The sequence below is a fragment of the Mytilus trossulus genome, chromosome 4 (genome assembly GCF_036588685.1).
Source record: "Mytilus trossulus isolate FHL-02 chromosome 4, PNRI_Mtr1.1.1.hap1, whole genome shotgun sequence".
In the NCBI taxonomy this organism is placed as follows: domain Eukaryota; kingdom Metazoa; phylum Mollusca; class Bivalvia; order Mytilida; family Mytilidae; genus Mytilus; species Mytilus trossulus.
Genome location: NC_086376.1, coordinates 72174674 through 72318852, shown reverse-complemented (window position 1 = coordinate 72318852; position 144179 = coordinate 72174674). Strand labels below are relative to the sequence as shown.

The window sequence follows — 144179 nt, the reverse complement described above, 5'->3', positions numbered from 1 at the left end:
CACCTACAAAAGGTCCAGACATGACAACCTCATACAATTCAAACAACAAAACTGACGGCCGTATTTCATAAACAAAAAAATAAACGGAAATATGTAACACAAAAACAAACGATAACTACTTAATTTCAGGCTCTTGTCTAGGGACAAGCACATACTAACATAATGTGGTGGAGTTAAACATGTAAGCAGGGTTTACATCGTTTCGGAGCATACCTTGTTTAATTCGTTCCGTCACTCGCTTATAATTCGCTTATAATACGAGTATCTTACGTTGCACCTTATAAAACATCATTTTCAATTGTTTTGTTGTCTCTGGTGGAAGATTTGGGCTCTTAGAGTTGATATAACTCTATAAGTGCATTTGTTTCCGTTCCAGCGCTCGGATAATACCCTGTTAAATATTCGTTACTTATTCCCTTTTTAAAAGTTTGTTGTACGTTGCACCTTTTAGAAAAGGATTTTCAATTGTGTTCATATCTCTGGTGGTAATAATGTGTTCTTATAGATGAAATACCCCTATTAGCGCGTATGTACCCGTTCCAGCGCTCAGATAATACCTTGTTAATTATTCGTTCCTGATTTGCTTTTAATGCACGAGGTATACGTTTCACCTTGAAATAAATCGTTTTTTAATTGTGTTCATGTCTCTGGTGGTTACAATGTGTTCTTAGAGATGAAATGACCCTATTGAAGCGCATGAACCCGTTACAGCGCTCGGTTAATACCCTGTTACCTATTCGTTACCTATTCGTTACCCATTCACTTATAATACGTTTGTTGTACGTTGCACCTTTTAGAAAAGGATTTTAAATTGTCTCCATGTCTCTTGTGGTAACACTGTGTTCCTAGAGATAAAATTACCCTATTAGCGCGCATGTCCCCGTTCCAGCGCTCAGTAATAACCCTGTTTCCTATTCGTTACCTATTCGTTACCTATTCACTAATAATACGTTTGTTTTACGTTGCACCTTTTAGAAAAGTTTTTTCAATTGTGTCCGTGTCTCTGGTGGTAACAATGTGTTCTTAGAGATGAAATGACCCTATTAGCGCGCATGTAACCGTTCAAGCGGTCGGGTACATGCGCGCGAATATGGTAATTTTATCTCTAGGAACACATTGTTACCACAAGAGACATGGAGACAATTTAAAATCCTTTTCAAAAAGGTGCAACGTACAACAAACGTATTATAAGTGAATAGGTATCGAATAGGTAACGAATAGGTAACAGGGTATTAACCGAGCGCTGGAACGGGTTCATGCGCTCTAATAGGGTCATTTCATCTCTAAGAACACATTGTTACCACCAGAGACATGAACACAATTAAAAAACGATTTATTTCAAGGTGCAACGTATACCTCGTGCATTAAAAGCAAATCAGGAACGAATAAGTAACAGGGTATTATCTGAGCGCTGGAACGGGTACATACGCGCTAATAGGGGTATTTCATCTATAAGAACACATTATTACCACCAGAGATATGAACACAATTGAAAATCCTTTTCTAAAAGGTGCAACGTACAACAGACTTTTTAAAAGCGAATAAGTAACGAATATTTAACAGGGTAGTATCCGAGCGCTGGAACGGAAACAAATGCACTTATAGAGTTATATCAACTCTAAGAGCCCAAATCTTCCACCAGAGACAACAAAACAATTGAAAATGATGTTTTATAAGGTGCAACGTAAGATACTCGTATTATAAGCGAATTATAAGCGAGTGACGGAACGAATTAAACAAGGTATGCTCCGAAACGATGTAAACCCTGCTTACATGTTTAACTCCACCACATTATGTTAGTATGTGCTTGTCCCTAGACAATAGCCTGAAATTAAGTAGTTATCGTTTGTTTTGTGTTACATATTTCCGTTTATTTTTTTGTTTATGAAATACGGCCGTCAGTTTTGTTGTTTGAATTGTATGAGGTTGTCATGTCTGTGTTTTATAGGTGACAACACGGTTTGGGCTATGATCATTGTTGAAGGCCGTACAGTGAACTATAGTTGATAATTTCTGTGTCATTTTGGTCTAATGTGGAGTGTTGTCTCACTGGCAATCATACCACATCTTCTTTTTTATGCAAGCGCTAACACGGTGATTCCATCCCGTCGAACCAAGATCCATCTTCAAACATACGGACATAAAGCAGTTAAAAGGTAGAACGTATAAAAAACAAGTAAGGAACAAATGCATATCGAACATGAAGTAAAAGGATCGGTTGAGCACAAACACATATAAATAGGTCATAAAAAGATCATTTGACCTCAACAAATTTAGAACTATAACCATATGTAAGAATTTAAACAACTAGATTTGTAATTGCTAGCAATAACGGATGGCACCCTTCCCCCTATAACCAGGTGAGCGGCAGCCATTTTGACAATTCCAAAGTCAAAGAGAGCATCTACAGATTTCTAGTAACATTTTTGCAAAGTTTCATTAAGTTTGAACATTTTGAAATTTTTGATATGTTTGCTGTTTCCATGGTTACGGCGGCCATTCTGAAAATTACAACTTCAGAGGCCTATGCCAGTTACCATTCCTGTAAAGTTTCATCCAGTTTACTCAAAATTCTTATTTTTGAAATTTTTGACCTTTTTGCATTGTTTCCATGGTTTAGAAATTCCAACTCCAAATGCCACATCTACCAATGTTGCTCATCATAACTGTGAAGTTTCATGAAGTTTGAGCATTTTGAGAATTTGGAAATTTTGGTGTAGTTTCTATGGCAACATAGTAGTTCCAATGATCGCCAAAATCATCCAACACCTGTATATAGTGGGCACCTACATTGTTTTAAAATATGATGATTCTGAGTTGAAGCATATCCAAACAGTTCACCAAAAACCAAAAACTGATTTTTTCACAATTGTGCCGTTTCCATGGTAACGGCAGCCGTATGAAACTATTCCATGCCATAATTAAAATGGGGGAAGGATATTAAAAACCAAATAAGTAACGAATAGGTAACGAATAGGGAATAGGGAATAGGGAAAAGGTAACGAATAGGTAACGAATAGGGAATAGGGAATAGGTAACGAATAGGGAATAGGGAATAGGTAACCAACTTGACACTCATCAAAAATATTGTATAAACATCGTTGTATTATATAGTTTTTTACTTACAGGAAGGTGTTGGTTTAAAAACAAAGAGTATGAAAATGGATCAGCTCTATTAACAGACGTTATCTTACTGACACTTAATATATATTTAATAACTCTTTTTGTTTTTTTAAGTTTATTCTCTCCAGTTCTCAACATATTTGAAAAAAATGTATGAAATAAACCCTTTTGCATCGCTTTCTTTTTTATTCAGTCCTAATGTACTTTGTTTGAGATTATGTTTTATTTAGATAATGTTGTATCTACTTTTATAAATCAATTAATTTCTTATAGGTTGCTAACCCATAGGAACTCTTTTTACGGCTAAAACTGTCCCACTTTTACTAAGAAGTTTAGAAAAAAATCTTATCCTAGAATTGAAAGTTCATATGGACTACAAATTTTTTGAAAGGTCAAAATAAAGGTTTGTACGGCATATTTTCAACGTTTATATATGCCTGAACATTTCAGAGTTTAAACTAACACAAATTTTCTTAACTATCCCTACCTGGAATAAAGGGTTACTACATATTTCAATGTAAACAATATGCACTTGTATATTTACTGGTTATATTCCCAAGTTATGTCTCTATGATATGGAAAACAGAGAGCATAACTGGGAACCAGTATGTCAACAAAATTAATTTTCTATGAATATTCTAGATCTCCCAAAAAGAGGCGTGGCTTGAGAAACAGCTGTATTATCAAAGTGCAACTTATAAGCATTACGAATAAAACAGAATTTGAATTCATTTAACTTAAATCAAATAACCAAATATATCAGTTTCAGACAGATAAAACGTAAACCTCGAATAGAACTTGATCATCATATAAATGTATAAATTGTTTTGTATGACCCATTGTTTGGCATTATGGAATTCTGTCTGTGTGACCGTTCGTTCGTCCGTTCTTTCGTCTGTTTGTTCTGTTTGTTCTTCCGTTAATTCGATTGTCCGTATGTTCTGCTTTAGGTTAAAGTTTTGGGTTTAGGTAGATTTCGATTAAGTCGAAGGCAGCTGTGCGCATGCGCGGAGAAGATGGCTGTGAAATTTTTCGGGGAAGAACTTCATACAGATTTTTAGAGTTTTTATCAGGAAAATGCATGCAACACACATTTAAAATACGTCCAATACATATCCCAACATATTTGTCATAGATTTGAAAACTATTTGTGTCACCATTATAGTAATTACTAGCAAAACAGTAACTTTTATTGGAGTCTGGTGCAACCACGTGGTAACCGCAAAATGCCTCCCAAACAGAAAAATTCTTGTAATGACTGTGAAAAAGACGTTACAGGTTCAGATAAGGCTCTGAGTTGTTGTATTTGTGAAAAATGGTTTCATATAAAATGCCAAAGGGTTCCAAACAGTGACTATGACTTTTTGCAGAAGTCCGATGACAGTATTCAATGGTACTGCAAATCATGCAAGGGCGCATCACAGAAAATGTACAAGATGATATCAGTAATGCATAAAAGGCAGGATGAAATTGATAATAAAATTGTAGGGTTAAGTACTAACATTAGTAAATGTAATGTCAAACTTGACGGTCAAGCTGAGAACATTAAAGGGCTCAAAAAGGTGGTAGATGAGTTGAAGGATAATTTACCCTCTCTTATTACTAAGAGAATTGTTAATATGTTAGAGGATAAAGTCGAGGAGGAAAAGAGGGAGGATAACCTAATATTCTTTAATATCCCAGAAGTCAGTGCAGAGGAGGATGAGTCCTTTATTAAAGATTTATTAACAGAGTCATTGGGGCTTGGGGAGACATGTGTTACTATTGATAATATGCAGAGGTTAGGGGCTAAACCAAAAGATTTAAATAGTAGGCATAGGTTATTAAAGATAAGCATTAAAAGCCATGCGGTAAGAGGTGACATTTTGAAAAGTGCACATAAATTGAAGAATGCTAAAAAAATGTCTCACAGGAAAGTAGGAATCAGTAAAGACCTTACACAAAGCCAAAGGGAAAATAATAAGATTTTAAGACAAGAATTAATGAGGAAAAAAGAGGAGTGTCCAGAAAAAAAAATGGGTAATAAGACGAGAAAAGGTAATAGAATTAAAAGGCCATACAGGGATTCCTCCCGGGCAGTCAGGAGGAGATAAGGGAGAGTAATAATGTTGATGACAGTTTTAATGATGTAAATAGTGTTGAGTTAAACGTTTCTAGTTCAAGTTCAAGTTCAAATAGTTCGTTTTCTAATTTTCGAAGTTCGAGTTCAAGTTCGTTATTTTTAAGTGACAATTCTGATGTGAGTTCAGAAAGCAACGAGGAAAGTTTGAATACAGATGATAAGCAGAAATTGAAAATCTTGTTTTCAAATGTCGATTCACTGAGTAACAAGTGTTCTGAATTATTAATATATTTAGCTAATCAGCGTCCTCATATAATTGGTTTGTGTGAGGTATTTCCAAAGTGTTCAACTGACAAAGAAAGTATAATAGATATATCCTTGCAGGGGTATGATAAAATTACACCGGACAATCAGGGAGACAGAGGTGTTTTATTATTCGTAAAAAGCAATTTAAAAGTTAGTAAAGTATCAATATTAGATAACGCATGTAATGAAGCAGTCTGGTGCGAAATAGTGTTAAAAGGTACAGACAAATTATTAGTGGGGTTACTTTACCGAAGCCCAAATTCTACTACAATAAACAATGACAATTTACTAGTAGCAATAAACAGAGCTATAGAGCTAAAATATAGCCATTACTTATTTTTTGGGGACTTTAACTATAAAGAGATTGACTGGATTAACTGTGAGTCAACTGTAGGTGAGGAGCATTCAGCTGCAAAATTTTTTAATTGCATTCAAGATAACTTTCTTTTTCAACATGTGAAGTCTCCGACTCGATTTAGAGAAGGTCAAAACCCAAGCTGTTTGGATCTGGTTTTTACAAACGAAGAAAATATGATTGATAGTGACTCTTTAGTAATTGATTCACCAATTGGTAAAAGTGATCATGCCGTAATTCATTTTGACTATAACTGTTATTTAAGTTTTGAACAAGATACAAGTGAAAGATTTCAGTATTTTAAAGGTGACTATAAAGCTATTTGCGACGAGCTAGATCAAGAAAATTGGGATGTCTTATTTGAAGACAAGAGCATTGAACAAATATGGAACATTTTCAAGTCAAAATTAAGTCAGTGTATAGAAAAATATATACCAAAAAGAAGGCACAGTAACAAATTTACGAATCCGCCAATGTGGATGGATAGGAGAACTAAATCAGCTATAATTAAAAAGCGTAGAGCATGGAAAAAATACCAATTCTCAAGGTCAAGAGTTTCATATACTAATTATGCATCTAGTAGAAATAATTGTACTAACACTATACGTGAGGCTAAGAAATCTTATGAAAGGAAGGTAGCATTAGAGGCTAAAACTAACTGTAAGTCATTCTGGAAATATGTCAATTCTAAATTGAAAACAAGAACTGGTGTGGGTAACATAATGAAGTCTGATGGCCCTTTTAGCTATTAGTGACACTGAAAAAGTAAACGTACTTAATACTTTCTTTAGTAGTGTATTTACACGTACAGAAGATTTAAATGAACAATCTAATGTGAAAGATATGGAAGAGGTACTTTTAGATATCTCAGTTACTGTTGATGATGTTTTAAAAAAGCTGAACAATTTACATGTAGACAAGTCTGCAGGGCCCGACAACCTTCACCCTAAAGTTTTATATGAAGTGAGACAATCTATAAGTTATCCGTTATGTATAATTTTTAATAAATCCTTATCAGAAGGTGTTTTACCAGAAGAGTGGAAAAATGCAATACTTTCACCTATTTTTAAAAATAAAGGTGATAAAAAACAGCCATGTAATTATCGTCCAGTCAGTTTGACATGCGTTATTTGTAAAGTGTGCGAATCACTTATTAGAGATAAACTAATGAAACATTTATTAGAGAATAATCTGTTGTCTGATTGTCAGTATGGTTTTAGACCTGGACGTTCTTGTTCAATACAACTACTCGAAGTACTTGACCATTGGTCATCGTTATTGGATAATTTTTGTTCAGTGGATGCAATTTATTTAGATTTTAGTCGTGCTTTTGACACTGTGCCTCATGAGCGTCTTATTGGCAAACTTTACAATCTAGGAATTCAAGGAAAAGTTTTGGATTGGATAAAATGTTTTTTAACAAATAGATCCCAGCGAGTTAGACTTAATAATACATACTCTACTAGAGCTGAAGTGATAAGTGGCGTACCCCAGGGTAGCGTACTGGGGCCCGTACTATTTTTGGCGTTTATTAATGATATGCCGGATGCAGTTGCTGGGTTGATTAAGGTTTTTGCAGACGACACAAAAAATCATTCATCTGTAGATAATGAGCAACAACACCAGGACTTGCAAGCCGATTTAGATAGACTATGTGATTGGTCCAGAAAATGGAAATTATCGTTTAATGCAAGTAAATGTAAAGTTATGCATTTTGGTCAAAATAATAACTTGTCTAGATACACAATGTTAGATAATGAGGATGATTATGTCCAGGTTAATCCTGTTACTGAAGAAAAGGACTTAGGAATAACTTTTGAGCCTAACCTAAAGTTTGATAAACATATTACTAACTGTGTGAATAAAGCCCAGAGAGTCTTGGCATTAATCCGTATTTCCTTCGACTATTTGGAAAAAGATATGTTTATTATTTTATACAAGTCAATTATACGTCCTTTGTTGGAATACTCCACTACAGTGTGGTCACCATATTTGAAGAAAGATATAAGGAGAATTGAAAAGATCCAGCGTCGAGCTACCAAATTAGTGCCTAGTATAAAAATGTTAAGTTATGTTGAAAGATTGAGAGCCTTGGGCCTTCCAACACTTGAATACAGAAGAGATCGTTATGATATGATACAAGTTTATAAAGCTTTACATGGGATAGATGATATTAAATGGCAAAATATGTTTGAGTTATCTACAAATTCTACTAGAGGACATCCTTGGAAATTAAGTAAAAAGAGGTGTAATTCAACTCAGCGTCTCCATTCATTTTCTCAAAGGATCATTGATCAATGGAATAGTCTTTCAACCGTAACAGTTTGTGCAGAATCTGTCAATATTTTTAAAAATCATATTAATGATGAACATTGGAATAGGAAGAAGTTTAATCCTACATAATGGAATAGTCTTAATATTATATAGATTTCAACAGTAAAAGTTTGTGCAGAATCTGTCAATATTTAAAAAAAATCATATTAATGATGAACATTTTGGAATGGGAAGAAGTTTAATCCTACATAATGGAATAGTCTTAATATTATATAGCTTTCAACAGTAAAAGTTTGTGCAGAATCTGTCAATATTTAAAAAAATCATATTAATGATGAACATTGGAATGGGAAGAAGTTAAATCCTACATAACATTTTAATATAAATGCAGCAGTTTATAAATGTATGCGACAAGTATTTATAATATTGTGGAAACCATCGTACAACATGTATAGAAGTACAGAAAAATTATTCGTTCTATTTATGCGCACAGCTCACAGTTAAAATAAGTAATTTAATATCAAGTAAATTATGAGGCGGCAAAAGAAGTTTTCAACTTAATGATCGCCGCAATAATCCAGGTAGAATCCAGGTAGGTAGAAGCCCAATTAACTTTAAAATTGTACAGATGTTCCCTTTGATATGATCCTTCTATTATTCATGTCAAGTTAGAGTTTTGAACCCAATTCAACGGTCCACTCAACAACACCAAGTCGCTTTCGCTGATGGTTGCATATTAGTTTCTTATTGTACAAATAGCCCGATGTCATATTCGCAATTCTTTCCATAACTTCCGCGTTAGACGTTGTGAAAAATGTTGTTTCATTACTAAGTATCTTCTATGAAAATAGACAACGTTTTCAAACTCTGGTTAATAAGAGTTTGCAGATTTCTTGTAATATCAATGACTAACCATATGATACATGAAGTATTTCAGAAAAAAAAAGAAACGTGTAAAACTTAAAAAAAAAAAAAAGAAACGTGTAAAACTTTTAAAAAAACAAAAAAAAACTCAATGTTTTTTTTTTTATATATAAAAAATAGAAACGTGTAAAACTTTAAAAAAAAAAAAAAAAAAAAAAAAAAATCAATGGACGGTTTTTTTTGTAAAAAAAACAAAAAAAGACTGCTTTCACCATTAGGTTGTTTGATCATACTTGTCCTTGTTTTCGGATAGGTCTCAACTTATAATCAACCTATGCGGTATTTTAAAAACAACTTCACAGATAGGAAGCTTTACGTGTAAGAAAAAATATATCAGTAGTAGTATGGAATCATGGAAGTAAAATAGCAATGGCCGTAATATTACTCATCAGATATTATGATGTATGATCTAGTTGTAAAAACGAATAGGAAATGAAGTGTTATAAATAATCCTAGACAAGTGCTTTTGTACTTAAATAACAGGATTAATGATGAAATTTCAGTGTCTTTTATTTATGTATGACCAGTAACTGCTTTGGATCATTTTTATGACTACTAGTTTTATTGCTAGCAACAAAAATGGCTTTAGTAACGGAAATTAAAAACAAAGTAATTGAAATCAACCACGTAATAGGAGTTGAACAATGGTATCATTTGATGACGATTCTTGAAAAGTCTATTCAAATACTGAAAGGGAGATAAGCTAGACAGGGTATGTAAATATGTACGGTTGCATGATTTGTTAAAGGCAAACGAAAAAAAAACAATATGATCAAAACACGGTTTACATTTACTATATGGTAACGATTGTGAGAGGGTTTCAATAAATATTAATGGTAAAACCCTTTATTGGCACTGTCAAAGTCAAGTCGCTACAGAACATTAGTGACAGCAAAATTAAAAAAAGGTGAGCACTATAGTTATATATGGTAAAAGATTCCTAGACGCATGAAACATGTGGAATACGATCTGGTAGCATTTTTAAGGCTCACAAGATCCCCCATTTTCAGCTATCCGTTAATGTGTGACCGAGACTTAACGGATAGTTCGAACGGATGCCTAACGGATAACCTTTCAATCCGTTCATGTCCGTTAGACGTCCGTTGTTCTTATCCGTTAGACGTCCGTCCATATCCGTTGCATGTCCGTTTAGCGTACTTTTTATCCGTCGACGTCCATTTTGTCCGGGGAAAATTTTTAGCATGTTCAAAACTTGAACGGACGTTCAACGGATGAAATGTCCGTTGAACGTCCGATAGGCGTCCGTTTTGTACGGTACTCGTCCATTTCGTTTCCGTTTTGAATTCATTATTTGTCCTTTATACATCCGTTGGAGGTCTGGCAGATAAATTCACCAACGGACTTCTAACGTCTAACGAATAAAACGGGAGTTGAACGAATGTGAAACGTACTTTTACCGAACGTATAACAGATAAAACGGATGATGAAAGGATCTGCAACGGATAAATGCCAATGAAAAATTTCGCGTCAGAAATGCCACTTAGATTTTTTAAGGTTCATGAATTCTTATTATTTAAAGACACGTCTTCACAATCAAACAGCTCTTCATTAGGGCATATACTGCCCTTTTGTAGCACTTTTCAAAAACACAAATCAAAACCAGTTACATAGTAACATTTTGAATATATATGCGATTTACATGTATTATTATTTTCGCCATTAATTTTTCCGTTTGTCTTGTTCATCCGTTTCATCTGGTACGCTTCCGTTAGGTGTCCGTTTTATGCGGTACTCATCCGTTGGATGTACATGTACGTTCAAAAGCCGTTCTGATCGTTACGTTTCCGTTTCTCGTACGTTGCATATTCGGTGTTTGTCCGTTATGCATTCGTTGCGCGTCCGTTTTATTTGGTCAGTACATCAACAGACTCCCAACGGATAACAATTTTGTCAACGGACAACTTTTATTTTCATCCGTGAGGCGTCCGTTCGTGCTATCCGGTAAGGTGTGACCGAGGCTTAAGGAAGTTTTTAAGCTCTATTTTTTGTCATTAAGTACTCTATTAGTAATTTATAAATATTGAAAATTAAAAGCAGTGGCAACCCAGAACCCATTCTTTCTGAATTTTAGAGTTCTGTAAACAGAGTTGTGAAAATTTTAGACTAAATTACATAATTCACACTTAAGGATATTACCGATCACCACAATCCTTCAATATAATTTACTGCAAACATTGGAACACAAGCTTAAATCGAGTGGGATTCTTCATAAACTTTTTTAATTCGTCGAAGTCGACACCAGCATTTTAATGAAGCAGAATTTAAAGTTATATTCCTGCAACCAAAGATTTAATTAAAGTTTCAAAAGTTGATGAGCAATATTCTAAGTAATAATAAAAAAAAACTAAAAGACCTATGCACATCTTTAAAACAAATCATTACAGAAAAACAATCTGCTTATAAGTTCTTATTGATATTATAACTATTTTTTTTTAAATTTTGAACCTCACCTTTAATATAGCCGGTAGTCCATAGTTAATGGAGGCTGTTGCATGATGCAGTTGGAGAGGCAGGCCACACTTGCTGCATCCTGAAAGTGCATCTGCTAGCACACCCAAATCAACAATCTTCCTCCCCACCCTCCATGGTTGCTCTCGGGCACTTAAAACTTTCCCTTCTATAATTAACCCTTCGTCTACGATGACTGTTTGCTCTGGTTCGTCGCGGTATATTTTACTGTAGTTATGGTCGTTATGAGGTTGGTTCCGCTCATATGCTTCGTCTGCAATATCTTTATCCTTATTGAAATAATGAATCAGACCCTCCCTTGCTTTCTCCATTCTTAATTTCACCAGGCTTCTTTTAAGATATGATTTCTTGTTCACTTTCCCCATGTTTGTTTATGTTGTCGTCTGCCGTGTGCTGGAAGTGGGATCGACTACGTCATATCGTCGTAAAACATTTAATTTTTTTCAAACTTATTCAGATACATTTTCTCGTCAGTTTCATTTCTATTAGGTCTTATTGATTACAAATAAGGAATAAAAATGTCGATACTAACTTTAAATGAAAATGAACGTTTATGTCTTTTAAAAAATCAGAAAGAGTTATCTTCCGTACACCGTGCCGAATTCTGTCAAAAAAGCTCACCTAAGTACATCCTTAACAAGAAGTAATATTTTGTTTTTTTTATGGTTGAATTCTTGTGTGTAAAAAATATTATGGATGATAACCCTTCAAACATACAGTCATACAATTACCATATTGTTTCACTGTCGTTTTGCAACCTATGCATACTGTAGAATAAAATAGATGATTTTAAAAACAAATATTTTCAAAACGCAATGCGAATGATGACTGAACAGACCACACTAACAGTGCGAGTTCATTCAAATCCCTTAAATATTATAAAAAAACGAACTTTTAGGAATAAACCGGTATTGATAAAATTTAAAAGTTTATCTAACTTAATTACTCATATTTCATTTGTCTTTCATAAATAAAATATACTTTTTCGGATATATAGGATGACGTGTTTTATTAGCATAAAAATTGTAAAAAAATCACTAAATTCACTTAGTTTAATAAATCATCTGTCAATCAATACAAAGATTCGTTAACGTTTACAATGGGAATCACTGCTGAAAGATTGCATAAGATTTATCTCTCTTTTATTTGTCAAATCAAATCTATCAACTCCAATTTCGAAGTAAATGATATACATTCTGAAAAGTAAATATGTCTCTTCATTGATGCTCAAGAACGATACGTACATGAAAACAAAACATTAGAAAAATGTTATACAGCTTATATATTCGGGGAGAGTATTGCAAAACTCGGTCTATGATTTAAAGCTGATGAAAGATATACATACCTGAATTTCTAATTAATTTCTTAGTTTTACAAGAGAAATTGAAATACCCAAGATCCGAATTATATTGTAGTACTGAAATACTGACCTGCTATGCTGGTGTAACCTTCTGACACTTACAGTTCAACCAGACTCTGAAAATACGAAACGACCAAGTGGTAATATTAAAATGTAACAGTACAAATGTTACTGCACACACCAGATACGATTTTTTTAAATATTGGCTCTACGTTGACAGTCCTTGATACAATTTCATGACATCACTTTTGATTTTTCAACTAACTTTGATTTAAGTTTTGTATAAAATTCCTAAATTCCCGGAGGCTTTATAATATTGCTTAAGGATGTATACCTCTTAGGGTCCAAAAATTTCTAGAATTAAACTTTTTTTCTAAACCTGATTTTGGGGTTTATAAGACTGTAAAAAAATAATTGGTGAAGCAAAATTCATATGGTGTTGCACTTCTTTTTTGCTGCTGTTCATTGAAAGTGCCCAAGTGTGATGATTTTTCCATTTTTCATCAATTTTTGCCCATTTTTGGGCTATAATCGTGAAAAAAATACATATATCTGAGAAATTTAAAATGAAAAGTTATATTGGATGTTTATGTTTGGAAAAATCTTTTTTTAGTATTAAAATTTAATAATTTCATTATTCTAAAACTACTTATTGGAAATACACAATTCTTTCACAGAATTAAGTTTGATTATGGTATTTATCAAATTCATTGCTATTTTCCACTTGTATCACATGTGTTAGGAAATAGGAAAAATAATCCAGAAGGAGATGTCAATGAGACTGTATGAGACTGAAACTTCAGAAGAATACATCCTTAAGACTTCTTTTGAGGAAAAACGTTTCCCCCATGCTCTACAGAATTAACATATTAATTAAGAGAAATCAGTTTTTTTCAAACGTGAACCCATAATCTATACTTGACAAAAATGGCAAACGATTACAAACGGATTCACAAAAAGCAATCGCCGAAGAAAAAAAAAACACAATTGCAAAAAAAACGAAAAACCACTTAAAGATTAGCAATTGTTTACAAAACAACAAAGAGAACAAAAAAATAGAACCAGAATCAGAAAACAGCAAACACGGATATTTATATCTTAAATTTGACCTATCGAATTACACAATGTCGGGTTTGTAATAACATGACCAACACGACGGTTGCCACATGTGGAGCAGGAACCAATTACCCTTCCAGAGCACCAGAAACCCTGTCTTGTGAACTTTTATTTGTCTGTTTGTTTTATATCTTTTCAAGCCTTGGCGTTGTCAGTTTATTGTCCTTGTCGTATTTTTCGCCCCTTTTTGAAATTAATTACTACGCCAAATAAACAACCGCTTACAGTATCCACCGAAAAACAAACCATACCATTAAAATGTAGTGTTGGTCCATAGTATAATAATGAGTTAAAGGACATTTAAAGATGAATTCTGGCAGATAGACATGTACACCTTTCAATTAGTCAATACACCAAATACAATTGATCCATTGGCTGTATTATCTGACAATTAACCTTGATCACTGTTCAATTAGATCAGGTATATCGTTGTCAATATAAGAGAATTTGAAACGACTGTCAAACAAATGAGAGGTTTAGCTAGATACATTTTATCCATTCGTTTTATGTGTTTCTGTTTTTGAGTTTGATTAGGGACTTACCTTTTTTTGAAATTTCCTGGGAGTTCAGTATTTTTTTTTTATTTTACTTTTTCGTGAATTTGCTGCATAAAATATATTTCCTACAGTGTAGGAAGGTATGATTTTGTATAATTATGTTAATAATTTGATCTTTCAAAAACTGAAAGTCTTTTCTTAATGCAATGTTGTCTAATATTGTGTAGTCTTTCCTCACTGTTTTTACATTTGTTATCCATTATATCATCCTTTTTCAGGACTTATCATACATTCTTCTTAGATTTTTTTTGGTCATTTCAATGAAAGATGTTAAATGGAATTAACACTTTAATCCCAAGTTATGTTCCTTTGTGTATTCAAAGTTCAGAATTTAAGTCAAATATACTGGAAACAATTAAGAATATTTATTATCGAAGACAATATTCTAACCTCTAGATGATTGTTTGTTGTGTGCGTCATTTTAAATGTTGTGCCATGAAATGTAACTTTTTTATGATAATATTAAGATGATTTTTTTTTATTATTAAGAATCAGTTAAGCAAACATCACTTTCTTTATCATTCTTTATTTCAGAAAAGCAACACTCAAAGATAATGATAAACATGAACATAATAAGAGCACAGTAAATTCATAACTATAAAATAGTATCAGTATATAAAAGCATTCAAATTTAAAGCTGTCCCATACATGTATAATACCTTTTGAACGACTCATCTTTAGAGTAAAATTACTGTTACTTTCGTGTGTTTTGCGATGAAAAAAGGTTATTGGATTCAAACACTTAAATCCCAAGTAGTGTTCCTTTGCATATTGAAAGTAAGAAAGCTTCCAATGTTTCCCCTATTGCTTTATGAGGTGCTAATGATGCCCAACAAGATTTTGTAATGCAGACGAATTTGACTTATAAATGATCGTATTGAATTTTGATATAGGAAAAAAATAACAGATCGGACAAATTCTATTTTATTTACTGAGTACTTTTGTTTAGAATTGACTGAAATTTAAGCAGTATGATGAGACTAGCATTCTTTCTTACCTAAACAATAATTTTACCTCCCGGATTTCGAGATTTCTCTTTCAAATGGAAAACACGTCTTTTTGGTAAACTTTTTTTCCATCCGGAAAGGGTATTAAAATCATGTATCTGCTCTTTTTATGGAAAATTGTGAAATAAAGAAATGTCGAATCTTAACTTCATACCTTGAGTTTAAATGATAAAAAATGACATTGACTCGTAAAGTGTCCAGTTTGAAGGTCATTTAAGTTAGTGCTCAGATTAATGCATGTTCTGATTTAAGGGGGTTCGCGGGTCTAAATCAAATTTTTTATATAATATAGGTTTTCGCTATATTTTTCTATAAATTAACTTAATGTTATACTTAATAGAAAACTGAAATAAAAAAATGAGGTCATCGTTAATTTACGCTCACTTTTGTTAATGTCCTGTTTTTTTTCGGTTGAACTAATAGGAGAACAAGCGGTAATATCGAGATAAAAAAAGTACTAAATTACAGAAATCGCTCAAATTTTACAATTATTTAGTTATGTTCAGATTATTCGAAAACAACAATAGAAAATATAGGTCACTGATGATTTTAAGGTAAAAAAAATGTTAATGTTTGCACCAAAGGATAATTTGGAGCTTTTTCAATGATATCTACATTTTAAAAGTCACCAGGGGCCAACACGAATTGATTTTTTCGGAAAGATTTTTTTGTACCATATGATAAAGTAACAACTACTTCAGGTAATCAATAAAATTTGTAATGAAAAATAAATGTTTATTTTTTTTTCTGAAAAAATCTGCGAGCCTCCTCAATCAATATACGTATATGAAAAACATAAACAGTTTACGGGTATACAAATAATAACTAAATAAATCAAATTGCTTATTAACAATGACATGTCTAAATCATAATAAGTAATAGTAGTAAACTGGGTAGGGAGAAGATGACAGATGTTTTAAGCTCATTTATTACAATAAATTTTTTTTTTTATAATATTTCACAAATTATACATGGAAACAAAACAAAGTTAATATGATTGGTACAGTAGTATTGTCATGCAATGAGTTGAAATGGTTTATAGCAAACATCGAATACCTTACACAATGATAATATAGTTTTGTTTGATATTCTTTAAGAATGTACACCTATGAATTTCTAGAATTAAACTTTTTGTCTTAACCTAATTTTTGGGTTTATAAGAATGTAAGCAAAATAATTGGTGAAGAAAAAATCATATGGTGGTGCACTTCTTTTTTTTCTACGGCCCTTTGAAAATGCCCAATTTTGATGATTTCCCGATATTAACCTATTTTTGGGCTATTATCTTGAAAAAAATCACAGTTCCACAATTAAACTTTTTTTCATTCTTTTCATAAAGATGAAGTGGACCAATCTGAATAAATTTTAATTACCAAAACTATAGGTAGGTGTTAGAATAAGAAAGTTTTATCATATTTTGACGCTTTTAGTGTAAAATTTACCATTATAGACGTTATTTTTGTGATTTTCACAATTTTTAGAACAAAATGCATATTATTTCAACTTTTTGTTATAAATGATTGAAAAAATACATATCTAAGAAATTTGAAAAGACCAAAATGATATGGGATGTTCATTATTCTTGTAAAATCATTTTTTGTATCCCTCACCCATTTTTTCAAAATTTGGGCTAAGAATACTGACTTGATTCGTTGTAAAATTTGAAAACTGGATTACTCAAAAACCATTCATTGTAAAGACACAATTCTTTCACAGATTTATGTTTGATTATAATATTTTTGAAATTCATTGATATTTTTCACTTCTATCTCATGTTTTGGAAATAATTCAAGAACCAGATTTCAACGAGATTGAACGGGACTGTAAAGTCAGAAGAATACATCCTTAACAAAAACATATACTTCTTTAATTCGGAACATTATCATTGATATATATTTTGCATTTACTACTATTTAATTCATTATTGTTATAAATTAAGCAATAGGTCTGTTTACGTTATTAAAACTTTTAAACCTGATAAATTCATCTATTTTCTAAATACAATTCACATTTGTTAAAAACAAACAAAACATAATTATAGGACATCAATTTACAGAAAATAGTTTTTTTTAAAGACTTCAATATCTTGAATGGATGAAATGTATTCATATATCACCATACCAATCGCAGAAGTTACACTTTAATTGCATGGATAATTTTTTTGCCAAAATTCTTAATTGCTCCTAAAAAGGATTCAGAGGCGCCATCTTCGTCATTGACAGATGCATTGAGAGTTTCTCTAGTAGACTGTACACGATCTTTGAATATTTGAACCGTCTTCCCATACTGTGCGCGCTTTTTACATTTTTCTAAAGCATCGATCCGAGATTCAAATCCAATTCTTTTTTCTCTTTTTTCACCGCCAATGATAAGGTCAATGTACTGAACTGTACTTAACGGGTCTGGTCTGAGGGCTATTTCTTTTAATCTATTGTTACATTCTGCAATTCTGTCAAGTCTTTCAGATATGGCATATTCCAATTTTTCAATATCTTTACTCATTTCCTGAAGAATTTGCTCTTGTGTAAGGGATTTTTGTGACGCTTCGTCATAGATTTTCTGCTTTTCGGAGTACTTTTTATTTACTTTTTTGGGAATCCACTTGATTATGTATGGTGTATTATGATGCTCCGTCCAATGGCAGTTGGATGGACATACAGTGCACTTTCCTTTCTTCATTGCGCAACATCTTTCCTTGTCGCTGTCATTGGCAAATGCACAACTTTCATGACAGGTGAAATTGCAGGTTAGACAATTCGTTGTATATTGACTTTTGCCTTTCAGGTCAATTATTTCTTGGACATTCTCTGTTACTTGATAACGAAAATTTTTATTTTCACGAATCTGTCTTCTGTATCTCGTGAAAATATGAATCTCTTGTTCCAAGACTCCTATTTTCGAAAGACCTGTGTCAATTTCCTGATAAAGATGCTGAACTGTATTTTCTAGCCTTTCTCTCTGTCCAAGAACTTCTGAAGTTAGCTGAAGACTTTTTGTTTTGAGTGTTACAAGATGATCGAAAAAAGCTTCACAACTTTTCATTCCCATCTCCCAGAAGGTTGGTGCCAATGCACTAGGTTCATCTGATTTGTTGTCAACAAACAATGCTGAATTGTTGAAGGTGAAATACTTTTTATACGGAAGTGACTTAAAATCCAAAGCTTCAAGTCCAGCTAAAACAGGTGGAGTTTGGCCATCTGCAAAGGTAATAAGGGTACATATGTTATCTTGAATGTCTTTACCGAAGAGAGACAAAATTGATTCGAAAATATACATCTGAGTTGGAGTCAACCGGGCATCAGGAGCTTTGAGAATAAAGCATACGGCATCAATTGTTGCAACTCCTTTATGTCCTTCGACTGTAAATAGTTCCTTTATTTGATTAACAATGACTTGATCATGGTCTAATCCTCTTGTATCACCGAATCCTGGAGTATCAATCAGATTAATATTGTATTTCAGTCGACTGGAAACACTGGTGTCTATGTTGTAGCACGTTATCCATTCAGTCTGGGAAATAGACTGAAAATAGAAATAAACATATTGTATATATACGTATATACTAGTTTTTGAATGGTTATAACATCTCCATTATATATAACGTACTGTAGTACGAGGCTAGATTAAAACTGACGTGTAAAGGTAACTACCGGCCACCGAAAGCTTCATTTTATGAAACCCAGGTGGTCGTGTGGTCTAGCGGGACGGCTACAGTGCAGGCGATTTGGTGTCCCAATACCCCAGTAGCATGGGTTCGAATCCCGACGAGAGAAGAACAATAAAATGGCGAAAGAAGTTTACATTGTTCGATTTATGTTTAGACAAGTTGTTTCTATATAAAAGGAAAGTTACAGATCTAACATTGTTGGGTTGATGTTTAGACGAGTTGTATATATAGCAAATTTTCAGAACTAATATTGTTGGGTTGATGTTTAGACGAGTTGTATAATATAATTATTTTTTGTGACTGTATCTTACATTAATTTGTAGGATCCTTTACTATAGATAGTTTAGCTGATCTCTAAGAATAATATCTTCATGCCTTATATATCATGTACTGTAGTACGGCTCTCGATTAAAATTGACGTGGAAATGTAACACCCGGCCACCGAAGCTTTATTTTTTATGAAGCCCTGGTGGTCGTATGGTCTAGTGGGATGGCTGCAGTGCAGATAATTGATTTGGTGTCACGATATCTCAGTAGCATGGGTTCGAATTCCAGCGAGGGAAGAACAAAAAATTTGCGAAACCAAATTAACAGATCTATCATTGTTCGGTTGATATTTAGACGAGTTGTGTATACATAATGTACACAGCCATGTATCACCATCACTGCTGGTGATCCTATGGATAAATCTGTTGTAGAGTTATCACTGGCTCAGACGTACTGATAGATAACATTATTTTCTGTGACTGTTTCTTACATTAATTTGTAGGATTATTTACTATAGATAATTTAGCTGATCTGTAAGAATAACATTTTCAGCCTGATGACGTCATATAGAGAGAACACATCTTTTTGCAGATCATAAAAAAGAAGTATTAAGTTTGCCTGCATAATGTCGGAAAATCATTAAAAAACAGATTCCACCACCAAATCTCGTGTAATAAGCCTCGCGTTTTAAATTTGAAAATGTAACTGTCTCGAGTGGATAAATATCGTATTACACTCGATGCAGTGGTAGAATATATATATATACAACTCGTCTAAACATATATATATATAAAGTGAAAACTACGTTCAATATAAACGAGTCTAAATTGAAAACTACGTTCAAACCTATGACTGCGTTGGATAAAAACCGCAGTTTTTATACGTGTGCATGTCAAACAAATTTCGTTGTAGAAGGGTCTAAAAACAGCACAAACAACATTTTCCAAAAGACCAAAAGAGTGAAAAAGTATATTTAAACAAAACGCATTTGACTAACAGGTCGAACAACTGATGTTCTTTAACCCTGCTGACTGCCATTGGCGATTGCCAAATAAAATTGATCACAAGATGTAACAAAAATGAAAACTACGTTCAATATATATATATAAACAAAATTAGCATATAGGTCAAAGCATTGCACACAAATTACTATTTTAACAATCCATTACTATATCATATAAAATCTCTATCACACGAAAGTACGAAAAGAAATCATTTGTATGCTTTTACTTATAGCTAAATAACGTTTAATATTGTCCACTTTCTAAGTTGGAATAATACTACCTGATCTCCTGCTCTATTTTCTTCACTAGTCTCTACATTAACCAGTGTGAATCGGAAAGGATCTTCCCAGGTAACTCCCATAACATAGTTAGCCATAGCATTAATCAAAGTACTCTTTCCTGATCCTGTAGCTCCTACGATCATGATGTTTTTCTCAGTTACAACACTAGAATTCGAACCTTAAATAGGAATAATAAAGAAGTTTGTAGTAAACTTTAGTAAAGGCTACAATAACCGGGTTGCACAGGTATGTTTTATAAGAAAAAATGCTAAGATGACAATTGAAAAAAAAAGGAAAACAAGAGAAAAAGTGTTAAATGACACCATAATGGAATTGTAATAGAGTCGTTGATTCAATAATACACAAAGTAGTATTATATTATTGTTAAGTCGTTTTGTATATTGTTCTGTGTTTTTTGTTGGTTTATTGAAACCGACAAACTTCCTTGGTAGTGCAATTTGATAGAGGAAACCGTGTTCTTATATGTTATATTTTAAAATCAACTCGAATACAAAAAAAATCATTTACAAAAGTTACAAACTCAAAGAAAAAATCCAGCTGTAAAGTCCCTTAACAAATGGAAAAACAAAAGTTCAAACACATCACAAGATTGAAAAACAACTGTCATATTTCGAATTTTGTACATGCATTTCCTAATGTAGAAAATGGTGGTTTAAACCTAGTTTCATAGCTAGCTAAACCTCTCACGTGTATGACAGTCGCGTCAAACTTCGGTATATTGACAACAATGTGGAAGCAAATCATACAGACTTTTGGAAAGTTGTCTCATTGGCAATCATACTATATTTTTTATTGTATATATAATTTGTATATATAATAGGTAAAAATGTCAAAAATTGGGTACAACAGTCAACATTATTTTAATTATTCTAACCACTATAAAAGACTGTCAACATAGAAAAACAAACTGTCATGGCGACACTCATAAGCAAAAATGAAAAACAAAAATACAAAAAAATCATAATAGCACAAAAAAAGCAATAGCGGGATGTATAAATACCGAACCGCACCAGAATAGTATAAACAAAAATTGACCAAATAAGTAATGTTTAGAAATATACAAAGACGAAAAGAAAGAACACTATGACACGTAATTAAGCTAATAAACAAAGTTGGAACCTATAATTCAAGACCTTCATTGGGTATTTGTAAAGAATGAAACTGAATATTTACCTTTCACTGAAATACTTTAGGGGAAGAGAATGTGTCTATGCTAATATAGATTTCTTTTTTCCCCCATAAACCTCATTTACCACCATAGCGAAACGAGCGGTGACTCAATATCAAATGTATATTTCCTTTCTATTTTACGTTGTTTATTTCTCAAGATAGAATCAAATTTGAATGAATAGAATAAAAAAAACGGTTAATGTTAACCTAACCATATGGCTGTCAAAGATTCGGCCCAAGTACTAAAAATCTATCAATCCTTTGTGGTCGGAGTGAATGAGGTTGTTTAAAAGTTTAATAACCTTTTGTGCTTTTTTGTTACATATTTAATTGTTTTTATAGTGATTAAGATTATAACACAATGTTGACTGCTGTGCCCCTATTTTGGAAATTTTTACCTATTATTTCTGTTTGTTTTATTCACGCATCGTTGTCAATATGATGTAATTTAATGCGACTGTAAAAAAGTGAGATATTTTGCAAGCTATATACCAGGTTCAATCCACCATTTTCTAAATAAGAAAATGCCTGTACCAAGTCAGGAATATGACAGCTGTTATCCATTCGTTTGATATGTTTGTGTTTGAGCTTTTGAGTTTGCTTTTTGATTAGAGACTTTCCGTTTCGAGTTTTCCTCAGGGTTCAGCATTTTGGTGATTTTACTTTTTGCATTGAGTAAAAAGGTAGGAAATAAGTAACGACCTCAAAGATAAATTAAAAAAGGGAAAATCGATCAAAACTGACAAAATGAACTGGTATCAACCAATAGAACAAAAGAAAAACAATCGTCACAGGCATTTTTCTGAATAAAATAGTTGTTTAATCTTGTTTTAAAGCTTGTTCAACCTGCCAATTGTAAGACAGTTGTTTATAGTTTTGTTATAATGACAAAATTGAATGAGAAACCCAAACAGGCATTAACTCCGCATCCTTTGAAGTATTAATTGTCTGTAAAAGGATTTAACAGCAGCTAATCCTGCTATATTTCTATAACTTATAAAACATTAAAAAAAAAAACGATAACAAGAATAAAGTAAAAAAAATACAATTGACATGCTTAAACATTGAAGCTTAGTTCTCGCCTACTCAGACATTTCAGAAATATTTGTTACTGATATAAATTTTCGAAATGTTTATATGGTGCATCAATTTGATAAATAGAACTAAGTTAAATAATTTAAATCGATGTTGTTCTCCCGCTGCGAATGTGTCCCGACTGATTTTGTTTTAGATATAGTGTTGAGCTCTGACCAAAATCTAATGGGATATCTGTTTAAACATTTTTGTCAATATAACGCATCTATAAACAATTGTCATACAAGTGGATGGTTTACCCAGCTTTAAAACCAGATTTAACACCATGTCCTCGAAAAATGTCAGAAGCAAGTTGGGAATATGAAAGTTGCTTTTAAGTCGTTCAGTTAGTTTTGCCAGGTTTAAAGAACTTAATATTTTTGATACTGATTCGATTTTTTTTTATTTTGACAAGAAGCCCAACTGATGGAAGATATAGTTACGAAATACGTATGATAGGGTGTATCTCAATTAATTCAACTCTTTGTAAGCTTGTACTAATAATCGTGTAACAAAGTTCTTTTATCGTTATGAAAAAACTAAACAAGTGTAAGTTTTTAGAAAAATAAACAAATCTTCGAAATTCAAATGTATCTGTTTGCTGTCATATAAAGACTCTTTGATTTGTCTTTTATTAGTATAATTCTAAAAAGTTCTTTAATGCAGGAACTCATTATGTACACTCAAGGTGATTAAAAGAGAGAAATTAAATTAATACAGAACTAACCTAAATATAATTTTCTTGTTTTTGCATACTCATTTCGTGCTGCCTTGACTTCAGTTACAGGTAATGCATATACCGGGATCGGATTCTGGTACACCATAGTTGACATTTTCATCATTCCAAGTGCAGAAGACTCTCCTGTAGTGATAGGTTCACTGTCAGGCCCAAATGGCCTCTCTTCACCTGTTGTATCATTTATCACCTTAATGCGAAACACATATGTTGTTTGTGGTTGTAGTCCCTCCATCTTCATTAAGGCCTTGACTGTATTTGACCTACAAGACTTCCATTTTCCGGTGGATTCTTCTTTGAACATTACTTTGTAAGCCTCGTTTTCACCGAGTTCTGCCTCCTCCCATTTAACTATTAAATGATTAGACATTGTCGCTGTCTCAGTCACATATGGCTTTCCTGGGCAAAATTCATCAGTTTCCTTCAAAAAAAACAGAAAATGTTTAGACAACAAGCGTCAAGGCAACTAAATGCACATGTATGCTACTGGACAAAATATACCCAATTATGAAAACAAAATGAATTGAACTATGAGATAACAACTGCCATTTTCCTGACTTAGTACAGGACATTTTAAGAAAACAATGGTGGATTGAACCTGGTTTTGAGGCTAGCCAAACCTCACGCTTTTATAGTAATGATGTATATAACACAAAATTACAATATCACACGACAATAGTACAGTACAATTGAATGCAAAATTATTCAGGACAGAGATACACACAAATAAACAATACATTTCGGCATGCTAATAGTTATCAAAGGTACCAGGCTTATAATATAATCCAGGTACCTTTAATAACTATCTTCACCACTGGGTCGATACCACTGCTGACGGACGTTCATAACCCGAGGTTATCACCAGCCCAGTAGTCAGCATTTCGGTGTTAACATGAATATCAATTATATGTTCTTTTTTTATAAATTTTCTGTTACAAAACTTTGAATTATCTAAAAACTATACCGGCGTCACAAATTAGCGTAAGGCTCCGACGTACACCGGCCGTGATAAAAAAATCAGTTAGGCTGCCAATATGCTAGTAATTTCGAGGGCATTCAACCTATCAATAATATCTGTAACGTGTTCACAACGAGCTTAAAGCGAGTATTGGACGCTTGAGCTGGATAAAAAAAATTATGCTGCATAAACATTTCTTGGAGTTATAGCGTTCAACAAGCGTATATCATTACATTTCGACGTATTTCAAACTTATGAAACGCGCGTTTACTCATGATTTTCTCATTACCTAGACGTATTTGGCACATTTTTTTGGAATTTTTTGTTCTCAATGCTCTTCAACTTAGTACTTGTTTGGCTATTTTGATCTGAGCGTCACTGATGAATCTTATGTAGACGAAACGCGCGTCTGGTGTATTAAATTAGAATCATGGTATCTTTGATATATATTTACATCACTGGGAGGATACCACTGCTGGTGGACGTTTCGTATCACCAGCTCAGTAGTCAGCACTTCGGTGTTGACATGAATATCTATTTTATGGTATTTTTTTAAATAAATTTCCTGTTACAAAACTTTGAATTTTTCGTAAAACTCAGGAATTTTCTTATCCCAGGTAAAGTTTACCTTAGACGTATTTGGCACAACGTTTTGGCATTTTTGGTCCTCAAGGTTTTACAACTTTGTACTTGTCAAGTTGGCTTTATATCTAATTTGATCTGAGCGTCACTGATGAGTCTTATGTAGACGAAACGCGCGTCTAGCGTATTAAATTATAATCATGGTATCTTTGATAACTAAGTAGAAACATGCAAAGATAACAGGAGATTTGAATAGAAAGCTGTATAAAGCAAGATAGCAAAATGGATTAAAGAAAACAAAATAATGGGTGGTTGTTTTTTTAAAAGACTATTAGTGAACATACATGATACATTTTATCAAAAATAAGAAAGAACGAAAACAAAATCTAAAACAATACAAGTATGCGTTTTACTCCTCCATATTTTATGAGGTAGACAATGAATAATAACGCAAAATAGCGTTACATGCAATCAACAGACATCTGCGACATTTTAAACATTATGCACACTGTGATTCATCCTACACATACAGGCAAACGACGCGTAAAGGATGTTAAAACTCAGCTTAAAACAAACTGACAATACCATGACAACAAAAATCAAATGACAAAAACAACAGTGCACAAATATAGATAATTAAGAACTGAAAAACATGACCCCACCAAAAACCTGGGTAGATACAAAGGTGCGTCGGTGAGTAAGTACTTTTTTAATTTGTAATACCTTTTCTGTAATCAGTTCTTCTGGACCATTCTTCTTGAACGTCCTATTAGGGTAAAAAAAAAGACCGAAATTAATCAAAATTTCAAATTCAAATAAAGTCTTGTATCTTCTTAAAAGTTAGTGTAAATAAAATCTTCGTGTCTTTTCGAACGTATCGTCAACTGGGTTTACCGACGTTAAAAACAACTATTATTTTTGTAGGTACTATGTGTTCATCTTTACATGTTTCTATCCAATATCCTCTGGATCATTTTTTGTATGTTGCTGCTGGTGTGAAAATAGTAGTCTATGTGCTATGTTGACGATTTACACTTTTTCGTTAAAGAATATGGAAATGACACTTGCAATAACCTTAACAAATCATTTTCAAATTAAAAGACAAAATGAAACGTGGATTAGTTTTAACGGAATTTGTTTCGGTCGTTCAGGAACGATGGTTCTTTATTTCACTTATTAGAAACCATCATTTGCTGTTTGTTAGGTAGCAGCCTTTAGTTTTTGCTTTTCAAATTTAGAGCATTTGGTTATCCATTAGAAAATGGAATCATGATATTTTTGCTCGTATCCTTAATGCAATATTATATACCTATTGACTGGGTGTGTGGGTAATAGCAAGTTTGTTGTCCCTGAGATACAAACTATTGCTCGAGGCAAAGCTATTTATTAGAAAGTAGAATGCTTCTGCTACATGCATGTGTGTAGTTTTTGACAATACAAAGCACATATATCGGGTACTAGCATCATTAAGTAAATTACTGAAATCTTCCCAATTTTAGCATTTTAGTTAAAATTTTAGTTCAAATTTTTCCGTCTTAAATGAAAGTGACCGCATTCGTGTTCATTCATAATATTGAAATGCAAGTTGTATTTGATGATAATACATAACATATATCAAAGTTGAGGATGAACACGGTGACGTATTTTGGCATATTTGATAGATTTTTCATTTTTAAGCTTGAATCGGAGAGTTTTTAATGACTTAATCAGTTAAAATATTTCACATAAATTAATCGAATTAATTAAAGTAGGCACTAAAGTGTTCAAAATTTTTCGTTAGATGAACCTGAAATTTGAGGCCAAAAACGGTCCTTACCGGACCTACTCCTTTGGCTGACTACATACGGGAACATTTTGTTTTTCAAATAAGATGTATAAGAATCAAGATCTACTTACTTAATGGAATATGCAAACAAATCATCCGATATGTTATGATTTCTTGATTGTTTCATAGAAAGGTGACGCTTCACACAGGGTTGACAGATAAGTTCAGGTTCGTCACAATCTAAACAAAACGATGTGGCCATAACTTGGTTACCCAAAGCATAACATCCTTCGCAATAAGAATGACTAGATATCGCATTTATCTGGTGACCTCTGGTTTGTTTTTGTGATTGGTGATACCTTTTGCAATTTTCACAAAGATGTTCGTCACAATCTTCACACTTGAACCCAGCAATATGATCTTCACCATTATATATACAAGCGTCACAAGTTTTTGTAGGATTTAATAGTCTCATATTAATAACCTCGTGCTCATTAGTTCTCCTGTGAGCTTTATGCCGAGTAGTACAGTCCTCACAATACTTTTCGTCGCAAGGGAAACAGTAATGTGTTGCTGGTTTATCCAAATTTTGATGGAAGCATGGTTCACATGTCAAATTATCTGTGGACATGGTATTACTATTGACATCTGTTATAAAACCAAAATGTTACATGTATTAAATGATATAAAGAAATCTAATTTGAATTACAACTAGACAACAGCAAAAAAAAAATCATTTATAAGATCGTTGTATTTCTAAATGTCATTCATATTTGTGGGAGATGAATAATTTGTCCATATGATACTTAAATGAGTGTATCAAATACCTGGTATCTATCAATTATAGTTTGAATACAAACACATTTGCATTTGATTCTTCTTATTATTTTTCAAAATCTAAAACAAGCAATCTTCAACACTTTTCACGTTATATTGACGTACCTAGACCAGTTCTCCTATCTCAAGGTTATGTGTCATCCTGCTTACTAATCACAATAAACATACTGCAGAAAATTACCCAAAGGAATTAAAAAACTTTAGCATGTTTAGATAAATCAAATTTAGAGGGTTGAACTGTTCCTTCCTAGATTAAGATGTTTTAATAATGATTTAATAAATATCAAATGCATTTAAAATTGTGTGCCTGTTTGAAGTAAAGAGCCTGTAATTCAGTGGTTGTCATTTGTTTTTGAATTACATATTTCGTTTATTATTTAATGCATAGATACGACCGTTGTTTTTCTCGTTTTAATTTTTAACATTTTTCAGTTCTTGGGCTTTTATAGCTGACTACTTGATATGGGCTTTGCTAATTGTTGAAGGCCGTACGTTGACCTATAATTGTTAATTTCTCTTTCATTTTCGTTTTTTTATGGAAAGTTGTCTCATTGGGAATCATACCACATCTGTTTATTTTTAATTATGAAAATCTTCATTATTGTTTCTATTCCATGGACCATGTACCGGCCTTTAATAAATAGTTATCAAAGACACCAGGATTATAATTTAATACGCCAGAAGCGAGTTTCGTCTCCATAAGACTCATCAGTAACACTCAGATAAAAATAGTTATAAAGACAAACAAGTACAAAGTTGAAGAGCACTGAAGACCGGAAATTCCTAAAAGGTGTGCCTAATTCGGCTAAGGAAATTTATGCCTGGGATAAGAAAATCCTTTGTTTTTCGAAAAATTACAACTTTTGTGAAAAGGAAATTTATAAAAAAATACTTTTATTAAACCGCTTCCTTGTTAAACGCTTTTTTTGTTCCGTGATGGTTTAAAAACTATCAAATTCCATTAAACTCAACGCCATTGGTTTCATAAAAAAGAAAAAGGCAATGCAAATAAAACTGTTGAAGCTATCACAGACAAAGAATGATTACCTGTAATGCTGTCAGAAGTATTTAAAATGTCACAACTTCTCCCATCATTAATACCGCTGTCTTCATTTTGTGACTGTTCTTTTGATCTAATAATATAAAGATTCTTAGGAATTTGTTTTAAAGTGAGGTGTACTTGATAATAGGACAAATATTGGTCTCTGCGTCTTGAGTCTTTTTTCGATTTTAATTATATCATTTTTTAGGAACGCCTGTTCATACCAAATAGTTATAAACCAAATAGTTATAAAGTTTCATGAATCCCCTGCTTAGTTGAAATATAGTATCATAATCCGTTTTTTGTTCCTTATTTTGTAAATAGACTTTTCTGTTTAGCTAACATGTATGGATCACGATACCAAAATGTACTTATGAAATCAAAATGTTGATCTTGAGAGAATTTCAAGCAGATACATTGTATCATACGTCTTTTTTGTATGGTAATCATGTTCATCTAAAATCATTGCGATGCAGTCATGATTAAAACGGTAGATTATTAATTTGAATCATATGAGTCTTTATGTAATGTACTTCCAAACGTATTAAGGATGTACACCTCTGAGGAGCCAAAAATTTCTAGAATTAAACTTTTTTTCTTAACCTGATTTTTAGGTTTATAAGACTGTAACAAAACAATTGGTGAAGAAAAAATCATATGGTGGTGTGCTTCTTTTTTTGCTACGGCCCTTTGAAAATGCCCAATTTTGATGATTTTCTCACTTTTCATCGATTTTTACCTATTTTTGGGCTATTATCGTGAAAAAAATCACAGTTCCACAATTAAACTTTTTTTCATACTTTCCATAAAGATGAAGTGGACCAATCTGAATAAATTTAACTTACAAAAACTATAGGTAGGTGTTAATATAAGAAAGTTTTATCATATTTTGATGCTTTTTTGTGTAAAATTTACCATTCTGCCAATTTTGTATTTTTATGATTTTTCTCATTTTAAAGAGCAAAATGCATATTAATTCAACTTTTTTGTTATAAATGATTGAAAAAATACATATCTAAGAAATTTGAAAAGACCAAAATGAGATGGGATGTATATTATTCTTGTAAAATCATTTTTTGTATCCCTCACCCATTCTCTCAAAATTTTGACTAAAAATACTGACTTGAATGGTCGTAAAATTTGAAAACTGGATTATTCAAAAACCGTTCATGGTAAATACACAATTTTTTCACTGAGTTATGTTTGATTATAATATTCTTAAAATTCTTTGATATTTTCCACTTCTATCATATGTTTTGGAAATAATTTAAGAACGAGATTTCAAGGAGACTGAACGAGACTGAAAAGTCAGAAGAATGCATCCTTAAATACCCGTATTTTTCAAATTTCAAACATTGAAAGTATCCGATGAAGATTATCAAAAAAAACATTTTATTTTCTTCTAATTTAGTAAATCCATCATTTGTTTTGAGACTAAAGTAAGGACATATGTATTGTAAGAAAGATTTATTGATAGTAACTTATTGAAACAAGCTAAATCTGAAAAAGAACTCCAAAAGAGACAAAACGAGGAGAAAAGTGTTTGATGAAAGTATTACTTACTTTATCAATAATTCAAGTTCAGGCGACAGTTGATGATTTCTCGATACTTTCATAGCAGTATGCTGGTCTGCACAAGTGACACAGAACGGTTCCGGGTCATCACAGTCAATACAATATGATGTAGCCATAGCATCGTGACCTCCTGATCTACAGGCTGCACACAAAATTGGCGTGATCAAGGGTTTAATTACATGCTTCTTGTTTCTTTTTTGAGATTGATGGAATTCTTTGCATTCTAGGCATAAATACTCTTCGCAGTTTTCGCATATAAAGGCAGCATCTGTGTTCTTTTGCTTACAGGAACATGGTTCACATTTATCCTTCGTATCTAAAGAAGCTTCTTTGATGTCTAAAATTGAATGACTTTTAGTCTGTTTTTGCGACGTGTGGCTAAATGTGCAAGAATCACAATACCGTTCATCACATTCTTTGCAATATTTGGTAGCGACGACATCTATATTTCGATAAAGACATGGTTCACATTTAGGCTCTGGAATATCTAAAAATAGTTAAAACTTGAATATTATACTTTAAATGGTCATCAGCTACAAAGTAGACAAAAATTCGAATATGTTTTAAATGTTTCAAATATTCATAAAAGCTTTTAGATAAATCGCTAACGTACTATTGATTTGCAAGTCAATAATTTAACTCATTCGAAACCTTATTCATTTAAACTTTGTAGGTTGTAAGAGGAAACGGGTTGGTCATGTGTTCTGACAGTATGTGGGCAGTATATGCATTCATGAAAAAGAACAGAATGTCAACATGTCAAGAGTGAAAGAAAGCAGACACCATGAAATATATTCATTGACCGATCCGTCCAACCTATACTATTCTTAAACATTTGAATCGGTGATTAACATGTGTTTAATCCATCAATGAAAAAAATCAGAGATCTAGACTAATTCTCATTATACGATTAAAATTGAGAATGGAAATGAGAATGTGTCAAAGAGACAACAACCCGACCATAGAGAAGACAACTTCAGAAGGTCACTAACAGGTCTTCATTGTAGCGAGAAATTCCTGCACCCGGATGCATCCTTCAGCTTGCCCCTAAACAGATATATATATATATATACAAATTCAGTGATAATGAACGCCATACTAAACTCCAAATTGTACACAAGAAAATTGGGAAAGGTGGAAAAATGCGGCGGAATTAAACATGTTTATGGGATCTCAACCCTCCCCTATACCATCAGCCAATACAGAAGTAAACGCATAACAATACACACATTAACATTCAGTTCAAGAGAAGTCCGAGTCTGATGTCAGAAGATGTAACCAAAGAAAATAAAAAAAAATGACAATAATACATAAATAACAACAAACTACTAGCAGTTAATTATAACTGACATACCAGCTCCAGACTTCAATTAAACTTATTGAAAGATTATGTCTTCATCATATGAATATCAGGCATAATCCTTCCCGTTAGGGGTTTAGTATCATACCATCATAACATATATTAGAAGAACCTAACCAGTGTCATGCCAACAACTAGTTTTTAAATAAATGTGTTAATTTCCGATGCAAAGACCCTATAAGTGAATCAATATTAACGCCAAAATATGCAATCTTCAATGATTGCACGTATGTGCGAATTTACTATTTTCTTTTTATGTTAATACAGGGTTAAATGATCGTAGGTAGTCTTTCGGGGTAACCTCGAAGGAAAGTAAAATGAAGTTAATTTCAATATGCACATGAAACACTGATACTTTAAAACTAGTCCATGCACTGTCAATTGTTTAAGTTTATTTTGTAATTTTGACAAATGTTTTAGTTTATCATAAATCAAGTAAGAAAATAGAGTAAAATTGAATTTCGAAGCTAGTGCCCCTTTCAATACAATGTTTTTACTCGAAAAAGTCAGATAGTTTGTCACCAGTTACACATCAAAATACATTTGTAATTGCTGAACATAATGCAATGTATTTAAGATTATTCCATTTCAGTTATGTATTGCTCTTTCATCCTGGTTACATTTTTTTTTGTATTTGTGACACTCATACCCAAACTATTGTTTTATCTAAGTTTCACTTCACAATATATCAACAATAAAGGTATTTAGAAATATGCAAAGGTTATAATGAACATAGCAATTATGTTAAGTGTCTATTAATGGCAACAGAACGTTCATTACAAAATTATCTATTTTTAAAAAATACCTTGGAATTCGGGTACAGTATCTTGCGTATTCGTAATGGCGGCGTTGGAATTAGTATTGTTTCCGATATCTGTTGTTTGTTTTTCACTTTCATCTGTGAAATTAAAAAACTGCATTAAACGTTTCATTGAACAATTTATGCAAGAAGTGCAAACGATTATGTGCATTTGTATATAATCAACATCATATTCAAATTGCATATAATATATATGTATAAATCTTCTTAGATTTCATATGTACCATGGTTAAAATAGAAAAAAAGAACAGAGTTCACACAATTTATCTGTCACAACAAAATGTTATATTTGAGGACAAAACATAAAACGTTGAGAATACTAACAACAATAACAAAACATCACACTAATATCAAAGATAAACTGAGCACCATGTATTTATCATTGATGAATACGACATAATTTGTTTGATATGAAAATAATTTAGAAACTTAAATCGGAGAGGTATATATATATATTATCATACCGATAATACTCGTCAGAGATATCGAAAATACCATAAGGTTCTAAGCATATCAAACTCAGTTACAACATGTATCTGCTTCAACACTGTATTTACCTTGAAATTCGGTTTCCATATTCTGAGTAATCGTAACATCGTTAGAGTCATTATTATCACTACAATCAGTTTTCTGGTTTTCACTTCTTTCTATAAAAAAAATATTTAGTTGACTTGAGATAGAAAAGAATAAAATAATATCAATTCCACAACTAATTAATGTTTGCTTCAATAAAAAAAAATGTAGTTAACGGTAACCAGACGCATTTATAAAATGGTGTGATTCATTATTTTCCGATTTCTATTATCGTTTGTTGTCTTAGTCATCTTTAAAAAATGATATATAATCTTCGATATATTAAGTCTTTTAAAAAAAGATAAAAATTCAAATGTGTTTACGAACAGTGTCTGAGTACATCTTAAAGGATGACATTACTTGTTAATTCAGTTCCCTCCAATTTTTCAGTTTTGCTTCTCATTTCTCCCTCTGGCTGTTCGAGTTTCAAAGTATCGTCAGTATCCATGTCTGCAGTAATCAAATTATGAATTAAATTATAATGGGTTCATCATAAAGAACTACTGAAAAGATATCAATTTTCGGCTCTCCCTTGACCGCATTTGCGAGTATGGTCTTAAGGAAACGTTGATAGTCCGTCGGAAGGAGCGATAAATGGCTGACCCGTGTTAAGAGAGAGACATATCCCTTGCACGTTAATATAAGTTGCAAAACTTGTTTCCCAATCCACTCTAAATAAATATGTTTAAACTAAAAGATATCGTACATAAATGTTCATGTATAATTAAGAAAAACAGTAAAACAAATCAATTGCCTACAGAATTTCTAGAAAGAACTATGAACCTATTATACATTTTCTGAAAATCTAGAATTGATTTAATGTGTTATAAATAGAATGTATAACTCATTGAACTTGATTATATATTTGTTTGATTTATTCACTGTCAAGATAAAAGATTTGCATACAAACATAATAAATTAATGAATATGTTAAAATATATACACTATGTGACATTATACTTTCAAAAAATCGTTTGCAGAGTCGCACGTAGCATAAACTTCCGGTGTAAAATTGATACTAGGTCATAACTTAGCTTACGTTTAATTTATCATAATGTCTCTTTCACTTCTTTTAAATTAATATCAACATTATTTTAAATAAAGAAATCAAATTTCATACTGAAATATTTTGATCATAGTTTAATTTGTATTATGTTCGAAAAAAGTAGTCAAAAGTATCTGCGTTTATTTGAGTTAACAATAACAGCTAACTATACAACGATTCGATCCCATAACTGTTAGAGTTCACTGATAAGGGTTGGTGTGCCAAATGATATTCTTATTACTTGTGATGATATTTTTATGACATTGGTGTAGAATTTTTCCCCCGAATAGGTTACCATTCAATTGTCCGCGCTCTCTTACTAACATGAAATACAATTGAAACAGTATTTTTGTCTGTAAATGTATTCTGACAAAATTTTGATTTATTTACAACATTTAAACCTTTCTCCACCACGAAAAGTTAGTTTGAGCAATATTTAAATTATCTATAAACCAAAACCAACGTTTTATCAATTTCAAATCACATGATTTTTTCCTAAAATTTTGATTCAAGCGCCACTACACTCAGTCCTTATTATTTCAAATTACATGCCTAGGTCTCTTGATGATTTTTAAGTTGAAGGATCAAGGAAGGAGCAAACCTGCAGAGTCATACAATAATACTATAATGCAGCATTTGAATACCCGACAGCATTAGTCCTTTATTTACATATTATTTCTTATTCATTTTTTTAATCCGCATTGCCAACTATGATTTGTGTTATTGTAAAAACCACATTACTGCACCATACAAACAAGGACTACACTGACACACCTTTATCCCTTCTCTTATTTCATTTAATATATATGACATATATTTAGGATTTTGAGGTATGTTGTAACTTTTATTTCATACAACAAAAATAAACCGGTTGGTGTATCGTTTTCTTTAAATTTGGCAAGTGAAATAGAAATACAAATGATTGTTTCTTAGTTTTAGTTTAATATAAATTTTCTTACCTGTAACTAGACGTGTCAAATCAGTAAAAATAATCTGCAACGACTGTAGTTGTTGTCTGCCCTTTCATATGTATTACGCCTTAAATTTCTGAAAATTTCCAGGGAAATTCTCAATCTATATATAGAATAAAAACCAATTTAAATATGCAGTGTTTTTCCTAAACCATTTAATGCTACTTTTCTTTTGCATTAAATGGGGGATGTAAAAAATGTTGTTCCAATATCATAATGATAGCAAGTTACAATTTATTAACTATGGTACAGAATTTAAGTTATATCATCTTTTTCGTCTATATGTACCTATCAATAAGTACATGTCCAGAAAGTCTACTAATATTAATAGTTGGGCAGAACATTTTTGCAGCATTTTTTTTATGGCGGGCGTTTAACAAATTCTATAATCTATATAAAAAAGATGAACTATCAAACTAAATTTGTATTGCAATAATAGGGATATGTCGTTCAATATAAAAAGAAATGACATTAATGTTTAATAAAAATAGTCTCAGTTGACGATGAAGAAGTAACGAAGTGCCATTAAAAAGAACAAAGTATGATCCCATAATTGTTTCTGAACATTTTGAATTGACCACCTTTTAATTTGCTATAAATAGAATATTGGTCAAGGAAAGTAGTTTAATGTGATTAAGTTGATGTGTTTCCCTCGATTTTAGTTTGTTACCCGGATTTGCTTTTTTTTTCTCTCAATCGTTCATGACTTTCGAACAGCGATATACTACTGTTGCCTTTATTTAAGGTATACATTGATATAAAACATGATTTCTGTAATTGATTGACAACAATAAATTTACTACTACGCATACGTGCACATGAATATTGTGAAAAAAAGAAAAAGAAACATTTATAAAGCAAATAAATACCGATGTTCCGAAAATTTGTATCATTTAGCTTAATGTATCATTACATTAAATATACAAGAAACTGAATAGAAATCTCTGTTTTTTGTCAAAAATATATTTATCATATGACTAGTAAGTGTTGCTAGTACATAAATGATAAAGACAAAACTAACTGTATAAATTGAATAAAATTAATAAGAATACCTATAGATTATTGAACATTTGTAGAATATAAAAATCAATGCATTTAAAATCGAAGATATGCTAATTGTCATGTCATAATACATTGTTACTGCCAACATGTAAAAAAACATCTGTTGTCAAGTACGTCAATGCTGAGTCACATTGCATTTCTATATATGCACTTTAAAAAGCTTAAAGTCATAAGAAACGAGTGACCGGTGAAAAATTATGTTCTTCCAATTCTTGAACCAATGCATACACACATCATAAACTTAGTCTTCTGTGCACGAATTTGTCATTTTTTTCTTGTAAATTTCGTATAATCGTCAATTTTTTTTTCAATCGGTCAGTGTTGTTGTGAAAATATGGCAGGTAATTAAAGTTCGTGTTTTGAAGACGAAGTTTAACGATGGTCACCTGTTTGTCAACAATCGACAAAAAATAAACAAAAATGCATGGAAAAAGAGCACGTGTTTAACATGTGTATTCAGATAATAGTTTATTTTAAGGACATCCATGCGTATTGTGATCACCGAAGTTTTACGAGATGGGTTACACTGAGGTCACTTTGCATACGGAAAATATGTCGGGGGAATTGGTTGCTGGAAGCAAGCAATTAAAATAAAGTAAACTTCTTCTAAAAATGAATAAATTAAAGAATTTTCTTCAGAAAAAAGTATATGTACATAAGTTTTATAATGAAAGCTATCCATTGAGTTATAAAAAACATTTGCATTATTTTTTTTTATTTGAGGTTTCTTATGACTTTAACAATTAAACAGTTTAATCTGAAATTTAAATCTTTAACTAGATCTCAATTTATCAATTCATAATAAGATCATCGAAGGATAATACAAGTTGAAAGCGACTGAGTAAACTTAATAATTTGGTATTTTAGACTATTAAGAGTATGTCTTAAACTAACAGTGAATAGCGCTGATACACTGACAATAGATAAACAAAAGAGTAAAAACAAATCAGCGCCAGGCTGGAGAAAAGAATTCCTTCATTCCAAATTAAATGCCTTCGTTTGGTCACTGATATTAACTTACATGATCTGTACTTTTCACAGCATGGAAAAGGGACATTTGAATAGAGAATGGTATACAAGGGTTAATGGGAAATGATAAAAAAAGGTATGGAATGAATATGAAACCTGTGCATCATCTGTGAACTGTAATTGGGCTATTTAGTACCAATTCGATTTGCCCTACTGTCATCGAAAATATTTTGTAGATACAGACATGAGTCAATTACTTGTAAAAAAGATAATTTTAAATGGTCGTAATAAACAGGTTATTTTGACCTAAAATATATCTATAACTAGCCGCAGTAATCCTACATTGACAAGTTATATTTAAGGCAAAAGTATATATTAAATTACATACATACTAAACTCCAAGGAAAATTCAAAACAGAAACTCCGTAATCAAATGACAAAATCAAAAGCTCAAACAAATGGATAACAAATATCATACTTTTGACTTGTTATAGACATTTTCCTATGTAGAAAATGGAAAAATATATCTGGTTTTATAGCTAGCTAAACATCTCACTAAGCGTAATGTCGACAGTTAAAGTTACACATTCAATTTATAAATGTATTCTGTTTCCACTTAATCTACCGTACACATTAATTGCCTACTAGTACCATATATACTCAATATAAGTTTCATAGGTAATGCTCAATTGTTATATATAACTCTGTCATAGTTAGTCTTTGGGTCAATCACGTTGAATACTTCATTCTCTTTGTTTTTCCGATATATCTAATTCCGCACTCGTCAATGATCTTGCAAAATAAAATAAAAAAACCTAAAAATTGGGAATAGCTTGCAAGGGGAAAATCTGAAATCCCTAAATTTTCCATTTCTATGTAGCAAGATTCCAGGATAGCATGCATACATAGAATACATATCCAAGTTGGAAGGTTATTCCAGGTTTTGATTTACTGATCATGATTTCTTTCATTGTTTGATTTCTCAAACTATTTGATATCCTACATCGATATTTTGGTGTCGTCCCTAATTTGTCATTGAATATGTTCCCAGCGCTACAGTGTCAGTTCAATTCAGATATACATGTGTACTTTTGAAAAATCAACATAAAATCCCACGTCTATTTTTAGATCATCGTTGTGCATGTAATACATATTGACTTTGGCAAATATACAAGTATAGTATTAAAGATAATCAGTAAATATTCGATAAGAACAATTTTAATTCGAAATAAAGCATTGATGCATTAATTAAAAGACGTGAAACTTAAAGGCTTGTTTCAATCAGATAATGGAAAAAAAGGAATTAGATAAGGGGTCCTTCAAATGAATTGATCAAAATAACCTTTGCCTAGCCGACATGAAAAAAAAAGCATTTGTGTTTAAAACGATAAACGGTTTAAAATGACTACTCTCTATATGATCATTGCGAAAATTCGCGTCTCCTCGTTGATGTTTCAGTAAAATCATAATCAGATTCAAATTTTGAAGGTTTAATATAGGCCAGCTGAAGGACGCCTCCGGGTGCGGGAATTTCTCGCTACATTGAAGACCTGTTGGTGACCTTCTGCTGTTGTATTTTTTTATTTTGGTCGGGTTGTTGTCTCTTTGACACATTCCCCATTTCCATTCTCAATTTTAGAGATACTGCTAAAAAGTTTTTGGCAAGACACAGGTTATGTTCTTCTCATATGTGTTATGACGGTATGATACTAAATCCCTGACGGGAAGTATTGTAACTTAGCTGTATTTGGCAAAACTTTTAGGAATTTTCGTTCTCAATGCTCTTTAACTTCGTACTTTATTTGGCATTTTAAACATTTTTTGAATTCGAGCGTCACTGATGAGTCTTTAGTAGACGAAACGCGCGTCTGGCGTATATACTAAATTTAGTCCTGGTATCTATGATGAGTTTATTTTCATATGATGAAAACGTAATCTTTTAATCAGTTTAATTGAAGTCTGGAGCTGGTATGTCAGTTAACTGCTAGTTGTCTGTTGTTTTCTATGTATTATTGTCATTTTGTTTATTTTCTGTGGTTACAGCTTCTGACATCAGACTCGGACTTCTCTTGAACTGAATGTTAATGTACGTATTGTTATGCGTTTACTTTTTTACATTGGCTAAAGGTTTAGGGAAGGGTTGAGATCTCATACATACGTTTAACCCCGCCGCATTTTTGCGTCTGTCCAAAGTCAGTAGCCCCTGGCCTTTGTCAGTTTTGTATTATTTTTAATTTCAGTTTCTTGTGTACAATTTGGAGTTTAGTATGGCTTTCATTATCACTGAACTAGTATATATATATCACAGTAGCATGGATTCGAATCCCGGCGAGGGAAGAACCAAAAATTTGCGAAAGCAAATTTACAGATCTAAATTTGTTGGGTTGATGTTTAGACGAGTTATATTTATAGTTTAAAAGTTAAAAAAAACCCACAAAAAATCACTTTATAAATCGAACATTGTTTCTATTAGCGCTTTCACCGCATCTCCTGTGGTTCATCAGTTACTTACGATTCCAGATCTTCAAAACTCCCGTTCCTAGACATCAATATTATCAAGGAAGGTGAGCAAATAATACCGGACTTATACTGTAAACCCACTAATACCCATCAGCATATGGATTTTAGGTCATGTCACCCGTCACATACCAAACGAAATATTCATTTTAATTTAGCCCGACGGTTATCCACAATAGTAATTAATTTGGAGTTACGTGATAAGAGACTACAGGAATTGAAAAATTATCTGAAAAGACAAAACTACCCAGTCAGTTTAATTGAAAATGGAATTAAAAATGCATTGAACATTCCAGTCGCTGAACTAAGAAAAACAGTTTCAAGGGATGACAAAAAAGATAAACAACAATCTATTCCGTTTGTTATAACTCATAATCCACGTAATCACCAGATCTTAAATTCTGCTAAAGGGTTTTTACGTGTTTCTTCATAAATCAAAGAAAATGAAAGATCTTGTCACTAATCACAGCTTATTGGAAGCCGTCGACAAGCACCAAATCTGAAGAAACTTCTCACACGAGCACAATTCAGATTTGTGCTTGTCGACGGCTCCCAAAAGGTAGCAGAAATACAAAAATGCGGGGATCCCAGATGTGGAACGTGCGAAATGCTAGAAGTGGGACAAAGTAAAACTCTGAAATCCGGCACAGTAATCAAACCGAATAAAAGCATGAACTGTAAATCGGAAAACGTCATTTATTGTGCAACTTGTCCCACTTGAGAGTTCATCAACAGCAGATAAAGAACCCATCAATTCGAAATTCTCCCTGTTCTGAACACTTTGACCGATGTGGAAAGGGAAAATTTTAAATATATCCCTTTTTTTAAGATGTGGACCGAAGATAAATTCCGCCGTGAAGCCAAGGAACAATATTTTATTGAACTTAAACTTGAACTTGAACTTGAACTTATAAGCCGACATTGAATAGGAAGTGAAATTCGGTCCTTTAATGAAATTCCGTAAGATATATACATTTCCCGCATGACGTTACTATAACGTAACGTCAAAAGTCGTTACTATAAACGATAATAATTCTGTCTGATGAACCACAGGAGATGCGGTGAAAGCGCTAACAGAAACAATGTTCGATTTATGATGTGATTTTTTATTTTATTTTTACTATTAAACTATATTTTCTGTACCAAGGACTTTTTATTTCTCAATATATATATACGATCCGATGGATACATCTGTTGTAGAGTTGTCACTGACTCAGACGTACTTATGAATATAATTATTTTCTGTGACTGTATCTTACATTAATTTGTAGGATCCTTAACTATAGATAATTTAGCTGATCTGTAACAATAACATCTTCATGCCTTATATATACCATGTACTGTAGTACGCCGCTAGATTAAAGCTGAAGAGGAAAGGTAACACACGACCACTGAAAGCTTTATTATTGTAGAGCATCTAACAGATCTAACATTGTTGGGTTGATGTTTAGACGAGTTATATATATATATATGTTTAGGGGCCACCTGAAGGACGCCTTCGGTGCGTCAATTTCTCGCTACATTGAAGACCTGTTGATCTCTTCTGTTGTTGTCTGTTCTATGGTATTGTTGTTGTCTCTTTGACATATTCCCCATTTCCATTCTCGATCTTATTTTTATCAACGATTTTAAACGAGTTATATCAGATAATTTTTAAACTTAAATGTCAGAGAATATGTATCGACTTAGATGTAGCATAATATTAACGGTACTAAAGCACCAGATACACATTATTAATGTGTCTTCAGTTAGACCACAATAACTGAAAATGAAAAAATAATGATAGTTTTACTTTGAAATGGTGTTAGTGGTTTGAATTTGAAAAGCGATACTTATAAAGACTTTTATTTGCTTATTATGTAATGGAATGCCTATAATCTCTGGAAAGTTGCACGGGAAATTCTCGTTCTTTCAATAGAATATAAAATCCGATTCCAACGACAGTTGTTGGTTATCTTAGTTTTGTGTTAAGAAAAGTATTCATTAATATTATCGAATATAGATAAAATGTAATGAGAATTTATTAAGATTGTCGTCAAAATAAGGGAATGTGATGCGATGCGATTGGCATACAAGCTAGCTATAAAACCAGGTCTAAATACCATTTTCCACATAAGAAATTGAATGTACCAAGTCAGGCATATGATAGTTGATATCCATTATTTTTAGTGTGTTTGTGCTTTCAATTTTGCCATTTGATTAGTGACTTTCCGTTTTGAATTTTCCTCTGATTTCAGTATTTTGTGATTTCAATTTTTACTCGGTCTACATAATGCAAGTCAATAAACATGTACGAAATATAGAGAGTACTGAGGACTCTAAGTTTCGAAAGATTTCGACCAATACAGATAAAAAAGTTAAGTGGTCTTTGGAAAGAAAAAAAATAAAGGCAACAGTAGTATACCGCTGTTCAAAATTCATAAATCGATAGAGAAAATACAAATCCGGGTTACAAACTAAAACTGAGGGAAACGTATCAAATATAAGAGAAATATGACACAACAGAGACACAACACCGAAACATTACACAAAGAGAAACGAACTATAATGTAATAATGGCCATTTTCCTAAAATTAAAACATTACACGACAAGGTTACAATAAATAAATAGATAAATGAGAGAAAATATAGGACAGTGAAACAAACGAATAATAGCAATCAAAGGTAACAGGTTTAAAATATTTTTATACACCAGACGCGCGCTACCTCCACACAAAACAATGCTCAGATGTAAAATTTGAAAGCCATAACTACCAAGTTGAAGATCGCCGAGAACCAAAGTTCCTTTGGGATAAAAAAACAAAAACAAAAAAAAAACCTTTTAATATTGCATAAAAATCAAATGTCGACCTTATCAAATTCATCTAACTTTTAAATGAGAGTTGAAACCTTTGTTTCTTCATTATTTCAAATGTCTAAACGGACAATTTTATGAAAATTTGCTTTTAAATCATCATGTTAACTTAGTACTGACTGGCCACTGATCATGAGCTGAAGATACCCTTGGTACCTTCACTTTACAATTCTGATCCCTCATACGCATAACAAACGTGTACCGGTAGTCTACGAACAGCAGTACCAACCGAGTGCTGTAAAATAAGAAAACAACTCTATACAAATTTCCTGCATTTGAAGCGTTTTTCTGATTTTACCTTCACCAGGATCGCTCAAGACCAAATATTTGGAATCCAACTATGTATAAGAACCGAAACATATAATGAGCTATATGACCTAAAAAGACAAGGTCTGTCTAGTCTAACTTTTCTAGACGTAGCTAAAACCTTATTAATTTCTATATGTATCAACAGACAATTTTATAAAGATTGTTATAAGTCATGTCAGTACCGAGCTAGTGACTACTGAGGTAATATAATGATACCCTCGAAGACAAATAGTCCACCAAATTTATAACTCCAGTTAAAAGTCGGTGCGCACAGATATCAAACCATACGATTCACCTCTCTTTGTCTATTAGGTAAGAACCGCGATAGAATTAGCTTATTAATTTTTATTTTTGTTCATACATTATTTCCGTGGAAATATAGCGTATGTGACTTTTTGCTGGGTGATGACTAATAAGGTTATACAAATTGATAATATTGTCGCATGCCAGTTCTATTTACATTGTTACAAGTTCTTATCTGCGCTCTAAAACCTTGACACAGTAAAATCATATCATTTTTGCTCATGTATATATTAGAAGAAGCCTAAGATAATTGGCAATTTAATGATGAGAAATTCCGTTGTTTTGTTCTTTTTGTTTCTTGTATGTCATGCTGAAAGTTTGAATCGAAATGAAGACCAGACGAGAAGACTTGATGCATTAGAAAAGGTAGTAAATCAAGTCCAGCAACAAAACCAGCGGTTAGAGGAAACTGTACAGATGCAACAAATGGAAATAACAGAATTGAAAATGCAACTTGCAAATGTTAAAGTTCAACAGAAAAACGGCCACAAAAATTTGAGTGCGTCGGATTTCGAAATATTCATCAAAGATACTGTGTCGAAAATGCTTACCAAAGCTGAAATTTTGAAATCAAATGATGATAGTAGTGTCCCTACCAATGAAGCAGAATTTCTTATGAAGGATACTGGTTCGAAATTGCATGATAATAACATATCCAGTAAGCCAGGTTTAGGAATGCAGTACGTTCATGAACCAGTCAATGATGTGATTTCAAGTAAGAATACGTTTTATTCAAGCTCTTCATTTGAGCAAATACTATACTATTTTCTTTGTTTGTCATTTAGATGAAGATGATTAATACACGTAGGTCGAACACAAGGATAGTTTTTCATATTCCACAAAAATAGGTACCCATGAAAATAAAGAATCAACAGTATGATGAGTTTATTTGATACTATTTTTAGACATTGTGTATTGCATATTTTATGCATTTTTTTAGTTTTAAATTTCGTTTTAGTATCATGAAAATTTGATTCAATAAAGGCAACAGTAGTATACCGCTGTTCAAAACTCATAAATCCATGGACAAAAAAAAACCGGGGTAACAAACTAAAATCGAGGGAAACGCATTAAATATAAGAGGAGAACAACGACACCACACTGAAATGGAACACACACAGAAACGGACCAAACATCAGACAAAATCCCACGATAATAACAAATATAACATCAAAACCAAATACACGAATTTGGGATAGACAAGTACCGTGACACGTCTTATCGCAATGTGAATTTACACTAAAAAAAATAAGAGAAAACAATTCAATGCGGTGACAACTAACAGATTACGTGTAATTTGGTGCATAATTATAAATGTGGATTGTTAGTGAAGGCTATTTTGAGTTCATTTATGAATTTAAAGTGTTACATTGTCTTTTAGATGCTGAAAGAAAGAAATCTCTATCAGGTCAGGCTGTTGCATTTTATGCGGTCTTGAGTCATGATGAGAATGCACCAAGTGCTCACCATACCCTAGTATTTGACAACGCTAAGACGAACGTACAAGGTGCATATAACCAATACAGCGGAATATTTACCGCTCCAATAGCAGGAGTTTACGTGTTCACATTTAGCATTCATATGGGTTGCAATGCGTACGCATCGTTTGAAATAGTGAAAAATGCAGACGTTGAAGGGGCCGTTTTTCTTGACGTCTCAGACGCCTGCGTTTCAGAACAGGTGACATGGTCCACTGTTTCTGAACTCGGTGTAGGTGACATAGTGTATGTAAGAACACACTCCACAAGAGAAATCAGAGGCGACATAATGAGTGATAAATATGGAATGTCATCTTTTGGTGGGTGGTTACTTTCAGTTTAAAACATATTAAAAGAATCGTAGCAATTAGCAATAAAAGTCCTAAACAGAAGCGTTTGAACTATTTGTTTGGTATGTTAAAAAAATGAATATTTTACTAGTATATCAACTTATGCTGTCAGTATAAATAAAGGAAACAGTATGATATCACTGTTCGAAATTCATGAATCGATTAAGAGAAAAACAAATCTGGGTTACATACTAAAACCGGGGGAAACACATCTAATATAAGAGGAGAACTACGACACAACAGAAACACAACACTAAAATGTCACACACACACATAAACGATCTTAAATATAACAATGGCCATTTTCTTGACTTGGTACAGTACATTTTTAGAAAACAAATTGTGGGTTGAACCTGGTTTGCGGCTAGCCAAACCTCGCGTTTCTAACGCAATGTTAAACATATTCTTGAAATGAAAACATGACTACAGCACAAATAAATGCAAGAACTTCAGTACAAAGACATACACAAATAAACATTACAATATGACATTCCGACATGCAAAGGTACCAGGCTTATAATCTAATACACCATACGTTCAATTCGTCTACATAAAATTCATCAGTGGCGCTCAGATCAACTTAGTAAAGAAAGTCAAACAAATATAAAGTAGAAGATAATGGACCTTAATAGCAACTGTGAGACAAGTTATATGTTTAGCTAGGTTTAACATCAGGTTGAACCCGCAATGTTCTTCTGTTGTTGATAAAGTTGCGATTTGGTGGACTTTGTCAGATTTAATGGGCTTTTTCTTCAATGACTTTATCTAGGAGATCCACACTTGAGTTCTTTTCTTCATCAAAACAACTCAATTTTAAAAACATATGTCGAACAGAAATATTTCTTTCGAGAATTATGATTACAACAGTTGTTTCTAGTTGTTTGACCTTTGATAAAACTTGTGGAGAAAAATGGTGAAGTGTAATCACATCAAACAACTAGTTTACCTTCATGTTTGCGAAGTTTACTCTGAGTACCGACAAACCTGTGCACACGAAAAGTGATAAAAAAAAGTGTGGAACAAACGAAAACTTGGCAATTGGTATTTGCTTATTCTCCACTCAGCATGCCGTATTCAGGAGTAGGAGCAAAAACATGGAGTCGAAATGTGAACAAACATATGTATGGACAATTACCATATAATTAGCACGTTGAACTTCCAACTCATCGTGTCGGTCTAGTGTATTCTCGTTCTGATATGCATGTTATATACTTTCGTTTTGGATATTTTAAATGAGTGTAAAATCACATGAAAGGTAATGCATGTACGGGTGAAGGCGTTTACCCTATCAAATTGGGCCTTGTTTTGGAGATCATGCAATTCCCTCATTTATTGTTTGTTGGCTCTGTATTTCTTCCTTCTCGATTTGTATTTTCCCTCTTTCAACCGTTCGTTTCGTCAACTCTTGCGTTAACTATCATAAAGATTACTTTAGTAGATCATTGTCAATGTTTTGACGCTTTTAAATCATGAAAAATCACGCGTACCAAGTTGTCGTTGTTGTGTGATTTAACGTGAAAAATGGAACAATGTTGATCAAAGTTTGTGATAACTTAAATCTCGATGGTTTCCTCCAATGTTTATAATTAAGAAAACAACTACTGAATCAAAAGAAATTGTATCCTCTCATGTCATTTCGTTTTGATTTTTTCTTCCATTTTGACCATGTATCATATAAATATATATATAAACAAGATGCTAGTGAGTAACATATTTAATATATCTTTCTAATATGATAAACATACTATTACTTTTGAAATTCTATTTAAAAAAATGAAATATCTATATTAAACAATTGATGATATGTTTTTGAGTGTCCTGAAAAATCTGACATTAGGCGGAAGGAAAACATAAGCCAAAAATGATCAATAAAAATTCTTTAGTAAATTGTTTTCAGATTGAATTGATAATTTCGCACACGAGTGATTAGGTTTATGAGAAAAAATTGAACAATATGTTCCTGTTTTCCCTGAAAAAAATACAGACAAACCTTGTGGAAATTCCTCATAGGTTTCTGATAGATGCTTACATACTTTATTTGGCCTTTTCAACATTTTTTTTGTAGACAAAACGCGCGTCTGGCGCATATATAAAATTGCAATCCTGGTAACTATGATCAGTTGCTTTTACATCCCATTCCACATCTACCTTTTAATATTATATTTTAACACCGGAAGTTTATCTGATACAGACCACTTTTTTATACAAATTGCATCACGTAGATATATATTGTCCTTCTATAGTATCAGTTACATAGTGTGCTAATGACCTAATACGATTTATAAGTAGTAAGTAAATACAAGCTCGAATTTGATCCATATTGAATTTATGTACCCCGTATAGGTCTTTATCACACTATGTAGCTTATATTATCCTACCTCCTATAGATGGGAATATAATTGGTTAAAGGACTACACGTGGTGACTATATATATTTGATATATGGTATCTTAAAAATTATGGGGAAAGTAATCATATTTGGCAAAACTTTTAGGAACTTTGGTCCGTACTGCTCTTCAACTTTATTTGGCCCTTTTAACTTTTTTGATTCGAGCGTCACTGATGAGTCTTTTGTGGACGAAACGCGCGTCTGGCCGCGTATATACAAAATTTAGTCCTGATATCTATGATGAGTTTATTTACCATATGGGGCTAATAAAGGAGTTATACTTCCCTAGCACGTCTATTTATAAAAAAACAACACGGTGTTGAAGGAAACTCTGAAAGGTTTCAAAAGAGGACATTTATGATTATAATTGAAATAAACTCATAAAACACGCTTTAAGCTTACAAGTTGTATTGTTTACATTTGATTTTGTGTAGGCAAATGAAATTATGTTCTTAATACAAGGTATTGAAGACTCAGTTACTTTGATAGACAATAAGTCTAAATACCACATGCTAATAGCTAGCAAAATGTGCCAGGCTTATAGACACACAATTATAAAGTTGAAGAGCAGTGAAATCCTAATATTCCAAAAACGTTATGCCAAATACAGCTAATGAAATCTTTGCCTGGAATAAGAAATACATAGATTTTCGAAAAAAAGTCATACTTTTGTAGACAGGAAATTTATAAAAATGACCATATCATTGATATTAATGTCAACACCGAAGTGCTGACTATTTGGCTGGTGTTACCCTTGGAGACGAAACGTCGACTAGCAATGGTATCGACCTAGTGGTGTAAATAGTTATCAAAGGTACCAGGCTTATTCTTTTTAAAATACACCAGACGCGCGTTTCGTTTTCATAAGACTTATCAGTGACGCTCAGATAAAAATATTCATAAAGACAAACAAGTCTAAATTTGAAGAGCATTGAGGACCAAAATTGAAAAAAAGCCAAATGCCGCTTAGGTGATCTATGCCTGGCATAAGAAAATCCTTAGTTTTTCGTCGGTAGGATAAGTTAACAACCGATACAATGCACTACAAATTTTACATGATATAATGTCTTAAACTTATCTTAACTAGAAGCTTGATACTAAAATTTATGATAAAAGAAATGATTTTTCATTTCCTATCCTTAATTATCCATTTAAAGATGTTAACGTTCCCTTGTCACCCTCTCATGGTGTTTAAATATCTCAACTTGTACGATTCGCTCGTGTATGTAACAACGTATTAGATTTTAGCGAGAGAAATTTATTTATTACTGAAAAGTTATTACATCAGGGTTTTCAATATCACAAACTAGTCAAAACATTTACTAAATTTTATCATCGGTATAAGGAAATAATTCGTAAATATAACTCAACATGCAGACATCTTATACGCAAGTATTTAGCATCCAATCTTTTATGGTAATATTCTTTACAAAGCACAAAAATGTCATTATTCACTTCAAAAACTTACAAAACCTTTAAACAGACTTATTAAGAAGGAATATAGTTACACTAATGTTGTCAGATCATTTAAGAATGCATATTTTGGCTTTAATATTGAATCACTTATAATTCGGAGTTTAATATGACGTCCATCATCACTGAACTAGTATACATTTTTTTAACGGGCCAGCTGAAGGACGCCTCCAGGTGCGGGAGTTTCTTGCTAAATTAAAGACTCGTTGGTGGCCTTCGGCTGTTGTCTGCTCTAATGGTCGGGTTGTTGTCGCTTTGACACATTCCCACTTTCTTTTCTCAATTTTAAGATCGATCGGAGTGTTGGCTCTTTAATAACTTCCCAATTTCCATTTTCAATTTAATAGCTTATCTTGGTTCTTTCTGTTGAGACATTAAAAAGAATTTCAAAGTACAGGGCACATTGCAATTTTCTAAACAGCAAATGAAATAGATTTTATTGGTTTAGTTACTGCAATGCCATGAAACTTCATAGACTTGTTTGTACTCCGAGAACCTTTGTGGTGTTATAACGGCCATCTATTTTGATTCCGTTTGCTCATGATTTACAAAAATAATGCATGATGATGTATTAGTATATGATCTGAAAAAAAGAGTAAATGGTAGAATTCTGAAAATAGATTAGCTTTTTACTTTTGAAATGGATTGACTAATCGATCAATATGTTGTAAACTTTAATTATTTGAGCTAAATAATATTTATCAAACATTCTAAAATGATGAATGAATAAAAAAAAACTTTCTGCCTTTACATAAAATTTTCCCTGAAATATTCCTCGGATTAGTTTGTTACAGTGATTTAGTTTCAACAGAGAAGGAAATTAATGATGAAAGATTGAAATAAATTAAATAAAACACATTCAAAGTTAACAAATTGTATTTTTAAGGTCTTTCCCCTACGTGAGGAAAGACCTTATTGTTTTTCTCATGTTTTTTCTTCTTCCAACATTTTTTTGACATGCCCTCCCCCCGTTTCTATTGAAGTCATCAAGACTAAATATTGACCATCGATAGATCTCATTATGACGTATTACCAGATGAGGCTGTGTAGAAGTTCATCATCCCCTTTGAGAGTTATATCCCCTTGAAGCATTTTTTTTATTTGCATTTTTTCTTAAAAAGTATTAGAGATAGAATAGAATTGAAAGCGACAGCATGTACAGGAACAGATGGCAATGTTAATAAACATAAAAATTTAGTAGGTAATTTACCCTGATAAGAAGTTATTCCCCTTGAAAAATTGTAAATTTTTAGAAAAATTATATTTCGAGAACCAGAAGTCGTAGAGACTTGGGACCTTCACTAATATTCTTTAATTCATGTGACCTTCAATTTGCACCCAAGGTCAAAGGTCACTGAGTGCAAAAAAAAAATACGCTGCAATTTCAAGCATACATATTAAGAAAACGATAAGAGTTTGCTGCATACATACTGTGTATTGAATGTTTCTCTCGACGAGCTCTACATTTTATACAATAAGCCTAAAAATGTCCAACCGTATGTTTAAAAGTTACAACGGGATGATTCTTAAAATTATAGTATTGTGTGTATATCTTTTTAAAGGTAACAGATATCAACATACTATAAACTGCAAAGATGATCTGTAATTCAAGACCTTCAATTTGAGGTCAATGTCAAGTCATGATGAAATTTCACCTTGACTTTCACAGTTTACAATGACCTTGACCTTTTGACAGTTGAAAGGTTAAGTGGTCCTGAGTTGAATGGTGCCATAGTCCCATGTCTCTGCGACTTACGATTCTTAAGTTTGGTATTGCATCATATATTTGATGATTAATTGTAACCTTGGTGAACTTTGAAATTGTCCCAATTCTTATTCTATAATATTGTCCTTTAACTGTAGATCATTTATCATTTAACAGATTTGAGATATCTATTGTCGTTTTAGAGATAATGCAGTTTGAAGTTTTGCGAGCGGAGGCATGTATTTCTGAATCAACAAGAGCTTACCACTTAAAATGTTTTAGAAATTGAAGAAGTAAACATAGTTATATGTTTGACCAAATACCAAAAACATTCCATGAAAAAAACTCACCAAAAATTCAATTTGAAATTTTCAAGTTTTTCATTGACTTTGTAAGTTTCATAACTTCTATTTATATAGTTGATATTGCATCATTATTTGCACTTTGTCAAATGGGGTCATCTGATATATCAAATTAAAGGTCTTAATAAATTCTACTTAAAAATGAAAATTGTAAACCCCCTTTTCATCCCAGCGGGACGGGTGGGGTCATTTAGTACAAACACTCAAATTTCCAAGATGGTAAGGTTGTCGCATATCAAATGAAAGATCATAAAGCGTACATTTCAAATTTCAAATTGTCGTCTCCCAAAAATGGGTTGGATGGGGTTATTGAGTGCAAACAAATTTTCTTTTAAGATAGGGTTGTTGTATATCAAATGAAAGGACATGATGTGTACATTTGAAATATCAAATTCCGGAAATCCAAAAAAAAGTTGGATAGGGTTATTAAGTGCAAAAATCAAACTTTCTAGAACATGGCGTTGTCGCATATCAAATGAAAGCTCATCTACTCTATGTAACATTTATTATAATTCCGATCTAAAAAATGTAAGCGAAAAGTTTCAAAAGGTATGCTTGTCGTATATCAAACGAAAGGTCGAACAAAGTACATGACGAAAACATCACTTTTACAGGAAAGACCTTTCAAGAGTTTTACAAACAATTGAAATACTAGTAATCATTTGTTTTTGTAAAAACAGGTGGAAGTAGGTTCTTAATATAAGATATTGAAGGTTTAGTTACTTTGGATATAAATTTAGTCTAAAAACCACATGTTAAGATAATCAGTAAGATAAATTCGTTACACAAATTGTGCTAGTGACCTAATACGATTTATATGTGGTCGGTCGGACAAGTTTACAACAAAAACAATGCACTACTAGTTGTTCCATGAAAACATGTCTCAAACATTATGTAAAATTAGATCGATCGGATTGTTGTCTTTCATATATATTCCCCATTTCTATTCTTTAATAATTTTTTTTGTTAATTAAGTATCTTACCTTGATTAGTTTGAGTTGTAACAATATTTTTGGGTTTAACGAAAGAAATCACTGCATTATGGAAAAGATATTACACCGGAGCAATATCACAAACTAGTCAAAACTTTAAATCCTTCATCGGTACAAGCACATTATTCGTAGATATATATCAACGTGCTTACAGTATCAAGTTACCAGGATTATAATTAAATACGCCAGGCGCGTGTTTCATCTACATTAGACTCATCAGTGACGCTCAGATCGGATCGAAATAGTTATAAGGCCAACAAGTACAAAGTTGAAGAGCATTAAGGGCCCAAAGTGTTGTCTCCTTCCCTCAGATTTAGTTTGTTACCCCGATTTTGTGTTTTGTCTATGGATTTATTAGTTTTGAATAGCGGTATACAACTGTTGACTTTATTTATCCTGATTTTGTTATTTTACATATTATTATATTCAAATTCAATTTGAGAACAATATCAATCAAATATATGTTATAGATATTTAGTCTGAAACTGTTTTTTTTTTTAAATAACACTATATAAATCAATTATTATTTTATTAGGTCAATGGTATAAAGAAAATAATTTCAATTGACGTAACAAATAAAGATGATGATTCAAATTGACGTGATAAAAAATTGGACAATATCAGTCAATCAAATTGAAATTGAAAATGAGATTAAATTCAGATGAAACTTGCACGTTGTATATTTCAATATTGTCGTCATTCAATAAACTAATTTATGGACTTAACCACGAAAACTATAAATTGATACCATGAGTTCGAGGTCAGAGGAGTCATGTTTGACGGATAGGTAGATCTTGCAAGATATCCATTAAAACATATAAAATATTATTTTCAAGCAATCGCTTAACCATGAAAAATCTAGATATGACAGGCGGAAACTTCAAACATAATGCATTTGCATTCATGACATAAAGCATTCAGATCTTCTTCCTTCTGAAATATAAATAAAGGCAACAGTAGTATACCGCTGTTCAAAACTCATAAATCCATGGACAAAAAACTAAATCGGGGTAACAAACTAAAACCGAGGGAAACGCATTAAATATAAGAGAAGAACAACGACACAACACTGAAATGTAACACACACAGAAACGGACCAAGCATCAGACAAAATCCAACGAGAATAACAAATATAACACCAAAACCAAATACAAGAATTTGGGATAGACAAGTATAAAGCTATACACAAATAGTTCTAATCGTTGCTGTCATTAAATTGTAATCCCTATGTCCAGTTTTCAACAACTTTCAATGACAAAATAAAATCAGGTTAATATTACATGTATATTGATTAGTATACCTATGATTTTAGAGACTAGTCATTTTATCTATTGAGAGGACCTGGAAAGAAACACTGGAATTTTTCTAGTTGTTTTTTTCAAGTGCCATATAGGAATATAAATTCAAGACATCTTTTCGATAGACAAGAATATCTCAACACTCCTCCATGAAAAATGTCTTCACATACTTTAATTCTTTAAAACTAAAAAATACATCCATACAATTTCTATTAATAGTATTATTCTTATTCAAATATTGCATCAATAACATGAATAATGGATCTAGAGCTTAAAGTAGGGATTTTTTTGTGACTTCGTGGAACTTTATTTTGATTTTCCGCGTATGGTCTCACTGAAATTTACCATTCTTCATTCAATTTCAGAACATTGTCCGTATCCTTTATCTTAAATAGAAAAACTAACTTAAAAATTTAATCTGAATTATTAAATTCATTTTTTTTTTAAATATTCATTGAAATGCCTCGTATGTAAAAAGACAGGCTATTTCTGTAAAATATTGAAAGTTGTGAAAATTGCAATTTGTTATAGTGTCTAACAAGATTTTGTGAGGTAGACGAAATTGACTTTAAAACGATCATATTGACTTTTTTGTCTAAAAATAGGTAGATCGGACATATTTTGACTTTCTTTGATGACTTCTTTAATTTGAGATTGATTGTAATGAGAATGTGCCTTTGAGACTGAAATTTTTTGTTTTTTTTGTAAAATAAATAATAATTTTACCTGGCGTAGCCGTGCGTAAAATTTATTTCGGCATTTCTCTTCGAAAAATTGACCTGTTGATTGGAACAAAATGTCTTATTTGTAAACTTTGTCTGTTTTCTCCGCAATTGGCTATCAAAGAAATGATCCATCTACGGTGTATTTGGGAAATTTTGTGAAAATATGAGAATAAGCAATTCTTACCTTCCATACCTATACTTTCATTGACAAAACATAACATGGACTTATCCAGTGTCCAGTTTGAAGGTCATTTTAGTTAGTGTCTCATTCATGCATATTCTAATTTAATCAATAGTCGAGAATGAAAAGCTTAAACAGTTTTAAGGGAAACTAATAACAACTAAATCCAATCAAATTACGTTATATTCAATAACAATGACCTGTCCACATTATCATGAGTAATAGGGGTAAACTAGGTAGGGAGAAAATGTTAGATATAAAAAGCTCATTTTTTTGCAATAACGAGTAAAAATTTGTCAACAAAACGTTTTGCCATCATTTCATAAACATGTCGTATTGTATTTGTACAGTTTTTGGATCTTTCATTTATGTATGTAAAGTAAAACAAAGTTAGGGCTTCAAAAGTCCACATATGTATTGACTTTATACAGAAAATTCGTGCTTTTAAAACATAAACTGTTTCACAAACAATACGTGACTACAACGTAAAATCATTTCTCAAAACACTGCAAAAATTTTCATTTTGATTGGAATAGTAGTATTGTCAAAAAATGCGTTGAGAAGAACAGTGGTATAGCAAACATCGAATTATCTCACAAAATCTTGAGAGGCACTATAGAGATATCGAAATGAAACCAGATGAAATTCCAATACGTGTTAACTCTTCGGTCGATGGACTTCTAAACTGGATATGTTGCCATGGTTTTTTTTCTACACACGCTTCTAATGTCATTTTGATGGGAGATAATTTGCGTTTACAAAACAGCATAAAAAAGTTAGAATGAGCCCCACTAAAAACTGGGGTTTCAAGAAAAAGTTATTTTTGATAGGTGATTAGAAAGTTATTTCACCTCGCATTAAACGTTTTCGCAATAACTATCATTAAAAGATAATTTCGATGCTCTTCAACTTCGTACTTTATCGGGCCTTTTTTACTTTTTTTGGATTCGAGCGTCACTTATGAGTCTTTTGTAGACGAAACACATGTCTGGCGTATATACAAAATTTAGTCCTGGTATTTAGGATTAGTTTATCTACCCAAAAAGATCAAGACATATTGATAAGGTAATATTTGATAAACTATCATAAAATTGTTTATTAAATAATGATCATATATAATATCCTCGTACAGATAAAACAGTAGTAACGGATTAAACAAGAATTCCTGATTACACTTTGGATACAATGCGATGACATACAGTGACAGTATAAGTTCGAGAGACGGTAATTGTACGACACACAGTTCTTAATATTTAGACATTGTTTGCCTTGTCACACACATTTAGATTATATTTCTGCAAGTTATTTCATCACGCAATTTTTGCAAAAGTCCCAGTCTGACGTAAATTTTGAATTTCTGATTTCGACTTTTGCCCGTGTAATTATATTTTGAGGCGAATAACACTTTCGTGGATCACACCAGTACACAAATATTCTTGCCTTGCTTTTCTTCAAATCAATGTTAAATTGTAGACTCTCTATTTGTTTCTTCGATTTGTTGTAATACATAACTCTAATTTTGTTTGATGCTTCATCCAAATTTTCTAAAATTCCAAGTTTACCACATACCTTAATAACTGATCCAATTGCCAGTTCACTCCAAGTTTTTATCCAGTTCTCCTGAAACTCTTCAAGGACCTTGCCAGTATGTGGAACAACAACAAGATTTTCGGATGTGCCAAAATTGTTTGTTTTAGTTGGAGATTTTAAAACAAAAATTGATGGCTCTTGAATTATCTTACACCAAAAAACAAAGTCGGAAGACTTATTGTAAACAGAATTGAATCGCAGTTCTCCAACTCTTGACTTCGCCCTCATAACTGAAATTTCTTTTGGGTAAGTATAGTATCCATCAAAACATTTTCTTTGTAGTTTTGTTTGTTCGACGTTAAATAATTTTGTTTCTACTACAATTTTCCGTGTTGCAAAAATATTTTCAAAGCCATAATGAACAAACTCTATGGTTCCCGTCGTTGAACTCGTTTTTTCGTCAGTTTTTACATCGACCACGATTGCTTCGTGAGGCAGTCCCCAATATTTGTATATAAAAGCATCACCGGGTTCAAGATCCGCGAGTGATGTGATGAAAATATCTTTTGTTTTTAAAACTGTTGTTGATGCAAAATGTGATGCTCTATTGGTAAATATACTGTATTTTGTCTCACCTACTTTAGCCTTCGCTCTTTTGATTATATCTTCCCTTCTGAAACTATGGATAGGGTGGTGTTTATGAACTTCAATTGTATCTTCATTCAAGTCAAATTTCATTTCTTCTTCCACTACGGTATAAGAATTTCCATAATGTATTATAGATAATTTCACCTCTGAAGACTTTTGCATAGATATCACGTTGAAACATATGGCTTTATGTCGTAATTTTCTATACTTGAATTCGACCAGATCACCTGCTTGAATTTCTTCTCTTGTTCTTGCTTGATAGGTGTCGATTTTACAGCTTGATAAAATTTTATCATTTCGATGGTCAGTAAAAACTACACGAGGATTTTCGCTTTCATCTTTCTTAATAAAGGGCTCTTTGTATTGTATTTCATTCAAAGAACTATACATTATATCATCTTCAATAAATGATCTTTCATTCACCTTAGCCCAAAAGCAAAAATGTGGAGAACGGTTAAATAATACATTGAACTTAATTTCTCCGATTCTTAATCTGGCACGTCGGATAACTTCATCTGGAGGGAAAACTACGTATCCAGAGTAATCATGAACCCATACCTTTTCTACGGTTAGATCTATATCGTAATCTTCTTCTATTATTCGTCTTCGAGAAGTTAGAGAAGGTAAAGCGTAATGAATGACCTTAAGTTTCCCTTTCATCATATTTCCTAGATTTGTCTTCTCTACTTCAATAGAAGACACGATGCAATCATGTTTCAGTTTCCAATGGTGAACTGTGATAATATCCCCTTCTTTAATTTCTTCAAGGCTTGATATGGCATTGTGTTTGCCTAAAAATGGACCTTTGAACATACTCCATAGCTTAGGTGCAAGGTACATTGACGAAACGGAAAGAATGATTGAACCAGTAAAAATTAAACCTGAAACCCAATTTATTGTAGATAGAATAAGTAAAAGAAATCCTCCACCATTTGTAATTAAATAAGCACTAAACTCTAACCATAGTTCCCATTTCTTACGAGCGCAACAAGCTTTGCATATGTCACCCTTATCAAAATCTAAGGATAGCTTATAATGCTTATAAATAGAGCAAAGAAGGAACACTAAAATCATTCCTGCTAATGTGAAAAAAGACATATTGGATGTTGCAATTTCAACGACATCTTCCGGTATTAATGTTGCTATATCTAGAACAACTCCTAGACGCCGTAAAGACATAACAAGCCTAGCAATTCTTTTAGATATGCCATCTACTTCATTTGCCCACTTTATTATCTTTGAGTAAAGGTTTTCAACCTGCAGGCTTTTTGATGTGCCAATCAAACACCAGCGTACCATATGCTCACAGTTGTAAGTAAGTACAGAATATTTTTTCTGTTTACTTTCTTTAACTAATTGTTCCGCTCTTTCTATAACTATTTTTGGCGAATGAGTTTGATGTCGATACCTACATCTGTAAATTTCCTCGTTATACAAATATTTAATTTCTTCTGTTTCCTGTATTTCTATAGCGTTCGAAAAAGGTGTCCAATTAAAATGAATCAATGTAAGTATTGCCTTGGATCCATCATTTAATGGTTTAACACTCTTTACGATCGCATGATGCCTGTACAAAGCAAACTGGCGTTTGGATATGTTGCACTTGAAATTGTCTCCTGCCAATGATATATGGTCCCCTTCTTTCAAATCATAGAAAGTCTGTACACGCTCGTTTGTACTGCAGTATGCACAGCTTACATTTGTTCCTTTTGCATCTTTTTCATTCATGTGTGTGCCTTGTATGAATTTATTAATGTCTTGTAGCAGAAATGACTCTGTAGACTGTGTCTTCGGCGTGTCTCTTCTTTGCGGGTGAGAAAACATTGTTGAAATACGTCTATCTGAAATATGATTAACTTTGCAAATATGCTGTGATAATTAACCAGTAGTTCTCTCTAGTTTTTACATCTTCGTCTTTGTCGTAGGTTTGCGGTGGATATTGCTCTCGTTGGCAATCGTATCAAATCTCCTTATTTATAGGCTTCGAGTGTTCCTGATGGAGGTAAATCAAGAAAAGGTCTTAGGACTCGTATTATTTACAAAGAGCTTTTTTCATTGTATATCACTGGATGGGAAGATTGTGTTATACTTTTGTTCCGCCATGATACCAAAGGATATGTAGTCTGTGATTCCGTCTTGTTATGATTTCTAACATATCATTTTCCAATTTTCCTTTGATACATAAAAGAATTAATAAATAACTCAGTTTAGAACTCTTAGACATAGTCAACCAAAGATTGATTATGCTTTGAAGGTCCCTTTTGGTCAAATTGGTCTTTACATGTTTCGATATTAAACTCAATATCAAAGATGATATGGTTTTAAAACTATGATGCGCCATGTCGCTGCTTTGATAAAAAGTAAATATTGACAAGTCCTAGAAAACTACAAAGTGATTTTTTTTCTTTCTTTTTAAATAAATCTAGGTTTCAGTGCTTAATTCAAAACATTGAAAAACGAAACAAAGTGTGGAGTCAAAACCATTAGGTTTTTTTTCTTCAAGAAACCCAGCACCAATACAAAAGTAACCAAGCGGAAAGGAAAAACAGTCCTAAAACCACTAACATGTCAGCAATGCATTCCCAAAACTATTGCACAGAATTCTACTCAAGTTCAATGAAAGGACAAGTAGTTCCTGTTCTAAAAGTGACAGCCGTCGGCGTTTCCCCTTTTGATTTGTAAATTCAAAATAGTTTAACAGCGGGAAAAGGAATTCGCCACTTCATTATTACACTTGTTCTTGTTAACAGTAATAAATCGTTATTTCCATGAAAAAGAAACTGAATTGTCATTTTTGTCTTTAAATATCGCTCCAGGTAAATTATTTAGCATAAAAGGCCGACCCTTGGTAAAATCAACATGAATTCTAACCTCCGTCAATTATTTGGGTGTATACTTGCGACAAATTCCCAAAAATGTCTGTATAACGTCACTGAAATACCGAACATGTCTATTTTATAAAGAACACCTATATATGCTCAGTTCTTGAACGCCTTAGCATAAGTATACAGGACCCTTAGACATAAAGTGCATTTAAGAGAAAATACTCGCAAAAGTTGTTTTTTTATTGTATTTTTTAAGAAGGCTGTTTTTTTTGGTTTATTTTTTAACTTAGAATTGTGCTAACAACATCTCAGTATTGATAAACTTTAGATAGCATTTTTTTGTATCGTCACAATTTTCATCATATTCAATGACGTCAACCCCCGTTAATTGGCAAACGGTTTGTTTTGATTTTTCCTAGTTTGTTTATGGCCTCATTTTTTTCTTTTGCCAGTTTGGCTTTCTTTTTTAAATAGCTATTGAATATAAGTAGCTGTGGTACAGTTGTCAATAAAACCAGTATTAAAGAGAGCCCAAATTATTGAAGAAGATGTATTGACTGTTAGTTTGTTATCCAGTTAAAGAAGTTTTATTGAAAATTCAAATACATATTCCTTACCTCTTAATATTAAACGTCCGAAAAGAATGATTACACTGGTTTAGATATTCAGCTTTTATACACATTTCTGGAAAATTTCATTGCAAATTCCCGTTCTATTAATAGAGTCTAACAACGATACTGCGTACATTATTGACCTCGTCCGTTTAGATTAGATTTGTCTTGAATAAACAGTAGGTTCAACAATCAAGATAAAGTTATAGTGCCTAACAATATTTTGTGAGGTAGAAGAAATTGACTTTAAAACGATCGTATTGACTTTTGATGCATTTGGAGTTATAGGGATTAATTGTAATTAACATATTCGAATGTGACTGAAAAATGCTTTTTTTTTGTTATGATAAATAATAATTTTACCTGCCGTAGCCTTGCGTAAAATGTATTTTGGCATTTTTCTTAAGAAAATGACTTTTTTAAATGGGACAAAACGTCTTATTTGTAAACGTTCTCTTGCATCTCCACAATAGGCTTTTAAAAAAATCTATAAACTTTGTATTCGGCAAATTTTGTGAAAATAGAAGTAGCAATTCTTACCTTTCATACCTTAATTTTCATTGATAAAACATAATATTGACTCGTCCAGTGTCCAGTTTGAATGTCATTTTAGTAACCGTATACAATCATGCACGTTCTTATTAATCAATAGTCATATATAAAAGGCATAAAAAAGTGTGAAGGTAAACTAACATTGAGTCACGTCTCAGTCATTACAGCTGAACGGACGTGCTGGGCCAGCTCTCCTTTACCCGCTATCTTCGATGAGGGTTTACAGTAAGATGATCAACGACTTACTACTTAAGATGACAGAAACCAATCTAAGCCGTACAGATAGACGTTGTAGTTGGCGTACCCGCGTTAACATGCACTCCAAAACCATTGTATCATCGGGAGTGTTATGCCGATTAACGTCCGAGGGCTGTATCCTAGGTATTGGGTGATACGACCTTTATTTCACTGCCTCACGGCTTTGGTCCTGATAACGCTTTCTGTCATCTTTAGAACTACGTCCACGATTCATCTACCAGTACTCCACCATCGAGGTTAGCGGGCTGTCAAGCTGACCAGACTGGCCCTGAAAGCAGCCGTTGTGAAGTAAAGAAAAACAACAAAATAGTCAACAAAAGAAAAATCAACTCACCAAAACCAAGTTGGCGGCCTACATATGGCGTCCTCCTCTACTTGTTCCTGACCCACGGCATCAAAATATTTTAAAGCTCATCAAACGCTTTCGGGCACTGAGCCGACCGTGGCGAGGGCTGAAAAGCCAGTCAAGGTCGTTAATACTTCCATATATATATGTTACAGTGAATTTGTATAATCAGGGATAATGTAGAATCCCTGATTTTTCAGGGAATATGTAGAATCACTGAAATCATTAGTAATGATATATAATCCCTGAAAATGACCAGTGATTTTACATAATCACTGAACATTTTAATAATTATTTTACATATTCCCTTATAAGATTTCAGGGATTATCAATAATTTAAGGATCCTTTGTTTTTTTTTTTAAATAAACAATATAGACAAATTATCATTTTTTTCTTTCATATTCCTTGCCAGATGAAATAATTCTGCTTTTATAAACACAGAGGATAATCTTATGGATATAACCAACACAGGGTTTCAGATAAAGTTGAAGACTTGAAAATTAATAATAATCAACATTCCCTTTAAAGCGATAACTTTACATGTATTGTTTGTTGCTTAAAAGCCAGCATCAAATATATATGCATGTTCTATTTGTAAATCCAGAGCTTGTTATTTGTGGTAAAGAAGATTATGGAACATTTGGTTTGTGGGGTTTTTTTTTGTGTGTTTTTTTTTTAGGTCAAATGAACAAGAAAATTTAAACTGAGAGAACTTATGCATCTAAATGCCATGATGATAAAACAGGCAGAACTAAGAGATGGTTTTACTGAACACTTTATTTTTCTTTAAAAAATTTTGATTCGATATGTAAGGAAAAGGTTTTTCTAAATGTGGATGTTGTTATAGAAACAGATGTGAAGCATATTATTTTAATATATACATGAATGTTACATTCACTGTGCCTAACATTTAAAAAAAATTGGGGTTATCATTTTGATATACAGTACTGTTCAAAAATATCGATTCGATAACTTTTTTCTCCGATTTCCGATTTTCTCGGAATCACACCGAGTACCGCGGATTTCACTCCTAAAATCCTCCAAAGATTCTCTCCCAACACCGCGTGGCTGTTAATTGGTTTATTGCCCATCGGATGTACTTCAAATTAACGACGCGTGACAACATAATTGGATTACCCAGATAATTTACCTTTGAACATTTAATCGATCTTGGTTGCACAGGTGTGCTTTAAAATCACGGTATTATAAATTGAACAAATGTTTTCCTTTCTTTGACAGATACAGATGTGACAATATCATTTAGAATAAGATATTTATTATCTTTTATATTTGTGTCTTATGCCGTTATCTTTAAAATAGAACGTACATACGAAAAAGTATGAAGAAAATTGTTATTTTGTGTTTCTATTACAGTCCGGTCAGGTCATACATTGTGTTCTTTCAGCAAGGACGATTTTGCCACAATTAGTTTCTTTTATAACTTATTCAATAAGCAATATCAGCGCATTAATTGTTCATTATTAAAAAATCAACTGGCTAATAATATCATGTTTTTTTTCGGTAACCCGATTCATCGGATCATCAAGTAAACTTAATTTATTGAGCAATGTAAAATATGATGTTTCACAACCTCGGTACATTTATACAGACTTGAATAATTCAAATTACGAACAGAAACTGTTAAATGACAACTCTGTTGACAAAGGAAATAATTTCAAGTGATATTGATAGTGCTCGTTATTTTCGCATTTTACGGAACGGTTTTCAAATTGACGAAAGTATTTATATCAATTTCGTCATTTGAATTTGGAAAGTGAAAAATATTTTCACATTAATTATATTACAAATGTACTATAATTCTACCGGTGTTTGACAAGTTTATGACGCTCAATCATTTTACGTTTACAAAAGATGTTAAAAGTTGTGATGATAAGTAATCCGCTTATCGCTATCCGATAGGTCACTAATCCTTTAATTATTAATAAAATTTATCAAACCTCATAATTGCCCATCATAATATTCTATTCCAGTTAAATCAGTCATCATTTTATTTTCAAAATTTCCCAACCGCCTACAATTGGCATTTCTTTATCGTATTATCATGATTATTCAATTTATTGTCATTTGAATTCAATTTATTGTCATTTGAATACAATCAGTCACCCCGGACAATTTCCATCATAATTTCAATTAATACATCACCAACTGTAAATCTATATTATTGACCATGGACAAATAACTAATGTACTTTCTTTTTTGAAAGATAAAACATTAAAATTCAAATAGTTAAAAATGTGTTCACGTTTATTCGGATAAGAATTATATTTTCCCGATAAATCAATTGTAAAAGGACCTTCTGGAGCCTCAATACGATTGCACAAAAATGTCGTTCTGCAACTTTAGAAACCTTGAATGGACTTTCCCACGGTCGGCCAGAAAGGTCACCTGAGTTTACTAGTACGCGATATTTTTTCCCGCCATTTAAAAAACTCGTGCTGTGGATAACATTGATGTTAACTATTATTAGCATTTAACATTGTTAAGTAAGTCAAGTTCAAGTTCAACCCAAACTGTTGATAACTGAGATGTGTATCGTGGAATTGTCTTCGCACGGCAAATAATTGTTTTTAAAATCTTTTGTTGAAAATACACAAATTTACATTCATTGTGCGAAAGTTAATATTAAACAAAGACGAATTAATGCAGCTGGAAGTATTCCTGTTGTAACGGAAATGTATTATTATTCTGCTGTTGCCAACAAATCGTAAAACGAAAATGCCGTAATTGTTAAGCATAACGAATGGTGAATAATATTTTCCTTTTAACTTGAATATACAAAACTTTCAAACACGTAATTTTATTTAACTGCTCAGATTAATTTAGCGAAAGTTTCCGGTTATTTTTACACAAGTATGCTCATTTCGTAAATAAAATATTAATTTACTGGTGAAGACATCGAGGTCAAAATTAAGTAGTTTTCATTTTTTATAAAACTTAAATACAATTGAAAGAATTAACAACAACATTTTGCTTTTAAATCTTTTATTCATTCCAGCAATTAGATAATCGTAAAAAGAAAATGCCGTAGATTTACACAATTAATACGGGGCAATCATTTTGTCTAATGAATGGTGAATAAATTTTCCTTTTTACTTGCATATATAAAACTTTTAGACTTATAATTTTTAAATAAAGACTTTAACTTTGAAGTAGAATATTTTGTTTTTCACATATTCCGCTATATTTTATAATCGTTTTTTTTTTTAAAGCAAGTACATTAAGGTTAAGATATTTTTAGATGGGCTAACAAAAAATACGAAAATATTTTGACTTTAGTTTTTATTACCACAAATGAAATTTAATTAGTATAAAAGACATTTAAAATTATACACCTGTTTGACACTTAAACTGGTACAGTAGACCGGAAATATAACTCTTTATTACTTCAACCTTTACCTGTCAGGTAATCCAATTACCCATTCAGTCTTGTGCCGGTATAGATCAAAGTAGGATAAGGGCAATTAATTCCTCGGTGTAGAGAGTGAGCTCGTTATCACAATAAACATTTACCTGATTTTGGGAGAGATTACTCCCAAATTCCTCCCAACATTTTGGGAGGAATATCGGAGTTTGTCGGAGTGGCTCCGACATTTTCCTCGGTGTAGGGTGTGGGAGAGTTGGTACTCTTGAACTTTGTGCTTAACATTTTACAATTAATGTTTATAATGATGTTATAATACCCATCTGGGTTGCTTTGAGGGCTTAGAGCACTTAATTGTAGTCTAACATTTCCTGGATGAAAAAAAATATGTTGAAGACTAAACTCTGCTTGTATATATGTGTATTGCACATGCAGGTTTATATTTACATGTTCAGTTTGCATTGGTTCTCCCCAGGCACTGTCAGTGAACTTGATCATGTTGATGAAACTTGTATATATATATATGTATATATGTGTGTGCACAGTGTCATGTTACTCGATCTTTAATTATTTTTAGAAACTAGTAGGATCATCCTGTTCAATGAAACAAATTTACTATTGAATTCATATGGATTACTAAATTTACTTTTATTATTATAAATTAATATATATATAGTAGGTAAAATATGCATGAAACTATTAAACAATTTCTTTTAAAGCATCTACAATAGAAGGGCCTTCATATTCTTCAGGATCACACCAGAAATCACTTGGTTGACTAATTGGTGTGAACCATATAAGGGGTTTTCCAAGGTGTTTGATATCTTCATTTTGTCCTTTAATTTCCTCATAATACTGACATATTCTGGCACCTGAAGCATGATCATACGATGGTGCAAGAATGTCTAAAAATGCAACAGGTCCATTCACTGCTATAAGTTCGTGATAAGTGCCATGATTAGGTGTTACAACACAACAATTGTCTTCTGAACTAATGGTGGATTCCTCTTCTAGAACAACCGGTTTAATTGAGTGTCTCAGGTAAGGTCTGATTTTACTGGCAATATTTTCAGGTGGGTTACCATTGAAATTTTGTGGATCACTGAACGATTTCATTCGTGCACTTCCATGAATAACTTTACAAAATCCATACATCCCTGGGTGGTCGTGCAGTGGTATCTTACAACCATCGCGAATAATAAAAATTGCCATTGTCATTACCGGGTCTTCGTAAATGTCAATATAAGATACTGGGGTCTCAGATTCTAATGAGATCTTCGACATGTCAAAATTGACGTCTTTGTCTTTGATATTATTCATCATCGACGTGAGAAGTCCGACATTCTGACTACTTAACAGTACATCAGAATTACCACATATCCGTGAAAATAAACGATAAGCAGTTTGTGCAACCTTCTGAATATTTGATACGGCCCAAGACCACAATTAATGACCCTACTTTTCGTTGTTCACGAATATAGTTCCCTTTAATTAAGGTGTATTCTTTCTTTATTTTTTTTCTTGGCCTTTCTCATTGATTATTTAGTTTTTATGGGTTGGAAATGAAAGAAGATAGGTGAAATAAACTTTTGGTTGTTGTATTTTAACTTATTTTGATATGGAAAGAGTGATTAGGCTAAGTGCAAAAAGGTGATATTTACAGTTTTCGGAACATCTCTTGACTTGTCAATAGGGGTAGGGATGTGTATTGGCTAATTTTGTAAAAGTGATTGCTTCAATCTTTCTGAATTTTGGATATACTTTTGGACAGGTACTATACATTACACACACAAAAGATTGGACAAAAGTGCATGGTGCAAATTTTTTAATGTGACAAAAAGTTATAAAGAACTAATAGAGGAATTAATTGTGGTCTGTGGCCTAAGAGGCTGATACCCAAATTCTTGAAAATGAAGAAAGGGCCAACTTTTTTGGCAGAAAGTCACTTCAAATGATAAATATTATTGTTTTATTGTAATTTTAATCAATTTTAATTTTTAAACTGGCAATATTATGCAATTTAAGGCATTTTTGGCCATTTTGATGCACTGAAAGCCCTTTGACCCCAGTTTCAGCCCTTTCTGTCAATAATGTTGGACCCTTTTTATATTTTAATAATATATTACTACTCTATTGTCTTACAAAACATCACATCTTCAAAATGGATGCATTTTATTTGAAATATAGTCAGAAATTAACAGAAAGCTCTGCCCCTGGCTATAATGGGCAGTGTCAAATTTGGACAGGTTTATGTACACCTAATGGCAAATATGGAGTTATTAATTGTAAATTTCCAGATGCCAGGGGGTGGAGACAAATGCATGTGCACAGGCTTGCCTACATGGTGCATCATCAGAATATCATTATTGATAAAACTGATGATGTTTCGCACCTGTGCCACAATTCGAAATGCATTGCTGTCGAACATCTGTCGTTGGAACCTCATGGTTTCAACAACAGCCGGCAGTCATGCGTTTCAACCAGTTCCTGCTTGGGCCACCCAGATCCCCTCCCTCCATGCAGAGTGGAGTTGAAAATGGACAATAATAATTTGGGTAAAATGATTATCGGGTACTTCTATATTTTTAATTTTACTTCTTTTTTTTTTTCTGGGGCGGGCAAAAAAAATATATTTTGTTATCAGAATGGGAGGAAAAAAGGAAAAGAAATTTGGAAACTACTGTACAACAACTTTAGATTCTTTTTTTAATATTTGGGTGGCCCTTAAAAGGACCTTTTATGATTCTGTTGGCTGGTGGCTCTGGTATCTCAGTCTGCAGCAGGTCTTGGAAGTTTTGGTTTGCAGTAGCTGTCATGGTCCTGGAACTGTAAGGCAGGCTGTGGATCTAGTTGACCTTTGCAGTAATAGTCATGCTTTTTATTCAGTTCTCTCCATGTCTTGTGCTCTGCAAGCCTTTCTGCATTCTGCTGCAATCTCCTTTTTTGAACTTCTGGTCTTAGTATATAATCTTGGTTATATGTAAAGTCAGTGTCCATTTTCTTGAGGTAACGTTTACTTCGTTCTGAAAGTTCTACTCCTAGATTCGTACATTTAAGTTGTGTTGAGGTTCCCGGCATGTTGTTGTTTCTATGTACTCCTGAAGCAAGTCGTCCTTCCATATTTTTGGAGTAAATAACATTTTTGGGCAAATTTACACTCAGTGCTCTATGAACTCCTTCATTTTTGTTGGTATTGTCATAAAGTTTCATGCTTTCAACAGCTGCTGTAGTTAATTTCATTTTCAGGATTTCTTGAAGTAAAAATTTATCTGTTTTATCCATTTGCAGGGCAGTGATCTGGTATGTTGCCAAGTAATGTGAACGACTCCACCAGTTGAGTGCATCATCACCTTTGCAGACAATGGAATATTCAGGACACTGGGTGCAATCACCATCATAGCAGCGGAGGGTAGCATCGAGCACTTTTGGTAAGTCTTTGCTTATTTCATTAATGTTTTTGTCATATTTCTCCATCAGCTTCTTTAGTATCATGGAGCATCTGCACTTTAGATCTTTGCTAAACACCGTCTTAAGTTGTTTATTTTCCTCTTTGGTTTTACCATGGAACATTCCCGGGCTGTATTGAGCTCGCAAAGAGGCCCTGAATTGAGACTGTCCCAAATGTACATGGTCTGCCAGTCTTTCTACTTTCCACATTGGTTCCACAGCTGCAAGGGCTTCTTCAATACCTTTAGCTGAACGTCCATCTCCATCTGTGGTCACATACCGTACCAGACATTTCTGGAGTCCTATCTGGTTTCCCATCTCTTTTCCCAGCTCATACTCTGACAGGGCAGCAGCTCTGTATAAATTTGCTGTACATTCTTCATGACCAGGACATTCTATTGGAAAGCCTTTCCCTCTAAGCCATGCCCCTTTCCAACACATCTTATTCTGTACAACAGCAGCTACAATAAACTTTTTATCTGTTATTGTTTCTATTCCCAATGCAAAAACTTGAGTCGCATTCTGACCAGGCTTCTTTTTACTAACTATTGTGTTGCTGTTGTATCGTGCATCCACAGTTATGTTAATTTCATTTTCTGGGACACCTCGCCTCCTATTCACTTCTTTTACAAGTTCCAGTTTCTGTGCCATGTCTGTTTTGTTCAGCTTGACCATTTCAGCTGCTACTCTGCTGGATGTGCGTTGCATACTGCTTCTACATGGTGGTGGTGTGTCTATTCCTGCAAGTAGTTGCTGCACTGTTGTATTTCCAATTGGACAGTCCTGCAAAGCAGATGCTAGGGCTACATTTGGTTGTCCTGGGTTGGGTCCTGGTTTGCCATTAGCTATTTCCTTGTACATCTTCATTCTGTCTCCAATAAAACCACAGGCTGTGCATTTTAAGGTAAACTGCCAGCAAGTTCCCCACTTTTTCTGTTCATAATAGTCAGCAATAAACATAGGACAGGATGGTGAGTCCACTTGGTGCTTATAAATATTAGTGTTGATCAAGCTTATATTTAGTTGACTGTCTATACACCTCATGCCAGAATGTAATTCTTTATTTTCTTCTCTTTTCAGGTCAGCATTATCGAGCGGTCGAAGTGTACAAATGTTACCAGTCGTCTCCATTTTGCAGTCAGACGATTTAAAAGTTTGCCGCACATAGGAAGTACTTGCACTAGCTGATTCAGGGATCTGTATTGACGTCTGGCTTCTGCTTCTACCACTGGATTTGCCTGCTTGGAAGCATCCAGGATTTCTTGGAGAGTTGTCTTTCTTTGACCATTTCTTGGTATGACCTTTAGTGAACATTTTGAAAAATTAAACTGGATCAGTTATATCCCAACTTGGACTAATGGCATAAAATTTGGACACCCTGATATTTATAATAAAGTGATGTACAAGATCTGCTTTGATGTACATATTTGTTCTTTGATGCAATATGTGGTATGGTGTTACAGAGACCACCTTCTGAGGCAACTCTAAATTAAGTGTTTTCTTAACAGTATCCAGTTAAGCCAATTATTTCATTTTCAGGGGTCCAGATTAAGATTGTTTGATCAAATCTATGAAAATATGTTTCTTAATAATTTATTGAGTAATTAATTTAACAAGAAAGCATATTGGATGTTTTCAATTAACTTTTTAAATAATTTTTGTTGTCAAATTTGATCATGTGGATGTATTTTTTAATAAAAAAAAATTCTTACAAAAATCTTTTAAAATATTTAAATCTCTTTATTGATAAAAATAAACAAATAGTTAAACTTCAATAAAAAGTTTATTTGAATGTGATATTTCAAGGAATAAAGAAATTACACTAGTTTGAAATTTTTATTACATGTAACATGACCTGGTGTTTCACATGAATATTGGTACCTCAGGTAAACAAGTCAAGTACCTGTGAATTTTGTCTAATTATTGTTTGAGTTATATTTTACTTATTAAAGATAAGATAAGCTTATTTTTAAGATAAGTTTTGAAAGTGAGTTTTGTATTTAAGTATTTTTAAAGGAATTTTATTTAATTTAATTTAGCTAAAAAAACAAGAATTTTTGAAAAAACCCAATTTTTATTTTAAAAAACATGATTTTTTAAAAAAATTCTTTCAAATTCTTGAAATTTAGCCATTTAGCTGCTACAGACACCTTACTTTTTTAAAATATCTTGTTTAACAAGAAAGTTATTAAACTTTAACTTTTTCTAGTAGATACATGTTTTGTAAATTTCCTGCCATAAAATTCCTGTAAATTTTAACATGAGGGTAGTGTTATTAAAAGAATCAGGACTACCATAAAACTTGTCGGATTGATTTGAAATTTTGTATGCTGGTTCGATATAGAATAAACTTAATGCATGCTAATTTTTTTGGCATTTAATTGAAGAATAAGGGTCTAATAGGCCCAAGACCACAATTAATGACCCTACTTTTCGTTGTTCACGAATATAGTTCCCTTTAATTAAGGTGTATTCTTTCTTTATTTTTTTTCTTGGCCTTTCTCATTGATTATTTAGTTTTTATGGGTTGGAAATGAAAGAAGATAGGTGAAATAAACTTTTGGTTGTTGTATTTTAACTTATTTTGATATGGAAAGAGTGATTAGGCTAAGTGCAAAAAGGTGATATTTACAGTTTTCGGAACATCTCTTGACTTGTCAATAGGGGTAGGGATGTGTATTGGCTAATTTTGTAAAAGTGATTGCTTCAATCTTTCTGAATTTTGGATATACTTTTGGACAGGTACTATACATTACACACACAAAAGATTGGACAAAAGTGCATGGTGCAAATTTTTTAATGTGACAAAAAGTTATAAAGAACTAATAGAGGAATTAATTGTGGTCTGTGGCCATACCATTTTTTTTCAGATAGACGCTTCTAATCTGATTAAACTGTAAATCAATAAACGGGTATAACCCTATTAAATTCCGGAATATGATGGCTTTATTATTATACGCATGGGTGTAATAACAATGGCCATGATTGATATGTGAATATGTGAACAAGAAGGAATGTCATTATGATCTTTTATGAATATAAAAATTTAAAACACTTATTTTGAATTAACATGACTAGATAAACTAAATGAACAAAACAACAAAACTTACACAAGTCCTCTCAAGGCTTGAACTATTGTCCGCTTCAATGGGACTATGCATATGTGATCCTATATAATGTCCCAGAGTTGTCCGAATTTCGCATGAACACCAAAGGCGAAAGCTATATAATGCATAACATGTGTCTCATCAGTGATACCTTTAACAATCGGAGCTCCGAGCTAGCTTGTCTCCGTGTCGAAAAAACACGCTTAAATTGGCATCTCGAGATTGCCGGCATACAAGCTATTTTCGCGAATACAATTTCATTATATTGACAACGGTACAGTACAAAAGTACTCACATGGGATGCCTGTACTATAATTTGAAGAAGAAGAAAAACTAACAGACCTTATAGTCAAAAATATCAAAATTAGGGATACAGCAGTCAACGTTGTGTTATAATCTTAATCAGTCACTATAATAACAAACAAATATGCCAACATGGAAAAAAATTAAATAGACAAAGCACATTAACAAAAAAAAAATACACTGAAGAATACAAAAATTCACCAAAGCACAATAATCATGCAGGTCACACAATGAGTTCAGCAAAAACAAAAGGAACTGAGATACCTACCAAATAAAGCTAAAAATTATATTTGAGTGTGACTGCATTGGATAATTTTTATTTTAAAATCCTATATGACATTTACTTATGATATATATCTCTAGTTTACAGTTATACTAGTGTGTGATAACATCGTGTGAGGGAATTCGATCTTTGCTTATTTCAATGCTACAGATCTAAGTCATTTTTCGACTCAAGAGAAATGCCAGATAAAATTATTGTTTTAATTATCTTAACAAGGATTAGTAATTTTAAGTATAATAGTCCCAGGTATAATATGACTAATATACAAATCCTTGATCTTTAAAACAAAAAGAAATGACACCCCGTAATTCCACTATTACTATCACCTGCTTTGTTTTTTATTTTACTCTTTAGAGATCATATGAGCGTTTACTTTGCATCAGATGAAGGAAACATCCTTCTCATCGTAAGTTTGGTCATTCGGATTCTCTTTAGTTGTTGATGTAGTGTACAATTCTATGGTAAAAACTTGAAAAACTCCGATGAACTTCCTTCTTTTCATAAAAACATGTAATATGTCCCCTGCATATACATTCCCCAATCTGTTGTTATTTTGAAATTTTTACATACTGTTAGAAATAAAGTTGTAAACTGACGATTCAAGATATATAATGAGAAGACAATGAGCTGGTAAGTTTGTTATTATCCAAATGTAAAATATTGTGACTAGACTGATGGATAGAAAGTCATTAAACACTGTTCCAGCCACACCAGGGACAGCCTACAGGAATCTTATGCCTAGTCCAAATAATAGACAACTTTCGAGTCCAATGCATAATGTTTCTGTCAAAACTGTGGTTTTAGTGAACATTATTAGTGGTAAAGAGGCTTCATCACTTCTGTTCCAATGTTGTCTTTCAGCAATTGTTTGGAAAACTATGATGCATTATACACCTTATCGCTCTTTGTCCGCCATGACTGGATATCACACAGGTTCCCGTAAAATTTTGAAGTCATAAAACAAAATATCTGACGCCACAATGGAAAAGTGATTGCTGTATGTGTCAAAAGGTCAAGTGGCTGGGTCGGCTGGCCGAGTAGGCGAATAGCGATAAGGTGTATTGTAGACCGAATAATCTATCTCTTCGTGTTTATTTTTGACATTTCATATTTCCTTTAATTAACGCTTGTCCAAAAAAATAAAAAATATCAAAGGTCAAAATGAGGAAAATAGAATATGGGAAGGGTGAAATATGGAGACACAGGACATAGGAGACAGAAAAATTAAGTCTACATTATTGGGTCCTACTAAAATGCCCCTGGGTGAAGAAAAAGCACTCGGGGAAGAAAACATAGAGCCCAGGGGAAAGAAATATATCGGTATTTTATTGGCATGAGACAACTTTGTTTTGATGAAATAAGTTATGTACATTGATTTTTTTTAATTTTTATACATGTACAAGTAATTTGAAAATTCAGATTATAGACGTTTTTAATAAAGCACAAAAACAAGTATAAATGTTTCAATTTTATCAATAATATATGAATACTATTTCGAAAGACAGATGCAGAAGATTTATAAAATGTAAACCTTCAAAAGACATGTTTGTCAAAAACAATATTAAAATGAAAATGTAAAAAACAACTTGAATTTAAAAGATTTTTTTGGAAAAAAAGTTTGTTTCCAGTTTTTGGAGAAAAAAATAATTTGTTTTTGACCCTCTAAAAAAAAATTGTTTGTTTTGAATACCCTCAGCTGCCACTATCATGACTTTATGTAATGCTAAAATTGAAAGAAAAAAATTGTTTTTACTTGTCGCCAGAAAAATAGATTGTTTTTCGCCTTTGTTTAAAAAGTTTGCCCAAAGAAAAAAACCATAGCCCCCCAGAAAATCAAATGGTTGCTGACTAATTGACAATCAGCACTGCTGTCATTAGGGAATTGTGATTAAGGAAGTTTGCTGCTCAGTTTCAAAATAAATAAATTATAACTTTTCTTAAAACTAGTATATATTGATAGGGGATTAATTGAAGAAGCAAAAAAATATAGGGGTCAATGTGCTTGTTTTTGAGATATGAGCCATTGAAATTTTGGCAGGAAAATGTTCTCTTGATTTTTCTGAGCCTTATCATGCTTATCATTGACCTGTTAAAGTTCTCAAAAACTATTAAAAAATAAAATAAAATTTTATACACATCATTTGAAATGGCGTATAATTATACATGTAAAAGATTTTTGAAAAGAAAAATGGGGGTTCATGGGCAAATTTTTTAAGGCATTCAAATGGATAAAACCAGAGGATTTCGATAATCTGACAAAAAATCCAAAACATGACAAGCAAACATCCTTAAATACCTACCAAACAAACATAATTTCTAGTTTATCCTTCACAATGGCAATCAGGGATACAGCTATTACAGACCATCCCCTAGCCTCTATATGGTAAATGATGTCATGAAGGCGTGCATAATTGACAAGTTTTTTCAGGTGATCAACAAACTCGCAAGTGGTCTATTATGACATCTTGCAAGGCTATTTTGATCTTCCATGTTCCCTTTATCATGTATATACATGCATGTATACTGTTTTGGCACTGCAGCTGTATTATATATTATAAATGATATATTTACAATTTTTGTATATATAATATTACTGATATAGACTATTAAATTAGATCCCAAAGTGACTGAAACAGACTTGGCTGATCTTGATGCAGTATGTAGCACAATGGAAACAGTGCTAGTTGGTGGCTTTTCATCCTGACAAATGCACAGTCCTACATGTGTCTTTCACACAGAAAAACAACCAATAAAACATGATAATTACAACCTTTCCAATCACACATTAGAATCTCTATCATCTGCTCATATAATTGAAAGTGATACCTTGCAATTTGGTATTACACTTTAAGTACATCTAAAATAGGACTAATCTAAATTCTAATCGTTAATGATATAACATCTAAAAGTAACAAAATTCTTAGCCTCCTACAACTAAACATCAAACCATCAAATCAATAGTAATGCAAACTATGCAAGTACTTATCCAACCTAGTCTGGAACCCAAATACAGCAGAATCAATATCAAAGATAGAATGTAAAATGGAGCTACTCAGTATGTCTTTAATAGTACCCATTGATGTGACAGTGAGTACATTGTATATTGTAACTCTGACATGCTAAACACAATAAGTAGTTATCGCTATTACCCATTGTAATGATCTATAAGATCTCACTTCATCTAGTCAAAATACCATTAGACACCATTCTTATACCTGCAGATCAAAGAACCAGAAAATTTTAACAACTTATCTTTCATGTCTTCAGGTCTTTATCATGCTTATACATATATATACATCTAAAGCCAATACATACTAGGTTACAGGCAATATTTTTTTCTGTTTTCAATAGAACAAATTAACAATTTCTATTTGTTCAGTCTCTTACAACAAATCACACAATAATGTCAGACATATATTGGTTTACTTTTACAAATTGTGACTTGGATGGAAAGTTGTCTCATTGGCACTCATACATCATACCACATACATTCTTATACATTGTATCTATTTATAAGAATGTATGTAACATTTTTGTACCTAGAATTCAAAGCCTTGAGGAATTTAAAAATAATCTTTAAATTAACTCCTTATTGAGATTAGATTTTTTTGGGAGATATAAATGATTTATATTGTGCAAAATATTGTGGGAAACATCTTACAGATAGTTTCTCATCAGTATGAAACACTTCGAATTTAAAGATAAAAGGCTTATACATATTATAATAACCATGATAACATCCAAATACAAATGTATCTCAATTTACTTGCATGATAATTTGTAATGTATCATTATGTACAAATGTATCTATGAAGCTAAAATAGATATTACTTTACAGTTAAAGTCATAAGAAACCTCGAATCAAAAAAAAATAATGCATATGTTTTTTATAACTCAATGGATAGTTTTCATTGTAAAACTTATGTACATATTCTTTTTTCTGAAGAAAATTCTTTAATTTATTCATATTTAGAAGAAGTTTACTTTATTTGAATTGCTTCCTTCCAGCAAGCAATTCCCCCCGATATATTTTCCGTATGCAAGGTGACCTCAGTGTGACCAATCTCGTAAAAATCCGGTGACCACAATACGCATGGATGTCCTTAAAATAAACTATTATCTGAATTTACATGTTAAGCACGTGCTCAATTTCCATGCTTTTTTGTTTATTTTTCGTCAATTGTTGACAAACAGGTGACAATCGTTAAACTTTGGCTTCAAACACATTTTCACAACAACACTGACGGATTGAAACTTTTTTTTACGATTATACGAAATTTACACGAAAAAAATGATAAATTCGAGCACAGAAGACTAAGTTTATGATGTTTGTATGCATTGGTTTAAGAATTGGAAGAACATTATTTTTCACAGGTCACTCGTTTCTTATGACTTTAATTGAGTTAAACTAGTAATTTCATATATTTATGTTTCCTTCCAACATTTTTTGTGTCCAATCAAAGATCCCTGTTAAACATTGGATCAAACTAGAACTGATGGAAAATAATTTACAGAACTTTGTTTAAGAATTAAATTCAACAAAATATCATCAAGTAACTAAATCAAATGATATTTCATCAAGTTAATAAATTCAATATTTTGACTACTTTTTAGGAATCCATTCAACCGACATACAGCTCCAAAAAAGAGTGTGATATCTAGAACTGTAAGTTGATTTCAGTTTAAAAATAACAATATATATTCTTCAACATAATGACCATTTCAATTATTTGTAAAATTTTCTTAACATTTTACTCATGAACATGATGAACTTCAAATCATATATTCTTGAAATTTGTGTCACATGCTACACTGTATGATAAATTTTTACTCATCACTGTTCATCACTCATCAACTCCCTGTTTACAGAATACTTATACTAATGAGTATAAATAGAGGCATTTAATAGCAGAAAGTTAATTTTTTTATCAACAGGTTATGCTCCAGCTACTCCTCTAGCTCAGTTTTTTTAATTTTAAAACTTAATTTGAGAAACATTTCTATTGTTATTTTCATCTGTTTTATTTATCTTTATTATAGGAAGAAAGAGAACTTGTTAAAGAAATAAAAAAGCTAGATCAGTAAGTCTGAAAATTATCTGGTCTCAATGCAATTATATTATATAACAAGAATGTGTCCATAGTACACAGATGCCCCACTCGCACTATCATTTTCTGTGTTTGGTGGACCGTGAAATTGGGGTTAAAAACTCTTAATTTGGCATTTAAATTAGAAAGATCATATCACAAGGAACATGTATACTAAGTTTCTAGTTGATTGGACTTCAACTTCATCAAAAACTACCGTGAACCAAAACTTTAACCTGAAATTTGCGCTATCATTTCCTATTTGAGCCGAGAAATTGGGGTCAAAAGACTGACTTGGCATTAAAATTAGAAAGATCATATCATAGGGCACATGTGTACTGAGTTTCAAGTTGATTGAACTTCAACTTCACCAAAAACTACCTTGACAAAAAAACTTTAACCTGAAGCCGGATGAATGGTTGAAAGGACAGACGGAAGGAAGAACGAATGGACGCACATACCAGAAAACATAATGCCCCTCTATTATCTTAGGTTGGGCATAAAAATTAAAGGAGCATGATGTGTTATTTTAGTCACTGTTGTTAAAATATAAGGTCTGAAACTATTTTAGAAAAAAGATGAATGTTTATCTCAAATACATAATATGAATTAATTAACAACATTAACATGATTAAAGATCTAATAAGCATGTAGTAATCTGTACAGTATATTGGTCAGTTCTTCTTCTTCTCCCAGTAAGCAGCCACCATCAACTGGTTGACTATCCTGCCACATTTATGGAGTGAATGCATGAATAAAATTCTAAATTTAACAAAAACAAAAATATTTTTAGTCCATTAATTGGTCTAGATCTGTGTGTTGACTAAACTAACTTTTTAGTCATTTGTCCAGCTTTGTGTTTATCATAAGCTCATCAATGATAAAGGAAAATACAGGAATTTATTCTGCATGAATATTTCCTAAACAAGATAAAGAAATCTACATTATCATGTCTATGATTACTGTAAAAATATATATTTAATGGAATAGATATTTGAAGCTAACAGCAAGTGGAAGCAAGTGATATTTGTCCTATACTGCATTCATTTTGAGTGTATGTATACTGGCCCAAAGAAAACATTGCTATCATTTAAAGAAATTTTAATTTCATTTTTTTGTAGACAGGGTGAGACTAGTAAAAAGTTACAAAAAGATGCCAAACGATGGGTTGAAGCTAACAATGGTAATAATTATTTTGGTATACTGTAAACCAACTTATTTTCGCAGATGCTATATTTCCTGTGTAGCCCTTTGGCCATTTTGCGGCAATTTAGTTATACCATTCTCTAATTTACTTCATGTAGTTTAGTAAGAAATAGTCAAAGCTTTACATATTCGGGACGATTTATATTCACGAAAATACATTGGTTTACAGTAGTTAAAGAAAGTGCAGATGATTTACTAGTAGTACATATATATATCTTATAAAATAAGACGCTGTGGTATTATTTCCAATGAGACACTAACCAATAAAGTCCAAAAAATGTGGCTTTAAGGAAATCCAGGTCATCATATGGCCTTCAACCATAAGTAAAACTCATACCTTATAATCCGCTATAAAAGGTCTTTACATAATAAAATGTAAAACATTTTAAAAAAAAACATGGCCTGATTTGGTACATCAAAACCGATATAACAGGTTGCAACCAATGACAACTGCTGAATTATAGGCTCCAAACATTCCACATGCACATATAGAATGTGGTACAATGGTGTGACAGTATAAGATTAAAACAAACTGTAAAAATAATATGGAAATGGCTTGACACTAACACATTGTATGGTCTTAATACTCTTATTAATTATTTACTTGTATAAATTGCACAGGTTTAGCAGTTGAAGACTATGAATCTAGTAAAATCAATGCATGGAAGTATGGAATGCTACATGATATATTTTACTATTACAATTCTGTTACAAATAAAATTGGTCCAGTGTAAAAAAGATATTGTCGTAAGGACTACAACATGTATTCATAATAGTATAATGGTTTTGAATCTGTTTCAGCTGTTGCAGGGAGTGAACACAAAATAACACAAGATCTACTGTCATGTCAACTTTGCCAGTCTGAACCAGAGTTCTATAAACAGATAGAGGAATGGAACAAAACAGTAGAAAAACAAGCTCAATCTACCAGAGAGTTGGTTAGCGTTAACATGCATTATCTGCCTCTGATTGGCAACCTTAAAATTCTAGTTTGAATAATTGCATGTAACCATATTTTATTTACTGGTTTATGGTATTTAAGGTCTTTAGGAATACTAAAATTACACAATAACATTTTGGTCAATTCAATGGTGGAGAAATAGTATAAATCACTTCATATTTTTAGGCCTATTTAAGGTAGGACTTGGCATAAAATATCTTAGTAGTTTGCAAACAAACAATAAAAATGAATGACCAACAGTTCATAGTAACTTAAAAAGAGTGTCCATACTACTTAGTACACAAGTTCATATAAACTTAAATTCTTCAGTGTGTATGTAGGATTTATTGCCTGCTGATTACTTAACATCCACTAGAAAATATTTCTTGTATAACCAAGATGAGAACGAAATTAATACAAGTTTCTGCATGTGGGAAATCATGGGCTTAGACTACCATTGAAAAATGAGGTTATGTTGGATAGTGGCAGAAATTTTGCCTTACAACAGGGCCACCCACTGACCTCTCTTATTTGTTGCAGGATTCTTTAATGAACATTGAGTGTGGCACTCTTTTTACACAGACATGAGATTTATGGTTCCCATAAAGAACTTGCACTCTATTTGTTGTTGTTTAAAATCTGATTTATATTTATTGGTACCAAGGTGTGGAAATTCAAAATGAAAAGACTATTAAAATAAGACCCACTAGTATTACTAAATATATGATAAAATTTTATGGTATGGCTATGGCAAAATATTTCCAATTTCTCCTGACTATGCATCATTTCTTTCCAGAATGGTACAGTACAGAAGACAGTTGTTGAGCCAGTGAAAAAGTATGATAAATTATATATTTCATAGACAAATTATTACTTGTATAGTACCAAATGAGTAGGTTGATATCTAATATTTCCTCACAGCAAAAAAACTTATTTTGATGCTTATCAGATAGGTAATCAATAGTTTTAATAAATATGATTGCCTTAACACCTCTCAGTATAAAGAAAAAAAATAATGTGTACCAATGATCATGTTACAGTTGGACAAGGCATGTATAGCCAGCGAGTGTTGTTAATCTTCACAATCAGTATCATTTTCAAGTCATTGAAATTATCTACCATAGAATTTATGTAGGTTCAGGCTTTGACTTCAATTTGAAACAAACGTTGTTTTTTATAGGTTAAATGGAGTATACCCAAGTATCGACATTGCCATAAAGAAAAGGGAACAAAGTTTACAGGTAATATAGTAAAACACAGAATTATGTATCCAAATCCTGTGTAAGTCAGTAATCTGTCTATTTGAACACATCTTTGTACATGTAATATATTCATTGAATATATCAGGAGGACTAGTCATCCATATAAGTATCAATAAATGATTGATGATTAGATCAGAGGGATTTTCAATGTAAAAAGGCAAATTAACCATCTAATAAAACTCTGTATGTCTCTCCTGTAGCGGAAGGGGCATCATGTATTACCCTTGTCCATCTGTATGTCCATCCATCAATCCTGAAATTGGTTTCCGTTCTCTAACTTAAGTTGGCCTCACCCAAATGGTATGAAACTGTAACACAACGGTTATAACCACAAAACACAGATCAAGATTGAATTTAGGTTGCATCACAGTTATTAGTCCCTTACCGACTAGGTCAAAGGGAATTTTAGGTTTGAATCTGGACATCTCTGTGTCTGTCTATCTGCCAGTTTTTCAGTTTTTCCATATTTTTTTACTTCATGCTTAAGGATTTGATGTTTTGTTTTATCATGACAAGTTATGAATCAAGTCAAAGGAGTATGTTCGGTAAGGGCCATATTTGGCCCCAATTATAAAGTTGATAGTTTCAAGACAATAAATGTTTTACGTTGCTTTAAAGACATGAGAGAAAGTTGAACAGAACTTTTTATTGTCAAATTTTAATTCTAACACAGTGATTTTTTTTATCCCAAAAAGCCCAAGATAAGAGATTTTGGTGAAATTTGACATAATCAGCAAGATTTCAACCAAATAAAGGACCAGGAAACATAGAGCGCATGCGTCGACAAGCAAAATATTCAACTAAGAGATATGAAATGTTTTCACAAACATTCTTTTAAAAGATCTTTGCTGTCGACGTTTGCGCTCTATGTTTCCTGTCGAACAATGTATTGAAATTTCCCCATTTTCATTGATTTTTTCGTGAAAAATCAATTTGAGTACAACTTGTCATAATGAAACGCAGAAACGTAAAATTTTCAACAAAATGGCTTATATCCTATCTAGTCAATGTATTAGCTATAGTTTATCGTGATTTTGGTCAATAAATCCGAATTTGAAATTTACGCTAAAAAGGGGGCCATTTTAGGACCTTATCGAACATACTCCTGATGATTTTTTGCAGAGTTATGGTCCTTCACTAATAAACAGTTTTCCAAATTTGATTTTGTCATTTTTGAAAATATTGATTTGATAATTAGTAGATACTTATAAAATGACCAGAGACAGTTCCAGGTTCAACTTACTTCCAGTCTGATGATTTTGTGGAGAGTAATGGTCCTTGGACTTAAGAAAATTCTCTAAAATTATCAGTTTTCCACACTTTTTTTGGTCATGCTTGAAGATATTGATTTGAAAATTGGTATATCGTTTATCATAACATTTTACAGATCAAGTTTGCATTTTGTTCTGGTCTGATGGTTTTGTGCAGAGTCCTTGGACTAAGTTTTCAACACCTTTTTCAGCATGCTTGAAGATATATTGACTTGATATTTGTTAATATATAATTTACACCATGACAATTTATAGATCAAGTTAGAATTTTGTTCCTATACAATGAGTTTTTAAATGGTAGAGGACTATGTATTGTCATGCAATACTCACAGAATGCTTGTTTGTTCTTGAGTTGTGTCCCTTTATAACATCATATGCAAGCGGGGGCACCACTTATTTGTAGTTACAATTGGGTTGTTTTAGGATATGATTAGATTTACTTAATAAATATTTTTTGGAGAAATGATAAAATGCAGAATGTGTATAGTAAGGGCCACTTTTTTTGGCTTTAATTTAAGTCCATTACTAGTATTTGAAGATGCAGAGTTTCAAGTTGATATTAAAACATTATATAAGCATAGATTAAAAGATTACTTCAGTTACATATAATACATGTAATAATATATAAATCATGGGGGAAAATGTATAAAATTACAAATATTTAAAAATGTGTCTTTTTACAAGAATGCAATATGGATCCCTTTGCTAAAATATTGACTCAACACAGTGATGGATTGGTCTCCATTAATACCTGTTAGTACAGTTTTTTAGAAGCAATAAAAACATTGAGAATAAATTGAAAGATATCTTATAATAGTGTTAAATGTTGAATTATAAGTTTTCTTTCAGGAATATATGAAAAGTCAAGCCAAACTAGAGAAATATCAGGAGAGAGAGAGAACAGGACAGAATATTGTTAAACTGGAAACTGTAAGTGTACTTAGACATACTCATATATCAAGATGAAAATCAAAACATTCTAAAGGGAAATATAATACTATTTTCCTTAAATTTGTCAGTGAAATGTCTTGCTTTTCACATCTTTTGCAGGATAACATATTATTTTGAAGCCTGTGATTCATACATAAACTGTTTTATATTCATTATGAATGTATAATGCTAATTTCAATATTCTATTACATTCCAGAGTAAAAAGTCCTTGATATCAGCTAAAGAAGATTTTACTAGTCAAAATAATGCCTTGAAGGAAGATATACCCAAGTTTATAGACATGAGAACGGAATATATACAGCCTTCTCTTGAATCCTTGATTAAATCACAGGTATGTTTTACTTTACCCCTTATACTACAACTAAGGGAAGCTGGTTTATAAAATGATCTTTCAAGTTTGTGTCAAAAAGGGAGTCTTGGTGGCCGACTGGTTTAAGTAGTTCATCCCAAGATTGTTTGTTTTCCTGTCTCTCTGAGCAATCTGGTTTCCTTCACCAACAAAAAATGACCACCATGATATACCCTATAGTACTCGAAGTGGTGTTAAACACAGGTGATCAACTTTTCATCAATTTTATCACACATATTTTATTTAATGCATATTTTAAGCACAATCAAATAAAAATGTTTATGTTTTTTATGCCCCACCTACGATAGTAGAGGGGCATTATGTTTTCTGGTCTGTGCGTCCGTCTGTCCCGCTTCAGGTTAAAGTTTTTAGTCAAGGTAGTTTTTGATGAAGTTGAAGTCCAATCGACTTCAAACTTGGTACACATGTTCCCTATGATATGATCTTTCTAATTTTAATGCCAAATTAGAGATTTTACCCCAATTTCACGGTCCAGTGAACATAGAAAAGGATAGTGCGAGTGGGGCATTCGTGTACTGAGGACACATTCTTGTTCTTAATTATTTGGGGACGAGGCAATGAATTTGTATGCTCATATCAAATTTTGTTTTGTTTCTTTTATATACATTGTACATTCAGTACTGATTAATAGATGGATTTATTGTTATTCGACATGCAGAAAACCTTGTTACAACTTTCTTTATTTCAGATGTAGACATTTTAAGGTTAACTATATTGCCTTATCATTGATAATAAAATAGACTATTTGAAGGCAAGCAAATGTTCTGCAAAAGTCTCTTTCTTAAGTAATTCTGGGTCTTAGATCAACTTCCTAAGTGATCAATGTCAAACAGATTTAAATGTTTGCAATGTAAGAATTATAAAGTCACCTTAGCAAGATTGACACCATGCCTCATCATCATTGTATTTTACAGTGTGCAGTGAACTGAATAATCTGGGTCAAATCATGACCTTATCCAAAGCCTTGCTTGATCATTACCCTTTTAGGTGACGACTGGGAAATATGACCATCCAAAACCCTTGCCTAAGACTGTAAGTTTCTTAACATTTGACAATTTATTTTTTACTAAATTTTTGTTTAAAGGTTGCCTTGAATGCAGAATCTGTCAGATTGTACACAGAACTATCAGAACATATGGGAAGCAAGGAGGACAACTCTATACAACAGACATTGACAGAGATAAAAGCACTGTCAATAACAGTGGACTGATATGTCTCATTCAACATTTTTTTTTCTCATGTAGATAATTTCACTGGATTGGAATGTATAAGGCCAAAAAAAATATATGTCTGTTTCCTGTTTCCTGACCGACCCCGACTCACACCACCCGACTCTAGACCTTTTTATTCAATTCCGGAAAAAAATCGTTCCGATCCAGATCCGTATCTTACTATATCCAAACAATCAACATAATAATAATAATAATTCTTAATTTAAAGAGGGTTACACAGTTAGCTATAAAGCTAATCTTCCCTGAGGCCCTCATGAAATACAATGAAATATAACAAACAATTACAAAATATCAAACAGACACACATACATGAATAATGAAATAAAAAATTGTCATGAAGTATACAATTTTCACAACAGGTAAAAATTACAAATTCACATATGACATATATTTATAGTAACAACATCAACAATAACAAGTTTGAGTAAGTGTGTGAAAATAATTATGCATATAAAAAACACAGCTTCATAATGTTCCAACCAGTAATTTTTTTAATCTTTTTTGAATGAGCTTGTACTTGATGTTGATTTTTTCAGGGATATTGGTAAATTATTCCATAAAATAGATCCTGAATATATAAAAGATTTTTTATAAAGCTCTGTTTTAGCTTTTGGAATTTGTAAATTTTTGCAAGAGGCATTTCTCAAACAATATTGCTTTATTTCTGGCATTTCTTTAAATTTTTCGGTGAGATATACAGGGGCTTCATTTTTAAGGCATTTCTGCATCAAAACTAATTTGTGGTATGAGATTCTGTTCTCTACTGTCATCCATCCAAGCTGTTTAAACAGTGGAGCTGATGATGAAAGTGGATCAGCATCTAAAATAATTCTTGCAGCCCTTTTCTGCAATTTTATTATTCTGACTAGCTCATTTTTAGCACAACCACTCCAAATAATACAACAATAATCTATCAGTGGGAGAATATAACCATTATAAAATAATTTTCTTAGATCAATATTTAGAAATTTCTTGATTTTAGAGAGTAAAAAAAGTCTAGATGAAATTGATGAACATAAGTAATTAATATGGCCTGTCCAGGACAGATTAGAGTCAATTCTAACACCTAAAAGTTTTTCAATTGACGATTTTTTAAGAATATTATTTTCAATAGTTAGTACTGGTTCTGCTTGATTTAAACGCAGCCTTTGTCTTGTACCTATAACCATACATTTCGTCTTTTCCGAATTTATGAACATGCTATTTTCATGACACCATTTTTCAACACATTGGAGATCATCTTGTACTTTTGATTGCATATCAGCAATAGTCTTTCCTGATGTATGCATAGTTGTGTCATCAGCATACAGGTCTGTATGGCAGTTTTTGATGTGTAATGGAAGGTCATTTATAAACAAAACAAACAAAATTGGACCAAGTATTGAGCCCTGTGGAACACCAAAATTTATAAACTTTTTTTCAGAAAACTGATTATTTATATGTACTTGCTGTGTTCTTTCACTCAAATATGATTTAAAAAAATCAACAGTATCTTCATGGAAGCCATAAATTAGAAGTTTTTTACATAGAATTTCATGATCAACAACATCAAAAGCTTTCTTAAAATCCAAGAAGACTGCCAAATCAACAACATGGCTGCTCCCAGCACAAATGTGCTACAACTAAGGTTTAAAAATGTCAGCACTGCAAGGATTATTCAATTACAGCCTCGTTAAAGATCCTGACCTACCGACCCTGATTTATTTGCCTTGCTAGCAGGAACAGACATATATTTTTTTTGGCCTAAGTTGTATGATGATTTCTTTAGTGTAGAATAATTTTCAGCATTACTGATTTTTTTTTATAAGCTTTTTAAAACTAACTACTGTATGCATGCATGTTTCTGATTTGTCAGTTTATTTAAAAAATAACAGGAAATTTGTACCAGCAATTATAAGACCTAAAAGTAGTTTTTTTTCCATTATAATGGTGAAAATTTGGCTCAACAGGTAATTGTGACTGGAACTGTAGACACATATTTTTTTAAAGTTTTTAGAAACAGAAAAACTAATGATTTATTCTATGCAACATTTCCCTTTCAATCTGGTCTGTGTGTCCGATCATTTGCCGGTCTGTCCATCCTTCCATCTGTTAATTCATTTGTCCCCCTTTAGGTTGAAATTTTGGTCAAGGTAGTTTTTGATGAAGTTGAAGTTCAATCAACTTGAAACTTAGTACACATGTTCCCCATGATATGATCTTTCTAATTTGAATGCCAAATTAAAGTTTTGACTACAATTTCACGGCCCACTGCACATGGAAAATGATAGTGCTAGTGGGGCATCTGTGTACTAAGGACACATTCTTGTTTTTAATGAAATACATTACCGGTATATGTATTTGTGTTGCCACCTTTTTTTAGTTCATAAATTTTCCAGTGTTCAAGTTATAAAGTTATGTGTGTGTTTATATATTTATGAGTGTTTGTATGATAAGATTTTCATTTATGTCTTCCATAACTGTGCAATATATTGATTGTTATATGATCATTACTGAAATGTTTTTTTAAGTAAATAAATATTTTGATATCTTTTTATGCAATAGTTGTTGATTTGTAAACGGTGTTAAATGAAAATAACTTTTAAAAAATAATGTCCTTTGTCTGAAGTGTTCTTCTGGATCTGCTTTCATAGGAAATGCTCTAACCTTATGAATTACAAAATTGCAGAGCAACCAACATCCCCCACTGGTGAACTGAATGTTTTTATTTCTCAGTTCCACCAGGTATTTTTCCAATAAAAGTAATCAGTTTGTGCTAATCTTACGATTCATTTAAGAGTGACCAGTGACCTGTGGAAAATGATAATCAGTTTTATCTCGAAAATCATCTCAATCAGGGTTTTGGAAGTTCTGACCATCAAAAGGCTCTGAAAATGTCTGAAAAGTGTAAATAATTCAGTACTTCCAAATACTGAAGAGCCTTTTCAAATACTTTTAATAAAGGTAGTTTGACTTCATCATTATTATCTCCTATTCAGTCAATTATTTCAATTCAAAAGCAAACAAAAATTCAGCACTAATCTTTTGATAGTAGATGTAGAAAGTTAACAACAATTTGATACATTGGTCAGCAGTTTTAGGTTCATGTATTGCTTTTCTTTTACATAAGAGAGCAACTTTGCTTTTATATAAAATGCTATATGGCAGTTATCCATATCCTGAATAATTATCTTGAACATATCACAGATAGAAGTCTTGCGTACATTCATTTCCAAAATCTCCCTTTCCCCTTACCTCCAATAGTTCTTTCCTGCATCATAAACACAAATATCCTCATTCATGCCTTAAACTGGAACTTCTGGCAAACATGATTTCATACTGTATTTTGTTGCTCTTTGTATTGCTCAATCATAAGTTATTATTGAGCTTGCAAATTCTACTAGACAAGGAGCTAACTGACTACTTTTAAAAAGCTTTATATTTCAGAAGGTAGAAGGTTGCTCTATTCTTTGTTGGACAATAAACATGCCTGTTTTGCAGGTTGTATTTGACCTTAACATTTTTTTGTGGTTCATTGCTCAATGTAAAAGTTTTGGTGTTGTGTTGTTCTTGAACTATAAGCAACTGCTCAACTACATTTGGTGTATGAAATTAAGGCCATGAATGATTGTAAGGTGTGTCTGTCTGGCAGTTATCATCTGACATACCTCATTTTCATGGTTCATCAGTCAATATTTTGTTGTCCAGGACAAGTTTCTTTCATGATTTTCTAATCCCAGGCATAGATTACCTTTAAATAGTCGTATTTGGCACTACTTTTTTTAATTTTGGATCCTCAATGCTTTTCAACTTTGTACTTGGTTGGCTTTATAAATATTTTGATATGAGCGTCACTCATGAGTCTTGTGTCTGGCATACTAAATTATATTCCTGGTACCTTTGAAAACTACTAAGATATTATTATGTGCAATAGGTTTACTATATTTAGAGCTTGGAATGATTGTGAGGTGTACATGTAGGACTGGTAGGGTTTATCCGACCTTGACACCATTTTCCTAGTTCATTGTTCGATATAAAGTTTTCATGGTTTGGTCTGTTTCTTGTATACTATATAAGCAATAGGTCAACAATATTTGGTACATGTATATCTAGCTTGGTTTTATCAGTCACAGACCTCATTTTCTTTGATCATGCCAAGTTTATTAAGTGATACTTATAAAACTTTGTATTTAGGACTATCAAGATAAAATCAATGGACGGTAAAGTAGGCGACATTTCAGCGTGTGCACTCTTGTCTTTAAATTGTTATGTTTGACAGTTTTCAAGATGGTTACACCACTGTTCAAGGTTTATGAGAAGGTTGGACAGCCATTAATATGTTTAACCATGCCACATTCCGTAAGTGCCTATCCAAAGACAGGAAACTGTAATTCAGTGGTTATCAATTTACATATTTGCACACCAAGGCATTAGTTTTCTTGTTTAAATTGTGCTACATTTGTCATTTCACAGCCTTTTATAACTTACTGTGATGTATGGGTTATGCTCATGGTTAAAGGTTGTGTAGTGACCTTTAATTGTTAACTTCTACATTTGGTCTTTTGTTGAGAGTTGTCTACTTGCAATCTTACCACATCTTATTCTCATGTTGTCTTTTTGTGATTATCCTTTGGAGATTGTGTGGTCTGTTTTCAATAAATGAGGTTTTTGATTGCTATTGTGTAATCTGTTTTCAATTGACCAGATTTTTGATTGGCTAATGTGTTGCCTGTTTTCAATTGACAAAGTTTTTGATTGGTCATTGTGCTGTGTTTTTAATCGACAAGGCTTTTTATTGCTCGTTTGGTTTCTCTCTCCCTCTCGTTTTCAGAAAATCTAAAGGCATTGATAAAATGCTTTTTTAATGGAAAATAAAGATAAAAAATGTTACAACTGATCCATCATTGCATCTTACACAGACATTGAAATTAGCACCATATAAAAAACCCAGAAAGGTTTCAACAACAAAAATGGAAAATCTTGATACCTTTTAATATTTACAAACAATAATGCTGACTAGTACTATAAAATTGAAAAAAATTCTATTAAACTTTCCTTTCTCTCTTTTGTTTACCTTCTTTTCAATTTTGATATTAACATTATAACAAGCTATCCTTCCATTTTATCTATATAATCACATCCAACATACTTCTTAAAAATTGTTCAATGTATCCAATTAATTGGCCTTAAATAACAATACTGATTAAGTAGAAAACTATCAGTTATAAAACACCATTTAATATGCCATTTTTGCTCAGAAGAGAAAAATCTAACCATGATTGTTATACAACAACCATATAAAAAATGTATATGTAAATCCATACAACATTTGACACATTGCTATTAGCACTGTGAATATATCTGTGTAAGAAAAATAAGACATCTTGTGTAATGATACCATATCTTGGCAGTGATAAAATAAAAACATCGAATAAAAAAACTTAAAAACAAAACAATAATATCAAATGCAATGGTAATAAGACATACCGAACACAATATTTACATCCCCCTAGGTATTTCCTTTAAATAGTGCTGGTTTTATATTTACCCTTATAGTCTAAATGAAAACCATTATCACAGTTTCATCATAAGCAAAATACTGGATTATATTACCTTGATAAAATGAATTTGTATTTTGAAAAATGAAAATGAATTCAGCTCAAAGTCTACACAGCTTAATAAAACAATGGTATAGACACATATGTAAAATAACTCAACTTGTTGCTTTTTAAAACTAATAAGTAATCATGTTAAATCCTTACAAAATTTCAAAATACTAAGATCTTCATCCTTTTATAAAGCACTATAATTTACAGATTTCATTTCTATTTCCAAAATAGAATATCAAGCTGAAAAATAAACAATTTAATACCAATCAAAACACAAATCTGTGAATGTTTCAGTTTTCGCAAAAAATTCAAAACATTATTGAATATCTTTACTAGAATAGTACATGCATTAAATCAAAGTTCTTAGGATACTATTTTAATTTGATAACTACTATCTGCATTTGAATGTACCTTTTTGGCATGATTATAAAAACATAAGAATATTTTTGTAACTTGATGTACAGTTATCTCCCATTTGATATACACTTTGACAATGAAAATGTATATCTCCCTTTAGAAATGCCCTTCAACAAATTAACATATTTATTAGAAAAAATATATTGACACAAACTGTGCAAAATGTAGAAGCCTCAGTGTACCAACATTCCAATCTGTGCAAACTGTTATATTGTAAAATTTTGTTTAAGATATATTCATTGATATATTCTATTTATAAAATCTAAGCTTTCAATTTTTATTAATGTTTTCTGGTATCAAATTTTGTAGAATTATTGATTAACTACCTCTGGAAGGTGACTCTATTTTATTTAAGTTATCTGGTCTGAAAAATCCTAGACCAATTGATTAGGGTCAAAGTTTTATGAAGATCAGATTTTTTTATAAAATGCAAAATTAATTTTTGGATAAATACATCTTTAAAGTAACTATAAGTAAACTAATATATTCTATTAAACATATTTTAAAGCAAAATTAATGAACAAAAAAGAAAAAATTGAACAATTATAACACATTTTTTTTTAATCATGTATCACAAATATAACTTTTAACATTTCAAACATAACACATATATTCAGGCATACCAAACAATTCATTTAGAAACAGGAAGTTCATATTAATAACATTTTGAGGAAGCAGCACATTTACTTATATTTTGAGTATTTAGCACATAAACAATTATTTGTAGTAAATAGCACCTAATGTCTTGGGAGTTTTCATGAATAAGACAAATTTATCATGATCTTTTCAACTCTCAAAACAAATGCAACACACATGTATAATAACAAGGATTTTGATTTTTATTATTTGTCTTTAACACTTTTATTTCTAGCATTCTAGCATCTTTGCTACCATGAAAGTTCTAGGCAGATTGAAAATTACATCATGTTCTCTGATGTTAATTTTATACATTTTCAGAAAATATGTTGTTCTATATAGGCAGTTTCCTCTGTTTGACTGATATATTTACATATAAAAATAACAAACAATATGGTCAAGGATCACATAATTTTTTTTCTAATCGTAACCTGAACACCATTTCACATTTCAAATGGGTTTTCACTACCTGTTATTGGGTTTCTTGAGTCCTTTTCTTGGGCTTCCATTTATTCATGTACTTGCAAGTCATAGGTATATCTTGATTCAATTTAATTACAATCATTTTAAGGCTGGTCTATTGTAGGCTCCACGCATTCTAAATCCTTGACGCCTACCTATAAAAAAAGTACAAGATCTTTACAATATGTCATTTTACTATATAATATATTAATTAAGTTCAATTTGAAAACACTTTACAAAGATATGAAAAAGACAACTACTGACAAACTTTTTTTGATATGCATTCCAAATATTTGTGACATAATAAATGAACAAAAAGTAACTGTATTGGTGGTAAATAAAACCTTCTATGAAATTATAGAATGACTGACATGAAGACTAGACAACATAGTGCTGCCCTACTATTATAGGTGGAGCATAAAATTCTAAATAAGTATTAAGAGTCTCAGGCTGTTGATAAAAGTTTTCAGCAAAATTCTTTCTCTACAATGCATCAGCACACATTAAAATAATCATTATTTCTGAAATTAACTATACAGGCCTACCCTGTGCATCTAACGTTTCGAGGCATTTCTTCACATGATCCCATAAGATGTAGATATAGTACTTCTGATTTTCATATTCTATCCTTCCACCCATTCCAAACTCTTCTAAGAACAAGCTCAATACCATGTTATTAGCAGCCATTTCTGTTCTTGGAACACGACACAGGTATGGCATGTTGTATGCCACTGGATCACTAATCCACTCTAATTGCACACGAATAAAGAAATGTTTGACCTCCAAAACCTTACCCTCCATCTGAATGTCACATAGATAACGATAAACCCACTCTAAATATGACTCTACTTCTAATTTGATTTCAACGTAGGTCATTACAGACGTAAGATGAATTGTTCGTGGAGTTTCAATACTTTGTATTGGGTATGCTGATTTAGCCTTACAAATCTTGTAAAGTTCTTTAGCTTCTACGAGATAATTATTTTCCCCACATGCAGTCAATAATGCCCTTATTGTCCTCCTGTCTAGATCTCGGGATACATTGGCCTGGGAATGAACTTTAAACGTCCAGCAACCAGCATGAAAATCTCCACATTCTAGAGCTCCTATAATTAGTCTGTTCAAATCTTCTATGAAATCTGGAAGAAAAAAATATATAAATTTTTATGATAGATAAACAATTTTTTTCTCTCATCTCGAATTATATGAATACAGCATTACTTTATCTAGTGTCTGAGATGAATATGGCATTACTTATCTAATGTCTGAGATGAATATGGCATTACTTTATCTAGTGTCCGAGATGAATATGGCATAACTTTATCTAGTGTCCGAGATGTATATGGCATTACTTTATCTAGTGTTTGAGATGAATACAGCATTACTTTATCTAGTGTCCGAGATGAATATGGCATAACTTTATCTAGTGTCCGAGATGAATATGGCATTACTTTATCTAGTGTTTGAGATGAATACAGCATTACTTTATCTAGTGTCCGAGATGAATATGGCATAACTTTATCTAGTGTCTGAGATGAATATGGCATTACTTTATCTAATGTCTGAGATGAATATGGCATTACTTTATCTAGTGTCCGAGATGAATATGGCATAACTTTATCTAGTGTCTGAGATGAATATGGCATTACTTTATCTTTTTTCTGAGTTAGATACACCATTACTTTATCTAATGTCTGAGATGAATATGGCATTACTTTATCTAGTGTCCGAGATGAATATGGCATTACTTTATCTAGTGTCTGAGATGAATATGGCATTACTTTATCTAGTGTCCGAGATGAATATGGCATTACTTTATCTAGTGTCTGAGATGAATATGGCATTACTTTATCTTTTTTCTGAGTTAGATACACCATTACTTTATCTAATGTCTGAGATGAATATGGCATTACTTTAGTGTCTGAGATGAATATGGCATTACTTTATCTTTTTTCTGAGTTAGATACACCATTACTTTATCTAATGTCTGAGATGAATATGGCATTACTTTAGTGTCTGAGATGAATATGGCATTACTTTATCTTTTTTCTGAGTTAGATACACCATTACTTTATCTAGTGTCTGAGATGAATATTGCATTACTCTAGTGTCTGAGATGGATAAGGCATTACTCTAGTGTCTGAGATGAATATGGCATTACTTTATCTTTTTTCTGAGTTAGATACACCATTACTTTATCTAGTGTCTGAGATGGATAAGGCATTACTCTAGTGTCTGAGATGGATAAGGCATTACTCTAGTGTCTGAGATGGATAAGGCATTACTCTAGTGTCTGAGATGGATAAGGCATTACTCTAGTGTCTGAGATGGATAAGGCATTACTCTAGTGTCTGAGATGAATATGGCATTACTTTATCTTTTTTCTGAGTTAGATACACAATTACTTTATCTAGTGTCTGAGATGGATAAGGCATTACTCTAGTGTCTGAGATGGATAAGGCATTACTCTAGTGTCTGAGATGGATAAGGCATTACTCTAGTGTCTGAGATGAATATGGCATTACTTTATCTTTTATCTGTCAGAGTAAGATAGTGCATTACTTGGTCTTGTGTTCAAGTTGAATATCACATTGTTTTATCATGTGCCCAAGTTGAATATTGCATTGTTTAATCTTGTGCATGAGTTAAACTGAGGCATTACTATACCTGGAATAAATTTGAATATGGCATTACTTTATCTTGAGTTGAATTGAATATCACATTGTTTTATCTAGTGTCTAAGTTGAATAAGGCATTAGCTTATTCTTGTGTCTGAGCTAGATACAACATTACTTTATGTTGTGCCTAAGTTGAATATGGCATTACTTTATCTTGCTTCTGAGATGAATATATATTGCATAGTTTTATCTTGTGTTCGAGTTGACTATGGCGTGTTGTATTTAGTGTCCTAGTAGAAAATAACATCACCTTAATTTACTAGCTTTTTCCAAATCGCTTTTAGAGAAAAGGATTAAGAAGAAAAGTACTATAATAACCTACTTACCAAAATGTTCGTTCAACTCTGGATCTGTAGAATATAAAATATCAAATTAATTTTTCTACTTAATATATTAAATGTAATTCCAACAAGTATCAATTTGATTCACTATATAATTATACAGCTGTGAAACATCATCTTAACTTCAGGGACATTTTAATTAACCAATCTTATCAAAACCAATCCTTATGTATATTATATCTGAAACATTTGTCTCATTATATTTTGTGGTTTTGCCATGGTCTGCATACTAGCGAATAGAACAATTTTATTTCATTGAACTTTTAAATTCATGGTTAACCTGTTCCAATGAAATCCACAAAAATTTGTATCCAACAAAAATTAAATAAATGAATCCACAGTAGTACTATATTTTGTGTTGACCTTTTAATGAGTCTGAAGATGACAAATTACTTATTAGGAAGATTTCTTATTATAGGTTATACATACATTATTCCTGTCAAGTTTGGTCACCCTTGGCTAAGCAGAGAAAAACATGAATAAGCGCAAAAAGGCAGGTGATGGAAAATTTAAACATGAATCATGTGATGGCAATAGACCTTGTCGCTATTAAGAAATCTGTGCAATGATATTGAAAATATGTGTCTCTTGGAATTTGTTTTGTCATTCAACAATCACTTTTCAATTGCGGTATCAGATTTTTTTTCTATTATGACATTAGAATTTTACAGGAACCTTTATGATGTCCAGGCTGACAAATAGCCATTACTTCATAGTGTATGCCTCTCTAATTATCTATATCATAAACAAACAATGTAAACAAGTACTCACTGTTTTCAATGATATCAAAACAACTGCCCAACACTTTTAATGCTTCTCTTGGTTTAGTGCTAGTCAAAAGCTGGTCAAACAGATCATGTAAAATGGAGATTTCTTGCTTCAACTGTTGGAGACCCATCTTGGCCTGTGCCTCCCAACCAAAATCTAAAAATTCAATTTATTTTTTTATTTTGTACAGTAGCTTTATTCATACTACAGTGAAGGAATTTTGCACATGTATTGTCAATACTATGGAAAGAATGCATTGTGTTGACCTTAACATATCAGTTATGCAACAGAAATTGACCTTAAGCAAGTGCACATGTATATGATAAACATGGATTGGTTTTGAAACATTCAAAAACGAAATTAAAGATGATTTTTTTTCTGTTTTTGTAGGGTTTTTATAACAAGTCAATTTTTAGACAGTTACAATCTTTCCCTATTGATTTTTCAACCCAAAATAGATTGCTATCTGACACAGCTCCTATAAGTATAGAAAACAGGTTTACAGTATTTGAATTTTACTATTTGCTTCTGATCTTTGCTAAAATTAACATGTTTAGATTGAACTGAAGCATATTGCAATATAGAATAATTAATTTTATATAGTAAAAAAAAATTGTTATCAAATACTTGGGAGAAAAGACAGATTTCTTTTTTAATCTATTTCTGACATTAGCATGCTTTTTTTGTTAATTAAAATAACAAGAATTTAATCAACACAGGGTAAATAACCACATCTTGAAAAACAATGTTCTGACTCAGAAATACTGTTTTCACCTATGCATGTTAAAAGTACAATAATGTAAAAAAGTTGTGTTAAAAGTGCAAGTGTTAGTAAATTTGTTTCAAGATATCAAACAAAGTGTTAAAATCTCAAAGAAAATGTGTCTTTGTGATAACAATAAGAACATGTGTAGTATAAAAAACACTTTCAAAGTGGAAACACTGTGGATTCATATTTTCCCGGGGTACCAATTTTCAAGGATTGAGGCAAAATTTCCTGGTTTTGTCAAAGTCTGCATACAACCTCATAGAAAAATTTATAATTTGTTGAACATTCAAAAATTCTTAATTCGCCTGTTCCCATGAAAACTAGTTTCCCAACAATTAATAATGAATCCATAGTAATTTCTTAAACTTGAAGTGCAATTTGTAAAAGCACAAACATTAACATTATCCTACATTTTACTATATACCTTTCTCAGAACCGAACTCCAAATCAAACTTACGAAGATGTATGTTATATGCAGTTCCAAGGTCTTTTACTTTCAGACAAATATTAATGGCTGTTATACAAGATAATGGTTTCCCGGATTCTGAATACTGATAAAATGGTACAGAATATTGAATAAGAATTTTCATTATTTTATGTCCGTCCAGCCACCATTTCTTGTCTTCACAAAAGTACAACAGTCGGTTACCAATGTAAGATATTGACCGTCCATCAAACTTGGCTAGAACATCATCTTGTGATTCTGTAATATATTGGATCATTTTAATAGAAAATCTTATTGTAAATGTAAATATACATTGCATGAATGATGATTACTTGGTGCTTTTTGTCATTTTCTATACTATTGTATTATTTTGTGGTGATTAGTTTTGATTGGTGGAGGAAGCCAGAGTGCAAAGAGAACCACCCACTTTGGTAGGAAAGTGAACGATGAAATGAGACTAGAAACTGTCAAATAGTTTTGTAAAGTCTCTTATATTATTCACAATTTGGGAGCTTGTTTAACCTTCGGAGACAACAGTGACCTTGTGATTTATTGGTGATATAATGATTTGAATTTTGAACTCAGTTTTACAAATAACTATAGGTAAATAAAATTACTTGACACACAATTTACAGAGAATTGTAAAAAACATATTCATTGTACTTCTTTTATTGTACTGATTTAACAATAATATAGTTTCGAATTCATTTAGTTGCTATCTTATTAGAAAACCTGGCAAGTTATTTCAACTATTTGATCTAAACAGACTAATTGTAAGAAAGATTGTTCTCAATCTTTACACTGGGAAATATTAACAAAACTGTACATCAAAATGTTATGACCAGTTAGTAACTGCCAGATCAAGTTTTAAACTTGATATTTAATTGATTGATCAACTTCAGTGTCATTTTGGTGTACATACAATAAATTTATTTTCAGCGGCAAATAGCTTTACCTTGTTGGTATTGTCTTAATAAGTGAAGCATAAATTTATTGAAAGCTTCCACCAATACAGCTGAGTTTTTCACATTTGTAAGGAACACCACACCATAGGCATCAATGTAGTAGGAGTTATCCAACTCTCCCTGCTGACACAGTTCAACAAAGGTTTCTCCTAATAAAGTCCAATTCTTTGTGTGGTAACAACTCTACAAAAATAAAATAGTTTCAGTCATACATTTTTCTTTTGATACTCGGAATGTTTAACAATTTGTATCTGTGCATGGATGAGATCTTCCCAAAAGTCATTTATGACAGATTTTGCAGAACATTCCTGTATTTTGAATGTACTTCAGTCTTTTAATAGGAATGTTCAGTATTTAAAAAGCTGAAGTAAATTCTTCATTATCAAAACTCTTTCCTATAGGGAAAACATTACACACTACATATGAAAATTTTAGACATCCAAAAATAATAAATTCTACATCTGCAAAGAGTGATACCAAATTTTAACAGCTGAGTGTGGAGAAAGCCTGTTTTTTTATGACGTTGTGAATTTTCAGACAAATGAAGGCACTTTTTTCACTGATTCAGCAAAAAAAACGATTCATTTAGATCCATCAAATGTAAACCAGCGTTGGACATATAAACAGTCAACAGGATGACTATACAATCCGGTATTTGTTTATCTCCAGGATCTCATTCATATTGCCTACTGCTCATCAATGCTTCACTGAGTCTGTCTATAACATGCAGGTTTAACAACTCTTTTGACCAAGACATTAAACCTACTGGTTAGTCTATTGTTTCCCGTTTTTATAATGTTTGGCCCAAAGACTATTTCTTACCTGTATTTTATGATATAATGCTTTATAATTGTCAGTTGTTTTGATGCTGTCTTTTAATACTACTTCTCCCTCTTCTATCAGTCTTGAAGTATCAAATGAGTCATCCACTTTTTGTTGGAACTGAAAGAAAACAATTCAGCAATGAATCAATGCCTGATAGACAGCTCTTTGCAAGAGTATTCATATTGATAAGAAATTCATGGGTAATGAGGTGAAAAATAATTAAATATGCCCAACTAATTTACTAATAGAATGGATATGGTTAAAACTTTTTGGTCCGTTTTGGATATGGTCAAAATTTATAAATTCATAAACTCTCTAAGCTTACAAAATTGTACCTTTATGCCTGAAGAAAGAATAAGTGTCAGCAGAAAATTGAGGTTGTTTTTTTTCATTTTTCATATCAAATTTTCATTAGGATTAAAGTCAAATATAACACATACTACATACCTGGTAAAGAACTATTCTGTTGGGGTTGATCAGTTAATGAAAGTGAGTCATAAGAATGCCCTCACTTAGTGGTTAAATAGTTGTTGTTTGTTGCTATATCTCACATTCGTTTTTTGTTCAGTAGTTTGTACATATATCAGGCTGTTAGTTTTCTAATTTGAATTATTTACATTGTAATTTTTGGTCCTTTTACTGCTGACTATGTGGCATGGTGTTTGTTCATTGTTTAAGGCTGTACAGTGACCTACAGCTCTATGTCATTTGGTCTCATTGGCAGTCATACCACATCTTCTTTTTTCAAAACAGACAGAATTGTTTTGACTGCTCATATGATGATTGAATTTCATGAATGCATACCTGTCAACTGACCCGTATTCTGCGGGTGTGACCCGAGATTTTCACAATTCTGAGGGATCACCCAGGACACCCGCCGGGTCATTGAAATAATCCGGGAATTCCGAAAATGACCCTATTTCACCCATATTTCTTAGCCTTGAGATTGATTTCATAAGTAATATTCCTTTGAAATACAGGCAAATTCGTAATACACCTTATCGCTATTTATCCGCCATTGCTGGATTTCACACAGGTTCACGTAAAATGTTGACGCCATAAAACAAAATATCTGACGCCACAATGGAAAAGTGATTGTTGTTGACGTCAAAAGTTCAAGCGGCAGGGTCAGCCGGGATTAGCGATAAGGTGTATTCTTCTATGAACAGGAAGTTCATCTATCTATGTAAACTGTCAAATTAAGTGACCCATTAAATGCATGGCTTCATTTGACAGCTTTGGTGTCAAACACACTGTTAATTAACACCAATTACCTTAGCTTTAGGTCATAACGAAATAAATTGCACTATAAAATTAAACAAACATATTTCAACTTGTTACTTCCCCTTATTTGTCACCATTCAAAATTTTTCCATATATTTACGTTTTATGGGTGAAAAAGAATAAATCATGAAGAATATAAAATTCAAATACATATTGAAAAATAACTTTTCATTATTTATTTAAAATATTTAAAAAAAAGTTGCAAATTATTTTTTAACATTTATAATTCTTTAACTGTATTACTATATTTTATTATAGTCTAATTTCCTTTACAATTGACAGATGATATGTGAAAAGGCTATACAGCCAGTAATCTCTAACATACCAAATTTCCATGGTTTAAAACAAATAGTAGTGTAAAAAATATTACCAGAAGTAAAGAACATAAGACTGTGACTCACAAATTTATAAAGTGAACATGCATTGATGTTTTGGTATCTTTTATATTTATACATTGTAAGAATATGTACCATAAATACTGAAATTCAGCTCGAAAAAGTTCGTACGCGTTATGACCTGAGATTTGATTCTTCAATGCAGGTCATGACCTGCATTTTCATCGTCACAGGTTGACAGGTATGAGCCTTGTATTTTTTAAAATAAAGTGTTTTCTACATGTACATGTATACCATTACCAGAGGTACATGAAAATAAAGTCAATGTCCCATCTGAAAATTCTTTACCCAAGATACAGTTGGCATATTACTTTTAAGGATGATTGCTACATTTGTTTTTGATTTTTTTGTGAGCTATTCAAAATCCTCTGGTTTTGTCCTTCTGTGTGCCAATAAAAAATTTGCCTGTTAACCCTTACTTTTCTTGTCATATTTCCTCCTAAAAAAGAAGTTACAGAACACTTCCAAGGTGCAATTTAGGGTATAGCAGGTTATTTTTCGCACACTGTAAATTTTCGCTTATCTTTGCAAATAGAACAAAAAATCCAAAATAAATTTCGCCAAATCTAAAGTGCTTATGCAAAAACGTTGAGAACAGTTTTGAATCTGCCAAAATATTTTGTATATCTTTTTCAATGAAAATCGTGAAATTTTACAACCGGGACAATAACCAGCTATACAGTATACAGTGTGCCTGCACCAAGTAATGCTTTTTTGACCAGGTGTTGTTCACTGTTTTGTCTTAATTTGTACTTTTTTTTCTAGAAGTAGGGTGCTGCTGATAAGTGACTTTTGTCATAGCAATATTTTTGGTGCCCTGTTATACTTTTTGTACGTTATAAATGTATAGATTCTTTTACTATGCTGGCAAAATAAAATACAAAAAATCATTAAAATTTTGAATATTTATTTTAAAAATAAAACATAAATAGATGTTCTAATGCTGACGTATATTAACAGATAACCTGTAAAACAAACTTAAACAACCTTAGAAAAGATTCTAAAATTTTACAGGAACAACGAGGATTTGTCATTTCCAACTAAAGTATATATTACACAGACGTGACATGTTTCTTATTGCACAATAAATCTCATTACTTGATAAAAGTGGATAATAACAAGTTTCCTACACAGAAATTATTTTTTGTTTTCATTTGATATTCATACTTATCCATCTTAAATTTAACCCTTCTTGTAATTAAAAAAAGCTTAACTTTATGGCAGCTTTGATTTGTATGAGGACTTTCAGCTAAGCATGACTTACATCACAGCTTATGTAAACCTCATTGACTATGCATCACATCTCTGAACAAGCATTTTATATGAAGTTATCAAAAGGAAACTTAAATCCCTGAAAACCACAACTTTAACAGATTTAACAGATTTCTAACTTTCCAGAATATTATTCTTGAATTCTATAAGTTTCTTCATGGTGTATGTTACCAATATTGGTACTGTTTAAATCTTAACATAAAAAAGTTACCCTGAGCCACCTAATTTGTACCCATTGTGGCATCATGAAGAAAAATTTCTGATTTCTAATGAAACTATAAACTTGCAGATGCTTTGTAATGCAGTGAAGCATGAGTAATCTTCAGTTAACCTGTTTTGAGATGCAGTGAAGCATGAGTAACCTTCAATTAACCTGTTTTGTGATGCAGCAAAGCATGAGTGACCTTCATTTAAGCTCAAACATAAATTTTATAAGTGCAACAAGTTATTAATAAGTGTAAACTACAAAATTGATACTGAAACCATGGTATTTGAGCAGTGAAACTGCATTAATCTGCTAAACATTTGAGATATTCAATGACCAATTGTTCAAACCCTTCTCTGTGATCTCAACATTATGTGTCTGTTTAGTACAACTTCATTTAAAGCCTTAATGAGCACAGGTTAGAGTTTCTTCATGAAATTATTTTTTCCCCCAAAATTCAGAATTAAGAATATATATTTTCATCTAATTTGTTTTAAAGGACAATAACACAAAGTTGTGTTGACATGCAATTATTAACACTTAGCTAGAAACAGGATGAAATTCAAAGGAGACTCCAATATCTTATAATATTTCTAAGCCTTGCACTATGATATGTATAAAATTCCATTATAAGGTATCAATTATAACACAAAATATAAGATTTCACACAGCAGGCTACAAACACATAAAATAAAGACTAACTTGACTAGTAAAAAAAAGCATTCAGCATCCCAGGAAGAACGATTAAAAGGGCAAATACTCATGGATATTATTTTGTATTGTGGCAAATTGATTTACTTTTCATGTTGAGAAAGTAACAAGCTTTAAAGGAAAGTCTTCCTGGGATTGCAGAATAAGCAAAAATGAACACAACTAATTCATCCAAATAAACCTAATGTAGACTTTCACCATCTGCATTTAGAAAATAAAGCTGCAATGGCATGACTCATAGATGATGATAATCTACTATTACTTTTATTTGGTATAAACTTAATATCAAGATTTTTTAGTAGAACACAATGGCTTGCAGAAAAAAGCGAAAAACATAAGAAATATAGAAAAACTAATAGAACATTGGTTTGCTCACATTTGCATATCTTAAAGATTCCTCTAGTTTCTTCAGGCAACATTGCTGTCTTCGTACTTGGAACAGATGGATTAAACTTTTCCTCAACTGAAATATATATTTGTTTAAAAATTACAGTATGACCTATGAACATAACTGTGTGCACAGAGCTTAAATAAGAGTCACGAAAGTAGATACATGAAGATTAAAATGAACAGTTCTGTCACACTTATTACTCCTTTGTGCTTTAAATGGATTTTTCTTTTCTTCAAACTGTATAGGAACCTTATGACAAAATAAATGCAGATATCTTTAGAATCAAGTAATTTAAGATATTGTTATATTGAGCATTCATAAAACAATAACTACATTTATCATTTTCTCAGATTTAAAAGCTTCTGAACAAATTTTTTTTTTCTTTGCCTCATTCTTTTTGTGACAAAAGGTTTAAACAAGATAAGTAAATTAGATTAAATTAAGAATGAACATCATTTTAATTGAAAAATTCATTTAAACTTTTTTGCAGTTTTCCTATTCTAAATATATACGAGTAGCAAAGATTCTTGACAATAAATGAAAAAATCAAATTTTGAATTAAAGTGGTCTCCTTTCATCCATGTTCATCTGAACATGTCGTTTGTTGATGTGGTTCATACAGGTTTCTTGTTTCTTGCTATTTATATATAGATTAGACTTGGTTTTCCTGTTTGAATGGTTTTACGCTAGTCATTTAAGGGCCCTTTATAGCTTGCTGTTAGGTGTTAGCTTAGGCTCTTTATTGAAGAACGCACCTCGACCAATATAATGGTTAACTTTTGCAAATTGTGACTTGGATGGAGAGTTGTCACTCATACCACATCTTCTTATGTCTCTTCATACTTACATTTTCATCCAACTGTTGTAGTAGGTGTGGTTCACACAGCTGTACCCATTTGTCTATATACTGATAATACATATTAATATTCTGCATTGATCTATGTAGTAACATGAACTGCAACTCGTGAGCAGCTGTTGGAAAATTTGCTGACTTGGCATAGATCACAACCTGCCACAAATACCTCAAATCTTCCTGACTTGAAAATGACCTGTAGAATATAATTCAAAAGTTGTCTAAATTTAACATTCATTATAAACTTTTAAATGAAACTCTTATTGAAGAGGCTAATAATAAAATAAGACCTAGTTCATTCCTTTCCATTTTTTTTCTAATCTTAGTATTTTTCAGAGGCTAAATTCAAAACTGCTGAAAATAATAAAAGTTCTTGTTTTCATTGTTTTCCAGCAGGTTTAAGAGTAATGCATATATCCATGATAGCATTATCATTCACTGCATAATAACATTTTACTTCCTTCTTTATTTGGCCTTTTTTTTTTTTTTTGGATTCAAGCGACACGATGAGTCTTTTGTAAGTGAAACATGCGTTTGGAGTGAATACAAAATGTAATACTGGTATCTATGATGAGTTAATCGACAGATACCAAATATGTAGTAAATATTACTGCATAGTATATCTGACTTGATTTATTTCATCTCATCACAAATAACATGCTCAAACTGACTCATTATTACTATAATAATTTCCTCAGGTTAGCATTGATTCATTATTATTCCTAGGATACTGATTTTCATAGATTTTGTGGGTAAAGGTGAACCGCCAAATAACATGTTCAACAAATGACAATATTTCTATTGATTTGTGTACTGGTACACACTAGGGCAAACCACAAAATTTAATATCCCCAAAAATTTAAGATTTCTCTTATCCACCAAAAAAAATATTTAAAAATGAAGTCACAGAAGTGTGCATTTTTCCAAATAAAATCTTGTCAATCTGAATAATTTTTTAAGTCATATCATACCTGAGTAGTACACCAATAGAATCTGGTGTTAATAAATCTCTCTGTGTCTTATTAATCATGTCAAATAGCCTCCATAAATACTCCCAATAATACTCCACTTTCTTTCCAACTAGGCGAAACAGGACATCACAAACTCTACAAAATCACAATTCATATCAATAAGTGTAATTCATCAATTAAACAGATATTAAATATGTGCAAATTGAATTTTTTTTTTTGTATCAGATAGCAGTGATTATGATGGAAATCTCTGGCCCTATCCAACAGATGTAATATTTTCCAGTGGCAGTCTAAATTTACTTGCTGTTCTTACTTTGAAGTCTTCTTGCAGAGCTCACCTATTGTATTAATTACAAAATTTGTTTTGTCCTGGACATGCATGAAATATTATCCGAACAGAGTTAGTCATCTACCACTGTATGAATAGGACATGGTTTCAGCTAGGATTTTTAGGGCTTTAGTCACTTTTGCGCATGATAAAAATCAGCCTTATTTTTTATAATAGCAAGGGGTCTAGAATGTTTATCAAACTAGCTATACATATATGTCCAAGTCCTTCAAGGACTAGTCTAGGATCTTTGAAGACTTTAGGATTGCTATTAAATGTAGGCAGTTATTGGCAATATTGAATGAATTGACTGATGTGATGCTAAGATATGAAGATAAGAACAGGGATCTGGTAATATGGTTCACAACTTCACTTCAGTTATTTTCAGGGCACACCCCTGATCAACAAAAGTTGGGTGCCTCTATTTTTTAAACCACTGCACAAATGAACTTGTAACGACTTTTTCACTTCACAATCATTTATATCCTTGAAAATACGTTTATATATCTATTTTGGAATCAATTTCTTTAATATTGGATAGAAGGATCTGCATCCATACTTAAGGTGACGATTCTAATGACTGTGGACCGTAGATCACGTTTACTTTCGATTTTTAAACGAAATGAAATGAAAACGGGAAGTGACAATTGAATTAAAATTTCAGAATAAAACCGGATTCATCTACGAAGTTTTACGCATGCGCAATACATAGAACAGGAAGCACCTGTTTGCAAGTGAAAATATTTACGTTTTGAATAAAGTTCTTTCTTCTTAATCGAAGTTGTCGAAAGTTTTTGATGAATATTTATATAAAGTATGACGAAATACATCAAAATGACGAAACAACGACAAGCAAACTACAAATTATGATCGTAAGGGAAATATTGAAATTAAAATAAAGTTGAAATGTCCGGGAAGAAAATTTAGGGCCTATCAATTTTGTTCAAATGACGAAAATATGACAGAATTGTGAGAAATGATTAAAATGAAATGCTGACTGACTGATTTAACTTAAATAGATTATTTTGATGGTCATTTATGAGGTTTTATAATAATTATTAAGGGAATAGTGACCCATCTGATTGGCGATAGGCGGATTACTTGTCATCACAACTTTCAACACCTTTGGTAAACGCTAATTACCTGAGGGTCATAAACTTGTTAGAAACATAAAGTCAGGTAGAATTCAAGTAATTAGTACACTTTCCAAATTTAAGTGACGAAATTGATATGAAATATTTTCGTCATTTCGAAAACCTTTTCGTATAATACGAAAGTGACGAGCGCTAGCAAAATCACTGAATAGGATAAACTGACATTTCTGTTCACTACCCTTACTACACAGTAGCTAATGTTTTTGGTTACACTTGCATCAATGACAACATAAATTCTAATTTGATTGATACTAGTTTTTTAAGCTTACTATGAACAAAATTTATTTTCATATTGATCAGCTCAAAGCAGGATAGAAAGTTGCAAACAAATATTAAACTCACTCTTTTGTAATCATGTTCTGTGAATTCATCTCATCTAACAAGCTAAATGCTAACTCCACTTTGTAATTATCTTCTGCTACTTTCAACAATTTCATCAATGTGTCCCTAGGGGTTAGGCCTACTTTGGTATTTATCAAACAGTGGTATACATCAAAAGCCCTGTAAAAAGAATTACAATTGATGTGGATGTGAGCAATTAAAGACAGCCTTTTGGCCTTCACCAATGAGGAAAAAAAAAACATATATTCAGCTATAAAAGGCCCTGACATGAAAAATATGAAACAACTCAATTGAGAAAACTAACTACCTAACCAATACATAAACAAACAAAAATCAACATTCAGATGTTTTGTGATCTTTTTAGTATAACAAATTGATATAACTGGTTCAAAATTAAGTGTATTTTTTTTAAAACTCATTTACAAATATATTGAGAATATCTCAACCGGTCTTGAAGGATTTGAAGGGAATTAAAGTTAAAGAAACTGGTTAAAAAAGGGTCAATTAGTAAAAAGAGATATCAAGAAAATTATTCACATTTACCTTATAATGATCTATTATTCTCATGTAAATCATATGATATTTAACCTTACCTTTTAGCATCATGATTCTGGTATGCTTTAAAGATTTCCTTTACACAAGCATTGTAAGTGTCAATCTGTAATGAAAATAGTCAAAATTAATCTTTTAATTTCTTTGAAAAAGACCCTACACTAATAATATATATTATTAAAACAAAGTTAATTTTTTTTTATTATAAATTGTTTTGCTGAATGTATTTAATTATTTGGCACAAGATTTCATATATGCATCAGAGGCAGATTTAGAGAGGGCCCAGGGGGCCTGGGCCCCCCTTATCTGAGAAAAAGTAGTTAGTAACAATAATTTTCATTGGGTGTTGACAAATATATTGAGGGGTTTGATTCCACTAAGAAAGCCACCATTTTGAATTCTGTTTTTTATGGGGTATGTAATTTCTCAAAAAATAAACAAAATGGTCACATTTTGAGACTCAAAATCTTCTCTTTGTCTATATTGAAACCATTCTGAAGCCTACGATGAGTAAAAATATGTTTTGTATTCATGTTTGACATTCAGAGTATACATATGACGTCACATTGTTTAGTTGCTAAAGAGGAAGCAACAGTTTGTGGACTTTTTCATTTAAGCCAAAATATTTATTAAATGACATTTATTTTAATATTTGGCATTAGAATGGAGATAATTTTACTGTATTTTAAGCTTTGCCTTCGTAAAACTTGATTTAAAAAAAAAAACGATTTAGTTATCTCCCAATTTTCCTTTTCTGATGAAACATAGTATATCATTTTTAAACAACAGACCCAAGAATGATAATGGCTAAGTATTTCAATTTGTCAAATGGTTGAACAAAAGATTACAAAAAGAAAAGAAGATATTGTCTGAGCACGTGAATGCATCTGCTCAAGCTTTGTATTTACCAAGGGCATCACTCTAGAACAGTTAATGATTTACTACCCATATTTGAACTCTGTAAGTTGTGGTTCTTAGCATTGTTTACGATTTTATAAATTTGAATGAATAAATCTCAAATTAGAGTGAGAAAACGAAAATAGGACAGAAATACAGGAAGGTGGTCAAGAGTGACTGCCCCTGTTGCATAGCTACAGGAGGAAGTATAAAAAGTATTATTCCACTTAAGCTTTGATGACAGTATATATCAAACTAACTAGCACTATATGCCGTATATGGTCATATATTTAATTTCATGTCTTTTTATGTACTTACTGGTAACGGTACATGATGTTTGAACTGACACGTCCTGTTGACACAAATACCACCTCCTAGGAAAACAAAACAATAACCTGATGGGTACACCAAACTCTTGGGTACCCGTTCTGCTGGACTTTTGTCTGCTTCAGGAGCCTTCTGTGCAAAAATATACAATATGTTGTTGATGACTATATATTTAAGGCAGAATATTTTTAAGGAAACTTTAGATTTTTGTTAAAAGATTAAGTAGAAATAAAAAAAAAAAGTTTTTTAATATTTTTTGGAGTTCACAAACAAGTGAAACTGCGAGCTACTGCTCACTGATGATACCCCCGCCGCAAGTGGATAATATAAATAGTGTGAAAATATGCAAGTGTTCGGTAAACAGGAAGTTGTCGACTGATGAATCTGAAAACGCATCACACTGTATAGCTGACTTGTATAAATCCTGAAACCAAATTTCAGAAATCCTTGTATTGTAATTCCTGAGAAAAGTGTGACGAAAATTTTCAACTTGGCTATCATGTGTAAAATCATACAAATGTTCGGTAAACAGGAAGCTGTCAAGTGATCAATTTGAAAACACATCACACAGTATAGCTGACTTAGATAAACCCTGAAACCATATTTCAGAAATGCTTGTATTGTAGTTCCTGAGAAAAATGCGACGAAAAAATAAATAGTGTAAAAATATGCAAGTGTTCGGTAAACAGGAAGTTGTCGATTGATGAATCTGAAAACGCATCACACGGTATAGCTGACTCATATAAATCCTCAAACCAAATTTCAGAAATCCTTGTATTGTAGTTCCTGAGAAAAGTGTGACTAAAATTTTCAACTTGGCTATCATGTGTAAAATCATACAAGTGTTCGTTAAACAGGAAGTTTTCAAGTGATCAATTTGAAAACGCATCACACGGTATAGCTGACTTAGATAAACCCTGAAACCAAATTTCAGAAATCCTTGTATTGTAGTTCCTGAGAAAAATGCGACGAAAAATATTCATGGGACGGACTGACGGACGGACAGACAGAGGTTAAACAGTATACCCCCCCCCCCCCCCTTTTTAAAAGCGGGGGTATTTTTACAAATTGTGTAGTAATGAAGCCTTAGCTTCAGCTGTCTTCGAACATAAGATCACACATATTTTATGAAGTTATGTAACTGAGAACACCTGAAATATCTGACAGTTGCATGTTATCTCTTATACTGATAATTTTGTATACCGACACCAGACTGTTGTTTAGACTGATGTTTGTTTCCCCCTTGACATGCTGATGCTGATTTTGTTTTGTTCGTTATGTCGTTAAATAACTGTCCCATTGACCTATAACCCACATTTAATTTTAATCATGTCCAAAGTAGTTTTTCTTGCATTTTTTTTTACTAGTTTTTTATGCTCAACTCCATTGACTTTTCACACCATATTAACCATGTTGAAATTTGTCACTACAAACAATATGTAATTCAACTATCAAAAGTTACCTAATTTAATTTAGTTGATACTGTTTTCAATTTTTGTCATATGTAACAATGATAGTTGTGAAAGAATGTTGTATATCACAGATAATTGAACTTAGGTCAAATCTTAATCCTTCTACAAAAGGAGAAAGCAAAATTTGATGCTAGCACTGCTTGTACATTCAAAAGTATTTGACGAGATTAAATCATTATTTGTTGAACAAATGTCTTACTGTGGATTCATTTATTTTCGTGGGTATCAATTTTCGTGGATTGCTGAAAACTTGCATATTCGTGGATATTTGATTTCGTGGTTTTGCCAATTTTTGTACACAAAGCCTATTGAAAATATGTTATTCGTTTGAACATTTGAATTCGTGGTTCACCTGTACCCATGAAACCCACGAAAATTGGTATCCAACGAATGATAATGAACCCACAGTATACCACTAGCTTTGATTATTTTGCTTCTTGTACCTGTGTGGCAGCAGTTGACGGAGCCACTTCCTTCTCCTGGCTGTCACATTTTTCTGTCTGATTTAGTTCTCGATCTACTTCTGTCATTCTGAAAAATACAAATATTTCAAGTGCTAGTCTTTTCATAACCCATATCAAAACAAGAAGTAATTGTAACAGGATGCTGTTACGAAGTCTACCAAACAAAGCTCCAATAACTCTCCTTTCATATGGTCCCATGTTCATTTGATTTGAATTTTTGTCCCATACAAGATAATATCACATTCCTAAATTGAACAAGGTAGGGACGACCCCAGGCACTTCCCTTAAATCTCATTTGATTAGCTTTATTGTCCCATACAAGAATATATACGGTTTAGGGGTGGGGATGTTGATGGTTTACAAGTTTTCAAACAAGAGGGGGTGGGGTGACCCCTAGGGACTTCCCTTTTATTTCATTTCATTGTTTAATTGTATCCTACAAGAATATATATAGTTTAGGGGTGGGGATCTGGACCGTTTACAAGATAATAGTACACTCTCAAATTGAACGGGTGGGGGTGACCCCCAGGAACTTACATTTTATTTCATGTGATTTGTTTTATTGTCCCATACAAGAATATATACGGTTTAGGGGTGGGGATGTTGACCGTTTACAAGTTTTCAAACAAGAGGGGGTGGGGTGACCCCCTAGGGACTTCCCTTTTATTTTATTTCTTTTGTTTTATTGTCCCCTACAAGAATATATATGGTTAAGGGGTGGGGATTTGCACCGTTTACAAGATAATAGCACATTCTCAAATTGAACCGGGTGGGGATGACCCCTGGGAACCTCCCTTTAAATTCATTTGATTTGTTTTATGGTCCCATTCAAGAATATATATGGTTTAGGGGTGGGGATCTGGACCGTTTACAAGATAAAAGCATATTCTCAAATTGAAGGGGGTGGGGATGACCCCCATGGACTCCCCCTATATTACATGTGATTTGTTTTATGGTCCTTTAATCATTTCTAAAGACTGCATGTATCTATCACTTACAGTTTTTAAGTTATATTCATTTGAAAATTTTTGAAAATAAAATCCCATAGGGTTCTATAGTAAACCCCTCCCTCCTTTCTACCCCCCAAAATACCCCTTAAAAGACCCCAATGCACTAACGAAAGATTGATAGCTCACCTAGACATATTAGTTTAGCCTTTCATGCAATCCTAAGTTAATCTGACAAGCGGTTTTGGAGAAACGCTGCGGACAAGTTCATTTTTTAAAGTGGCGGAAGAAGAAGAATAAAAAAACCTGAGCAAAAACAATAAGTCTCCAAACTTTGTTTGGGAGACTTAATAAATAGGGAATGTGTCGTTCCCATTGGACACAGATGATGTCCCCATTGCATATCGAATATAGTTATAAAGACGCAAAACCAAATTGTACTTGATCTGAGTTTTGATGTAATTAGTATTGTGTAAAAAGTTTTATGATATTTGGTTGAGGCAAACAAAAGTTAGAGAATGGAAACGGCAAATATCTAGAACAGTAAAAGTGACAACACAAAAATTCAAACTTTACCTGTATTTTGAGGAAATCAGCTTTGTGTATTAGTTTCATAACCTTTGGTAGAGGCAAACTAAACTAAGAGTATTGAAACAAAAAATTCAGCATTTTTTCCATTTGTAAAGGGGCATAATTAAAACTGTTAAAGTTACATCACCAAAATTCAAACTTTATTCTTAGTTTTGATTTAATAAGCATTGTACATGTATTTAAGTTTCATAATATCTGGTTCAGGCAAACTAAAGTTAGAGAAAAGAAACCAACTTTGGGAACAAATGCTGTAAAAGTTAGCCGCTACCCCTTCAAGATTATTGAATTTTTAAAAGTATGAACTATTGTATCTAAATTCAAATACAAGAACAGTTTCAATGTCCCCCATGTTGAACTTATTTTATATTTTCAAGGTACATAACTCTTTTTAAAAGTGTTGATGTCCATCCTTATACAACTTGTTAATAATTGCAACAACAAGGAAAACCAAAGTTCATCTGCAACATAGCATTGACCTTGACCTTCAATTTATGGTAGTTACAGGGAAAATACTTTTAAAATACACTATACCTTTCCTCCTCTTCCTCCTGTGGTGCAATCAGGAATGAGGCTGTCTCACAATCATAATCAATTATAGATATAGCATCATCTTCTACGTTGTAATCTCTTATAGAACCAGCACTATCTTTCTGAGTGTTAGTACTAAACATATCTTCTTCTTCTTCTTCTGCTTAAATGAAAGAGTTATTGAAATATTTAACAGGTTTTCATGGCGTGTTTAGGCTCAAAGAAAGGTGTAACAACCAGACTCATGTTTGTTTTTTTATGAACAAATTATACCAGTTGACCATGAGGTAATTCAGTGCAAACAAGACTACTGAACAATCACTTTTTTTTTACTGTAACGCAAGAGCATCAGAACTTAATGAGAAAGTATACAGATTGGAAAGTTGTGTCAAGGACAATACCAAGACTGAAAAAGATTATTTTCATCAGCTATTGAGATACTTCAGCTGTTTCGTTTTATTTTTTAAATGTTCCTGCAGATACTAATTCATTTTATATTTTGTCCCCTTAAAAAGTTATAGTATTTATGATTGTTGCCATTTGTAAACAATATTTATTTTGAATGAATTAAAAAATTTGGGGGTTTTGCCTTATTTTCTCTTCTTAAAATTTCATATCAATTTTTCCAAATCTTTAGTGTTAAATTTCATTATTCTAGTTAACTCTTTTTTTACATTTTACAGACCTACCATCTGATTTTTCCTCTTCACTATCATTACTGTCCTCAGAACTGACTTCACTATCACTGCTTTCACAGTCTTTATCACTGTCACTTTCATCACTCTGGCTCTTACTATCACTGTCACTCTTATCATTTTTATTCTTGCTTTCTCTGTGTTCCCCTCTTTCATAATCCCTTGTTTCTTTGCTATCATCATCATCACTGTTCAAGACTGTGTCGAAATCTCCAGTATTCACTGAACTAATAGGTGACAAATTCCCTTCCAACTCGTCAGGTCGGTCTTCATTCTCTTTATCTTTATTGACTTTCATTGAGGACAAATTCCCTTCCAACTCGTCAGGTCGGTCTTCATTCTCTTTATCTTTATTGACTTTCATTGGGGACAAATCCCCTTCTAACTCATCATGCCTGTCTACTTTTTCTCTATCATTATTGATTTCTGTGTTCAAATCTAAATTCTCATCAACAACTGTCTTTTGAATGATTTTTGGACATTCATTAGATATTATTTTCTCTGGTTCCAATGTTGACATCAAATTTTCATTCTGTCCTTCACCATACAGACCTAAGAAATCCTGTTCATCTACAGTACCTAAATCCATACCATTGCCATCCTGTTCTGTTTCCATTCCCTCTATACTATCGGCTGTAAAACATTTAAATGAACGTAAGTACGTTTTTTTTGCAATGATCCATTATCATAGTTATAACATAAACAAAAGAGTATGTTCAGTAAGACCTTTTTTTGGCCTCAAAATATAGCATATTTACAAAATTGTAAAAATGTAATCTTCATTTTTGACAAAAAAACATCTGAAAAGTGACATTTTTTGGCATACTTGATAGATTTGTCATATATTAGCTTGAAACGGAGCGTTTTTAATTACTAAATCAGTTAAAATCTTCCACAAAAACTAATCAAATCAATTGAAATAGACACTTAAAAGTGTTTAAATAGTGTTCAAAATCTTTCGTTAGATGAACTTGAAATTTGAGGCCAAAATCGGCCCTTACCGGACCTACTCCTTTGTGGAAACAATAAGCTGGACTATGAATAAATTGAATTACTGGTAAATTATTTAGCATGGACTTTCATAGCACAAACTACTTACAAATCTTTACTAAATTTGAAAACGGGAAAGCACATCATCATTTTCAGGGAGATGTTTTTAACGACACAGGAAATTTAGAAACAATCTGGGTAAACTTATGGATTCTTAAAATAAACTTTTCTAAAAGGTTACAAAATAAACACTGTAATTAAATCTTTGAATATTTTTTTCATTGGTTTGAATATTGATTTTGTTATTACAATATACATGATATACATATGTTAAATCTAACTAAACATTATTTTAATATACATAGTATACTAGATTATTAATTTTTCCAATTGAATTGTTTCATATTTTCATATCAGGCCTTTTACAACCGACCATACAGTATGGATTTTTCTCAATGTTGAAGGCATTATGGTTGCTTCATTTAATTGCTTACATCGGATTTATTTGAAATTGGGTGGATAGTTGTCTCCTTGGCCATCATACCACATTTTTTTAAGTACTGACTGAACCATAAAGATGAGGTCAAGGACATTTGGTCATATGGTGGAGGAAAACTAAAACTTAATTACATATGACATCTATACACAAATTAGGAAACATCCTGGTCTTCTACCTACTGAAATATTAAGCTATAAGTAATCAGCTAATGCAGTGGTTGGATCACTATCCTATGTGTGGCAGGCAAGACAAACCATTATAACAAGAAATATTTACCTGTTTTGAAGCGAAGCTGATCTGGTAGTGATTCTTCCAAAAAATCACTAGCAACATCAAAAGGTGATTCTTCTTCAGCTCTGAACTGAGGCTCTTTAGTAGGTAACCGTGAAAGTTTTGTTCTTTTTCTTGGTGTATTTTCTGATTCAATTGATGGACGCTTTCTCCTGAAAGAATGATCAGTACTGTTTGAATATTTTGAAGAAATTGACCCTTCTCCTGCCCTTTTAGAATTATCAGAAGCAACACTTTCATTATCATCTTGTATATTCATGTCCTCCAACAATAGACTTCTATTCTCACTCAATATCTTGTTGTCATCCATTTTCTCTACCTCTGAACTTTCTGTCAGCTGGAGTTTTATTGTGATGTTAGCCATGTTAGATGATGAATGTGACAATGAAATACTTCTTGTCTCAGATTTTTTGGAGCATGCTGATATGTCTGATTTTGCTGATACATCATCTAAAACTTTTGATTTTGGTAGATTTGATGACAATGTTTTTTCGTTTGTTTTAGAATGAGATGACAAATTAGATTTTACTGACATATCATCAGACAATTTGGATTTTTGCAAGACTTCTGTTGATAAAGACACCATTCCAGAGTTGTCTTTCTTTAGTATTGGTTTTACAAGAGATGAAGTATCGTTAAATAATCCTTGATGAGGACTTGGTAAATTGTCATTATCTCTCCGTTTATCTATTATAACAGTTCTATATGATTGACTATCAGAAAATACACCAGTATCCTTGGGAGAGGTCAAAGAAATGTCACCATGTAATGGACAGTCCATTCCTCTCAACATGCTCAGTAAATGTTTCTTTTTACTTACAGGTGTTTTTTCATCAGCAGCTATCACCACTCTTTGTTTCAGATCAGAAACGGGTCGGTTACCAAATTTAACATTGACAGTCCTGTTGATCGATTCTAATGGGGATTTAATACTCATGTTTTGGTCTTTTTCATGCTCATGTCCTGGCTGTTTTCTGAACTTTTTGTCAAATTTTACTGGACAACTACCAAACATTGATTTCATCACTTGTTCTGAGCTCATACTTTTAAAGTTCTTAACGGCTGAATCAGAAGTTTCCAATCCAGTACTTTTGTCTTGGTTTGAGTTGTTGAAAGCACCAAATCTTTCTGATAAACTTTTCTGTTTCAGTTTTGAAGCTGCTTTATCGTCTAAGGGAGTTGATGTTGCATTTACAGTGAATGAACTCATACTTGAAATATCCTGTAAAGAAGTGTCTGAATCTATTACCTCCCTTGCCACAGACGCTATATCTGAACCATCATTCATATCACTGGCAAAATGGATATCTGATGTCTCACACACAGATTCCTTTTTGTTTTCAGATTTCTTTTTCTTTTTCACAGGACTTTTCTTGCCACTATTCTTTTTATCCTTTGAAGCTAGAACAGTTTCAAATGGTTCAATGTCCTCTATTGTACAAGGTTTGATTGGCAAGCGTTCTTCTTCAGACTCTTTTGCCCTTTTTTTCAGAATTGACTGAGCTATTTTTGAAGTCATGAAATAATTTTCATTTTGACAAATACTTCCACGTTCACTTGCTCTCTTGAAAAAATCTATACCATCACGACTATTAGAGTCTTCTTTAGAGGGTGTTCTTTCTAATTTTCTTTTCTTTATTAAGATTTCCTTTGGTTTAGAAATTGCTTTTTCAAAGTCTGTTAAACTTAGACTTTTCTTAGGACTAGATTGTAGACTTTTGACTTGAGGTTTCTTTTCTTTTATCTGACTAGGCTTTGTCAGGACAGTCTCTTTTTTCAAATTTTTATCAGAGTTGTAATCCAATTGACTATTAAAGTTAGTTACATTATCATCTGTTTTACTGTATGCCATTGGGTAATCTATTTCATAAGTCGGAAAATTGACATCAAAATCATTTGTCTGAATGACTTGAGTATTAGCATCACTTTCAGTGTTAGTTTCACTTTCCGCAGTAGGAAGTATAGAATCTCCACATGAAATTTTCCATCGATTCTTTCCCGTTTTTTTAAGCATTAAGTTTCCCACATGTAAAATTTCATCCTCTATGAAAATTCTCTCCAAACAAATATCAAATTCCTTAAAGGTATATGGAAATTGTCTTTTCATTTCACTGAAAGTCATTATATGGGACATTGATGTTGGTTCCTCATTGGTGAACTGTAGTGTCCTTCTAGGAGAACCAACCTCAATGTGTTCTTCATACTGATTTTGATCTGGTGTCATCTGTTCTTCTACATTCCCTGTAATTTCCTCATTCTCTTCTTCACTTGGATAAACTTCCGTAAAATTGTTAACATTTTGATAGCTGTTGTCAGTTAATTGTTCATGACCTACTGATTCATTAAAATCACTTTGTACTAATGTTGTATCTGGTTCCAAGTCAGAAACTGGTTCTGCTATGTATTGGATCATGTCAATATAACTAGAATTATTTAATTCCCAATTATCAATTGTCACAAATGATGACGGTTCTTCCCCTTCCGTGACTGAAGAATTCTGAACATCCGATATGTCATCAGAGGCCAATTTTTCAATCAAGTTCTTTTCTTTAGAGATTGTATTATTCAAATCCTGGATTTTTTTCTTCAATTTGCTCACATTGACAATTTGTTTTGAGGAAAAATTGTGTACCTTGTTTTTTTCACTCCCAGGTTTATGACTTTCCTCTTCATTTGCATGTCGTGTTTTCTTGTGACGAGCAAGACTTTTCTTTAATTTGTAACGTAGACCACAGAGGTCACATACGAATTGTTTTGAAAGGTCGATATCATTATCTAATACTGAATCGGTAATCAAATGACTTAATGGTGGTTTTGAGTAAGATGTATCAGCTTTGGGAAAGTGAGCAGCACAATTCCCATTTTCTTTATGATCTAAGAATTTTAATTGGCCGTGAAAGATTTCATCACACAGTTCACATACATAATTCTTCCAATTTCTTTCACCTAAACACTGTTTCAATGCAAGAAAATCTGAAGAAATATCTTTGAGGCCATAATCGAACTCGAAACAATCCTCAGATATTTCATTTACTACAATATCTTCGAAAGCATTTAGATCATTTGAGCCATTTCCATTTTTCTTCATCAAAGCCAACATATCTGGAAATATGTCATCCCACTTAAGAGGTGATGGTGTAACAAATCCATTTTCTTTCTCTGATACGTCAGTTTTTTTCTCCGATAAGTCAATTTTATCATTTACGTAACGAATAATTTTGGGAAATTCAGAAGAAAGCTCTTCATCTTTATTATCTATTTGCTCTTCAGCTGTTTCTACAGGAACAAGTTTTTTGTCGGAGAAAAATGGGTTCTTATTTAATCTGAGTATTTTAAAACTAAGTTTAGACTCATCCCAATCAGATGCCTTAGTTACAAATTGTGAACTAGATTCACAATTTTTAGTTAAAACAGTCGATTCACTAAGTCTTTCAGATTCATACTTCTGGTTTAACTCATCATCCTTTGTAATCAAATGATCTTCCTGTGGAATGAGATTATTACCTGTTGAAACCACTGATTCATCTTGAGTATTTAATTCATTATTCTTAGAAATCGATTGTTCTTCTCGTTGAAGGGATTCATCATCCTTTGTAACTGTGCATTCACCTTGAGACAGAGCCTCATGACCTTCAATAACCACTTGTTCCTTTTGAGTAACAGATTCAATGTCCTCGTTAAAGTCGTTTTCAACAGGTGTCACAAATTCCACATAATTAGTATTGGTACATAGATCTTTGTTGTCATCATTTTCTTGGTGTTCCACAGTCTCAGTTGAATGTTCACTGATATCACTGTTGTGATCCACACAATATACTACAGTGTTGTCACTAGGATGTCGTATCTTTTGTAAGGATGCCTCTGCATTGGCTTTTCTAATATTGCTTATTTCTGGAGAATGTGCTGGTAGTGTTTCATTTACATTGACATCAGTAAGAAAGCTTTCAAGAGTTCCAAAAGTTGGCATTACGTTCTGATTGCCATCCAGAAATAAATCTAAGTTAGAATTGACAATTAAATTTCTTTTCCTCATAGATAACATTGTTGGCTGCTTCTGCTTATCACGAGATGGTAGATTTCTTAAATGACGTTTTTCTCTTTTAGCTGTCTTTGATTTTCCTTTTTTGTTTGGTTTTGAAAATATATCAACTGCATCTACTTGTGCATGTTGTGGTTGACAAGATAGTTCTATTTCATCAGGTTCTAATGGAGCTTCCAGCTGATTATCTTCCTCATCTATCTGGCTCGTGGCTTCACCAATGTCTGCCTCATTCTTATCCTGTTCCAAACTTATTAGTTTGGTCTCTTCATCCAGGGACACCTGAGGCCTCTCTACACTTTTGTTTCCTTTTTTCTTGCTCTGTAAAACAACCTCTACAGATATTGCACTATCAACCTCGTCTGTTTTCTCTTCACTACCAAGTATGTTATCTCTTCCATATGACCTTGGCGTCTCCTTCCCTAATTTGTGGAGTTCTTTGTGTTCAGTACCAACCTGATCATCTGAATTCTTTTGTCCTTTATTTTCTGAGGAAGATGATTGTTCTATTTCAACTTTCAAATCATTTTTTTCTTGATTTTGCATAACACTCTCCTTCATTTCTTCTTGTTGAATAACATTATCTTGTAGATTTTGTTTTTCAACATTTTTCTGCACTTCACTTTGTTTGTTCTTTGTCCATTTAACTTTTAATGGAATACCAGTTTTAGCTATTTCCCCTTTCCCTTGATTTCCTTTCTTATCTACATATTTCTCCAGAGATAAGGACTCAACTGCAGGACTTGTGAGTTTGTCTTCACTTACTCTGTCAGTGTCAACATATTTTCTTGGACGTCCTCTTTTCTTTTTCTCCTTACCACTTCCTTCTTTCAATTTGTTCACTGAATCATTTGCAGACAGATCAACTGAATTCCTGACATCAAAACAGCTCTTAGTATTAGAAATCTCATCGTGTAGTTTTGTTTGACATATAGATTTCTCTTCTCCAATAGACTTACTCACTAAATGCTGATCAGAGTCAATTTCTGATTGCAAGTTCAAACCACTACCACCTTCCTCAAATACATTTTGTCCTTCTTCATTACTTATTTTTTCAGTCAATTCACAGTCCTCATTGTGCTTTTCTGATTTAGATTCTGTAATGGATGCTTGTTTCCTATTTTCAGTTTCTAAGATATCTTTTCTTTTACCAAACATTGTTGAGGTATCAATTTCGTCAAATTGTTCTGCTTCATTTTTTGATAAATCTTTTGATTTGTCTGTTTTTTCAATAGGAATCATATTTTCATTTTGCGACTTTGTACACTCTTCTTTGGTACCACCAAACTTTCTACTCCTTCTTGAAAGGACTATTTCCCTCAAGTCAGCGATCTGCTGTGCTAGGATTGCTGCCTTTTCTTCATCATATTCTTCATCCTCACTGATTTCTCCCTCCATGCAACTTGCCTTGACATCAAATAATGGATCTAAATTTCTACCAGAGGCACACATGCTCTCAGTTTCATAGACTTTAGTATACCGATCTTTCAACATTGGTATGTTAATAATATTGATAGTTTGTTCAGATTCATTTATTGAAAGTTTTTCTAATATAATTTTTGGAGACCTTCGCTTAGATTTATTGTACAGTTGTCTTGCATCTTCCTGAAAGTCAACTTTCTGTGACACAGTGATTTGTTCTAGTTCTTGTTGTTCATCAACATCTGAATTATCGTGTGTTTGTTCATCAATGTCTTGGTGCATATGTGTTCGCTCAAATCTTCTCGTCAAAGATACTCTTGAAATTTTTGATTTTTTACCAACTGCTTTTAAATTGTCAAGATTTTTATTGTTTGAAGTTTTTGACTGTTCTTGTTGTTCACGTAAAGCCTTAGGGGAATTTATACTAATGCAAGTTTTTCCTAAAAGTTGTACAGGTTCAACTTCAGACCGTTTAGTTCCTAATGGTTCCATAATATGACTCTCTAATCTTGATCGCTTGCTGGTTTTAATTTTTGAGGTGGCAGAGTTTGAAGAGTTATCACTCAAATGTTGTTCAGTACATACTGTACTTTTAGCTTCAGGCTCTTTTTCATTTAGATCAGTTGGACAAATTTGGTTTTCAGTCTCATTCTCAGTATCAGCATCCAACAGACCTTTTTCTTGAATGATATTGTTTTCTTTAGTTTTATCACTTCCATCAAGACCTTTTACATCAGATTTATTTCCAACACTAGATTTATTTGCACTCATTACAGTTCTACACTCACTTCTAGTTTGCAAAGTTATCTTAAAATTCACAAAATCATTCCGATTTTTCACGACTTTTTGACTTTTCTCTAATTCTGTCGTTTCTAGATTTTCTTCATTTATTATAATCCTACCTCCTTCACCCGAGGAGGGTAATGTAATCTTTAAACCTTTATATTTATTATCTTTCCTTTCTTGCTGACTTTTCTCAAGAAATGGAATCAAGAGTCTTTCATGAAGGCTGTCCTTGTGTGTTCCCCTCAATAGCAATGACATGTTTCCAAGAGTTGTTTCCCTTTTTTCCTCATCTATTTTATCATTGTTGCTATCTATCAAGTTGGATGCATTATCAGATATTTTATCATTGTTGCTATCTATCAAGTTGGAGGCATTATCAGATATTTTATCATTGTTGCTATCTATCAAGTTGGAGGCATTATCAGATATTTTATCATTGTTGCTATCTATCAAGTTGGAGGCATTATCAGATATTTTATCATTGTTGCTATCTATCAAGTTGGAGGCATTATCAGATATTTTATCATTGTTGCTATCTATCAAGTTGGAGGCATTATCAGATATTTTATCAATTGTTCCTATTAATTTGGGTAATTCCCCTTTTTTCCCACCTTCATCAGAATCATCAGAACCAGTAGTATTTTGCCTTACAGATTTGTCAGTAACAGGAGGTAACGGGACAAATTTCTTGACCAGGATTTTAACATCTTTTAACATGAAGTTTTCCTTTAAACTATTCTGAGGTGTTCTCTCATTATGTTCTAGTTTTGTTTCTGACAGTGTTTTTGATTTTCCGTCTAATGATTCTGACAATATTTCTGTTATGCCTTCCAATGGGTCCTTTGGTGGTGACTTGCTTTCTCCTTTTAGTTGAACCTCGGACAACAGTTTTTTTCTTAGCTCATATTTTGACATGACTGTCAATTGCTTGTGATTTTGTAAGTTTTTTAATTTATCCTTTTTCCGTTTTTTGCTTTGAAGTATGCCTTTCTTAGTATTTGTTTTGACTGACAAAACTTTCTGAACAGATTTCAGTTTCTTAGTTCTTACTTGACCATGAGCTGATGCTTCAGTAGTAGATGTTGAAATTAATCCTGTTGTATTATTACACATAACTTCTTCATTTGTCTCCATGCTTTCATGTTCATTATCGTTACCCTTCTGTGCCTTAAGTTTTAGTACTGATTTCTTAACACATTTTTGTGGCATTTCTCTTGGTAAAATTTTCTTGAGAGAAAATCTTGTATTCATACATTTTTCTTGAAAATCATCACATTGCTTTGGATTTTTAGATAACATCACATTAGTAGTTGCATGTTGTTCTTCCTGTACATTTTTTTCCTTTTCTTCCACTTTTGTCCAGTTATCTGATAAGTTTTTACCTTCATGCACTGAAATGCAATGTTGGCGTAAGCTAGGTAGCAGTAGGTACTGTTTTCCACAAAGATTACATTCATAATCTCTATCTTGTCCAAAATGTTTCTTTTCATTATGTTTGGACAAGCGGTCTTTAGACAGAAACCTTACACCACATAGCATACATTGAAAAAAATATTTTTTGCTCCGTTTCTTCAATCTGTGTTTTAGGCCTGAAATAAACAACAACAAAAAAAACCATTAATTCTTTCTCAAACCTTTTCTTTAGAAGTAAAATTCTCTCTAAACATTGTTTGAGGTTTGAAAAAAAGAGCCTTACCTTTTTTTTTTTTTATTATTTCATGTTTGAAACTAGACCTCAAAGACTTATTTAAAGTTTTAAACTTGACCTATTAGTTTTAATATCAATCAATCACACAAGTTTTAAGCAAGGAGGAAAAAGGAGCTCCATAAATTACATACACCTTATTGCTATTTATCAGCCATTACTGGATATCACACAGGTTCCAGTAAAATTTAGACATTATAAAGCAAAATATCTGACGCCACAATGGTAAAGTGATTGTTGTTTGAGTCAAAAGTTCAAGGTCGGGTCAGCCGGGATTAGCAATAAGGTGTATTTCATGTTTCTAGTACAAGCTAGCATAATTTAATTGATTGATTGATTACTCTTTGTTTATCATTCAGTGGCAATCATTTCATGCATGTTCAGGACAATAATTATGAATGAAGTGCTTCCTTAATTTGGTTTTCTAGCTTAAGTCTCTTTATGTATGTGGCTTCCAGTATTTTTTTCAGATCATTCTGATGAAGAGCATTCCAGAATCACATCAAAACTATTGGACAGCAAGGTACCATCAACCTAGTTGCTAAAAACTTCGCGTTTTAAGATTTCTAGTCCACTTCGCAGCTACTTAATTTTGTGATTTTCTTATCTTCTTGATGTAGTTTGATAAGTAAAGATACATATTTGCGACAATTTATATTCGCATTATATTTCTATTTGCAAATGTCGCGAAAATAAATTGGTTTACGGTATTTTGACTTCAGGGAGGAGTAGAGATCTATATATGATGTTTTTCATGTGACAACTGTAAATTTTCAGAATGCAATAGTATCAAAACAGCAAAGATAATAAATAATAGATATGGTTTATTTTGTACATATATAGTTATCAAAGGTACTAGGATTATAATTTAGTACGCCAGACGCGCGTTTCGTCTTCATATACGAAGGAAAAACTTTGTGGAAAAGGAAATCTGATATTGCTAGCTCCAATCTTCTATCTATCAAGCACAGGTAGCCAAATATAAAAGTACAAAGGGAAAGTCTATGGATTTTCTATAAAATTTCCATATGTTCAGCATTGAAAAAACACAAAGGTACATAACCCTAATAAGGATATACAAATATTTGCAGTTTCACTTTGTTCCCCAGACCGTATAAATTATTCAAATCAATTTAAATAGCACTTCCCAACTGTTTATGAGATTGAAATTTTTTGCTGGCTATTAATTACCATATACAGTGGTCATCAATTAAGGGATTTTCCATATTTTCCCACCAAAAAGCACATGGCAAATGTAAAGATTTAAAGTTTACATGTGACCATGATTTGTTTGCAGGATTACTGCTTTATTTGTTTAATTTATTTAATATGTGGTACAGTCAAGCATTTGCATTTATAAAATTTAGAAAAAATAATCTGTATAATGGTTTGTTGCAGAATGACAGAATGATGGAATTACGGAATTTGAAATTACAGAATTACTGAATTTTGGAGTTACAGAATTACAGAATTTCATAATTTCGTAGGCAGCAGTCCTTTTGCGCCAATTACTGTTTTTCAGGGATTCTATTTGTGCCAAATTTTATTTTCAAAATGTATCAATTGTGCCAATATTCGGAACTTATTTGCGCCAATTTACCTGTACACATATCTATCATAAATATTTTAATGATTACTATATATTTATTCTTATTTTTGTCTCAAAAGGTATCATATGTTACTATTGTTAGGAGATATTTCACCATAAAGACGAGTTCCTGAAGAGAATTAAATGACTTAAGCAACATTAGACAGTCAATGTACAGAGAGAGAATAAAACTTATTGCTTTGCTCAACAAAGATATGCCAATATAGAAAATAGAAGTTTTTGCTCTTTATGTTTTAGCAACATATGTTGATGACACAGAGCTTTGTTCCCACCATGCGTATGGGCTTTATTATCATTATGAACTATTATTAACTACGTGTATTTTATGGATTTCATCCTTCAATGTTTGTGTTTTTGGACAATAAATAGAAGTTAAAAGCTACTACATACATTAAATTCAGAAGTACCGATGCAGCAGCAGTAAGAAAAACATATGTTTCAGGAAAGGAAACATGCGCCGTGTTACACTGCCGGTTCCAAGTCTGAATAAAAAGTAAGGAAGTAATTTTTCTTTTAACTAGCGCAATCTTATGTTTTGATTTTTGGCGCAAATGATACCATCCAATTTTAAAAGATGTGGCGCAAACGCAGCATTTGAAAAAAAAAGTTGTGGCGCAAAAGGATCTCTCCTATTTCAAACAAGGGTAAAACTATATGGCACCCACAACTTCATTGGGGGGGCCATAAAAAAGACAAAACACAAAAACTTAACTTTGACCACTGAACTATGAAAACGAGCTCTAGTTTAGATGATATCTGATATAAAGCATGTGATTATTTGCGTCATAAATAGATACCCCATATCCTTTGTTTTTTAATATGTATGAACAGACCAAACCACAAAAACTTGATGTTGACGAATGAGCACTCAAAATGAGTTCCAAGGTCAGATGAAACCTTGCATTTTACTGAGAAAACTGAACTCCAATAACTGATCCAGTAAATGGAGTCCAGGTCAGATGAACCTTATCTGTAATCATAGATGTAGACTGTGCAAAGATATAACATACCAAATATAGTAATCCTATAACTCATTATACATTAGAAATTTATTTGACCTTTAAGAACCAACATTTTAAGAAGCAGTTGCTCATGAACCATGAAAATGAGGTCAAGAACAATGGAAATAATTATGAAAGACCAAATCTTTTGCAAACATAAGGCATTTGAATACAGGTTGTAGACCTTCATCAATATAATCATTTTAAGGTATATAAAAATATTTTTGTCAGGAAATTATTGATCAAATAATAAATATATAACGTTTTACAACAAGATAGTGCACACGCTAAAATGTCTCACCTTCTATACTAACCATTGTACTATGTTGATAATCCTAAATAAAAAACTTCACTACAACTATCCCATAAACTTAACTTGATCCAAGGAAATGAGGTAAAAGTCAGATAAACCAAATGAGAAATACATGTACACCTTACAATCATTCAATATACTAAATATAGTTGACCTATTGCTTTCAGTTTCTAAGAAACAGACTTAACCAAAATAACTGAACATTGACCAATAAACTATGAAAATAAACTCATCATAGATACCAGGATTAAATTTAGTATTAGCTCACATCCAAAAAAGTTAAAAAGGCCAAATAAAGTATGAAGTTGAAGAGCATTGAGGACTTAAAATTCCCAAAACAATTGTCAAATACAGCTAAGATTAATGTAATAATGAGGTCAAGGTCAGGTGAACAATGCCAGACTGATGTGTACACTTTACAATCAATTTATGTGTTCTATATAGTTGAACTATTGCTTTTAGCATCTAAGAAACAAACTAAACCATGAAAACTTAACATAAAACAATTAACAACAATCACGAAAATGAGGTCAAGGTCAGAATATATTTGCCAGGCAGACATACACAACTTACAGTCCTTCCATACAAAGTTGATCTTTTGCTTAATGTTTAAGAAAAATTGACCAAAACACAAAAACTTAACACTTAGTAATGAACCATGAAAATGAGGTAAAGGTCAAATAAAACCAACAAAACTGACATCACAAAGTATTTCCATACACCAAATAAAGTTGACCTATTGCCTATTGCAGTAAAAAAAAAAGACAAAAACTCAAAAATTTAACTTAGACCCCTGAACCATGAAATGAGGTCCAGATCAGATGTCACCTGCCAGTTGGACATGTACACCTTCACATTTCTTCCATACACCAAATATACTAGACATATTGCTTAAAGTATCCGAGGTATGCATTTACCACCAAAACTTGACCATATTCACTAATCCATGAAATGAGGTCAAAGTCAAGTGAAAACTGTATGATGGGCATAAGGACCTTGCAAGGTATGCACTTACCAAATATAGTTATCCTATAACCTGTACTCATTATATATGGATCTCTATGTTATCAAACCACTTAATTCCAATCCACATTGTGAAGTTTGCAATTAGAGAAAAATTAACATTACCAATTTTTTAAACTTTTTTTTAGTCATGACTGAACCATGAAAATAAGTTCAAGGACATTGGACATGTGACAAACAGAAACTTCTTAAGTTAGTTAACCCCGCTGCCGCCTGATCACTATCTTTAAGTTGAGCTTTTTGCAACTAAAGTTGCAGGCTTAAACAAAATGGGCATTGGCACCGCCCAATCGGCATCCATATATGTCTGTTAATTTGTCATTTTGTCCAAGGTTTGACAGTAAAACAAAACAAAACAAACAACAAAAAAACAAAAAAAAATAAACAAAAATTTCTATTCTAAGATGAGACAGTTAAAACAAATCAACAAATTAAAAAAGAAAAAAAGTAACAGTCCTAGCTAGATAATGAAACTAAGCTACAAAATAAAAAAAAGTAACAAAAAAGTTTCAAAGGTTCAAATATTTTGAACAGACTTGTTAATAAAGATCTTTTTTCATGAATAATTTTTTTGTTTAATTTCATGAAATTATGAGTTCTTCTTTTAAAGTCATATGAAACGAGTTTCTTGAAATTCCAATGTTACAATTTTGATCTAATGCACACATACTCAACTTGGGTAGAATGTCTGTTTTTTTAAATATTTATTACACATCCCTGTGGTATTATCAACAAATAAATTTCCAATCAGTGGTTGTTGACCAAAGCTTTCTATTATTAACTCAGGAATTTTTTGCAGAAGTTTACTAGATCATGAAATTATTAAACAAGCAAGTGGAAAACGTGACAGATATAAGTAAATAGAAAGAGCCTTATCACTTGTTTTTATATTTTCCATGCACTTCACATTTGTTAATTCAATTGTTTCTTAACATTTGTCATATGATTTGTTGCAAAAACTTTTTCTTCAAGAATCTGGTATGTTTGTTTACATTCTTTCATCATAGTTTTCCCCTCATAACTACACTGTGTGGTGGAAGAAGCCATAACGAGGGGTCACACAGTTATTTTTAATTAGTTATGGCATATCAAAAAAGTATTGTTGAATTTGTGTCTGGGAAGTCAGTAATTCAATATCTGTACATTTGTGAAGATTTTGATAAAGCACAGGATTTTCATTTTAAAAATTACATTTAGAAAAAAAGCTTAGCCTTTCAAATAAAATATAAAATATTTTTAATTTGAAGTTTCATATGACTCTAAATCTCTATTGCAGAAAATTGTTTACATATAATTTGAATCCTTGAATCAACGCTTTGAAAAACAAGAAAAGTAAAGAACTTAATGAGACATGTTTGGCCTGCTTTACAATTGCAAATGGCAGAAAGGATATGATTCCTTTCTATAATATTGGTTTACTTAATTAAATTATAAATGACATTGATTAAGGAAAATAAATTAGGTAACTTCATTGCAGGCCAGACAAACATCTCAGGATTGAAAATTTGTACCTAAATGCATTCGTTTTATATGACGCTCCTTATTGTACCAACATCCTATCCCAGTAAAAAACTGTTGACAAATAGGGCATTGGCATTTTTTCACTAGCCTCTTGGATTTCTTTGGATCTTTTACTCTGCGTGCCTGCCAGACTGAAATTTATCTTATTTTTAAGTAAAACCAATTGATCTCTCTTACGACGATCAATCAAATCAACTAAATTCTAAATCAGCTCAATATCCAAATACCTCGAGCATTGAATTCCAATGTATATTAGATAACTCTGTCCATAATATATAGCAGAAAATATTTCATATTCAAGATAAATAACAAAAGGACATGCTCAATAACTTGAGGTCATACTCCTATTCTTTTCATTATTTTATTCTTTCATTTTGTTCTGGTGGGGTGGGAAGAGGGGGTACCTTTTTTAAAGTTTAAAGGAGTGACCCTACAAATATTGTTCTTTTCAGCTCTGGCTTCTGTTTATCATTGATAATTTATGAGAGTTCAAAAAAGACATTTCATTTTATCGAGATGTTGTCATGCTTGAGAGTCAATTTTTGACTTATTCTGTTTACATAAAATATCTTTTTATAAGACCTCTTATTGATTTTTTTTATGAGAATTAGGTGAAACTGCAAGCTATTGCACATTAATGATACCCACACCAAAGTATTTAAGTAAACAGGAAGTTGTTGAGCGATGAATTTGAAAACCTATCACACGGTATAGCTAGCTAATATAAACCCTGAAACCAAAATTTCAGAATACTTGTATTAAGTTCCTGAGAAAGATGCAACTAAAATATTCATGGGACAGATTGAGGGATGGACTGACGGACACAGAGGTAACAGTATAACCCAACCTTTTGTAAAGCAGTGGAATAATTTTTTAAGCGGGATATAATGAAGATAAAGGTCTTTGCATACATCACTAGAAAATAAATTTTGGTATTAAACTGTTATTTTGATCTTAATATCATCTGAAAAGTCTGAACAACAAATTATGAAGACAGTCAGTCTTGGTCAAATTTTGTAGTTAATTCACTGTAAACGGTACTCATTTTTCTGATATTTTTTCTTGAATCAAAATTTCATAAAAATTCCACATGAAATGAAGATTAAAGAGCTTTTTCATTTGCAGTTTTCCTCGTCTCTAATATTGAAAAGACATGAATTCCTTTTAAAAAAAAAGAAGATTTTTTTTTTTAACATAATCTAAAATATTGATGGTGTAAATATTTTTTTAAACAATGACTGACGTGTGAGAGCCCTTGCAACAGTAGCCGAACAGAAGAAAAAGCCACATAGATTGACACCAGTTAATTTTATGACTTCAGTGCCATTTGCATGGAGGCGAAAAAATAAATTACAACCACTTAGAGAAAGATTCTATCGAGAAAATATTTCAGATATCCCATTTGAAGTTGTTTGTTTTTATCTATTAGTAGGACAGTGATAGATTGTTATTGAAAACTCTATACATATGCAAGATCATTTTTCTATTTCACACCCTTATATTTATACCTGAATGAATTTGCCTGTTATGACGGTTTTTACTGTTGCTAGCGTAAGGACCAATGAATGTTCTACTACAAAAATCACACTTCAAGAAGTCGACCCCTGGCTCTGAAATATAAAAATATTTACCATAAATCAAGAATTTGAATTAAAAAGTTGTCTATTTATTAAGCTATTTAATGTTTTTCATAATCAATTATTACATGCAATATACAGAAATGGGAATGTATTTTAGTACAAAAAATTAAAACAAAAAGATTAAAGAAATCACGACTTTTCAGATGATGTTCAGATTAAAATGGCTGTGATGTAGCCAAAGGACTTTGATTTAGATATCAATCACCTAGTTATAATTTGCTGCAGTGTTTGATTTACCTTTACTGCAATCAGTTATGATTATCTATACACTATATTTAGTATGGTTATTTATAGATTATATCTGGTATGGTTTAATATTTATAGACCATATTTAGTATGGTTATTTGTAGATTATATTAAGTGGCTGATAATTTTTGCTATAATGTTTCCACTATAGATCCTGCAAAAAAACACCATAACTGGCTAAAATGTTCTTTCAAGGGCAATAACCCCTTGTAGGAAGTTGATTGACTATTTCAGACATGTTAACTTATTTGTAGGTCCTACCTTGCTCTATATGTTTGCCATTTAAAGTTTCCCTCCATCAATTTCTATTTGTAAATATTCACTAACAGATCATATTTGCTGTTTTAAAACAAAGTTCTCTATCTATAAATATCTTCGAAATGATAACCAATAAACAGAAATTTTGTAAAGGGGCAATAACTCACAGTAGAGTTGTTTGAGTTGTCTGAAAATTTTGAGCAAATGTATCTGTTCTCACCCCTGAAAATCTGAGCAAGTGTATCTGTTCTCACCCCTGTCAGTTTTGCATTAATTGCTTTAGTTTTTGAGATTTAAGCCAAAAACTGCACTTTACCCTTATCTTCTTGTTTTAGCCATGAGGGTCATGTTTCATGGACAAAAAAAAACACAAAATGTGTACTAGATACACTACCCTATGAATCATCATCCAAATTTTTTAAAATTAATATAAGTGGTTCATGAGAAGATGTTTGAAATAGTGTACACCAGAAAAAGGACACCAAGGGATTGCAATAGCTCACATTGGCTTTAAGGCCAGGTGAGCTAATAAGTTATTTGATTATAAAAATTTCACTTGATGAAAAACATGTTTTCTGATAGGGTATAACCTTCAATGAAGTGCAAGAAGTTCAAAGACAACCTACCTGCAGTAGTTCTGAGATGTCCTTGGTTTGACATGCCAACTGCCAGACACTTTTGAAGTCTACAGTAATCGCAAGTTTGTCTCGTGTTTCTGTAAATAATGCATTTTTTATCAAAAAAACACTGAAGACTGTTGCCGTAATTCTTCTTATTATTCTTCTTATAAAAGAAATCCTGTAAACAAGATAAAATAGGTATTAAAACAATTTAGCAATATATGACTTTTCAAAAACTAAACTGTGGATTCATTAATATTTGTGGGATATCAATTTGTGTGGGGGATTAGGAAGAATCCGCTGCTTAACATAATAATAATTTTCTATCAGGTTGTATAGTCATATCTGGAGAAATTTTGATCAGGCTTTTTTATTAGGTTCATGATATGGAAATGCCTGCAATTTAATGTACATTGGTATGGTGATGCCATTGTTTCTTCTCAGACATGCGGTTCTCAGACAATCACTTCAGATAGGTGTATTGAATCATTTATTTTCATGGGTATGATTCGTTTAGATGGAGGAAATCATGCATGTTTATGAATATTTGATTTTATGGTGGTTTTTTTTATTATATCATTAACTCCAAGTCCATCAAGCTTATGTATGCTTATTGAACTGAAGCTTTATAACCATGCAGTTTATAAGATGTGCTGTTAAATCTACTTTTATCACAATCATAATTTATCATATGCAAATAAGTTGTCTACTAATTGTTTTTGCTCTCTTTACATACCACACTTCTGTCAAAACCACATATTCTTTCTTAAAAATGTTGGCAAGTTTGAATGTATTTTTAACTTACATTGCATGAACGACAACTTTCCACACCATAATGTTTCCCTGTAGAAACTCCTCCACAAACTGTACATACTCCTGGTATTGCTATAATAAAAATATCAATTGGAATACAATTATGGTTAAAAATAAAGTAGAGGCTCACGGGATCCTTTGTCACACATCTGGCAAAAATGAAATATGCAACGCTAAAACCATCACCTGCAACAGAATTTGGCATTGAAATTAGAAAGATCATATCATAGGGAACATGTGTATTAAGTTTCAAGTTAATTGGACTTTACCTTCATCAAAAACTACCTGGACCAAAAACTTTAACCTGATGCAGGACACAGACTTACAAAGGAAGCACAGACCAGAAAACATAATGCCCCTCTACTATCGTTGTGGGGCATAATAATTAAAGCAAGAATTGTCTTCAAAGGAAATTAACTTGCATATGGAGTTGTCCTATGGAGTTGTCCGACAGTTTTTGAAAAAAACAAGACTGATAGTAGAGATTGATGTTCTGTACAGTAGTGTCTATACCATATTTTCTCTATATTTTTGTAGTAACCCCAACAACAATTTGTGATCAAGTTTGATTCTAATTGACCCAGTTGGAAGGAAAAAGAAGATTTTTGTAAAAGATACACGAAGAAGACACAAATTTGCCTAAATTCAATTTTAAAAGTAAAATGTTGTAATTAAAATGGCAAATACTTTTAAATATGCAAAACATTCAGTCTGCAATTTTAATTGATCAGCCATGTAGTTTCATGGCTGAAGCAACTGTCCTTTTCAAATGGTTGTCAGACATTACAGCAATTTGACTTGATGAATACATGTCATGTGTTCTCATCAAAGTTGACATGTTGAGCTGTGGTGATTTGATGATAACTGTGGTTATACTACCAGTATTTGCAATCCAACAAACTTATATACTTGAAGTTGTAACTATGCTAAGTATTGTTTTATGCATGTCTATTCTTTTTCTTACGTATTTTTCTTCTCCTGCCAGACTTCGATACTGAATACTCTTGTTTAATAACTGGACTTGGTTTTATCTCTACTTTCTCATTCATAGAATCATCTACAAGACAATAAAAACTAATTGCTCTTTTCCCTCAAGACAAATAAAACAAGCACAATTTATCAGAGTCTTGCCAACAAAAACAAGATTTAGAGCCTGTGTGGCTCACTTTGCTCTATGTGCATATATATCAAACAATTTCTAACATTGTACACGAGAATAGACTTCATGACTAAATCCTGCATTCTGGCACACTCTTGACACTTGTTTTCATTTCTAAAAGCACAATTTTTTTGTCTATTTTTTTTATATTTTTTATGTTTAAATGTTTTCTTTTAATTTTTAACAAAAAAGGAGCCAGGTACGGCTACACTGTGACTGATTGCACATTGATTGACAGTTAACTTATGCAAATACCTTTGATTGTTAATGTTTTAATATGCTCAATTACACATTTCATTGAATTACTTTCAAAATTGTAAATACTTACAGCTCATCACAATTACATCTTTAATTACCCCATTAATTATGTCTAAAAGGCAATACAAGCGTTTAGAAAATAAACTAAAACGAAAATATAAGTGTCAAGAGGGTGATATTATATTTTGTCTTTAAAACGTACAAAGCAAGAACATTCGATAGATCATCTCGCTTCAGATTCTATCATTTTTTTATAGCAAAGCTACAGGTTGACTTTATAACATAAAAAAATCACAGTAGAAAAAGATGAAATATATGGGTCAAATGAAATACCTATGTAATGAATCACACAATCAGAGTAGGTGTGTTCGAATAGCTATTTTTGTTTTACTAAAAGTACTTGGCGACAGTCTTTTAGTTGGATGATGAAAATGCATATCTTCGAGAAAAAAAAAGCAAAATTTTTTTGGCTTCCATTTCTATTATTGCGCTTTAGATTTGTCATCCTGTGATGTTTTAAAATTTAGTGTCCTTAACCTCAAACATGACACCCAATAAAGTTTTAAGTATGAAGCCCTGCCTATCTTAATTGCCATGCTTGAGCAAACATTGATACAAACAAAGCAAGCAAGCCAAACAAAGATTTGTCTTGCTAGCATTAATGTAAAAGCTGTAACATTACATACAGTCTGCAGTTAAGTTTTTAAAACATTTATTAAATTCATAAACTATCCTGGATTTTTACTTAACTTGGACAGTAGCTGCTTACAATCAAAATATAGCATGTATAGTATCGAGAGGAATATTTTTCTTCATTTTTACTTCATCTTTATTTAACAAGCGCTTAACTGTAAAAGTACACTGGGTTCCCCCGAATCCCTTTCAAGTTTTTTATATACTGTTAATTCACAAATTATTGTGTGCATTTAATATTGCGATTCATGGCGAATTGATCATGCAAGATAAATTATTGCGATCTCATGAAATTCTGCATACAGAAGCATTCATAAGGTATCAGATTGAGTTCTAATTATTGCATTACTTACCCAGTCACAATATTTACATAAATAAAAACCTCACAATAATTTGTGAATTTACAGTAGATTATACAGTTGTTTTTCCTGTTTAAATGGTATTACTCTAGTCATTTTATAACTTGCTGTTTGGTGTGAGCCAAGGCTCTGTGGTGAAGACCGTACTTAATGGTTTTTCTTTTACATATTGTGTCTTGGACGGAGAGTTGTCTCATTGGCACTAATACCACATCTTATATCTATCAACATGATATAGTTAAAACAGTGAAAAAGAAAAAGTCATACATTGTAATAATATTAAGAAAAGGTGAGCTTATATTATATTCCAATTGATACTCACCTAGATTTGCATCAATTTTATGAGATCTTTTGCAATGCTGTTTGTAGCCCATTCTGGTTGTAAATGACTTGGGACAAAGTTTACAACTGAATATCATTTTTGGTACAGAAGGAGTTGATACTTCTACTTTAACAATTGGTTTGATAGTTTTCTTTTTAGGAGACGTTATATCATCATTTTGTTGAGAAGATTTTTTTTCAGTTTCTTTTTTGCCTGGTGATGTTTTGACATCTTGTTTCCCCGTCTTTTTAGTAATCAATGCCTTCACTGGAGGTATGATATTTTGCTTAGCAGTCTCTTTTTTGCCAGGAGATATTTTTCTATCACCAGCTTCGTCCACATGAACTGATATTTTTGAGTTTGATATTGCACTATAACTTGTAGGACTGGCGTGCGATGTCATTTTATTTCTTTTTGAAGCACTGTTTTCTGTTGTTGGAGAATTAGCACTGTCATTTCTTGGAGTAGAAGGTGTGTCATTTTTTGAGGTAGCACTTTTTGATCGATGACTTTTTTCTGTAGTTGGTGTTTTACTTCTTGATCGAACATGTTTGTCACCATCACATTTATCTAATTGCTGTGGTCGTCCCCCAGATAAAGATCGACTTCTTGAATGAACTTTTTTAGTTGATGTTAAAATACACTTTTCATTAAACTGGACTTTATTTGCACTTTTACCAGGTTCAAGTTTAATTTTCAAATTAATATTGTCAACTGGTAAACTTTTGTTTGTCCCCTTTACACCCTTATTCAATTGTTCTTTACTCTTTTGACTAGCACATTTTGTAGGCGATAAACTTCTTGCTCTTGGAGAAGGATTTTTCTTGTCAGACTTTTGAGTCATGCTTTCACTTTGTTTCTTGCTTGTCCCACCAACTTTCTCTTCTTTCTTTATTGAACTTTTAGTACAGCTTACTGCCGATTCAGATCCTTTTTTAGACTTCTTAGTCACCGGCTCCTTTGTTTGACTAGATACTTTTGTTTTAGATTTCCAAGAATCAGCAGATAGTGAACGTCCATGTAGTGAGGATATTTTACTTGATGATGGAGATGGTAAATCACCACCTGTAGTAATATAATTCAAAAATATATATATGATTATATTATTAATTTGTATAATTTAACAAATTTGATTCGTTTAGGGATAGTCACATGTTAAACTATATTTTATATATTATATTTCATATCGTCCTCATTCAATATACTACTTTCAGGTCAATATATCCTTGTATCGACCTCATACAAAGGCTATATTTGTATAATATCAGCTACAAAGTAACATCACTTGGTCAGAACCTTATAAGAAACATTCATTCCATTCAGTGGTTCTCTAGAAGAAGTTTGAAATGTAAAAAGTTAATGCCGACAACGGATGACGGATGCCAAGTGTTGTATTTTTTAGAATACTCACTTAATATGGAATAAAGATATGTCAGTTTGAATGAGGTTGTTTTTTTCTGATACTTTTTTGTCTGAAGAAACAATCCCATTATAAAATATACATGATATAAGTACAGATAAAATCTGTGTTCCTATAGAAAGTCTATGCTAAGAAATATATAGACACTCACCATGTTTGATTATATGATGCCTCTTCATGTTATCAGCTCGTGAGAAAGATTTTTTACAATCAGGACAACTGAATGCAGCTACAATTGATGCTAAAAAAAAAAAAATGGACACAACAATGATGATACATGAATGTAATGTTTTCATCCTAATCATTAGAATTCATTGGAGAAATATACCAATTAACAGTAATTTCTCTCACAAAGCATATATATGCTAAGTGGAACAGAAGAATCTGTTTTGATAGCCTATCATTTTGACACGTATACATGTAACTACAAAAATGTACCTTATTTCATAAGTGGAATATCAACAAATATCGTCAGCATAGAGACATTTCCAAATCAAAGTCATCTAAATTAACTATTGGAAAGATTAGAAGAATTGTGTGTATAATTTCAAATCCTATTTTACATTTCCGGTGAGCCCTGATGATCTAACAATGAGGGTACACATGGTACATGGCAACTTTGTTTGATAACAGCTCAGTTCAACAGCATCTGCTAAGATCTTCCGTGGCACCTGTTGCTTAGTCCTTAGTTTTCTATGTTGTGTCATGTGTACTATTATTTGTCTGTTTGTCTTTTTTCTTTTTTAGCCATGGCTTTGCCATTTTATTTTGTATCTGTGAGTTTGAATGTCCCTCTGGTATTTTTGCCACTCTTATATATTTTGCAATTTAAGGTGGAACCGAACACTTTTACTCAAATTAATTTGGCTCGTTTAATTTTCATAAAATTTTGCAAAAGTATTTACTTTTACCCTATAACAAAAATATAAAGATTTCAAAAATTTTGAACCAACCGTTTTGTCAGAAAAATTACACTGGTTATATAGCAATTTGACAAACACCAAATTTGATCATTGAGAAGCTTTATATTCCCTTAACAACACAACATAATTAAAACGTTTAGCTGATTTTACAGAGTTATCTCCCTGTAGTGTTAGGTACCACCTTAAGGATCAAAATAACTTTTCTTACCAAAGCTCCAGATCTTTTATCACAAAAATAATTTTTACAATTCTATTGATTTATTCTTCTTCAAACATTATATTAAAGTTACATGTAAAAGGCAATTTGCAAAGTTGTGTAACAACAGGAGATTTCAAAATAAGAACCAACGTGTCGCTCACCTTGGTCTATGTGCATATCAGACAAAGGACACAGATGGATTCATGACAAAATTGTGTTTTGGTAATGGTGATGTGTTTGTAGATCTTACTTTACTGAACATTCTTGCTGTTTACAACTACTTGAATCTATATTGAACATGTCCCAGTAGTTTCAGAGGAAAATATTTGAAATTGACTATAAAGGGCAATTAAACTCCTGAAGGGGGTCAAGTGACCATTTTGGTCATGTTGACTTATTTGTAGATCTTACTTTGCTGAACATTATTGCTGTTTGCAGTCTTTCTCTATCCATAATGATATTCAAGATAATAACCAAAAACGGCAAAAATTTATTTTCATCTTCACCTGATAAACCAATTTTGCCCCTGTCCGATTTGCTCTAAATGCTTTGGTTTCAGAGATATAAGTAAAAATCTAAATTTTACCCCCTTTGTTTTATTTTTTAGCCATGACAGCCATCTTGGTTGGTTGGCAGTGTCATTACACATTTTTAGACTAGATATCCTGATGATGATTGTGGCCAAGTAGTTTCAGAGGAGAAGATTTCTGTGAGGAGTTTACGGACGAGGGATGCCAAGTGAAAGAAAAAAAAGCTCACTTGGCCCTTTGGCCATGTTAGCTAAAAACAGCAAACATAGAAATAAATGAAAGCAGCACTCACTGGTCTTTTCTAACAGTGATTTAGTAAGGAACACATGTTATATTTGACTTTATGTACTGCCTTGCATCAAGTTCATGAAGTTTAAGGCCAGAAGAGATTAAATATAAATAATAACTGACCTTTACCACACTGCTGTTCATGCTTTTTCAATTGTTTATAGCTGTCAAACATTTCTTGACAATAAGAGCAGACCGTTCTTTTAACATTTACTTCACTGTCTGCCATGCTGGAAATAGGACGTACTTCTGAAAGACACAAGTTTGTTCTAGAATATAGATAACCTAAGAATGATTCAGCTTTATATATTTGGTTTAATTTGGTTCAGTGGTTTCAGAGAAGATTTTTTTAAAGTTAAAATACATGATAAATAAATTGTTTAAAAAAGTCCTTAAAGTACAAGGGGTCAATCAACCAGTTTTGTCATATCAAAAATAGATTTTTTTTTTAAATACATGTATTTTCTAGCCAGGCCTTAAACTTCTTGTAACTACACAAGTTTGTACTACTATGACGCACGTGTAAGAGAAATTTTCATGGTGTAAAACATGTACAGCAGCCATATACATAAAAAAGTTATAATTACTGAAGCAACAAAAATCTTGATTCGTATTTTTATCTCCTTTAGATGTATGGAATAATGCTATTGATGTAAAATCCCTTACAGCAATTGTGGAAGACCACCATAGATGGTTAAATCAATTTTTTTTAGAGCAATTTCTGTCTAGTTTGTGACTCTTATTTTTACACAAGTTAAATTATTAAACCTGACAGGAGTCTTGTCTAGTGAGAAATAATTATGTTTCAATGTTATACCATATAATACTTATCTAGCAAAATGTCATTTTACAATGTTAATGTATTTCTAAGGCTGACGACAAATTTACCCAGCTTCTGGAGAGGCAAATATATTTGTGGAAATGTATATCTCCCAAACAAATCATAACAGATTACGTAGTGTTTATTACTGAACAATATTAACACGTCAATCCAAGCCCCTGCTGGCTTCATTATTCATGTTAATCTATTGATTTATTTCAATACACTGTTAAATTTAATCATTGAATTGATAAATTTCAACTTTCCAGACAAGTTTTCTACTGAGGTGAACTATGTTTTTTTATAAATAGAATCATGCATTTATACATACCGATGAAAGATTTAAAAATGGAACCAGCTGCTACAATTTTCATGAATGGACGTTATAATTATACCCCTTTCATCAATCATTACAAATGTCTCCTTTCCACGCAAAATTGTCCTTATATACTTTTAAACATCTAAAACTATATATGACATGCATAACTTTACTTTAATAACTAAAGTTATAATGCGAAAAACCAAGAAAATGCTTATTTGGGCCCTTTCTGGCCCCGAATTCCTCATATGTTGGGACCAAATCTCCCAAAACCAATCCCAACCTTCCTTTTGTGGCCATGAACCTTAAATTAAAATTTCATAGATTTTTATTCACTTTTACTAAACATGCTAAAGTAAGAGTGTGAAAACTAAAAGTATTCGGACGTCTCAGAAGATGACGACGCAAACTTGATAGCAATATACGACGAAAAAAATTTCAATTTTTGCGGTCGTGTAAAAATGCATGTTTTTTGCCACTTTTTGGTCCCTTATTCCTTCACAAATTGTTTTCCTACAAACAAGGCTGCCAACAACAACCTGATAGCATTATACAAACCAAAAAAATGTTTGCCGTCATATAAAAACAGTTGCATTGGGGTTCCCAATCTTAACTACTCAGCAACTTCACAATAATACCAAAGAAGGCCCAGTTGATCTGTGTCAATGGCCAACAAAATTACTGAGGCTCTCTTTTTGAACAGGGATGAAATATCCACACACAGGATTCCTGTACTTGTTACTCAAGAGACTGTTCATTAAAACATTCTGTTTTTAAAAAAAATAAGTTTCTTTGTTATATAACACCATATACTATAGATGGTTTATTACCAACATGTTACAATGAAACAAAATATTGTAAAATCTCATTCAATTTCAAATCTCCAAGGGCCCTACAAGATTGTGTCATAACCTGTACAGTTGTTTGACAGGTCAGGATAGCCGGAATAATCATTAATTGATGGTTTATACTTCAATTGAGGTATAATCCACCATTTGGGTTTATACATTTTTAGGGGCCAGCTGAAGGAAGCCTCCAGATGTGGGAATTTCTTGCTGCATTGAAGATTTATTGGTGACCTAATCTGCTGTTGTTCGTTCTATGGTCCGGTTGTTTTCTCTTTGACACATTTCCAATTTCCGTTCTCAATTTTACATGTATATGTAGTTACTTGTTTTTAATACGTAGGAAAGGCCAATTAAAGTGTAATGCAGTTTGTATCATAAATAATTTAAAGAGACATCATATGCAAGCATCATTTTGCATTATACTTTAATTGAAGTACAAATGTATATTTCACTATTAATTGATGCTTTTTTATAATTGATTTCCATAAGTCTGCATCAGTTCTAACATTAAGATTTGTTAGCTGAATTGGGGGTCTCACTAACTATTGAAAAGAAGCGTCATGAGCAACAACAATAAGAAAAAACAAATTAGCAAAAAGAAGCACCAAGAAGAAAAAAATTAGCAACAGGAAGTATAATTTAGCCAAAAGAATAATATTTAAGCGACAAGCATCATGTATAGACAAGAAAACAAATTCAGCGTAAAATATCTAGATATCAATTATTCAAATTTAACAAATTTTGAAACATACATTTGTACATTAAATGTTCTTTTTTTTAATTGCAAGAAGCAAGAGCATTAAGTTGGGTTTTTTTTTAACAGCATAGTATACAGATAAATGAACCAACATTTATGTAGAATCACCATGGTTGGTGTATCAAAGCTTAAGGTTAGAGGTATAGAGGAGGGTTGAGATCTCATAAATCATGTTTAACCTTTTTAACCACATCACATTTTAGTGCCTGTCGGAAGCCAGGAGCATCTGGCCTTTTTTAGTGTTTTATGTTTTTTAATTTTAGTTCATTAACCCTTTCACTGATTGCTGCCCAGACAGAAGCTACTTTGAGACAATAGCTTCCCTGGCTACTTTTAATCAAGTGGGAGATCTTCATAACAAATGTCAATAAAAACTTGTTCACAGGTTTTTTTATGTTTTGATAATTTTTTCTTCATAAAATATTCAAATTTTCAAATCATAATATTTTAACCAAAAACGGCAAAATTTTGAAAAAAAATTATGAGGCTGCTGTACAAATTCCTCACACTGAACGATTATCAAAGAAAGATAACTCATGTTTGCACTGTTTTGAGGGGGAAATATAAAAGATCATGTATTTCGATCCTGGTAAAACGGGACTCAACGTCAGCAGTCTGAAGCGTGAATCTATAATTGATAAGGTCAAGATAAACTTTATAACTTCAATCCAATTACTAACCAAATTTAGACAATTGCCATTAAAAATATTACATATGCATCATCAGATAAAATTTGTTTCATTAAGTCATAAATCAGATTGAAATATTTTTTTCTCTGCATCCTTGGCAGTCTGTTTGACTCAAATTCAATCATAGTAAAATCAGTGCCCGGCACGTTATCATGAGTATGTTGATGGAGTGCTGAATTATAAAGAAGAAGAACCCACTTAAACAAATTATGTTCAAATGATAAACATTATGCAACTAGACAAGTCAAAATTAATAATCCGGGTGAATGGACCTTGGGCAAACAGATATCAGGGCAGCCAGGTACTGCGGCGAACGCAAGGCGGGTGAACGCAAATCTTGGCGAATGACTTGGGATGATTCAAATTGGTACTTGGGCCAACTTGGGGCCAGATGGACATGACTGGCTAAGTAGTCGAACCTGTTGCATATAAATGCAATAGTGCATATAAATGCAATAGAGCATATAAATGCAATAGTGCATATAAATGCAATAGTGCATATAAATGCAATAGTGCATATAAAGCAATGTTTGTCAGTTCTCAAGCGTAGGGTTGTTGACTGATTGCGTGAATAATATTTTGCTGCACTTACTGTCAGTGACAGTCACAGTGTCACTTTTTTTATCGTAGTTAGGAAAATTGAGTGCCAGTTGCAGAAGAGCTTCGTCAATTTTACGATATTCCCATGGTCTGAAACTAGTTCGTGCGCTCATTATACCTAAATCATAAATGCATATATTTTCTTCCTTGACGCAGCTTCGTCGTCTTTTCACTGACTTGGATTTGTTTATCGAACATTGTGTCAAAAGTTTACGTTTTCGCCATATGCTAAAAGCATGGAACTCTGGGTATTTCCCGCGAAAATAACTGTTTCTTTTTATAATTAGCAATGGGAGTAAACGTAAAACAGAAACCAGGAACCGTTCACTGGTAAAACGTAATCCTAAAAGGATTTGTACTGATTCCGGGATTAGCCTATAGTGCTATTAAAATCTTTTTTTTAAATAACGTGTGAATCAATGTTTTGGTAGACTCTTTCAAAATAAAACTAGAACTGTTATATGTATATAAAATATATAAAATAAAAAATAAAGATACACCATGATCATATCAAGGCCGGATTTTTCAACTATTTACTATATATGATCATATATAACGTAAGGGTACCCAAATTGCACCTATTTAGAAAAAATAGCAACAGAATTATTACAAGATTTCCTAGAGACTAAACAATGTGTATTTTTATGATTTGATACTATGCATGTCTTTCAACATAGGTAAACATATTTAGATATACACAAAACGTTCATAGTATCTATCAACAGATGGACTGTTTACTGAAAAAGCAAAATGTACGAAAACGCCATGCATGCGACATCATCAAAACGTCATCTTTTTTAAAATTAGCAAATACAATAGATTTTAAGTATCCATTTCGTAAAATATGAAGAGTAAGCATGGACTAATATCCAATTGTTCAAAATATTTGATGAAATTAAACAAAAGCTCGGTTATTAGACTTTTGACGATGTGAATTTAAGCATGGATGCAATTTGGGTACTCCTCATTACAGAATCATGGATAGTTTGGAGGTTGATTCAAGCCCATTTATTTATGACTCAATATGGATTAAAAATTAAATTGGTGTACCTATACAATAAAGAAGAATAGGGCTACAAAATAAACACAGAATGGACATTTTTTTCTTGATTATAAAAAAACGTAGGCGAAAAAACTGTCAAAATAGGTGCAATTTGGGTACCGTCACGTTATATATACTATATCAGAGACATATAATATCCACACACAGGATTCCTGTATTATATGTCATCTGACTATATATAAAAATATTTATTTTCGCGAACCATTTAGGAGGGGGGATAGGAGGGGTCCTGATCCCGAAATCCCGGGCTTAAAACACAAAATCCCGTAATCCCGGACTTAAAAAAACGAAATCCCGAGGACGGAGGTCCCGAAATTCGAATAAAGAATTCCCGGATCCCGAAAGGGTCAATCCCGCGGAAATCCCGAGCTTTAAAACACCCGATCCCGGATTCCCGATAAAGGTCCTATCCTCCATCATTTAGGTCACCGGGAAATTCCAAAATATGGCATCAGTAGGAGAGCTGTACAAATAATGTGAATACACAGAACCCTTTAATATCCAAATTTTCTTTAGCTAAAAGTATTCATGCTTTCTATTTTATATGTACTATCAATATTCCATTTTTCTATAATTTCGATTAAAATGTGCCAAAATCTGAGTAAAAATAGGTCGAATGCCCCAAATAAAAATCCCCTGATTGGTTGAAGTATTGTGGCGTCGATGTAAAGCATACTGTGACAAGCCTCGATGTAAAGCACACGCTTCACAGAAATAAGGAGAGTTTTACAAATAATGTGAATACATGTCCCCTCAATCCAATTTATGTATTGCTGAAAATAATCAAGTGTTCAATATTTTCTGTTTTGATTCTGCTAACAACATTCCATTTTTTTTTTATAATATTCCGATTTAAATATGTGAAACCCCGCTGCAATAAAAAAAAAATGGCCACTCATTAGTGGCAAGGTTTCGGTGCAAAATATAGTTGACATGCATTTTGTGTCCGGACAAATGGACACAACGATAAATTACAAATATTGAATATAGTAATTCAGTTTAAGATAGATGCTTAATTGATTTAATATAAATGACAAAAAAAATAGGACATATATAGATGGCCTTAATGGTAAAAGCAACGCTAAAATTTTCCGTTAATATGTAACATTTTGAACTTTGACTCTGGGTTCAAAGGAGTTTAAAAAAAACGATTCAATAATAGAGATCTCCTTGCGCTCAAATGCAATCCTTAGTGAAGTATACAGGCAACTTCGTTTACAGAAATATATACACACTTTACCAGTAATATAGTGTAATGCTTCTGCATATTAACATGTTTTTAGGCTGAACTTTAACATGTTTAATCAAATTTAAATCTTTACAAATTTAATTACGTAAAGCAATAGGAGTAAAAATATTTTTAGCGCCAATTTAACCAGCTTCATCGCCATCATCAACACTGTTTTATCGTTATCATTGTGAAATTTCACTTACAGAGGGTTTATTAGTTATTTTGGTCAGTACGGCTTATTAATTTATATAATGTATACCAGAGACATATTTTACAAGAACTAATGTATTATAATTCTCTGGATATACTGTTCTCGGATAATAGAAACCAATAATATGTACAGAACAATTGACTATACTGTGACAAATCCTTGCACAAACTCTCATCATGACGCCTAATACTTTGTTAGAATTGGCAAAATAGGTGGTCTGAGTTGACTTTAAATAAATAAAGAAAGAATTTAATCCAAAAAAAAACCAGATAAAACAAATTCAACATAGACTTTGTTTTTATTTTTAACAAAGTTTTATAATAAATGGACGAACTTGAAAAATGAATTCACCGTGACAATACATTATTACAGAGACATATAATATTGAATTTTATCGGTCGTCCCACTGTCTATATCACTCTGTTCAGCTCTTTTAATATTATTCCGTATCATGTATTTGTGACGTCAAATACGTTGACCCGGTGTTATATAGTCATTCTTCCCCCATGCCAGTTTTTCCCCCGGGGGAAAGACTGGCATG

The 144179-nt window shown here is 32.2% G+C and overlaps 5 protein-coding genes across 11 annotated transcripts; 2 read left to right on the top strand and 3 right to left on the bottom strand.

Annotated features, from left to right (window-relative positions):
• Positions 1 to 16584: 16584 nt before the first annotated feature.
• LOC134715901 (uncharacterized) lies at positions 16585 to 35405 on the bottom strand. The gene is made up of 11 exons (XM_063578454.1): positions 35311 to 35405; positions 33667 to 33756; positions 33291 to 33380; positions 32719 to 32811; positions 30542 to 31040; positions 28984 to 29069; positions 27231 to 27747; positions 26058 to 26100; positions 23786 to 24215; positions 20793 to 20971; positions 16585 to 19096 (listed from the first exon to the last, which is right to left on the bottom strand). Exons 2-11 carry the CDS (start codon positions 33752 to 33754, stop codon positions 17708 to 17710), a joined length of 3414 nt encoding a protein of 1137 aa, XP_063434524.1. The 5' UTR covers positions 33755 to 33756; positions 35311 to 35405; the 3' UTR covers positions 16585 to 17707.
• Positions 35406 to 43600: 8195 nt separating this feature from the next.
• On the top strand, positions 43601 to 45157 carry LOC134716796 (uncharacterized). Its single transcript, XM_063579803.1, has 2 exons — positions 43601 to 44051; positions 44718 to 45157. Exons 1-2 carry the CDS (start codon positions 43601 to 43603, stop codon positions 45155 to 45157), a joined length of 891 nt encoding a protein of 296 aa, XP_063435873.1.
• A 19948-nt stretch (positions 45158 to 65105) lies between these two features.
• On the bottom strand, positions 65106 to 65866 carry LOC134715900 (2-aminoethanethiol dioxygenase-like; the record flags this gene model as incomplete). Its single annotated transcript, XM_063578453.1, has 1 exon — positions 65106 to 65866. A coding segment is annotated over one exon (726 nt), but the record flags the coding sequence as incomplete, so codon positions are not given.
• A 6082-nt stretch (positions 65867 to 71948) lies between these two features.
• LOC134715899 (bridging integrator 3-like) lies at positions 71949 to 84016 on the top strand. Of its 2 annotated transcripts, none has more exons than XM_063578451.1 (10): positions 71949 to 71987; positions 76196 to 76247; positions 76622 to 76662; positions 77790 to 77851; positions 78676 to 78812; positions 79611 to 79651; positions 79995 to 80055; positions 82197 to 82277; positions 82495 to 82629; positions 83753 to 84016. In XM_063578451.1, the coding sequence occupies exons 1-10, from the start codon at positions 71965 to 71967 to the stop codon at positions 83876 to 83878; spliced, it is 759 nt and encodes a 252-aa protein (XP_063434521.1). In that variant the 5' UTR covers positions 71949 to 71964; the 3' UTR covers positions 83879 to 84016. The 2 variants fall into 2 exon arrangements, with proteins under 2 accessions (XP_063434521.1, XP_063434522.1); XM_063578452.1 differs by lacking the exon at positions 71949 to 71987 and adding an exon at positions 72024 to 72211.
• A 4711-nt stretch (positions 84017 to 88727) lies between these two features.
• Positions 88728 to 141405, bottom strand: LOC134715898 (uncharacterized). 6 transcript variants are annotated; one of them, XM_063578443.1, is made up of 26 exons: positions 141126 to 141405; positions 137224 to 137349; positions 135312 to 135401; positions 133741 to 134805; positions 131914 to 132006; positions 130942 to 131021; positions 130143 to 130314; positions 128881 to 128982; positions 113939 to 121789; positions 112501 to 112806; positions 112168 to 112434; positions 111482 to 111641; positions 109392 to 109479; positions 107468 to 107608; positions 106294 to 106358; positions 105701 to 105859; positions 103877 to 104011; positions 102900 to 103101; positions 102038 to 102124; positions 97792 to 97911; positions 96960 to 97152; positions 95984 to 96262; positions 94794 to 94946; positions 94008 to 94031; positions 91549 to 92142; positions 88728 to 91158 (listed from the first exon to the last, which is right to left on the bottom strand). In XM_063578443.1, the coding sequence occupies exons 1-26, from the start codon at positions 141244 to 141246 to the stop codon at positions 91103 to 91105; spliced, it is 12729 nt and encodes a 4242-aa protein (XP_063434513.1). In that variant the 5' UTR covers positions 141247 to 141405; the 3' UTR covers positions 88728 to 91102. The 6 variants fall into 6 exon arrangements, with proteins under 6 accessions (XP_063434513.1, XP_063434519.1, XP_063434516.1 ...); XM_063578449.1 differs by having other exon boundaries at positions 96017 to 96262; XM_063578446.1 differs by having other exon boundaries at positions 111482 to 111638.
• Positions 141406 to 144179: the final 2774 nt, after the last annotated feature.

Bases quoted from the DNA above. Each gene is read 5' to 3' on its own strand.
- LOC134715901 (XM_063578454.1), bottom strand. From the start codon at position 33,754: ATGGATACTGACGATACTTTGAAACTCGAACAGCCAGAGGGAGAAATG. The intron at 32,812-33,290 runs GTAAATACAGTG...TTAATTTCACAG, and splicing joins TATGGAAACCGAATTTCAAG to ATGAAAGTGAAAAACAAACA. The intron at 24,216-26,057 runs GTATTACAAATT...TTTTTTTTGAAG, and splicing joins AAGAACTGATTACAGAAAAG to GAAACTGATGAATTTTGCCC.
- LOC134716796 (XM_063579803.1), top strand. From the start codon at position 43,601: ATGAGAAATTCCGTTGTTTTGTTCTTTTTGTTTCTTGTATGTCATGCT. The intron at 44,052-44,717 runs GTAAGAATACGT...ATTGTCTTTTAG, and splicing joins AGTCAATGATGTGATTTCAA to ATGCTGAAAGAAAGAAATCT.
- LOC134715899 (XM_063578451.1), top strand. From the start codon at position 71,965: ATGAAGGAAACATCCTTCTCATC. The intron at 71,988-76,195 runs GTAAGTTTGGTC...ACTACTTTTTAG, and splicing joins AAGGAAACATCCTTCTCATC to GAATCCATTCAACCGACATA. The intron at 76,663-77,789 runs GTAAGTCTGAAA...ATTTTTTTGTAG, and splicing joins GAAATAAAAAAGCTAGATCA to ACAGGGTGAGACTAGTAAAA.
- LOC134715898 (XM_063578443.1), bottom strand. From the start codon at position 141,246: ATGAGCGCACGAACTAGTTTCAGACCATGGGAATATCGTAAAATTGAC. The intron at 106,359-107,467 runs GTAAGTACATAA...TTTTCATTACAG, and splicing joins AACATCATGTACCGTTACCA to ATTGACACTTACAATGCTTG. The intron at 105,860-106,293 runs GTAAGGTTAAAT...TTCTTTTTACAG, and splicing joins CAGAATCATGATGCTAAAAG to GGCTTTTGATGTATACCACT.